General features: G+C 38.1%; 6 protein-coding genes and 1 long non-coding RNA gene across 13 annotated transcripts; 4 read left to right on the top strand and 3 right to left on the bottom strand.

Annotated features, from left to right (window-relative positions):
* Positions 1–5,317: 5,317 nt before the first annotated feature.
* Positions 5,318–7,844, top strand: LOC113527283 (5-hydroxytryptamine receptor 7). Its single transcript, XM_026914914.3, has 2 exons — positions 5,318–5,754; positions 7,117–7,844. The coding sequence occupies exons 1-2, from the start codon at positions 5,318–5,320 to the stop codon at positions 7,841–7,843; spliced, it is 1,164 nt and encodes a 387-aa protein (XP_026770715.1). The 3' UTR covers position 7,844.
* Positions 7,845–15,331: 7,487 nt separating this feature from the next.
* kif20bb (kinesin family member 20Bb) lies at positions 15,332–28,951 on the bottom strand. 4 transcript variants are annotated; one of them, XM_034309444.2, is made up of 29 exons: positions 28,733–28,951; positions 28,214–28,338; positions 27,936–28,025; positions 27,692–27,811; positions 27,458–27,596; positions 27,181–27,365; positions 27,012–27,072; positions 25,909–26,106; positions 25,605–25,716; positions 25,385–25,456; positions 25,075–25,224; positions 24,793–24,955; positions 24,140–24,406; positions 23,100–23,236; positions 22,893–23,022; positions 22,574–22,775; positions 22,425–22,486; positions 22,223–22,342; positions 21,008–22,116; positions 19,734–19,872; positions 19,529–19,651; positions 19,388–19,436; positions 19,079–19,204; positions 18,871–18,980; positions 17,845–18,039; positions 17,630–17,704; positions 16,383–16,521; positions 16,158–16,297; positions 15,332–15,816 (listed from the first exon to the last, which is right to left on the bottom strand). In XM_034309444.2, exons 2-29 carry the CDS (start codon positions 28,316–28,318, stop codon positions 15,736–15,738), a joined length of 4,599 nt encoding a protein of 1,532 aa, XP_034165335.2. In that variant the 5' UTR covers positions 28,319–28,338; positions 28,733–28,951; the 3' UTR covers positions 15,332–15,735. The 4 variants fall into 4 exon arrangements, with proteins under 4 accessions (XP_034165335.2, XP_034165332.2, XP_034165333.2 ...); XM_034309441.2 differs by having other exon boundaries at positions 22,574–22,778; positions 28,733–28,950; XM_034309442.2 differs by having other exon boundaries at positions 17,845–18,036; positions 22,574–22,778; positions 28,733–28,950.
* A 115-nt stretch (positions 28,952–29,066) lies between these two features.
* rpp30 (ribonuclease P/MRP 30 subunit) lies at positions 29,067–33,779 on the top strand. Its single transcript, XM_026914729.3, has 11 exons — positions 29,067–29,351; positions 29,556–29,611; positions 29,696–29,752; positions 29,868–29,933; positions 30,031–30,099; positions 31,535–31,624; positions 31,821–31,937; positions 32,031–32,060; positions 32,179–32,216; positions 32,296–32,375; positions 33,259–33,779. Exons 1-11 carry the CDS (start codon positions 29,270–29,272, stop codon positions 33,372–33,374), a joined length of 801 nt encoding a protein of 266 aa, XP_026770530.3. The 5' UTR covers positions 29,067–29,269; the 3' UTR covers positions 33,375–33,779.
* Positions 33,780–33,842: 63 nt separating this feature from the next.
* Positions 33,843–47,999, bottom strand: ankrd1b (ankyrin repeat domain 1b (cardiac muscle)). Of its 2 annotated transcripts, XM_026915701.3 has the most exons (10): positions 47,844–47,999; positions 45,944–46,025; positions 38,851–38,988; positions 38,625–38,738; positions 38,431–38,538; positions 38,238–38,336; positions 35,994–36,092; positions 35,787–35,885; positions 35,590–35,688; positions 33,844–34,974 (listed from the first exon to the last, which is right to left on the bottom strand). In XM_026915701.3, the coding sequence occupies exons 2-10, from the start codon at positions 46,001–46,003 to the stop codon at positions 34,876–34,878; spliced, it is 915 nt and encodes a 304-aa protein (XP_026771502.3). In that variant the 5' UTR covers positions 46,004–46,025; positions 47,844–47,999; the 3' UTR covers positions 33,844–34,875. The 2 variants fall into 2 exon arrangements, with proteins under 2 accessions (XP_053094776.1, XP_026771502.3); XM_053238801.1 differs by lacking the exons at positions 45,944–46,025; positions 47,844–47,999 and adding an exon at positions 39,412–40,254 and having other exon boundaries at positions 33,843–34,974.
* A 5,243-nt stretch (positions 48,000–53,242) lies between these two features.
* pcgf5b (polycomb group ring finger 5b) lies at positions 53,243–72,411 on the top strand. Of its 3 annotated transcripts, XM_026915797.3 has the most exons (10): positions 53,243–53,398; positions 56,119–56,233; positions 56,587–56,913; positions 60,243–60,339; positions 61,934–61,989; positions 62,756–62,815; positions 64,690–64,835; positions 66,446–66,544; positions 68,258–68,347; positions 71,634–72,411. In XM_026915797.3, the coding sequence occupies exons 3-10, from the start codon at positions 56,802–56,804 to the stop codon at positions 71,679–71,681; spliced, it is 708 nt and encodes a 235-aa protein (XP_026771598.1). In that variant the 5' UTR covers positions 53,243–53,398; positions 56,119–56,233; positions 56,587–56,801; the 3' UTR covers positions 71,682–72,411. The 3 variants fall into 3 exon arrangements, with proteins under 3 accessions (XP_026771598.1, XP_026771597.1, XP_034165447.1); XM_026915796.3 differs by lacking the exon at positions 56,119–56,233; XM_034309556.2 differs by lacking the exon at positions 56,119–56,233 and having other exon boundaries at positions 68,209–68,347.
* A 6,235-nt stretch (positions 72,412–78,646) lies between these two features.
* Positions 78,647–84,539, bottom strand: LOC128319569 (uncharacterized). The gene is made up of 3 exons (XR_008303037.1): positions 84,404–84,539; positions 82,097–82,188; positions 78,647–81,063 (listed from the first exon to the last, which is right to left on the bottom strand). It is a non-coding gene; the product is annotated as an uncharacterized LOC128319569 (long non-coding RNA).
* Positions 84,540–94,267: 9,728 nt separating this feature from the next.
* hectd2 (HECT domain containing 2) lies at positions 94,268–115,888 on the top strand. The gene is made up of 21 exons (XM_026915535.3): positions 94,268–94,777; positions 97,001–97,127; positions 101,298–101,436; positions 101,547–101,649; positions 102,300–102,389; positions 102,569–102,633; positions 102,729–102,774; positions 103,779–103,888; positions 104,244–104,392; positions 104,501–104,624; positions 104,928–105,024; positions 105,752–105,859; positions 106,158–106,290; positions 107,249–107,337; positions 108,327–108,485; positions 110,483–110,557; positions 110,755–110,842; positions 110,946–111,052; positions 113,548–113,663; positions 113,921–114,064; positions 114,347–115,888. Exons 1-21 carry the CDS (start codon positions 94,700–94,702, stop codon positions 114,465–114,467), a joined length of 2,268 nt encoding a protein of 755 aa, XP_026771336.1. The 5' UTR covers positions 94,268–94,699; the 3' UTR covers positions 114,468–115,888.
* The last annotated feature ends 2,209 nt before the right edge of the window (positions 115,889–118,097 follow it).

Raw genomic sequence — 118,097 nt, 5'->3', positions numbered from 1 at the left:
TCATATGATCATTTTGTAATTTTGTGGGGACGGCATGGTGGTGCAATGGGTATGCAATGAGTGGTGCAATGGCTCCAGTGTTGTTATATTTATATGCTTTATTTAAATAAAACACATGTTCATTCTTCAGCGTCAGTGGTTTAATGTGTGTCAACCACCTTTAGCAGAAACTATTATTTATTGACTCATTTATGAATCTTTCCGTAAAGTTGTGTGTAATTGTTTTGGGTGGTCTACCTGAACTCAAAACTCCTGCCAAAGTCTTTCTCATACTCCCTGCGTATCACCCATAAATTACCAAGTGAGTTCACAGCACAACAAATTTACCTTTAGAGGCACCCACAAAGCTCTGTAAAAGGCAAACCTCACAGAGTTGAACACGGCCAAATGACTAAACAGTCAACAGCAGCTCCTAAGTGTGGCGTGCATTAAATCTTCCAATAATGCAGCTCAGCTACTGCAGTGCTTCAGCTACCATAGGCACACACTAACTCTTCCTTCTTTGATAAGGTGGCATTTCTTCAGGAGAAGATCGAACCTCAGACAGCCTTGACAATTTTTTTTAATTACAACTATGCTCTCTTAATGTACAACAATGTCTCTGGAGTAATTATTTTTTTGGAGAAAAAAAAAATACTTGGAAATGTATTTTCCCCTTTTCTACCACGGCACAAATGCAGTAGCCAGTGCTAAGGTAGGAGTTTTAACAGAGATTTGATTACGTCTGCCATTATTATTATTTTTTTAAGAAAATGTTACCATATCTAGTCCCCAAACTGATTTAGAGAAGGATATGAGTGAAATTATTAGAGTATTTTGGATATTTGGGTAAAAGATTCTGATAGACTGATGTGGTTATATTGTGTATCCGATTGTCTGACTTTAATTTAATACTGCAATTTGTTTTGTCTAATATTTTAAATTTTGTCATGCAAAAAGGCAGAAAGTAATCACTCCATCACACTGTTGGTATATGTACTTCTGTGCTTTTTTTTTTAGTTAACTTTGCTACTGGACTAAATAAAAATCCAGGGTTATTTTTGTAGTCTTCTATTAGGAGGGAGAGCAGCAGCAGTAGAGGCTTTCTATAGTTTCTATAGTTGGCTGTCAGTGTACAAGTACAACAAAAATAAGATTAGTGACCTTATGCAGTTCAGCAAGAGAGACACTTACATAAGTATAAGTACACTGTAAATTTAAAACAAATAAACACAGATACTGAATACAGAATGAATAAGACACTGTTTGAGAAAAAAGACTTGTAGAAAGGAATGTAAAATGAGTAGATAGTGTGTATTGCACTTCTTATCAGGAATACTGTACTTTAACTGGTGTATTGTAAATAACAGAGATAATGTTGTTAAAGGGAGTAGTCATTAAACAGCATAAAGGCAATATCATATTGCAGATGAAATTATGAGTTAAATATATAAGAGCAGGGACATTAAAGTGTAGCTCAGTATTTGCAATCTAGTGCAAAGATTGTTGCCGTGATAGGAATGTAAAGGAATGGCTACTAAATTCAGGTAAGTTCACTGACCTGTGTCCCATTGCAGGGTGTAGTGCTGAAAGTAAATAAGGTCAGGGTGGCTGTGGGTTATAGTGTACAGTGTTACAGTGGTGTGAGGGTTGAGGGTTGGGTCCAGGTCTAGCACTTGTGTGTTATTGGGGTTTTTGGGGCAAATGGAGTTAGAGAGACTGGGGTAATTAGAGACTGGGGTAATTAGACTGGGGTAATTAGAGGTAATTAGTTTGGTGCAGTTTGGAAGAAGCTGTTCCTGTCCCTTATTGTGTGGGCATGTACAAGTTGTTGGATCTTATTCCTAAAATGTAGAAGTACCCTTGCTCATTAACATAAATCTTTGTGAAATTTGAAATCCATTGTAATACATTTCATCCAAAATTCAATAAGCTTTTTCACAGGTGTCATTTGACCTCCTCCTAGTGTCCAAGAATAAACAATGAGTTACATAAGGTTTTAGTGAGTGTAGTAATTATAGTCAAAATGGCAAACTAATAGTAGTGTTTACATGCACTATTTTCAACAGGTAATTTACACTAGGCCTACATGCACAATTTCCCACCTTTTATTTCACATAAAAACAGCACATCAGTGATTATAATCTAATTTAAAATACTCTTTGTATATATAAAAAAAAAATCGACATATTACAGAGAAAAAAGACAAACTTCTCACTAAGTATCTGTGCCATTTTGACCCTGAGCTTGGGTCAGTTATGTTGTCTGGGTCATCAGACAACATTAGATTTCACCTTTGCGGTGGATAGTAACTAAAATTTAGCAAGTAACTAATCAGACACTAAATGCTTTCATCCTCTTTTCCCAATTTGACAAATGTCTACATTTAATTTTTAATAAAGAATGTAACGAATTTAATCAGTTTAATAAAGCAGTTTTCTTATTTTTCTCATATCACAGAAATCCAAGAATAAATAGACAGTTGGATATTGATTTTCATTCTTGTTAGCAGAATTTTAAAATAACTTTTTTTATTTATTTATTTTGTGGGGATGGTTTAGTTTTTCCAATTTTTTTTCAGAAAATCAATCTAGTTTTTTTTTTAAAAGGTAAATGTCAAAGAATTAGCCTGAAATTTAAATTTCTTCTGAAAGATTTTGAATTTAAAGATTTTAAATAATCTTGCTCTTTTGAAATTTTCCTAAAAGATATGTGTTTTTGTGTTTTGGTAACACCTGGGTTTTGATAACATTATAACATTTGATAAACATTTGATATGTTGATATGGTTTATATTGAACATGAATTGATAACTCAATGTCAATACAGAAACATACATTTCAATACAAGCCCCATAATGTTTAGAAGTACCGGCATTTAGGTAGTGACCTAAATGAGTGACCTAAATGTGGGTTTTGACTGGTTCAGCTGTGACATTTCAGGCTATTTTAGCACTTATTTCAAGATGTCTGTAAAACTAGCAACTATTGGTACAAATTGCAACTCTAACTATAAAGAATTTTTTTCAAACATTGCATTTTGTATTTTGTATGTCCATTAGAGACAACTTTAAAATTATTTTTGATTTTTTTTTTGTATTATTTTGATATTTTGACTGTGATAGCTTTATAGGTTGAGGAACTCTCATAAAAAAAGGTTACTCATAAAACTGTACCTTTCATTGTCACTGGAGTGTTACTCTCAATGGTAGCCTACATCTTTTGCACCTTCAGTGAGAATTTTTTGCCTAGAAAGTTGCATATAGTCTACCTTTAAAGTATTAGGCTACAGTAAAACCTAATTAAAGCTACAAGAGTGGTCCTTAAATGGTCCGTTTTTAAAGGTACACTACATTAACAATAGATAAACCCTTGAAGCTACCATACCAGTGATATGAAAAGGCATAGTGTAGTACCCTTTTTTCTGAGAGTGTGTGGGTCACATGGAGGAAAAGGTTTCGAAAATGTTCTTGGTCACATTGTTTAGTGGTGTGGCACAATCACTGCAGAAATATTTAGTGCCGAGAGATTTTTCAGTACTGATATGAAAATTGAGGACAGCATATTTTTAGATTTTAGTAAACTGAAATTTCAGTAGTAGTTTAGGCCAAAAAACATAGCATCGATCAGTACTTTAACAAAAATTGGATAAAATATTGAGGTCTTTTATTTTCCAGTGTAATCTCTGAGGTTGGACTGGGGGACAATTCTCAACAGAGAAGTGCATATTAACTCATTTTTATAATCACATTGATCATTTAGTTTTTAAATACTTCAACTAGACATTTATAATCCTGCTGAAAAGTCCAGCTATGTTCCTAATACCACATCCTGAATAAGCTACTTAAAAAAAAGATCACAACACAATCCAAGGCAATTAGAACATCTCAAACATTTCTTAATTAATTAAAACAAGTAATATGGAAAATAACTTACCAAATGGAAAAGATGGTCTACAGTTTGACATGCTTTTTTATTTATTTATTTATTTTTTATTTTATTTTATTTTTTTAGAGAGTAGAAATATGTTTCGATCACATTTATGTATTAAAAAGCCTTCTTGGGCTGACAGTGTTTTGCAACACTTGTATGTATGGACAATAAAAATTTTTTACATATCACAACAAGAAGGAAAGACTGCATCTATATGTGATTGTGTAAGAAGGCCATGTGATGGCAGTATAATCATGTGCTAAATCTCTCCCACCGTTTCATATGACTCAGATCAAAGACTCAGCTTAAGAGCTACACAACAACATCCAGAGCGTTTTACACACACACACACACACACACACACACACACACACACACACGTATGTAAATGTAGCTGGATGCAGACTAGTGGGCTGAACAAAACAAAACAAAATTTATAAAAAAAAAAAAAATTAAAAAAATTATACATCTATATAACTATATCTATATCTATATATATTTTATATAAACATTCTCAGTTCAGATACACACACACACACACACACACACACACACATATATATATATATATATATATATATATATATATATATATATATATATGAATTAATTGAGGTTATACATCACAGATCTACACAAAATTGCCCATAATACTGATGAAAACGTGTGTTTTGATTGAACAAGTTTTCATTCCTGTTGCTGAAACCCTTAAATTCTTTATGCTGGAAAGAGATATGATTACAGATTACAAATTGTATGATTGCTAACATCATCAGCATGTTTTTCAGTTGCTGAGTTTGTGGCTCTATTTCGCCCCCTAGTGGATTAGCAGACACTAACTCCCAGATATTTTAACTGATTTGGAGCACGGATTCCAAGCTCCCTTGCTGGGTCTGAGTAGAACCTGTAGCTGGAGGCAGTGTGTGTGCCATCCCTGCTTTAGGTGTAAATTCAACACTGGGGATTTTGCTATAAAACTGCCCAATCTGGCAACCCTGTTGGTTCTATCCATACACCACAATGTGTTCATTGTATCCAGTGACACGTTTCCGTGCTGGATTACTTTATTACTGTGTTAATAATAGTGATTAAAGGCGTGGCTGAGTTGAAAACACAGTGTGTCCAGCCTGAGAAATGACGTCACCCGCCGTATAAGAGCGTCTCAGCGCGTGTCTGTCTCTCCCACACTGAAACACACGCACACACGCACGCACACGCATGCACGCACGCACGCACAGAGGAGAATACTTTGATGTCCGAGGAGTGCAGGTTGTCCATACAAACAAGATGTAACTTTATCCGACATCTCTAATCAGTGTAAATTGGCTTGATGGATTGCATGCATGATTTCCTCTCCATCACTAATGAGAGGTCAGTAAGAGTGAGGAAAACCTGCAGGAACTTGTGATGTCTGGCTGGAGCTCTGAGATGCTGGAGCTGCGCTTAATGAAGAACCAAGCAGAAGCAACAACTGCGTCCACTTTGAGTTTTCTGGGCAATAAGAGCAGCTGTGGTGAGCAACCTCTGCCCTATGGGAATCCTGAGAAAGTGCTGATCGGAGGAGTGCTTATCATACTCACTGTTTCCACTATTTGTGGGAATTTACTGCTGGTGCTGTCAGTGTGTTTGGTGAAGAAACTCAAGCAGCCCTCTAATTACCTGGTCGTGTCTTTGGCTGTGGCGGACTTGGCCGTGGCTGTGGCTGTCATGCCTTTCGTTAGCATCACTGACCTTATAGGAGGACACTGGATCTTTGGTCAGCTCTTCTGCAATGTTTTCATCGCCATGGATGTGATGTGCTGTACAGCGTCAATCCTCACTCTGTGTGTGATCAGTATAGACAGGTCAATCTTTCTTACTTCTACTTCTTTAAACTTTCTCAGTTCAGCTTCTTTACATAGTACTAAACCATAGCTTTTGTACCTTTAATATTTATCTTTTATGAAGAAGCTTTTATGAGATGTGGACATATTGTACCTTTAAGGTACATAATTGTAAAGGACTGTAATTGCCTTTTAGAGTAAAGCTTTAAAGGTACACTACATGCACTTTTCTAGGTAAACGATATATATTAATTGTACAAAAAGTGTACCCTTGAGGGTAGCACTCCAGTTACAAAGAATAGTACAGTTTAGTACCTTTATTTCTGAGGGTGTAGAGTCACATGCATGAAATAATGGCACTGACAGAATGTTTGGACAGCAGGCCTCTGTATGAAAAATGTAACACAAAAGCCTCATTAAATATTTCTAGACACATGTTTCAGGTAAGATAGGGACTAGGACACACATCTAAAAATAGTGAATTTCATTTGTAACCCACTTATGTACTCTCATTCTCTCTCACACTCATCTCTGACTAAAAAAAAAACAATTTCTTCAATTTTAAGACATACAGTATATTTCTGTTTATAAAATAATTAATAAAATAAAAAATCGATTTAATATCTTCAAAGCATATATATATATATATATATATATATATATATATATATATATATATATATATATATATATATATATATATATATATATTACTAAAAATGTTTATTACATCTACATCTACCATTTCTGTATTTTTCTTCCTTTATTATTTCTATGCTTTTCTGATACTCCTTTTAACTTACATATGCATTGTCATGTTACTGTGAATGGAAATTCTTTGTTTTAATACCATTTCCTATTTAATGTTGAAATTAGTTCTAATTTTTCATTAGGTTTTTCGTTTACTGCCAACATGCAAGACCACTCTGAAAATCTCCATAAAAAAACAAAAACAAAAAACATATCCTCATGCTGTTAAAAATAGGTCAGGGTCTAAGAATACTATCAAGCTAAATGTATGAGAAGCAAATCTGTATTAAATTAAGCACTAATAAGTACCTGTTGTCGCTAATAATTGTTAAACAGTGATGAAAGAAATGGATGGCTATGCAGTATGGTACTTTAGTGTGGAAGTACTGTGCATCCACTGAGACATAAGTACCAGAGAATGTAGAAACAATTTTATAGGAAAATAGAAAACAATATTGTGAAGCTGAACTTTTTCTTCAATTTCATGCTTATTAATTGCAAAAGGTAAAATATAAGGTCCTTGAGCAGGTCCTTGAGAGTGGGAGAAGAACCAAGGCTACTGTGCAAAAGTGTTGCTTCACATCTTAGATACTCTGCATACATTATTAATTTCTGTTGTGTCTGTTGTTACAGGTATCTTGGCATATCGAAGCCGCTGACCTATCCTGTGAGGCGAAGTGGAAAGCGTATGGCAAAAATAGTGTTGTTTGTATGGCTGCTTTCTGCCTCCATCACGTTGCCCCCGTTGTTTGGCTGGGCTCAGAATGTCAACGATGATAATGTGTGCCTGATCAGCCAGGACCTGGGCTACACCATTTATTCCACCTCTGTGGCCTTCTACATCCCCATGTGTGTGATGCTGATCATGTACTACCGGATATACCGAGCTGTCAAAATCAGTGTGGCCAAGCACGCCATCACATTCCCCCCGAGAGCTGACGATGGTGTGACTTATGTGTCCGCTGTGCTGAAACTGCAGAGGGAGGTGAAGGAGCGCGCTAGCTTTGTACAGCTCCTGAGGAATGAACGCAGGAACGTGTTCATGTTCAAGCATGAGCAGAAGGCAGCAACCACATTGGGCGTTATGCTAGGAGCGTTCAGTGTGTGCTGGCTGCCTTTCTTTCTGCTCTCCACGGTGCGGCCCTTTATCTGTGGCGTGCGCTGCAGTTGCGTGCCCTTGTGGGTGGAGAGGACCCTGCTGTGGCTGGGCTATGCCAACTCTCTCATTAACCCCTTTATAAACACCTTCTTCAACCGAGACCTCAGGACCACCTACCAGAACCTCATTTACAGATACTTCAACCGCAAGCTCTCAGCAGCTAGCATGCATGAAGCACTGAAACTGCGAAACCAGATGTGATGTAGAGATATAGATAAGTTGTTGAGAATTGATTTCACAGAATAGGACTGGGGTGATGTGTGACTCAGAAGAAGCTCGTGTCTCTATATTTCAGTCACACTATATTAGTGTGATTATATTTCAGACATGAGTGATACAGATTTTCTACTACATGTTAAGTACAAAATTTGGGACTAAAACAATTTTAGATATTGTACTGCATTAAGAGTAGTACAAGATGATCAGATAATATAGCTGTGTCACAATGAACTTGTGCTTGTGAGAGTATAAATGTTAATATTTTATTCCCATCTAATGTTATTGTAAGACTCTTGTAAGACTCTGTTCTTGTTTCTTTTTGTATGAGGGTTTATGACGAGACACACATTAACGTACTCTTGTGCTAAGTGGTCTTGCTTTGTCTGTCCTCTAAGTGGCAATTAATTGGCCCATCACTTCTAATGTGGCCGCGAGCTAAGCTTGTCTCATAATTAGGGATTAGTATTATTATTAGAAGCAAGGCTTTAATTGTCTTGTAGCTGTGAGAAAGGTAGGGGAGATTAAAGGATATGATGTTCATTCTATTTTATCAGCAAGCTAAAGCTCAGGTTTGTCACAATTCTACTCAGCCTCGAAATTGCTCGTATTCTTGGACACCAGATTCTTGCATATGAATTGACATTAGTAGTCAGTGTATATGGATGCGGATATTTAATGTGATATTCGATAAATTCACAAAAAGGCTAAAAGTAAGGCGGTGAGGTGATACATATAGCATCAAAACTTTTGAATTGAAGGTCACTATATTGAAGGGTTAAAGATGGAAGATTAGCTTTGGATGAATGGATTTATTAAAACTAGTGAAGCTTTAGTGTTTAAAGGGCTACATAAGACCTTTCTGACATATGACATAAAACTACGTATTTTATTCCACCAGGCATCATCTGCTATACACATAAACCATTTTCTTTGTTGTAATGTTAAATGTTGTAATGTTAACAACATCTGAATCATGTAACATGTTTTTTTTTTTTTTTTTTTTTTTTTTTTCTTGACGTAGCATTGTGTTATAACACATTCCAGGCTGACTTACATTAGAATGTAATGAGAACTGAGTTCATATCTCTCTGAGATGTCGGAGATACATAATGGCAATGATGTTACGTCAAAGTAACAAACCTAACTTCTTCTAATTTAGGGTCAGAGAAAATATAGATAACTTTGGTATTATGGTATCATGAAACTGTCATAGTTTTTCCATTATAATAAATAATGAAACAGCAAAATGAAATTATGATATGAATAACTTTGTTATGTCAGTGTTGTAGTTTAAAGGCCAGAGAAAATATACATATTTATAGGAATATACATATTTATACTACAGCACTGTTGAATGCCGATTCTGATTAGTCACCATCAAACTCAATTCAAAAACAGATACTTGTATAGCAGATGATCTACATGATCTAACACCAATAATAAATGGATAAAAAGTATTATTTAGAAGAAGAAAAACATGTAATTGATATGGTGAGGTTTTATTGTAAGAAGACATTTAAAATTTATCTCCAGTGTCAGCACATTGTAATGGTCAGTAGGTTTAAATGTAACTATAAACATTTAAAAAGCATGACATGCTGTTAATTAATAAACTAAAAAATTGTAGGCTTTGTGCTATAAGAGGAATAAAACATTTTGATAGGTGTGTTGGTGTGATAGCAGAGGAGGGCCATTACCACCATGCTGTATTCTTTGTATATAGCAACTCTTTTGTTACAGTGTTGTTACAGTTGTTGTCGTTGTCAAAAGCTTATATCAATATATCAGGTTTTCATTATGATGTAACCACCAAGTGCAGAGTTTAGGAGACACTGCGAAGCATATTTTGGAAGTGCTCTCTGTTATTCATTCTTCCAGATAAGCTGACTTGGCAAGCTGTTACCACATCAAATGTCTCTGACATACCAGGAGTACTGAGAGCTAAGTCAGCTGTCGACATAATTACTTAAGTCACCCCTGAAAATGTCATAACACAACGTTAGATTAAAATAAAATCTCAGGTGTTATATCAACCTGACATCAAAATTGACAGAAGTAGTCTTGATGCTTTTTTGGTAAATGTTTCTTTAGTTTTTTGTCAGTTGTCAGGAAGGGCTTATGTAGCCCTATGAACACCTTAAGTTACCAATGCTGAATGAAAAGAACAACCAAATTTATGTATTAAACTATATTACAACTTTATAACATTGTTCATAAACTTCAGCTTGCAAGTCCATGTCTAACTATCAGTTGGATTCAAATTCAGAATAATTCAGAGCAGAAAAGGATGCCAGTACATTTGGAATCCTCTTGCAAAGTTAATTTGGTGAGAAATTATGCATCAACAGGCTATAAAACTGAGGTGAATAGAAATTGGTGAACAAATATAATCAAGAAATGGAGATGAGTGTGAGATGGCAGGTGAAATCAATCATCATGGAGGTGAGCAATCGAGCACATACACAGACAGTTGGAAAATGGCCAGCTGTGTCCCAAGTCCTTTGGATTTATATGTAATGCCACTAGTAGGATGAAATCCTGCGATTAAGTGAGATACTTTTAAGGCACACTGATGGTGGTGGACGAACATGAATTGGAACCATGAGACTGCTCAGTATTCACATAGACTTTTGGATGTACCTCCGAATTTCAGAAAAGACCTTTAACAGTGAACAAAAATATTGTTAGCTTGTGTCTAATAAACAGAACTGAGAAAGCTAATGATGAAGATGGTGTTACTATGTTACATGCAGAGTAAAATGTGGAATTAATGTAGATAATGTTTGTGAATCTGTATAGCTGGATATTAGAAGCTGTGGGAGAACCAGGGCAGACAGTTTGGGTTATATGCTGAGCTTTAATTCCATTTTTCTCTTCACCAAACAGAATCTTGAACAGTGTTTCTTCATTATTTATTGTGTATTGAGGGCATTACACTTTAAATTGTGTTGACTATAGAATTAATAGATATCGAGGCTGTTTTTTAGTTTTGGCCAAAGACACCTGTGGTCCAAGAGTAAATGTAATTTATCAACATAATAATAGCTAGAGTGAAAAGTCTTAGCAACTTGTTATTACTGACTAATGAAGCCTTTTATTACTGATGTTCAAAAATGACAAATTAAACAATAATATAATCAATATTTTCTATATACATATCCAAACACTTGCAGTCCACTTGTAACAATAAAGTCCTCTCAAATCACCTTGTGCTCAGTTTCATTCTCTACATCAAACGGGTAGTTGTTTAGCTAAAGCTGGTCAATTATTCCCTCTGAGCAGTGAAGTGTGAATAAGCTGAATTAAAATTGCATGAGAAGACAATGTTGCCAACAGGCTGTTTATCTTCGATTTTGATAATCTGATCTTATGCCAAAACTCCACACCGAATATACAGTAAATCTGTGTTTGTGCTTTACATGTGCGTAGCTGCTTCTCCTGTTATTGACCCTCTCTTGTACACTTCACATATTCCAGTATCGTTCCACACAGTACCTGCTCACAGGCAAACATGTCTGAAGCTCTGCCACCTCTGAAACCAAATATTCTCTAAGCTAATAAATCAGCAAGTCCTGAAGGACACTTCCAAAAGACACCAGAGGAGAGGAGAAAGTATTATTAGTACACACAGTAGGATCTTTGACATTGAGCTTGCACAAGCACATTAATTGGTCCTTCTCTATAGGCAGATGTGTACATTTGGGTATGTTTTATATATTCGAATGTCACAGTCCTTGACTTCATCCAAAGAAGTTCCTCTGCTCCTGCAATAAGATTATAATTGGCCACCTGTGTGGGGTGTAAGAGAGCAGGCTTTGGAGAGAGAGTTCATTTCCTTAGTAAAGGTTTACTGTAGTCCCAGAGTAAGCTGTATGAGATGGCCTCTCAGCATGCTCCATTCCTAATGATATGGCATTGATTAATGGTTAACAGCATAAGAAACGGGAAGGAGAGCGGACTCTCTGGTGTATTCGTTTAACTTTTTGGCTTATTTTTGGAATTCATTGTAGATGATCCACTTTGACCGATTTGTTCTACACTGAACCTCGTAAATGTGATAATCTCATTTATACAGCTATCCAATCAGTCAATCATGTGGCAGCAGCACAATGCATAAAATCGTGCAGATACAAGCCAAGAGCTTCAGTTAATATTCACAAAAATGTGATCTCTGTGACTTTAACTGTTGCATGGATGTTGGTACCAGATGTGCTGGTGTGAACGTTTCAGAAACTGCTGATCTCCTGGGATTTTGACACAATAATGTCTAGATTTTACACTGACTGGTGTGGAAAAAAAAAACAAAACAAAAAAAACCCATATCTCTCTCTCTCTCTCTCTCTCTCTCTCTCTCTCTATATATATATATATATATATATATATATATCAGATTTGTCTTTTCTAATAAGAACTAGGTTAGAATACGTTGTGTTATACTAACACATCAGAAATAAAATGAGAGCTATCTATATTGAAGATTCATAAATGACACATCATCAGCAGTGTTATACATATTCCTCACATATTCAGTTTTTCTTTATGAGATGGAAACACAGCAACAGCTGGGATGTCAGTGTGGTGTGTGAGCTGAGGAGTTGATGAAGCTGTAGTTTGTTCACTGTGGCATTTCAGTAAAGCTCTTCATCACTCTCTGGTCTTGGCTAACACACCCAGACTGCAAGGAACAGGGTTTCATTTGCCTCAAAATTAGCACGTATTTCATGGATGACTTTAAAATATTTTGATGAACAAAGATAATATTTAAAAGAAAAGTAAAGTGAGATCAGCAGAGCATAAGAGATGCATAAATTCTCTTTAAGAGTTGTCTAATTAAGTCCAAATGTTACTTCATTTTTACTGAAGGAATGTTGTAAGTATTCAGTTCAGGTCCAAGTATTTGTGACAGGGTTATTCAGTAATGTCTATCCCACCGCACTTGCTTTTAAGCATGAAAAAATCAGTGATATAAAATGTGGACTAAAGAAGGCATTTAGCGGTCACATGTAATACATTGTAATATGAAAAGAAGAGACAATTAAAAAATGAAAAATAAAAAAGACTAATTCAATCATGATGAATATCAATGAAGCTTTAAATCTAAAACATCTAGCAGGAGTCTAGGTTTATTGCCAACATACTGCTGCATGAGTAGTCCTAATTATAATGATCTCCTTATTCACTGCAAATGTGGTCCAATTTAATAATATGGCTTACACCCTCTTTATTCAGCAGCTTATGAAACAGTATTTGATCCAGAACATCGTTTATTATTTAACATTTTATTTTTCAAAGTCTGAATCGTGCATAAGTGAGACAAGCCACAATTTTGGGGTTAAATGATTTATTATTTGTCTCTAATGACACAGAGCCATTCAGTTTTTCCAAAGCAGAAACGTTTCCATAAATATTCTACCTACCTCTCCTGAGCATTTCATAGATTTTGACCAACTGCATTGTTTTCCACATATTACTATGGCTAATATGTCCTGGGTGAATCCAATCAGCCTTGTTTATGAGGTGATGATAAACTGCACAACTCCCATTTTGTCGCTTGTCATGTGGAACAAAAATGGAAATTAACGGAAGGTTACAGATATAAGAGGGTAATAAAGTTCTGCTGACATGCAATATCATTTGTAATAATGACTTAATTACTAGTGAGGGTGCAGAAAATTATTTAGAGGACACGGAGCGAGTAATTATTGTTTATGTCTTGTAATTGGATCTTTCTCGCAATCAGATTGACCTGAATCACTTTGCTCTCCTTTACAGATTGGCTGCACTGACCCTTTATAAAGCAGTTTCATTTCTGCTTGAACTGATATGTTCACCGTAAAGTCTCTGTACTTCTGACAAGGTGACAGCTTGCATGTGTTTGTATGTGTGTGTGTGTGTGTGTGTGTGTGTGATGCCAATCAGTCACACAGTGATGTTATTGCCAAAAACAGCACACATGGCAGCATGGCTTTGTGAGATTAAATCCCAGGAGTCATTTTATTTAATCAAATGCCGAATTCAAAACTCCTCAAGTATGTGCTCTATGTTTTACAAATATTTGACAAAGCATTAAGGCTTTAGATGGGTAATACTCCTGCTATGTGTCATGTTACACAGGGTCGGCATGTTTGCATGACAAAAGCGTCCTAAAGTTCAATAAAACCAGACCAATTTTAAACCAAAACCCTGTAGTAAACTTCCAAACCAGGACTACCATTGCTGAATATATTGTAATATTAACAAAGCAACATAATAGGATTCATATTAGTATTTATTTCAGTATTAAAAACCTGTAGGGTGTGAGGATTAGTAGATAAAATTACTGATGCGTTAAAAAAAAGTCCAAAGTAATTCCTTTGACAAAGCAATGCTGTAGTTCCAAGTTGTTTTGTTGAATAAATCATGTTAAATGAAGTAATGACAGACTCATCCATGTCTGTCATGCTGAGTCTGTTAAATAATGCAGGGTAAAAAGTCCAGTATTTATAATAACCAACTGGACCGAATACTCTTTAGAGATGTTAGAGACTATTTCAAACATACATTTGTTCTGCATTATTTAAATAGCATGTAAATAACTAGGAGATCCCACACAATCAAACAATTTTAAGTCTAGACAGAAGATATGCAGATATCTACACCACTGCTCAAGATCAAAAAAATAAAATGCTAAACACAGCTATGTCATCTGGAAGCCTTTCAGATTTCAGTAATTAAAATGAAACTTAGACACCACCTAGCTAACCATCATTTTACTCATTATTTTTCCATGTTTTTTTTTTTTTTTTTAAATGTAGATACTCCTCTTCACACAGTCCTACAAATGACAGCACAATGACACTCATTCCCCACTCAGAGACACCCCCTCACTCTCCGCAGTGTTGGCTGATGAACAGCCGTGACACAAAGATGATGTCAATCAATCCATCAGTAGGCGAGAGCGCCAGGGGCAAAGCCAAGCGACATGCCCGCTCATGTAGCTGCACAGTAAGAAACCAGTGTGTCTCAAGTCCAAATACATGAGAAAATGTATTTGAAAAAAATATTTGTCATACAGATGTAAAGTAAAAATTAATGCAATGTTACAAAAGTTAAAAAGCTTTATTAGACATGGAAACAAATTATCCCTTAGAGATGCCTCTCATAAAGAAGTGCAAAACCAACGTTGCTGGATTCATTCATTTAAACTGTTCACTTGATTTTGAACAGCACTTTTTTTGTCACATGCGTTTTAGTAGATGCTGAGCAGATGAATGCATCTATGTCTTGTTTAATGCCTAGGGCAGAGATCAAGAAGTGTCTCCTAAAATCTATTACTTACTCTGCTAAAATGACAACCACCTCCATCCAGTCACAGTAGAAACAAATGACCTTCACACAGCACGCTGAAGCTTAGCACTCAGCCTTCACATACCCTTAATATGGTTCAGTGTTGCTTGTTTAGGGGAAGAATTACACTCTACACCGCTCATGTTCACAAGACTCATTTAATAGTTTAAAAATGCTTTTGTTCTGAGCAGAGCCTGACTATTACAGAATTAACCTCAGAATGACAACGAACCAGCTTCCACGAGAGCACCTGAGCTTCATTTGACATTTTGAAATACAATATGTATTTTCCCATCATTTCATTTTTTTCATAAAAAAGAAATCAGATGCAAAGAAAAACAGAAAGCAGTTTTGCAATGTCTAACAGTGCAATATTAAAGCTCGACCAACTATAAAGTATATATATATACACAAATTTAAAAATCGTCTCACTATTTACATAAATATGGACAAAATCTTCTATATCAGCCCTCCTACTTTGCTAAAACTTTCAGCACAAGTTCACCACATGCTAATTAACTCTACCAGGAAGCTGCTTAAGGCTGAAATCATTTGGCTGTTCTTGCTCTAAGTTTTCTTTTAATAATGAGATGATCGCTTTCTTTGTTGTCTTGATCCATTCCGATGATCTGTTGGAATAATAAAACATACTATTATAAACTGGGTGTATAAATATACTGTATGCTTCAAACCTTAGACATTACAGCAAGAAGCTCAGTATTTTTATATTATCCAGGGAAAACTTCAATAAATATTAACTGTTCAGTTGCAGATCATTTGTTTTGCAAAGAAAATTTAAATACTTACGAGAATGTGTTTAAAAATATATTGTGTTAGAATGAGACTATACATTATCACCATATGTCTCAGCTCAGACTATCACACATTGAATTTTTTTTTCCCATGAAGGGTGCCAATAATTTTGGAGCTGACTGTAAATCATTGCTGTGCATCATAAAGCACTACTGACCGGATGTGAAGGTATGTCGAGAGGGGAGGAGATTTGCGTCTTAAACAGCTTGCGCTTTGATCTCTTGGGTTTGCTGCTCGTCTCGGTGTTGTTCTCTGGCTCTGGAGATTTTAAAGCAACCTTTGCCATGATCTTTTTAGCTGTGGAGAAAGAGGATCAGCACATGTGGAGATATGAGCAACTGCTCAATAGTGTCGATGGAGTCTACAAAGAGCCAGTACTAACCTTTGCTCCCTAGGAGGGTCGGAGAGCTTTGGATGAAGTCACCAATCTTCTGCAGAGTTCTGTCTTTACTGCCTTTCAGGCTAACAGGAGAATCTTTTTGCTTCAGTTGATTGGCCTTTTTGCCAAGCACTGTGGGGGACTTATGGGAGAAGAAGAATTGATACATGGATGACTTGTGAATGCACTCTCAAAGCTGAAAAAAAGCTTAATGTGGCAGTGAGATCAGTCTGGATCCAATACTGATCCAACATTCTCAATATTACCAAATTACTGATACGCAACATCAGATCAATGCATCTCTGTGTATATCAGTATTAACAAAATGATGTTTTTTTTTTATCTTGTTCACTTTCCTCTGAGTTTTATAGCAAATTTCAGGTGATTAACTTACATCCACTCAAACATTTCAAGGATAAATCCACCCTGAGACAGATCAAATATTTATATTGAAATATCTGTGATGTGTTTAGCGATGCTGGTGCTAATTTGTTGGCTGGTGGTGTATTTTCGCTGTTCCTGTGCGAATGGATTGTCTGCCACTCTGATGTCACAGGTGGACATTGCTAGTACAGTTAAATTGGTGTTTAATAGGAGGATCTCAAACATGAGAGATAACAGTCAGTTTTTGCTGTTTGCTCCTAAAAACAAAAAGAGCAAGAGCTTCTTTTCTCACTCTCCATTTTTCAGGAGAATGCATGTAATGCAACTTTGTGGCAAGACAAGGGGCAAGCAATTTGGCTAGTTAGCGACGTATGAGATGGCAGACATAATGATGTTGATGGTGATATTAGCATGAAAGTTGGAACTTTCAAACCTAGTACGTTTGAGCAACGTGTACAGATGAGGAAGTGAGACAGCTGGGCAGTTTAAAGGATTAAAGCACCGCTGCATCAGTCTCTTTAGTCAGAGATGAAGAGAGCTCTCAGCAGTTTACAGGATATGTGAGTAATGTAGAATGTAATGTAATCGTTAACCAAAGTGAAAATAGACTAACATGCCGCTGAAAGTTGAAACCAAAAAAAATTAACTCCGAATTTCACTACAAAATAAATTTAGCATACAGTTCAAATGTTATATAATAATTAGAAATATTGATTCAGGGTGGACTTTTCCTTTACGACAAACCTTAAATGTTTCTGTTTTAAGCTTCTCTTACATATATGTACAAATCACAATTAACAAAATAACGTTATTGCTCAAGATGATCTTGCAGCCATAGGTACAAGCACAATTTAGCACATATATACCTCTACACGTTGTATATTAGCCCTGGAGTTTCCTCTAAGTCGCATGTTCTTCCTGTTCTCTGACTCCACTGAGTTCTAGTGAACAGAAAAACAGACACGCCACTGCAAGTTACTACCAGTGTGCAACAATAAACGACTGAAAGCAAGTAATGAGTACAGAAAGAACATTTATAAGGAAAAGATATTTTCCTAATCCTGTGTGCATCGACACAGACCTCTATCTCAGCACTCTTCCTCTTCCTGGCTGTGCGTTTGATTTTGACTGTGACTGACTCGTCGTCTCCTGGCCTGCGGATGTTCAGACGGTCAGGTTTGAGAGGGGTGAAGCTGATCTCCAGCTCGGGCTTGGGGAAGCGCTTTTCTCTCTCACCCTCGGTAGAGAGCACTGAGGACTCGTGCACGGAAGTCTGCTGGAAATCATCACACAGTGACTTGAGGACAAACAGATTCAGCACTGCATATATCAGAATGTGTCTTAGAATAAATGTGAGTGTGGATCTGGGATCAGAGCCACATAATATTTATTAGCAGTTGAAAGAGTCATATAATTCTGCCAGCATTTTCAGTCTTCCAAGTTCCACAGAGGAATCTCTAGGGTTGGATTTACACATTTCTGCATTAAAAAGAATCAAAAATAGAACACAGAATCACTGAATCCAGATGCTTTGGCATTAGCAATCAGGCTAATTAAGATTTAACTGTGTATCAGACTGTGTCTGTTCTCTACTCTCTTTGGTGGACAGGAAGAATTTCCTTGCAAATCCTTGTAAATCTTTTCAGACTTTTACTAATTTGTAGTTTTAAAAGCAGTAGCTAAATGTTGCATTGCAAGCAAATTTAAGAAGGGCAACCAGGCAATAATTACAAGAATGATTAAACTTTTAAATATAAAACTTTTTCGACATGTTATATATTAACTAAGACTATAGAGTGAGCAAAACAAAGCCATTTAATGAATATTCAATGTTCATTAGTGTTTTAGAGGCCGTTTGCTATTGCCAACTATTTGAAGTTAAATTCCTTGCCAAAGCACAACTATCTCTCTTGGTGAAACAGTAGTGACCTGTGTGGCTGTGTCTTTCTCCGCTGGTCTTTGGGTTTTTCAGGGTTTTTATAAACAGTATGGCTAGTGCACGGGATTCATTTCTTCCATTACTACAATACTATGAGAAATGCAGCTTGACTAAAGAAACATAAGTTGAATTTAAAAACGCAGTGTATTTGAAGCCTGTTACACCTACTGTCAAAAGAACTGAAGCTTTTTTTATTTTTTGCTCCTCGTGGTGCGAGTGATCAGGTCCAGACTCAGTCACACTCTTTCTCTGACAGCTCTCCTTCAGCTTCATAAGCTCTGGGAGAAATCATTAAATGTTAGTCATATGAAAAAACTGCACATTAAATGGTCCGATAGCAAAAAAAAAAAAAAAAAACATGACACAGTCCTGTCACCTCCACTTAACGATTCAATCTCATTGAGTCTAGCCTCCAGAAGTCGCTCTTGTTCCGTCCGTGACCTCTTTTCATCTGACAGGGTGCGACACATTTCCTCAATGAGCCTTTCCTTGGCCAGAAGCTCTGCAAGCATAAATCAAATGCCAGCTGAGGATTGCTTTACTTATTTTACATATTAAGCATTCAGTGTAATACCATTGGATCAGGAAGTTTAAAAGCAACATCACATCTGATTACCGTTTCTTAAGTTTAAAAAGCACAGTGCTATAAATGTTAGCCTGTGAGCAGCTTGTTATAAAGGATTACCTTGACAGGTTTCATGGTGCCGCAGTGATTCAGCTTTGTTGGCTTGGTCCTGTCAAAGAAAAGAAGGAAAAAAAGAATAAGTAAACAGCCTTAATAAATTTGATTCATTCTACACCAGTGAGATTGCAGAAAGCTGCTCACAGTCTTCAGTTGTTCAATAATCTGCTCTTTTTTGGCGACAGCACTCAGAGCTTGATCCCTGTCTTTCTCCAAGTCACACAGCTTCTGTTGCAGCGTACTGACTTCTTCAGACAAGGTTGCAATCTTGCAGAGAAAACAATGATTTTATGGAAGTTTTAATAACTTGAGTCATTCTGATAATTTACCTCAAGGCACACTGACTAACCTCTTTTTGCATCTGCTCAGTTTCAGCATTGCTCTCAGTCAGCTGAGAAAGTAGATCAGAGATGCGTTTCTCCTTCTGGTCCAGATCAAGACCTAACCTCTTAATTGTGTCCAGCCCATCATTCACCTGTTTTTTAGATCTGTTAGAAACAAGAGAGAATCAATACTGCTAATACCATTTCTTGATATTTTCGGTTCAGATGTAGATATTGAACAGGTCTGTAACATATACACTATATGACCAAAAGTATGTGGACACCTGACCAATCACACTCATATGTGCTTGTTGAAAATCCCATTCTAAATTTAGTCCTCCTTTTGCTGTTATAATAACCTCCACTCTTCTGGGAAGGCTTTCCACTAGTTTTTGGAACGTGGCTATGGGGGGTTTTCCATTCAGCTACAAGAGCATTAATGAAGTCAGGCACTGATGTCAAGGGCGTGGTCGGCATTTCGGTGTTCAGTGGGGTTGAGGTCAGGGCTCTGTGTAAACCATGTCTTCAGGGTTCTAGTAAAGGCAAAATCTAAATGCTGTACCATATAAAGACATTCTAGACAATTATGTGCTTCAAACTTTGTGGCAACAGTTTGGGAAAGAACCACACATGGGCGTGATGGTCAGGTGTCCACATACTTTTGGTCATATAGTGTATTTCAAAAGGAAATACAGTACTACTGTGATAACCAGTTTATACTGCACATTCAGAAATAAAAGCAGGCCCAAACACAGACATCCAAATTCAAGTTCCATTGATCCAAAACATCTTCCACCAATTTCTGACAGCGAAGACAGTAAAATTGAGAGAATCATAATTATGGCACACGCAGCACCACCATTTTCACATTGAACATAGAAGAAGTGTTTGAATTACCAATGTTCTTTAGATTTTCTGCCACAAAAGTACTGCAGAAAAAGTTTGTTGAAAAAGAAGTTGAAATATTATAAGGATATCTCCAACACACCAAAAAACCCCTGTAAAGACAGCACTCCACATGATCAGAAAAATCACTGTGTTGGCATGGCTTTAAGAAGTAAAATATCTATCTATCTATCTATCTATCTATATCATTTGGTGTTTGTGTGTTTACGGCATAGCATGCTGTGTTATGTGTAAATCAGTAATGAACAGTGCTAGTAGGTCCTGTTGGAACAAATTTTTTAACATATACTAAAAGTAATACAACCAGAACCTTTGGTACTAGACCGGTGCGCAAATTCTAGTGTTCTGGTGCCAAAGGTTCCAGTGCACTGGTGGAAATGTGGAAGCAACTTACTGTAACAGTTCCTGAGCTTTAATCTCCAGTTCTGCGTTCTTGTGAACAAGGCTATCCTCCACTTCCTTTCTCCTCTTTTTTAGAGAGCTCTCCACCTGTCTATCTCTCTCCTCCGCCTGGTTCAGTTTGTTCTGGGTCTGCAGGAGTCTCTGTTCCAGATCTGCACAATGAGCCTCTTTCTCACTGAGCTTCTTCTCCAGCTCTCCAACTCTCTTCGAGCTGTGTGTAAAGGCCTGCTGTTGCTCCTCCAGGACTGCTAACTGCTGTCTTACACCAAGCAGCTCTGTCTCCAGCTCAGAGTGACTTCTCTTCAACTGCTCCACAATCAGCTTCTCGGCTTCATAGCGGCCGAGCAGGTGTTGCTTCTCCTCTCTCTGAGCACCTCGCTCCTGCTCAAGCTGATTGCACAGGGTCTGCTTCTGGCACATTTCCTCCCTTATCTGACTGACTTCCTGCTCCAGGGTCATGATCCTCCTGCTTTTCTCCTGGGACATGGACATCACTGTCTCACATTCTCTACGAAGAGCTGCGATGGTCTCTTGGAAGACACACTTGTTTGTTTGTCCTTCCGAAAGCTCCTGGGCACTGAGCTTCTGGCGCAAGTTCTCAGCCTCCAGCTTTAGGGATTTGATCTTCTGAGATTGCTCAGTAGCCTCTTCTTGATGCTTTTGGAGAAGAACTTGGGCTTTTTGGAGCTCCTCAGAAAGCTTGGCTGCCTCCGTTGTCTTAATGCTCAATTCAGTTTCCATGGCTGTGAGCCTGGACTTCATGTCATTGGCTGCTTGCTGGAAATCACCGAGCTCATTGACAAGTGCTCTGTTCTCATTTGTTAGTTTGGCGGTTGCTGCTTTTTCTGTTTCAAGTAAAGACAAAGCAGCATCACATGCATGACCTTGTTGTTTTAGATCTTCAGTCAGATCCTTCAACTTTTGATCAAGAGAATGCCGTTCATGCTTGAGCTCAGCCAAGTAGTCATTTTTCTCTTTTAAAGCTTCTGCAAGCTGCTGAATTTCCTGGTCTTTTGTTTTTTCTTCGGCATCATTGAGCATACACTTGCAGTTATTTCTATAGTGTACGATTTCCTCTTTAATGCTGTCGATATAGGCCCTCTGAAGGAATTCACAGTAATATAATCAGTGCAGGTTTATTTCTTTCACAATATTTATAATGTCAATTTTCTAAGCACCCTAAGGTACATTGGACATTGAAACTTACATCTTCATTAGCTGCTTCAACATTTTGATCCAAAGCAGTCTGAAGCTTGGAGATCATTTCATCTTTTTCTTGGCAGAGTTCCAAAAGTTGTTGATTTCTCAGTTTTTGATTTTCATAATTCTATTGGACCAAAAAAATGATACTTTAGTATCTGTAAATAACCTAACAGTGTAGAACAAAGACTGCTGTGAATAAAACCAACCTTGTTAGCCTCCAGCAGCTGGTCACTGGAATTTTGTAAACAAACCTGCACTTCTTCCATTTCTGTAAAGGAATTGGTGACACAGTTAGAGGGCCAAAGCACTGATCTCTGCCATGTCAAATAAAACACGAATAAATGAGTAAATTCACCCTTAGTTTTGATATCCAGGAGCTGATGATTTTTAAGAAGCTCTTTTGTCATCTCATCCAGCTGTGTCCTCAGCTTGCTGACAGCTCTGGGAGAATGACCTGTGCTCTCCAGACACGTCTGTGCAGCCTCGGCATCTCTCTTTATCTTAGCCAGGTCATTTTGCATCTCTTCAATCATCCCATCCAAGAACGTCACTCTAATCTCCTGAACAACACAAGAACCTACTTCATACTGTTTTATAGCCTGCTTAAAAAAGAAATTATGTGAAAGGTAATATGTGCTCTTGAAAAACACGCAGGATGAAAATGCATGTTATACTTTAGATCCATCCTCAGCAGAACTCGTGGTTGCCATCTCAGTGTCATTTTTGTTGACTAAATTCTTAAGTATTTCCAATCTCCTCTCAGCTCTTTCTTCAGCTATTTCTTTCTCTCTCTGTAGACGTTCACTAGAAAGACAAAAACTCATTATGCTTTGAGCCAGGTTCATAAACGTCCGTGATGTATAAACCAACCACTGCCTTACCTGTAATCCTTTTCCATATTGGAAAACAGCTCCATGAACTCAGTGGTAACTTCTTCCCGGATTCGAGATTCCATGGCCATTTTTTCAGATTGTTCCTTAGACAGTTCTTCTGTAAGCTCTTTAATCTTCTGCTGTAGCTGAAATGAACACAGAAAGGAAGACAGTACATCAGTAAGGCACAAGGTATAGCTCAGCCAAGCAGCGCTCACACTGGATGTGAATAAATTCAGCCTCGTGAAAAAGCCTGTTCACTTGCATGGAAGATGAAAAAAGGGATTTGCTACTGGCAGAAATTAGTTTTGCCTCCATCTATTCCAATTTCAGTGCACAGAGCATTCATCTATACCATAAGCCTGCAAATTTGCCAATCTGGGAACCCTGCGCCAATAGAAAACAAGCGAGGAGTCACGTCTATCTGGAAAACTCAGCATAGAGGAATTGATTACCGTTTTGCAATGGTAAGAAGCTTTCTCTTCTCAGCACTCACAAACAACAAACTAGGAACAGCTCAGGAAACAAACAAACTCACACCAGAACTGCCAGAACTGCCCAAAATCACTTGATTTTCTCCACCCTGGTGAAAATTTGCAAATCGGGTGGGGCTGCTGCAATAAACTTCAGTGCTAGTCAGGCGAGATAAATTTTATAGTTATGTTTTCAAACAGTTTGAATGATCACTGAACACTTCAGTTGCACAAAGATACCCTGATATATTCTCAGTCTTATTTATTCATAACATTGGCTAATTCTGAATAATTTAGTATTTCTTCTAAAGCCACACCTCTAAACACATGCCCGAGGCTCCACAGGACTGTTAAACCTGAACACTAGTGCAAACGGGTAAGCTTTCTAAACCAACAGGCAAGCAGAGACGCCTCCTTGACCTGATTAGTTGGATGGTGGTGGTCCACATCCTTTGTTTCTTCTTCTCCTGTTTACAGAGCCTGGGGAGCCATAGAGGCTGGCAGAATGTGAGATGATCTGCTTTGAATGCATGCTGCCTTATAAATAGAGTTCACACAACATCAGAGATACAGTACCTCACCCAGCTCTTGATCTTCTGCAGCTTCTAGCACTGTATTTTCCACCATGCTCTCCTCACCACTTTCCTCTTCTTCCTCCTCATCTACCTCCATTTCTTCATCATCCTCATCCTCCTGAACGTCTTCTAAGCTTGTCTCCCATCCAATCAAGGTGCTCCTCCTGGTCCATTCTCTCCTGTCCACATTGTTGATCATCATGGAGACTTCTCGGGCAGATTTCTTGGGCACAACACTTAAGACTGGTTTGGGGTTCAAGACCACAACCTACAGGGCAGGTAGACAAAATCAAGTATGCGGATTTCAGCATTTTCTTGTAGTCTGTAATATAATATTCTCATTAACATGTTAGTTTCATATATCAGACAGATTAAAACCAATAAATAATCACCATGTAGTCAGTGAATGGTGGATGGTCTCATACCCTGAATCTTTCTAATCTCTTAATCACTGGATGCATTCAAACAATATTAATTAGCTATATAATATTTATTTCTGAATTTTATTAGATGCTAAAGACCTTGTGTTTCATTATTTTCCTGTCACTTTGTAGACACTTATGTGAAGCTGGCATTTCAAGTAAGAAATTATGGTACATCAGATGAGCGGTGAAGAAGAAGAAGCAGGAGAGGAGAAACGTGAGCGGGACTGACCTTCTGAGCCACTGCCGAGAATTTGAGGACGTTGAGCGTTTCGTCGTACATGGAAGCACACTGGTTGATGTTAACTATCATGCAGGCTTTTCCACGGCCGCAGAAGAAGCCCTGCAGGTAGTGAGTGAGTTTGCTCTCTCTGAAGGGGATATGCTGCTGGAACCTACCAGGAGCAAACGAATTTTAAACACCAGATTTTTCAGAATGCAATTCGAATTATTCAACACCTACATGACCATCATTTCTAATAAGGATTTAAGAACTAGGAGATGCCAGACTCACTTTGACTGTGTCTGACTCAGTCTCAATGCATTCATGCATTTTCCTAAAGTTAACAGCGATGTGTTAATGTTCCCAGCTTCTTTTAAGCGATCTCCTCTGTTCTGGGTTTTTGCACATCGCTCTGATCCGGCCAGATCACACAGAGACAGCCTGGACAAGTAAAAGAGTCATGAGGAAGTGACCAAAGACTATGACATAGTTTTATGGCTTTCATGTATTAGGAACCACTATAAATTCACAAATAGCCACATAATCACTAAACAGGAACAGGATCTAGATTGACTGGAGTATAAATAAAGATCATTCTCACTCGCTTATTGTCTGGACTCGAGGAACACCCACGTCTTCGATTCTCAGGATTCGGATGGAGAAAATACTATGGCTGAAAAGAACACAGGTTTGAGTAATACATTATAGAGTTCTACAAAAAGCAATGACTGCAAGTGCACCCTGAAGCGGAAAATGTCTGCATAATAAGGAGAAAAAAAACAAACCTACAAAAAAAAACAAAACAAAAAAAAAAACAGTACCTTCTGCTTGAAACGCTGTTGAGCTTTGTAGATGAAAAGCTCTGGTTTTTCCTTCCAATCTTTAGAATTTTGTAGGCTTCATCTGCACTGTTTACCTGGACCCATGTCAGCTCTGTGAAAAATATTTAAATAAAATTTAATATAATATTTTATTGCAACTGCACTCTTTACTGTGGCTTTTCCTCTACTGTAAAATACTACATCATCATCATCATCATCATCATCCTCCAGCTGGTAAACAGATGAATTGCAATGTTTTATATACCGATTTGAAAAACAGAAGCGGACTACTACAACTTGTTACCTTTGACAAATGTATTGCCTTTGACATCTTGACACAGTCGTAGCACGCTCCTTCTGTGGGATGTATTTGAGGCAAAGTCGAGCAGGTCGTGGATGTTTTCATTGTAGATCTCACAGAAGGAGACCCACACTGAGAACTTCACATGGGAATCTTCCTCCAAACAAAGACTGTCTTCATCTAACTCACCATAGCTCGAACCTAAAGCAGGGAAAATTGAAAATGGTCAAAAAATAAAATAAATAAATACGTGCATACATAAATAAATAAAAATAAATATTATACAGCAATTTCAAATCTTCCACTCAAATAAAAACAGATCTTCTCTTACAAAAATGTAATTTTTTATTTTATCTTTAAATTATTTTATATTATCTTATTTCAACAGTATTGTTACTGTTGATGAATATTTTAATCTATTCAAGCAAATGGTCATTCTTGGTGGAAAGAAAAAAAAAAACATTATGTACAAATTGCTCTCAGTCTCCTGAAAGTTTTGTATTTCACCAAGCATGAAGTTGCACATATGGAAAGTCCCTTTTATTTGCCCGTCACTGTGGGGAAAACCAGGGCTTTCCGCACAAAACAGACAGAAGGTTGTTGATTTGTACAAATCAGATAATTGATATAAAAAAAAAAACTACATATGCAGTCAAAAGAGCATTAAGCACAAAAGGCAGGTGGCTGGAATACAAAATCAGCATTTTGCAATGACCTTCTCAGTCACTAGATTTGAACCCTGTGAAAACTGTGTTCTGAGATGAGGAGGACCATCCACACGCTCAAAGCTAACGATATATGAGAGTTTGAAATGTTCATGAAAGAGCGTCTTCAGTCTTGTTAGACATTACATGAAGAGGCTTAGTGCTGTGAGTCTACAGATGGAGGGTGGCTCCAAGAGACCCTTAACACCAATGGACATTACCCTGAGTTTATTCTAATTTAAAGACATATCATTCACCTGCTTGTGTTGTTCATCTTGGCTTATTGTTACTCATGTGGGAGTAATTCTGCAAATAACTCCTGCTACAATAACTCTACGTCCAATGAAACATACCACAAAACAAATAAACATATAAATACATCTAGAAGTATTTTATACTTGCCCTCTAGTAAGGTGCTGCTAGCCGAACTTGACATGCTGGAGGTGCTTTTTTGCAAATCATTCTAGAGGAGAAAAAGATTTTCAGACATTTTTGAAAAATTGATTATACCAATATTACATTTATAACAATGTATGCAAAAATATGAAACACTTTCTACAGCATACTGAACCTCTTTTAATCTTCTTAGGAGGCTTTTCTTAATCTTGGCCTCCTCCTCCTGCTGGTCTTTAGTCAGTCTTGTGAAGTCGACACAGCGGTGGGGCTTAATGTTATTCTGCGTATAGACTCGTCCCACAATGCTGTTAAAGATGACGTTCAGTGACCTGGGCAGAATTCCTCCATCACTTTCAGGGCCTTGAAAATGAGAATGAATACACATCATGTATCTTCACTGCAGAAGAGCTGTGTAATGTCCGTAAGCAAACAGCCCTGTAAAACCATCTCACCTAAGAACGTGAACGTCTTCCCGGCATTGGTTACACCGTACGTGAAAACTAATGAATTTTCTCCTCCTAGGACATCCTTCACAAGGGCTTTTGTTGTTCCATCAAACATCTGTCTTTGTGTTGTTTCCGGCCCATACACCTGGAAAATGAAATCATTATGAGCATAATATGACAAAACTTATAATCAAATGTGTTTTCAACCAGATTCAACAACAAAAAATAACATATTTGCACCTTTGAAAACTGGAATCGCTGTGCAAGTTGGGGTCCTAGTTTTTCACTTTGTCTAGCTGTCAGTGATAATCGAGGGGCCTTTAAAACCACAGTATCTGGCAGCTCGACTGAAATGCAATCCTGTATGAAAAAGGTTAAAACATTTCTATTATATTTGTCATTGATGCTGTGTTCATCCATCCAACTAATCAGCTTTAACAAGCCTGAACACACAAGACCCTTCAGTCTTGCGAACTGTACACACCTGTGATTCACCCAATTCACTCTCTGTGGAGGACAAAGGACGTATCCGCAAGTAGACCTGCAAGTGTTCCTTCTCCCCAAACACAGGTTCCTGTAGGGACAGTGAGATATGATTCATTTCTGGAATTTATTACATAGATCATGACCGTGTAAATGCCAAGATAATTAAATAAATAAATAAATAAATAAAAACAACAAAAACAACAACAAAGCAACACATTAACCCTGAGGCTGGTCTAGATGATTATGATGGGGTTATGATCCTGGACGCAGCGTTACCTGAGACGCAGGTATTTTGGAGAATTCTGTAAAAAGATCTTTTCTCAGGTCTTCAACAGTTACAGAGCCCACTCTCTCGGGTTTGTAATTCAAGCAGGACTCCATGGTTCTGAGAAATACATAAACTGTGGAGTTAAAGCATAGGGTAAGAGCTCATTAGATACAACAATACAACATATGAATAAAGAGCTTATTGTTATCTAACTGTTTATAATAATAACTGTTAATAATAATAATAATAATAATAAGAGCAACAGCAATAACAGTAGTAGTAATAATAATAATAATAATAAAAGCAACAGAAATAACAGTAATAATAATAATAATAATAAGAATAAGAATAAGAGCAACAGCAATAACAGTAGTAATAATAATAATAAAAGCAACAGAAATAAAACAGTAATAATAATAATAATAATAATAATAATAGCTCTAGTTAATGGCCATATGTAGGACAGATGTTGTCCTGTCTGTTAGCACTAACGGTAGCTATAGCTACAAAATAGCTTCAACTCATACCTTCTCTTAAACTACTTTGAGAACAACATACAATTACTCCTGCGTGATACACATTCGACTTAAACCTTATTTTCTTTCTTCCTGTTTTATTTCTTCTCCCTGGTTGTTATAATGTTCTAGCTAGCTATTTAACCGTTCTTACTCAACCTAACAAAACACCCTGTCAGCTCCGCACTTCCATCGTCCGCGGTCTTCTGTTTAAATTCCACCAATCGGATTGTTTCGTCGCACCGAAAAGGCTCCTGGGAGCGGAAGTGCCGCGTTGTAGTTTATACTCGCTTGTCATTCTTGAGGTCTTAACGAAACATCCGTCACATATAAACTACATTTCCCAAGAGCACCAACTGTGAGCGTTAAAACCACGTTTTTACATGGCGTCCATGCCTCAGCTCGCTAGATTGCTTAGCGTTAGAGTATAATGAGAGCACATCAAATAGCTTTAAATGACAGAATACGTTTAACTTTATTTTTGTAAGAAAAAAAATATATACGTATATATATTGAACTGTGTGTTTTCGCCAAAGTTTTGAAACGAAAATGTCTGTATATATGGATTTAAATATAATCGCCATCAGCGATAAGAAAAAGCTGCAGAACATGATAGAGACAGCTGCTCACCGTAAGTTTGCTCTTCATTAGTTTGATAGCTACATAAGCAAAGCTGCAAACCATCTGTTGCATTAAAACCTTATGCTGAACAGACTTTCATGGTGGTTGCATAAAATAAACCAACTTTACTAATTAAACTAACTTTACTCCATGTTATATAGCATATATGTATGAGGTTCACACTTAATCAAATATTAATTATATTGTTTTTCAGTTGGTTTCTCCACAGTTGCAATAAATTATGTAGTAGAACCCCAGCAGAAGAAACAGGTATTATAGTGTTTCATTCCTGCTGAATGAGTACCTGAACTTTGATCATTTATTCATGTACTTTTATTTTGATATCTGTTGCAGCAAATTCCTAAGCCATTATCTGTTTCAGAGTTGTGTGAAAAACTCCCCATAGTACAGGTGACTTATTTGTTATAATTCATTATCTAATGATGTTAATAAGCAGGGTGAGTCTTCTGATCCCTGGTTTCTGCCCTACACACACACACATACACACATACACACACACACACAGGGTAAATCCAGACCAATCAAAGTGCTGAACCGGTTGACAGTGGTGGCCACAGACGCCTCTCACTTTGTAAGTTCATATGAAATGTCAATCATGATCTAAACTAAAAATCAGTAATAATAATAATGTTGCCAAATCTCATACTAATTTGTGACTTTCACTTTAGAGGCCATCCAATGAATACAAGAACTTTGACATTTTGGCTGTGTATCCCAAAACAGAGAAACTCTTCCATGTAAGTTTCTGTCAAATTCAAGCTCTTTATTGTTATACACTATATTGCCATCTGAACATCATCCATATGTGCTTGTTGAAGATCCTGTTCCAGATTTAGTCCCTCTCGTCTCTTAAATAACCGCCACTCTTCTGGGAAGGCTTTACACTAGATTTTGTCATGCAGGAACATGTTTAGGACCCTTAGTTCCAATATAGTTCCAATATAGGGAAATTGTAACGCTATACAAAGGATACAGAAATGTACTGGCATACAAAGACATACTATACAATTCTCTGTGCTTCAAACTTTGTGGCAACAGTTTGGGGAAGGCCCACATATGGGTGTGATGGTCAGGTGTCCACATACTTTTGGCCGTATAGTGTATGTTCATAGAAGCAGATTGCACAGTACAGTAATATTCCTCCTTAACACTGAGAATCCCGATTGGCAGTATCCACTTCCTCAGTCTTCACAGGAGGTACAGTTTAGTCATTTGCCAAGGCCCACCCTCTAGCTAGCTCTGCTCTACCACACGACAGCTACAAGACAGGGAGGTTGAAGGCTAACACAAGCATCCTTGGAGACACCTGAAGCCACTCAACGCATCTTTTTGACCGCAGCCAGCTGAACCCACTTTGAGGAAAGTGCTATCCGCCATCTTCTGCATACAGAGCTCACAGATGGCAGTGATTGGCTAGTGATGCTCAGAATGACAGGAGATAGAGGGAGAGAATGAGAGAGAGAGAGAGAGTAATAACATCCCTCCCATCTAGAGAGCACGACCAGTTTTTCTCTCTTGGACCCCTGGCCATAGATGCTTGTGGCATTGTCAGGATTCAAACTCGTGACCTTTCTGTGTTTTTGTGTTCTTGGCCAGGTGTTGTTGTGTTGTGTAACCAGGAGAGACCTGTTTAGTGAGCACCTAGCACCTTAGTATTTTTCTGGCCATCTATTCTTGAGCTGCTGATCTGTATTGGCTTGTATGCCACAACTACTTCCTTTGTTTTGCTGCTGTTCAGGAACACATTTTGAGGAATATTTTGCTGATCATAGATGGCTGAGTAACAACTTCCAGAAAACTTTCTTGGTTATTGTTTTTTTGTGATAGGAAAGGGACCTAGGATACAGGTAGAGTCTGGTTTTAGTAACAGCACACCATGCTGTACTACACTGTCCTGTCTAAAAAGCTCTTAGTTTCCTCATACCATGCTTGCCTTGACTTCCTGGGACAGCTTGCTTGGGGACTTTTCTGTTTGCTGGGTAGAGAATCAAGTGCAGCTTTGTTGGTTCCTCTGATGTTTTTGGTAACACGGTCTAAAATAGTTTCCTCTCATCTTGGGATATTGACATGCTGGTATAATTTTGGTCACATTATTGTCTTTGTAAATGGTATCTTTACACATTAGGTTTTCGTGCAATAAAGTAGTATAACGATGTATATCTCTTGTAACAGGCTGCCTGCATGACATATGATGTGGACATCATTTCCATAGCAGCGACTGAAAAACAGCCTTTCCATTGCAAAAGATCACCAGTAAATGGGGTTAGTTGAAATGGAGCTCTACCACTGACTGTTGTTTAGTTGTGCTGTTACACCATTTTATTTATGACGCTCAGCATCTATTTAAAAACAGAGTAATAGGGAAGTAATGTTATACACAGAGATAAATACCATAAATCTCAGGAGGCTCATAATTCCCTTATTGTACTTGCTTCACTGTGAATGTTGATTCTTCAAGGCAATCGAAAGGGGAGTGTTTTTTGAGATAAGCTACACTGCGGCCATCAGAGACTCCACCATGAAGAAATATACAATCGCAAATGCCATCAACCTGGTGGATGTGTGCAAGGGAAAGGTGATTAGCTCACAGTAAGACTGAAACCTATAAAGTGTGATATTTATAAAGAGTTCAGTGTTGAAGTAACTTTGGCATTTTTCACCTTCTCAGAATGTCATTATGGCGAGTGGAGCGGAGACAGTAAGAGCATTACTTCTTTACTGAAACATTACTATACATGCTGTGTGAAATAGACCAAGCATATAAAGAATCCTTTTTAATTCTCGGACGCTCTCCTTCTTGATTTTTTGCAATTTAGCCCCTTGAGTTGCGTGGCCCATATGACATCGCCAATCTGTATCCTTTACAGTTATTAGAGTTGTATGCTATTTAAATTCCTGTATGTATCTGGCCTGGTCCTTAATTGAGAATGTAGTGGGCTAGTGTTCGGCCTCTCTGAAGGGGACGCCAAGGCTGCAGTCTCCACAAACTGCCGATCTGTTGTACTGCATGGAGGTAAAATTACTTGCACCCTCTCTAACTACCATTATGTAAGGAATAAAACATGACTGGTGTGCAGTTATAGTTAAATAATCAACGCCGGGGTGGTGTGATGTGGCCCAATGCAAAGCGGACATCCATTACCACCTCGAAATTGGTTATTTTCCTATAACAGCATGCTCGGAAGTGTTGTCTTCCTCTTATACCACAGCGATTTAACAATCACAATTTTTTATTTATTGAAAATCACATCATACCTTCTATCTGTTGATAGTTACATTTAATGTTGTGGAACATCTGCGAAAGAAATTAGTTCCTGTTATCACTTACATTATAGCAGATATAAACAGTTGTTCTATCACTTTATAAAAATTCTGCCTGTTACCATGAAACCTCAAAGTGCAACATCCTCTGTATAAAAAAAAAACAAACAAAAAAAAAAAACAGCTATTCATTAGTTATAACAGTTAGAAAGTGCTGACACTGGAGACTCCTTCCATAAATTAAAAAAAAAAATACCTTACAGAAAACTTCAGCATATCAACAATGATTAATTTTTGTTTGTTAATTATCATCACGTTTTAATCTGTTATTATTATATATTAGGTTTAGATTACATGGACATTATGTCCATGCCCCTGTAACTGGCACTGCTGCCAGATGCTGTTATAGAAAATTAATCAACACCTTCTGACCAATTCAGTTCAAGAGTTCACAGTGCTGTGGTATATGTTAAAATACCCGAATTACTTGTTGTAGTTTTTCTTTGCTTTTATATTGCACAATACACAATACACTTATTACACAATACACAATACACTTATTGTATTGTCAAAGTAATGTATGCTATTTTCTAAATGTTTATGAGCAAAATTTTTTTGTTGCTTTTCCATCACAGAGACCCGGATGACAGCGTTGGGTATTATTCACATGAAGAAGAAGAGCCAACCGCCCAGTGAGCAGCCAGAGGACGAAACTCCAGCCTTAAAGAGGGCCAAAACTGAAACACTGTAGTTCAGATTTCACGTTGGAACATAATAGCAGTTCATTTTTGTTTAGTCTGACAAGTGATTTACAGTATTCATCCACACACTGGTTTTCAGGATTTTTGCATGAACTGCTGGCTTTGTATTGAGTCAGATTTGACATAATTTCTGATCCACTGATGTGTTTTATGCTTGCGTGGTATTGACAGACACAACACTGATATGAGCACATCAAATATGCTGTGATTACTCCTGCAGTTTTTGTCAGGTTGTAGCAGAAGTTTGCAGAGAGTCGGGGTGGTTACTGTGAGGATCAGCATCTGTTCATGTATTGCTTATCTGAAATGTCTAGAAAAAGAAGTAAAGGAACTGATGCTGTCCTAGTTTACAACCTGTATTTTTGGTCAATTATAAATAAAAGTTGTGAAACTCCTACTGTTGACTTTCTCATTTCAGGAGCTTGTTAATAAAATAGCAAAGCGGGCGAGTAAAAAGGTTTATTCAGTACAATTTTACTAAAATAAGTCACATTTACACTTATTACACTTATAGCCATTTCTGAAAATCAAAAAACAATGCAAGTCATGATGGAGACAATATTAAATCATTACTGAAAATACACTCACCGTCCACTTTAATAGGAACACCTGTGCACCTGCAGCACAATGCATTAAATCATGCAGATATAGGTCAAGAGCTTCAGTTAATATTCACATCATACATCAGAATGGGGAAGAAATCTGTGGCTTTAACCAAGGCATACTTGTTGGTACCAGATGGGCTGGTTCAAGTATTTCAGAAACTGCTGATCTGGGAATTTCACACACAACGGTCTCTAGAGTTTACACAGAATGGTGAAAAAACAAAAACATTGAGTAAGAGACAGGTCTGTGGGTGGAAATGTCTTGTTGATAAGAGAAGGCAGAGGAAAATGGCCAGATGTTGTGTGATCTGAGGTGCTTTTCTGCTCATCACAGTCGTAAAGAGTGATTATTTGAATTACTATAGACTTCCTGTCAGCTCAGACCAGTCTGGTCATTCTCCTCTGACCTCTCTTACCAACAACGTGTTGCAACTTGCAGATCCTCCGCTCACAGGATGTTTTTTGCACCATTCTGTATAAACTCTAGAGACTGTTGTGGACAGCGAGTGTATATGGCACTATCAAACAAGGCACATATTCAAAGCACAGTATTGGTTTGTTAGGCTTTAAAGAAATCCATTAATAATGTCAGTAACTTATAGTTAAACATACTGCCAAAAACAGCACTGCAAACAATAGGACAATAGGTTTCTACAGCATTTTGTTTCAGTCTGCTACCAATTCTTAGTCAATTAATGTCATTATATTTCACCTTACTTTCCAATACCCTCAAAAAATATTTCATATTTTCACATATTTCTTTCAACAAATCTGATTACCGTTCCAACTTGTATATCAGCAGCCCACCTAAAAGTATCACTTTCTATTCAAGTGTGGATCACTTTCTGCTCAACAGTGTTGTACAGCTTGTTGCTACTTCTCCCCTTTACTTGTCTTGTGAATTTTTATTGTGCTTATAGTTGTCTAGGATACTTTTAGCTCCATTCTGCCACTTCAGAACGCTGTCCATGGGTGATTTGCCATCCTGCAGAAAACAAGCCTTGTGTCAGAAGGAAAAACATTTACCTTTATTCGTTTGATAGATTTATCTCAGGAAACTTAGAAATGAGGCAGAACCTAATCAAAGCATGTTGAGCAACTGTGTTTAAGAGTTCTCAGCCTTTTTCTATCAATGGCACAGAAGCTTCACCATTATCCAATGTTACATTAACAAAAGGCCTGTGAGAGTTTCTCTTTTAAAAACTCCACATATATAAATGAAAACTCCTTTGGCATGTTTTGTAATGAGGTCATCATTATTGAAACAGGTCTCAGACAGTGCACTAGATAATGTTCACCCAAATATCAGTAGATGGCACTGTGTGCATCCTAAACCAAATTTAAGAAGACAGACACAAATATGCAGCCGAGACCAGACTTTTTTTTGGATGTGTTTTAGTCTTGGATCATAATCAATTCAATTTTTACAAATAATTTGAAGAAAGAAATAAGGCTAGTCTATCAAATATAGAGTAAACCTTTTCTTGGGATATATAATATTTAGACACACCCTAGTTACATCCTTAGAGAGAGTATTTCCTGCACACTCAGGACTATGCATCATTTTTGAATCTGTAAGAAGACATTTTAATAAACTTACATAGTTCTTCAGTTTCAGATTGGCTCCATGCAGCAGGAGCAGCTGGATAAATTTGAATCTGTTCAGCCGTACAGCATCATGCATTGGCGTATCTCCCTCCTAAAAAGCAAGAGAACATTACCATAGGACATGGCTAGATTGGCAACTATTATAATGACTTTACGGAAAAGGTAATGATGGCACAGAATGTGTCTTACTCTGTCTTTTGCGTTGACGTCGGCACCGCAGTGAATGAGATGTTCAGCACATTCATAGTGACCTGTCCTCACTGCCACATGAAGAGGAGTACTCTGGAGCTGAAATGTATATAGATCAGTATTACATTTCAGAAGATGCCAGTTAAGCATGTTCCAAAGTGACAGGTTATGAATGATGGTCCTGCTAGTTGTTGTATGCAATTTAACCTTGTCTTTGGCATGGAGGTTGCCTTTGTGGTTGAGGAGCAGCTCGAGAACAGGTAGGCTTCCTCCACGGCAGGCCCAGTGAACAGCAGTCGCGTCAAGCTGGATAGAAACAGAACTGTTGATAATCTAACACCATCCCATATGTAAATAACAATAATGAGAAGAGCCAGTAAACAAGTGCATATGTGTCAAATAGTGTAAAAGAAGAACAACATGGTGGGGAAGCTCCCAAAAAGCAGATTTCAAAAAAAAATTGAAAAGAAGCTATAAAATTTAGGTACAAACAAATGGATCACTTATGACTTTCAAATTCCTTCAGTGAGAACTTCTCAGACGTCTTCAGTACAAAAATAGAGAACTCAGGGGTTTAAACATAGCCGCAGTTTGCCAGCAATTCATTATGTGTTATAAAGGGTTGCCAGAAGGTGTCATAGTCTCTGTTCTATTTAGTTTTGTTTAGACTCATTGAACATAACAAGCTTTATAACTTAATACTAACCTCTAGGTCAACTATGTGTACTTGACTCAGTGCTTTCTAAGGCTGTGGTTCTCAAAGCGGGGTCTAGGAACCCCCAGGGGTCTGTGATAAATGTAGTTACATTTATGAAATTCACAACCCACCATTATCAAAGTTATTATATTTATAGTTGAGTTCTTATAGTTATTAGCCTTTTTAACATGTCCCTTGTACTGAATGAGTTTAATCCAAACCCCAATAACTCAAAAACTTGTAGGCCAATAAATAAAATCAGCTTGGATCTATTTGGATCTAAAGTAAATTGGATGTAATGTCAGAAATAAAAAGCTCTATGACTCTAATAATCAGCTGTAATATTATTGCATTGTATTCAAATAATGTTCATGAATAACTCTGTACTGAGTGATCCAGTGAATTTCTTTTACAGTTAAAGGGGTACCTGGCTACAAAAAGTCTGTGAACCCCTGATCTAATTTTCCATATGAATTATGGGTGATTGTGATCGTTTTTTTTTTTTTTGTTAAACCTCTCTTGAAGATCAGATCACCCCTCTGATCTCTCCAATTACCATGCATTCACCATCACATCTTTCCTATCCAAGATTTTAGATGTACATGACACCCAAAAACTTGGAATAGTAGGAAGTAGGAATAACATGCACTGTGTAATTCAGTCTATTTGCGGGACTTATCATAGTACTGAATATGTTCTAGCTAAAGTGATCACTGACCTACTACTTGTACTGGATAGTGGATATGTTTCTGTTTTTGGTACTGTTGGATATAATTGACCATGCAATTCTAATGGACAGTTTTGAAAGAAGTTCTTGCCTTATATTTAAATCTTGACAGATTTTTTTCACCACCACCCCTTATTTTTTCTCTTAATACACAGCCCGTATCACATGTAAATCAAATAAAATTTCATTCTATAATAATCATTCACACTTGTACTTTGTCCAGATTCAGCAGCACAGCCATGAAGAATAGACCTATCAAAGAAATGAGTGTTTTGATGAAAAGAAACTTTTGATAAAACAGAAATACTGATGTTGAATACCAAGTCTGCTCCAAGGAAGGTTGCTGATTTCACCCTAGAGCTTGATGGCTATTTTGTAAAACCAAAAGCTACAGTTACAGACTGGTTTCACACAATAGAAGTCTTTAAATTCAGATTAAAAATGTCCTTTTTTATTAAACTTGGCCTATTCGTTGTTATTGGATATTTTGTCCTTTACTCTTTCATGATTTTCATGAATACCTTTTATGATTTGTAGTAATTAATCTAGATGTAATTAATCAGCTGTACATGTTCTGACCTTATTTTTATATGCCTAGCACTAAAAATGAAAAGTGGCACATAAATACTTGTTTTTAAATTACTATTTAAATGAACAAAGATTAGAGGTAGTAATGGATAGATGGCAGATGCATTTGCTTTCTGGAGAACCGTTTTTTTTTCCACTAACACCTAAGCTGTTATCACACCAAGTAACAGCACAGTGAAAATGACAGGCCTTGAATAGCAATGTGCAAAGCATTTGAAACTGTGCAGTGTGTCATGTATAAACATTTATGAATTTTTCCAGTATGTCCACTTAGGGAAAAAATGGAGATTACCTATTATTTGTTGAATTCATTCTGGTCAAAATCCAATTCACTTAATTCCATAATGAAATACTGGCATTTTTATGACATTTTAAGTTGGAATCAGGGCTAAAACTCCAACAATATTGAGACATATCTTTTATCAGATATGATTTGTACCTTATCCTTGTTTTCAATTAAAGCCCCAGCTTCCAGAAGTCTCCTCACAATCTCCACATTCCCCCGAGAGCACGCTCTGTGGAGAGCTGTGCGGTTGAACTACAAAAGAGAGAGAGAGTGTGATGATCTTCTCTGCGGGAGTCCGAAACGCTGAACAGTCTGAATGAAGCGTGGAGTTTGTTTCAGCACTCACACTATCACATGCGTTTGGGTCTGCATGCCTGGCGAGATAACTCTCAACCATTGGTAATTTGTTGTCCACTACTGCTTTCAGAAAGTCATCTTCATCAACAAAATCAGACTGTGGGAATAATAATCAAACTTTATTGAAGGTTTCACTATGATCAGTTGCAATTAAGAACTTATAGATGCACTGTATGTTCTCACCACTATCTCAGGTGCTGGCTGTTGTTTGTGCTCAGAGATCTTCCTCTCTTTCCTCCTCTGCCTCACTTCCAAAATCTTCTGGAAGTCCTGGTTTAGTCTGTTAACTTTGTTTGACTGCAAAAGCATGCAAATGAAAGTTAATAACAGATCCTTTTACTATATATGAGAGGTGATTGGTGCCCTGATTGCTTTATTTTAAATCAATATTCCTAATGTTTTGGCATACCTTTGCGATTTCATAGTCACTGTTAATCCTCATCTCATCTTTTCTCTCTTGGCAAATGGATTTCTCATATTCACCTGCCAGATATTCCTGTTTTAAAGTGTCGGCTCCTTCGTTGACGCCAAAACTCTTGCCAGCAGCCTTAAAAAGAAAAAAATGAAATTGAAATTGGATATGTTTGGATATGTATCATTTGTAATGCACACAAATGGAGGCAGTGGAGATTATTGCTTCAATCATTGAGGCATAATTGCTTCAATTATTTCCTGAAGCTTCAGGTCAGATCATAAATGTGCAGTCAAGCCAAGATATACCGAATTAAAAATCACAGCAGCTGTTCAGTCATTTGAATTCTTGATGCACTGTTTCTTTTGGAGACTGCTTGGACTGCAGGATTTAAGATTTTCATTAACCAAGAAGATTTCAGCATGTTAGTTAGCATGTTAATCAGTAACATAAAATCTTAAAGTCTACACAGTAAAAACATGAGAAGGAATGAGAAAACTGGTTGATTTCAGAAGCTTTGGTTGTTTTAGGAGTGGTAAATATCACTAATGCACCTACCTCTTGAACATCTGACACTCCCATGTGTGCTGTCTGGTAAGATTGTAAGTCCAGTGAACTATTGATTGCCCCTGAGTCACACAAGCTGCTACGGCTGTCCAAGCATGGAACCTAATATATATACTGTACATATGGATTCAGTCCTGCCTTTCCCTACTCAAAAGGACTGTCTGTCTCTGCTGACGTGGATGCATAAAACAACGTCTGTCATGTTTTGAAGGGTGTTGACGATAATTAATAAACCCCCCCTAAGAAGAAAGATGCCTCGACTGCTATCACCTCACAGTGAAAGGAATACAACTGAAACAGGAGTGGATACTAAATACTATCTACTACTATGGCAAAATGACCAATATATTTCTCAGTCATGCGTACAAATTCACCAAAGGCACCAAACTTCATTTCTTATCATAGTGACTCATGAACAAAGGACATTTTCAATAGATAGATCACACAGCAAAAGATTTTATGCACATCATGGTTGATAATGTTTTCATGCCTCGCATTGGTTCTTATTTTATGTGCTTGTTTGCGTCTTGCATTACTACCAGTAGCACCAATAAAAAAGGTTACCTGTAGCTATTTTGGATCGAGTCAGCAGTGAATTATCTAGGACTTAACGAGTCACAAGGGTGCTTAATCTTTGTGTCAGCTGCCGTTTTTACAAGCACGCACTGTACTGCAGCCTTTAAATCATAATGCAGACATGTGAAGACCTTACCTAATAAAGGCATGAAATGTGATGATAAACAGTTTGGATTAATGAAGTGGATATCAAACAGCATACAAATCACATCTGAGATGTCTTCATATTCAGCACCATAAACCTTTTTTTATAGTGTTGAAAATTCAGTGACAGTCACAATATTGAGATACAGTATAACCATTAAACCTGATTTTTTTTTAATGAATAATGGCATTGAAAACAACACTGATGTTTGGAAATGGAACTGTGATTGTGTTGCTTTCTCATTCACACTCAGCCCAAGGGAGTGAAGTCTTGTCTCTCTGACTTTGTTTCCATTCCACTTGTTGTCACTTACGAGCTCTCCCAGGCACCACACAACACACAACACACAACACACCTGTTACATACACCTTTTAATTTAACTCTTACAGGCATGACACAGCCATTTCATTCCTTTCCTGAAGCCTTTTTGTGTTATCACTAATATTGATGACACCTTTGTATGGTGCTTTGACAAATAAATAAATAAAACAAATAAATAAAAGTCTTCAAAGTAAAAGTATTCAGACTTATTCATGGCTCAGATTACAGAAAGCAGCAGATGAATTAACATCACGACAATTATCACTACTACTTCATCAATTATCACTACTACTAAATCATTAAAATTAATTTAACATCGAAATAAATTGTATTATCATAATAAGTAACCATAACCAATAAGCGAGCCATTGCACTGTTAATCTTATTGGTTCATTTTCTTCAGGTTTCTGTATTGTTATACCAAATCCATGATAAAATTAATACTGTATTAAGTGGCCACTGCATATTTTAGCATATAACAGAACATTTCTTTTGCATCTATATTATTTTCTAATTCCTAAATATTTATTGCACTTCTTATTGTCAGCTGATGTTGTTATTTGTTCATATAGTATTCTGTCGTAAACTGATACACATCTCTATCCAATCACAGGATTGTTTATTTGCTTATTTATTAATTTTCAAATGTAGATTTTATTTATTGAATGTTTCATGTGAAAATCTAAAACAATATTTTCCATCTGAGTGGTATAAAGATTCTCTATGTCTTAACAGTTTCACCTATATACACAGTTAACTTTGTTAAATCTCTACACTTCTGGCTAATGCCACTGTTTTACATAGACTGTTTTGAATGCAACAGTTTGAATAGGTCAAGGTGGGTCAAAGCATTAAAAAAGTTAAAGGCATTTAATTTCTTTTATTCACAGACCATCACAACCTTTTGAAAAACACAACAGAACATGTGTGCATCACTATTTGTCTCTGTTATGAAATGGGGTGAAATCCAGTGAAAAGGTGCATTTTAATGGTATTTTGTATTACCAAAGTCACTGGAATAAGGAATGATTTAGGGTTTTTTTTGTAACACTTTCCAGTACTGTTCAATAACTATGCAAGGACCAAGCAGGAATGAGTGAGTAGTACCATATTACCACCTAAGTCACTACTACTGACTGCTAATGAATACTGGGTAATTACTCAGTAAGTATTAATAAACTACTGGTTCATTATGTTCATTATGATCTATCAAGTCACATAAATCTCTAACTATGGATTAACCAGTAATCACATCAACTCCTCAAGCACTATCCTCAAATGCCTGAAGAACTAATGCAAAGTAACTCAACTTAATTAACTACAATTTAATTTTCTTTTATCTTTTATTGTTATAAACATAAAAAGGCATGCTCGAAGGAGGCAGAGGTCAACATACCCTGTATTCACCGCTATCCCATTTCAGCTCTCTTTGAACCTTGTATGTGGTTGTATGAGCCAATCTGCACATTGGCTCACAAATGAGCCTCCGCTAATGTCTAATAGAACAGATTTCTTTCATCACATCCTTCTTTTCTGCAGAAGTAAGTGTGTCCACGTTCCTTCTGAATAATCACGTATCACAATCACAAAGAGATGGCACACATGAATATATCACTGTGTATATGCTTAATGTCCATATTCGTTGAGATACCAATTTTACTGCGTGAGTAAGCAATTTGTATATATTAGGCAATGACTGAAGTGTTAGTGTGTCCTTTCTCAGGAGTTAATGTTGTTAATGAGTAATTGTATTTTGTTACTAAGTATTAATTTACCATATTTATAGTTTACTTGAGTATTACTTAAATTGAATACGTGTACCCTTATTTAATTACAAAAAAAAAACAACTTTTTACTCCTTTTCAGACCTCAAAGTGTCTCTTCTTCTTTCTTCTTCAGGTCTCTTCTTCTTTCATCAAGCCAGACTGTACACAATACACCAGTTGAAAGGGCAATTGAAAGTTTAGCATCCATGCTCTTCAATGTATCAAGAATCATGCCAGTTCATCATGTGGTGTGACTTTCTCATATTATACACTGTAGTTGATATGTATGTGTGCCTCAGGATGGATAAACCACTGGACTGCAGCATGGAACTTGAGCATGAGCGTCCCTGACCCTACCTCCATACAATGCTTCAGGATGTTGGAGTCAGCAAAGACTGGTATAAAATGAGGCATTTCTTTTACCTCCCTAGAAGGCATGAACTCCAACTAATTTGTAAAAGCATGTTGTGGCAAGTTTCAATAATTTGCAAAAATTATTTGGTAACTAAGTTAGCATGTTTTCTTGCTAATGCCATGGTAGACTAGCATCGATTCCACTAGCTAACATAAATATTGCTTATCTACTGGATATTTTACTTCTGATTAGTTCATTAGCAAACAGCATAGTGTTAGTCATACATATGACCAGCAACCTTTCAGAGACTGAATGATGTTTTCAGGCGAAATGCTGTAGTTGTGTTAAAACAAAAATAGTTTAAGTAATAAAAGTTTCATGTTTTCACATGAAAACATGACTCGTCTAATTTTTTTTCATCAGCTGAAAACATTTAGTTTTGACTTTTTATTGATTGAGTACAATTACAAGTAGCAATTTTTTACTTTCACTTGAGCGACATTTCTGGCTGAATACTTTCTCTTTTAGGATTTTGACATATTATCTATACTTAATTATAATTTTCAGTACTTTGTCCACCCCTTCTCATTACTAATAACGTATTTGGTAGTTCTCCAGGAAATATAAGACTTGGTAATTATTGCTTACTTCATAATGAACCACCAAAGGATTACTTTATTATTACTTACTGAGGGATTAGTCTGTCTTCGTTCATTATTAGTTAACAGTAGGTGTTAAGATACTACTGTTCATTCCTGCTTAGTCCCTGCACAGCTACATATGAGTTATTGTTGTAAAGTGTTACCTTTTTTTTTTATCAATACAGGTTATTAAATATACAATTTAATGGTATTTTTTGAATTTAAGAATGTCTTTAAACAATGTTTTTATCATTAGCTATTGATTGTTATGCTACTTTGAATTAGTTTGCCTTAATGCAAATATGTCTTTTGTGTCAAATGTGTCAAATTCACCATGGACAGTTGTTTGTTATTTTCAACTGTTTATAATAAAGATGTCTGCAATTGCATCCTGCTCCCTGGGAATTCCTGACAGAATGCTCCACCTAAAACTGGAAGCAGCAGCCGTACATGCAGACATGCAGCTCGCCCAGATCAGAGCCTTTCTGGACCAACTCATGGCTGGGCCCAATGCCACACGCCCCGTCAGGGAATTTTTTGAGGAGAGGGATCCCGACCTAGCTGGAGCCATCTCCGACTCTCCCTGCCTGGCTGTGGACGTTGCCCCTTGTCTGCTGGGGATGTTGCCCCACCTCCCTGCTCGGCTGAGGATGTCGCCCCATTTTCCTACTCTGCTGGGAATGTCACCCCACCTTCCTGCCCAGCTGAGGATGTCACTCCGCCCGTCTGTTCGGCTGAGGACGTTGCTCCGCCCGTCTGCTCGGCTGAGGATGTCACTCGCCCGTCTGCTCGGCTGAGGACGTTGCTCCGCCCGTCTGCTCAGCTGAGGATGTCGCTCCGCCCGTCTGCTCGGCTGAGGATGTCACTCCGCCCGTCTGCTCGGCTGAAGATGCCACTCTGCCTCCTTGCTTTCCCGTCATTGTTGCTCTCCCCTCTGGCCTCGCCTTGGTCTTTGCTCCCTCCTCTGGCCTCGCCTTGGTCTTTGCTCCCTCCTCTGGCCTCGCCTTGGTCGTCGATCCCCCTTCTGGCCTCACTGTGGGTGTCGCTCTATCTAGGGGTCCAGGCCATCCTAAGTTTGGGCATGGCAGGGTCCGTGCCTTGGGGGCACTATGTCGTGTCCATCATGGACAATTCACCCCCAGATAACCAGAGGGTACCCTCACTCGCATTTTTTAAAAATTTTTCTTTATTGTCTGCCCCACTTCCTTCCTTGTTTGTGCACACCTCTTATGTGTTTTCCACTTAGTCACCCTATTTAAGTTCTGTGTTTTCCCTTTTTAGTTGTGGAGCATTATGTGTGTATTGGTTGTACTGTTGCTGTTATGTGTTTGTTGCTACTTGCACTGTGAACAGCTTTTGTTTTCATGGTCAGTTTTCATGCCTTTCCTTGCCTTGCCTTGTTCGAGTCTAGTCTTGCTCTAGTTTTTTGAGTTTTGGGTTTCTTTTCTCATTGTTTGTTATTTGCAGTTGTTTATAATAAAGATGCCTGCACTCGCATCCTACTCCCTGGGAATTCCTGAGAGAATGAATGTCGAAGCACTTTTTTTTCAGGCTAAGCACTTTTGAATGTCCTGGTTGTGAATGAGATTCTTCCGATTAAAAAAAAAAAAAAGCATTTTGTTTTTGCTTTGCTCTGAAGCTTTTGTTTGCCTGACCCTGAGAGTGGCAGCAATAATTGTCATTATGCTGCTGATGATTTGCAGCTGTTTACTTCTCCTGCTGTGCTATGTACTGACACACAGGTGTGCTGTGAAGGGAAGCGGCAAATGCAAAACACAAGACTTTTAAGGTGCTGTGCGTGAGACGCCTCTGTGGGCTGTTCTCATGCCTTGGACAGCTGCGGCTGACTGTGTGTGTGTGTGTGTGTGTGTGTGTGTGAGAAAGAGAGAGAATGTGAGAGTGTGTGATGTGGAATGCAGCACATTTGGAAGCCCCTGCTGAGAAGATTCAGTCAAGTGTTTTCTTACTGATTTACCCACTGAAAGGCACGTGTGAGCCTTGAACCTGTCGCCACACAGAGCTGCTACAGCATGCCGTTCTCAAGATTAATATGGAATATGAAATATGAACTTGGCGCTGACACAGACTGGTGCTGACATGGCAGAGGAAACATACCAAGCTGCTTGTATGAGGTTTTCATCAAAGCTTTCATCACATATTTATGCTCCATATAATTGGAAAAAAAATTTGCTGGACTCCTTATCAGCAATAATGCATAAAATAGAATTAAAAGGGCATGTGACTATAAAAACATCTGAAGACATGACATAAATCAATGATCTTTACAAACCCATTGATTTCAGTGAGATGACCATTAACATGCGCTTGGGGCCTATGGAGGAGTTATCATAGCTGACGACTGTCAGTGATTAGTGTCAAACCTCTCTTTCAACACTAATGAGAGTAACTGCTGCTGTCTCCTTGTTTATTCGTTTAATTTATTCACTGGCTAGACACTTTTTCATTATTAGCAAGCAAAGAGCTGATGTCTTAATGAGCTGCTGGCTTGTAGTGTGATGAAACTTTGGAAAAGAATCACTCAGCGGATGCTAATGAATTAAATTCCGCATTGCACTGCTTAATAGAAAAACAATATTTCTCGATAGCAGCACATGTTCATCTCTGTATATTTTTAACAGAAATTTAACAGCCACTCCAAAATCTAGACACTGCATAAATGCCAGGCCTGTCCAAACAATTCCCTTGTCATATGACTCACCTTAACAAAACTCAGCTCATTGTCTTCATCAGAAAATAAATCCAAGGAGTGGCGCTCCATCAGTGTCCTAGACCTGTCACACCTGAAATGGTGACAAAACATTCGTTCTACTGCACTTACACATAACATTAAGATAAAAGTCACATAATAAAGCATAAACAACTATCTGTGTAAAACCGTTTTACTTTTTCAGTGCAACCAAAAGAGTGCATTTGTTTTGTTTTCTTTTTCCCTGAGCATATTTCAGGATTGCAGATTTACCTTTTCAGCTGCCGTTGTTCATAATCCACATTTTTGTACGTTTAATATGATTCATGCAGTCACATTTGGGTTAAGCTCGCTGGGGGGCACACAGCAGAGGTGCTGCTATGTGTGGTATGTTTATTAATGAGGGAATTGCTGAGAAGACGAATGTGCACGTCATTTCTCCAGCAGGCTTGTAGATCTATTCCAGGGCACAGATGACATCACTGATGCACATAACGGCTGCCGTGGCAAAGTACAGTAACACTGATATACAGGAACTGCGTGGATCAGCCGTTTCCTTTTTTATGCAAACTTTTACATCATATGCTATATTGAGCATTCAGGGAAAATGGAAATGGAAATAGATGACAGTAGGAATTAGTTAACATGCAAATAAGTAAACTATTATTTACTTGATTACATCATAAACATTTTGGAATGAAGTAGGCTTTTACAATATCCTACATCCTTTTTTATATTGTGACTATGCGGAATGGTGATATTACAATAATTAAAGTAAGATACAGGTCTGTCACATTCATGGCTAATAGCTTGGCATGTACAGTGTCAGTAATTAAACATGGACAATTTTTGGATCTATGCTTTACCATATATGGTAGTTTTTTTTATAGTAAAAACTACTATGAGATGAAAGTGAAGGCAGAAAGTTCTTCAAGGTGTCATGTTGCAGGGTAAAAATGCAGCTGGTAGAAATTTTGACACCAATGCACCATGTTTAACTGATGTTTTTTCTACACACCATACATTTTCTAGACAATTTGCATTACTTTGGTAGAGCTTAATCTTAGGCACATCACTATGTGCATTTTTTACAAACTAACACGGCCTTAGTATTCTTGAGGTGTTTAGGATATCGTGGTAATCCCTCTGAGGTCTTCCTGTTAAATGTATTCCTTTAAGCTGGATTGTCTTGATCAGTTCAGCTATTAATTGATGGTCTACTGAGGTCTGTGAGGTTGTTTGCTATTTTTAATCTCACCAGTGCATCACTGCTTCTAAGTAATGCATCAAACAGTAGCTTTAGCTTTAGTAGTTTTAACACATTTAATAGTTTGGCATTGTTTATTCGGCTAATATTCAGCTATATGTTCAGCCTATCACTGTCAGGGCAATGGTTAAGGTTTATTTCTAATGACTGGAAGGTTGAATGTTCCTTGAACTGCTTCACTTGTTTAAAAGCATCAACCAAATGAACAAAATGTACTTTTATGATAATCCTACTTTAATGGATTTGATTTCTTTGGCTAATAATCTTCACAACAGCAACAGACTCCACATGCATAAGTGACATTTAGATATCAACTGTACACCTTTTGCCAGCTCTCTTATGCATGAACTAATGATACAGTGAGCAGCCATTATGGTCCATTACTATTACATATATGGTGTATATATGTATATATAAACAATACGTATATAATTTAATGAAGGCATTCTCTGCATAAACACAGTAATCACTGTTTTGGCTGGAGACAAAATAATTACATCACAGTGCAGTTACGAATGGACTGTATTGTATTACACCCTTATTCTACTTTCTTGTTTACTTTGTGCATGCAGTGTTAATGCACAACTAAACTGCTAAACTGAATGTATTGATTTTACATGATATTATATTTTAAGCATTGCTTACCTTAGCAGCTCAAAGATCGTAAAAATGCCCCTTCAGTGATGCAGTGATGTTTTTCCTCTTGGGAATTACCAAGGTCTGTACTATGGCTCACACACACACACACTGAAAACACCAGGCACTTATGGTGATGTCCTTGCTTCTGTGAGTCAGATTCTCTCCCACCCACCAATTCTTTGAGGCAGCACTTTTTTAGCCTTGACACAAGCTGTGTGAAGTTGAACTTGCTGATCCTCATTTATCATCAGTGCTGTCAAAAGCAAGTGTGGCTAGGTGTGGTGATTAATAACTTCCTTTTAATCAGCTCTAGTTTTCATTGTTGTTTTAAATGATTATTGAGCCAAAAACCTAGCTAACATAGAAATAGTATATCTGTATATACATAAAAAGATGATTTACCTCAAAATATCCTTGTTTTTCAGTGTTATTTTAAGGGAACTTATCCCATTTGTCAGAATTATGATGCATCTTTCCTTCCTCTGAAAAGTCTGTAAGGCAGGATACTATTATATTAATATGAAGATAATTATATAGTTGTCTGCGGGGTTACAGTTTCTACTTTTGTTCCCATCAAGAATTCTGAGTTTATGTATAGATTTCTAAAAAGAGTGTTTCTCCCAGCTGCTAAGGGGTAACCATATCTCACTTTCAGCTGGTTCCCCCACAGTCCCGGTTCCACCCAAGAAACACATTAGAGGAATGAAGACCATGTCCTGTGTGCTGTGTTTCTCAAGCACCACTTGTGGTGAATCATTAAAAAGTCTGATTTGGACATGACTCTAATCATCACTGTTGCTATTTGAGTCTTTGATTTAAAGAAACTGAGCAGTAGTGGGAGTCTATATGTAATATATAGATGACATTATATAGAGCTGTATTATTACATTATACATGCATATTGTGTACACACACACACATATACATATATTTGTGACCACTGTCGTACCCCCAGCTAATGGTGGTGTAGTGGTTAGCATGTTGCCCTTATATCACTGAGGTTGGTGATTCAAGTCCCACCTCTACCCTGTGTGTATGGTGCTTTCTTCCTCTGGTTTCCTCCCTCTGTCTGAAGACATTGTAGGCTGTTTCCAAGTTGTCTAGTGTTTGATTGTGCCATGTGATGGGTTGGCACCCTGTCCAGGGTGTTCCCTGTGATAGGCCCCAGGTGACCCTGTGTAGGATAAGTGGTAAGGATGTTTGCAGTGTACTGTACACATGAACAGTATGTGTGGTATTTTGAGACTGGACTACTGCAGGTCTCCCTCTGGGCACCATTCAACCTGCAAGTAATCCAGAATGCAGCTGTCTGATTTGTTTTCAACCTTCCCAAGTTCTCACACAAAGCCGAAAATGGACCAGCACCCACCTACATTAAAACCCCTTACTGCACCGTGCTCCCTCCGGTCCTCTAGCACTGCTTGGTTGGACCATCCATCTCTCAGGGTACAAGGAAGGCATGCATCAAGGCTCTTCTCTGTTCTAGTGCCTAGGTGGTGGAATGAACTTCCCCTAGATGTCCGTACAGCTGAGTCACTGCCTGAGTACAGCTGAGTCACAGAAATTAGAACTTGGGTAAAAAAAACAAATCCATATCTTGTGTGTTTTTTATGCTATACTACCTCCACAACTGGGGTTTTACACTGAAAATACTCTTAGTTCCTGGTCTAGTGAACTAGTATGAGTGTGTATTTATTTGATAGAGACTTCATCACACTTTTATAAGTCTCTCTGGAAAAGGGCATCTGCCAAATACCATAAATGTAATTGAAGCCTAATAATTTGTATTTTCACTGTTACTGTAATATGCATATTTCTATGAAGCCTTTTAAGTGAATTTGTGGAATTTGTGCTCTGCATTTAACCCATCCAAGTGCACACACACAGTAGTGAACACACACACACACCATGAACACACACACACACCGTGAACACACACCCGGGGCAGTGGGCAGCCTTTTTTGCTGCGGCACCCGGGGAGCGGTTGGGGGTTCAGTGCCTTGCTCAAGGGTCTCACCTCAGTCGTGGTATTGATGGTGGAAGAGAGCGCTGGTCATTCACTCCCCCCACCTACAATCCCTGCCGGACCTGAGACTCGAACCCACGACCTTCAGGTTCACCTTCGGGTTGCAAGTCTGACTCTCTATCCATTATATTTGGCTTATACATGATGTGTGTGATGTGAAGATGTAGCATGTAATAAAGGTTTTAGAGCTCTTAAAGGAATAATTCAACATTTTTTTCAACCAGATCTCCATCTACTGCATCTGTAGCAGATGTGCAAGAGAACTTGAATAATTATTTTAAAGCCGTGATAAAAAGACTATGAAAAGAAATAGACCAATAATTAGAAATGCGTGTTTTTTTTTATTTGGCAGATTTACAAGTGAGGCAGTATACAATCGCTTTATAAAGTCAGGGCAGGATTTTAACAGTAGTAGTCATGGGATTAAATCTCACTGTTTTATAAAATAACAAAAAATATAGAACTGAATACAGAATATTTCTTATCGTCATAAGAAATATTTGGTTCAAAGAAGAAAAAGTACCTATTGTCCTGCAACACTTCTATTTTTCAATATATGCCACAGAGATTAATTGTGACCTTTGAAAAAATTATTCTAAATCACAATTTTGCACCTAAATGCAGTAGGTAGTGTTGCAGCCTCACAGCAACAGGGTCCCTGGTTAGATCCTAAGCTCAGGTTACTGTCTGTGCAGATTTTCACACTGCCTGGGTTTCATTCTGGTTCTCCGGGTTTCCTCCCAATGAAGGAATTGCCCACTAAATTGCCCACAGGTGTGAATGTGTGTGTGAATGCTGCCCTGTGATGGACAGATGTCCTGCTCAGGGTGTCTCCCCTTCTCCTGGGATAGACTTATCAGAGAGCTACACTCACAAAGCACTTTATTAGGAAGACCTGTACTCAGTCCTGTAATTATCTAATCAGCCAATCATGTGGCAGCAGTGCAATGCATAAAATCATGCAGATACAGGCCAGCAGCATTGCGTAATGTTCAAATCAACCATCAGAACGCGGAAAAATTCGATCTCAGTGATTTTGACTGTGCCATGACTGTTGGTGCCAGACAGGCTAGTTTGAGTATTTCTATAACTGCTGATCTCCTGGAATTTTCACACACAGCAGGCTCTAGAGTTTACTCAGAATGGTGCAATAAAGAAAAAACATCCAGTGAGTCACAGTTCTGCAGAAGGAAATGCCTCTTTGTTGAGAGAGGTCAATGGAGGACGGCCAAACTGGTTTTAGCCAACAGTAACTCAGATAACCACTCTGTACAATTGTGGGGAGCAGAAAAGCAGCTCAGAATGCACAACACATCAAACCTTGAGGCGGATGAGCTACAACAGCAGAAGACCACGCTAGGTTTCACTTCTGTCAGCCAAGAACGGAAAGCCGAGGCTGCAGTGGGCACAAGCTCACCAAAACTGGACAGTTTAAGAGATTCATCAGCCTGGTCTGATGAATCTTGATTTCTGTGGAGGCACACAGATGGTAGGGTCAGAATTTGGCACCAACAGCAGACTCAACCTGCCTTGTGTCAACAGTCCAGGCTGGTGGAGGTGGTGTAATGGTGTGGAGAATGTTTTCTTGGCACACTTTGGGCCTGTTAATACCAATCAATCATCGCTTGAAGGCTACATCCTATTTGAGTATTGTTGTTGATCATGTGCACCCCTTCATGGCCAATTTACCCATCTTCTAATCCCTCCTGCCAGCATGATAATGCACCATGTCACAAAGCAAAAGTCATCTCAAACAGGTTTCATGAACATGACAATGAGTTCAGTGTTCTTCAGTGGCCTTCCCAGTCACCCAATCTGAATCCAGTAGAACACCTTTGGGATGTGGTAGAACGGGAGATTCGCAGTATGAAAGTCCACCTGACAGATCTGCAGGAATCGCGTGATGTAATCATCTCAACATGGACCAGAATCTCAAAGGAATGTTTTCAACATCTTGTGGAATCCATGCCATGAAGAATTGAGGTTGTATTGAGAGCGAAGTTAGGCCCTACCCAGTATTAGTGTAGTGTTCCTAATAAAGTGCTCAGTAAGTGTATAAGTACCTTTAAGGCAAGACATGCCAATCATTTTTCACATTTTTGGATAAAATGCATCTACAACATGTCTTCTCTTCTCAAAACTGTTAAATTTACTGTTTTTGTCCAACACATTATCTGAAAGTTAGCACCTTGGGAGAAAGCTTTAAGCGCCAGCCACTTACCACAATCACATCATGTCATATCCTCCTGTCATTGTGACTTTCATGCCATATTCTTTCATAAGCTGTATAAATACATGAAATCATATGTATTTTTAAATTCAAAACCTTTCTCAAAATCAGATTTTTCTTTGTTTAGAACCAAAAATCTCATTTTGTAGATGAGCTGCATTCAAAAATTTTATATATGCATTCAAACTGTTTAAAAGCTTATTACACAGACATTTCTCAAAATGTTGTTGGATTTCTGACAGATTTTATACTGAAAACGGCATAATACAGTTATTTTTTTCTTCAAAAAGTAACGATTTTCCAGTAAACTGTTTTGTAAGTGTTTCTCTTGAGAGTGATTTCACAGTGAAATAAACATTTGTGATTCTAGTCTAAAAGACTTTTTGGTTTTATAAAGTATGCAAATGTATGCATATTTAATTACAAGAAGCCTCATTTGCATGAATAGATGCAAATTTCTTTCAAAAATAAAGCTTCCTTAAATTCAGTTTTCTCAAAGCAGTGTATCCCTGTGCCGATTTTATATTTTCCACCCATTTTCTGTACTGCTTATCCTACAGCCTATCCCTTGGAGCTCAGGGCACACCCTGGATTGGGTACCAAACCCACACAGCACACAATCACAAATGCCAAACAGCCTACAACACGTGCCTTTGGCCTGGGGAGGAAACTAGAGTGCCTCGAGGAAGCCCCTAACGCACAGGGAGAACGCACAAAGCACCAAGCACACAGGGCAGAGGCGGGATTCGAACCCCACTCCTCAGGGTAAGGGGCGACCGTGCTAACCACTAGGCCATCGCGGCCCCCACCTTGAGCGCTGATTTTATTATTTGTTTTGTGTGTAGTGTAAATCATCACGCAGCCTCGACCTCTTATTCCAGCTAGAGAAAATATATTAAAAAAAAAAAAAAAAAAAAAAAAAAAAGGGAGAGAGAGAGAGAGATAGATATCTGCACATTATCATGAATCGACATATTCAGGCTCTGGCTTTTTTACTGTGTACTGACAAACAGGTTTAGCGGATTTTTGCCTCGTATAGCCCGCCGTTACGACAGCAGCTGCGCCCCACTTTGGCTCCAATCAGAGCCTCAGCGCTGAAGCAGCTCGTCGTAAACACGAGTCTTCCGCCCCGCCCTTCATCATCCCATCATCATCATCATCATCCGCGCACACACACACACACACACACACACACGCTGAGCAGTTCCGCCTTCTCCCCGCCGACTTTTCCGCATGTCACATTTACAGCACAAGCTCGCTAAATTACTGCGCAGCACCATGAAGCAGGACTCGTGATTTGACAAGGTAAGAGACAGGGCTTATTAAAGTCAGGAGCCATGCCGATCGCCTATCGTTTTCCTCTTCCAAGCTGCCTGGTGTAGTAAAGTTTCAGTTGGGATGGCGATCGGGTGTCATACAGCAGGCTGTGTGTAGAGTTTCCTGGGCATGTGTAGCTCCCGGTGTGAGGTGACAGCTTCACGGACAGTTCTTTAACTAGTCAGGCTTTCATTCTACCTCACACACACACACACACACACACTCACACTCACACACACACACACGCACGCTAGCGAACTGAAATGACGATGTTACACGCTTTAACGCTGTTATTTTGGACAGAGGTGATACAGAATGACGCTGTTCCAGAGCAGAGGAAACTGAAATAAACAGATGTTGATGTTGCTGCAGTTAGACACTAACAGCTTAGAGTCCAGCCATGTGATGAGATGAGATGTGATGAGATGAGATGAGATGAGATGTAGGTGAAATGTGATGAGATGAGATGTATCTATCCGCTTTGATCACTTTGATACATGACTGAAATGCCAGCAGCCTGATTTGCAGTGAGTTGGATTGGGCTTGAGAAACTTTCAGCCTTGTCCTGATGGCACAGAGCCTTAACTTCAGGGCGTCATGCTAAGATGACAGGCCGAGATTACAAACACACTGCGAGACGACGCTGCTGTCAAACTGTAAAAACGCCACTCTGGCTTCAGCTCTTCCATGTAACTAACCACTACTCTTACACAGTCTTCCTGGAAGTTTACAGGAAAGCTAAGCACATGTTCACGCCCCTGCCTTTTCTCAAAACAGGCTGTTAGATGTGCAAAATATGTCGATGGTTTGTAAAGTGTCATAGGCTACGTAAAAAACCCAGCGTACTACTGTACTAAATAGTGTGTTAATATAGTAGGCTGCTTATGGAGGCACCTGTGGTGTGTACTGCTTCAGCGCACTATTTCTGTGTACTATGTAGCACGCTAGTGTGTGCTGTTTGTGATCTTCCCGCTAAAGGCTCTGTGGGTTGAGAAGCCATATCGCTTTCGCTTTGTACCAGGGGGCGGGGCTTAACGCTCCAGGCACCTGCGCGCATGGCAATTAAGCTCCCTGCCTGAAGCTAGTTTGTAAATTACATTAATTACAGTAGTTATAATTCTGCATAAAATTATAAATTATAAATATTAAAATTACAACATCATTAATAATAATTATATATGGTATTATTATTATTATTATCAACATAAAAAATAAATAATTAAATAAAAAAAATAAATAAATAAATTTCAATGCCAACTAGGTTTTACATTTTAAAAAATTTATTATTTAAATTTTTTTATTTATTTATTTATTTTTTTAGCTACTCCACAATCAGGTCTATCTAACATAATCCCTATTCAGCATGGATTAGTTTATCAGGGGGACATGTGTAATAGATTTTTTACACTCCTCTTCAGTGATATAAAAAAATAATAAATAAAATTACCGCAGGAGGTGCGAATTTCTAGTAGGTTGTATTTTCTATGAACCCGGATGTTTGCATCACATTGTGAGTTCCTCAAATATCTAATGTTAAATGCTGCTAAATTAAAACGTGTAAATGATTAGCAGTTTTGAAACAATTAAATCATTTACAGTATTAATTCATCAGCATTTCATATTAGATATTTAAGGAACTGGCAGTGATACAACTAATCATTATGTGAATGATTAGTTGTATGTAATGTTGTGTGTGTAGTTGAGGTTTTACCTAAGCATATGGTTGAGTGCCTCTTGTAAAGCATCCGTTTTTTGTTTCGCGATTAGGTAAGTGTTTAATATCTGGGGGAGCGTTACTGATATGTGTGCTATGAGACTAAATACAGCAAGTAGCAGATGTAAAACATCTTTTTTTTTTCAACACGAGGTGACATCTGCATAAAACTCACAGACGTGTATCCAGACGAGACTTAAAATTATCAGATGAATGCTGAGTTTGGCAAATAACAGTAGGTAATTTGGCCTGTAATTTTCTCAAAAGACGACGGAGGAAAACATCGACATGGCGATCTGGATGGAAATATAATCATAGAGTAGCATATTAAAATAGGAAATTACCCCAGGACCCCATGTAAATTGAATCCCATCCAGATAGGGCTGTAGATGCACTTTGTAGCTATACAGTTACTGACTGTAGCTCATTTATTTTCTGATTTGTTGCACAATTTGTCAACCCCCTCTATCATCAGTGGAAAGGGACCACTGTAGGATCACCGCTGACCAGATATCGTTTGGGTGGTGGAGCATTCTCAGCAAAGCACTGACACTGACAAGGTAGTGTGGTCCGCTGGGACGAGTGTATCAGGCCCAGCAGTGTAGCTGGGATTTAACCACCTGTATCACCAGCCAGCAGTAGTGCTGTGGTCAGAAAATGACCATGGTTGAATGTTTAGAGCCAAGGTTCTCGAAGATCTCAAAGGGTCTGTGAAGCATAGATAGGGGCTCTGTGGTTTTCTGATTGTGTCAGTGGTGGAAATCACAACCAACCATTATCAAAGTTCTTATGCCTAAAAATAATGTTAACTGGATTCTTTAATAGAAATTCAGAAATAAAAAAACTCCCTAATAATCTAATAAATAGGCAATATACTAAAGCACACATTTAATTTATATGTCTATTTTCTTTAAATATTTTGTTTGTAAAACAAATCTGTACTAATGGGTCTGTGAATTTTGCTTGTTTTTTTTTTTTTTTTTTTTTTTAACAGTTAAAGGGGACTAAAATGCTTGCAACTCCTGGTTTAGCGGACAATTGATTCACACTTTGCAAGGAATAATATGAGTATTAGCCTCTAACCATACCCTACAAGGTGGACTAACAAGGTATGTGTGTCTAATAAAGTACCCAGTGCTTAAAAACCTCAGCTGACAGAGCACAGTCAGTAACTGTATACCTACAGGGATGTCAGCTGTGCCTGACAAAATGGCTAATGAATGTAGCTACAACTTAATAACTTACAGGTATTGGGATTTCATACCTGTGCTAGCGCAGCTCTAACAGGGTTTGAGCTTAATGGTAATCTTAGCCCTTGGTGTATTTGTACTAGCATGAGGATATGTTTTCAGCAAGGACTATAAGTTGCTCTGGATAAGGTCCGTCTCCCAAATGCTGTCAATGTAAATCTGAAAAAAACTGCTACCATATGTACATATCCATCTCTTTCCTTTTTTTTCAGGTATCTTACAGATATCAAAGGAGCACGATGACAAAAAGGCAGCACACATGATACACGATGTCACCAAAGGCCGAACATGCCAGGACGTAAGGGCAAGGCGCTCTGCGGCAGAGCCGTGCACTGAGCTCTACCCTCAGCTGTTCACTCCATAGATCTTCCACACCCCACACATAATCTCCAAAATCCCTCCACCTGCCCGACAGCAAGAGGTGAAAATGGCCACTCAGAGGAAGCACTTAGTCAAGGAGTTCAACCACTTCATCACTTGTTATGTGTGTAAGGGCTACCTGATCAAGCCCACCACCGTGACAGAGTGCCTGCATACCTGTGAGTGCTTTGCCTTAACAAACATGTTTTCTAAAGCCACACTCAGGGATTGCCAAGTCAGGCTTGCTGTCACCCTGCGACTAATACTATGCTCCATTACTGTTAGCACTCCTTCATCAGCTTCCCCTCATTATCCCTCGGGGGATCCCAGTCGACATGTAGAGCCATTTTTATACTTAAGAATCTCAAATAAAGATTTCTATATGAGCCCACAGAGGCCTGAGAGGGATTTAGTCAACATAACTTCAGGAGTAGATCTTACCCAGTAGGTACTGCAATCTAACAGTGAAAAAAACGTTGTGGTGTAAGTATGAGCAGTAAAATGCTTAATACTTTAAAAATAGTATTTGATTTGTTGTTTATAGTTCTTTCTTTTCTATTGAATAGCTAAGCTAGACTGTTAGAAAGAAATAGAGTATTACATTATGCTTGCTGAAATGTTCAGATTGTACCAAACTCCTTCTCTTGCACAGCTACTGGCCACCATTGTGACCTAAATGGTATGTACTTCTGAGTCAGGAAGTGAACTAAGACATGTAGTGTTGGGGAAATCTGATAGAAAACATTGGAATGTTACTCTGTTGGGGTGCATGCTGCATTTCACTGAATTTCAGTCTTGTAGCACTGTTGTTATCAAAGCCCTCTGCTACAGTGCCAACAACTCTCCTGCCTCCTGAGGACAACTCCATTAATGGAGCATTAAGTATGGAATTACAGGCAACTCCAGAATTACTGGCACCCTTTATGAAAACTATCAAAATTAATATATAAAAAAGATAACATTCAGTGTGTTTGGAAACAGAAAAGTGTTCGCCTCTGGTTGGGAAATCACAAGTTTGAATCAGGCATCCGTGGCTGTCCATGGCTGTGCTCTCTGGGTCAGAGGGATGGCATGCTAACTCTCCCCGCTCTCAATCACAGAAACACTGGCCAACTGTGGGCATCTGTGAGCTCGTGTATGCAGAAGAAGGTAGATAGCACTTTCCTCTGAGTGTGTTATGCTGCCTGTGAGGCAGCATGAGCAGCACTTTGAAAGACTGTTGGCTGGCTTTGCGTGTCTCAAGAGGAAGCATGTGCTAGCCTTCATCCTTCCTGGTTAGTAGGTGTTGTATGATAGGGGAGAGCAGGTGACCAAACTGGGGAGAAGATAAACAAAAATGAAAACATGTAATATATGTGGTGCGTAGCAAATCCACCTGTCTTTCCTCTAGTGAACCTGCAGGAACCTGCCTAACCTCGTATAGACAGTAACATGAGCTCAGGATTGAACTGGGGACACTAGAGCTGTGACGCACCAATGCTACTCACTGCGTGCCTGTTCCGCCCCAGATCAGATCAGGCACTGGTTTTAAGCGAGGAGGCCTGGTGTGCAGTCAGCGTCCCAGTTCATCCCAAATGAGTTCACTAGGGTTGAGGTCGGGGTTCTGTGCAGGCCACTTGAGTTGTTCTACACCAAACTTGGCAAACCATGTCTTTATAGAGCTCACTTTGTGCACAGGGGCATTATCATGCTGAAACAGGTTTGGGCCCCTTAGCTCCATTGAAGAAAAATTGTAATGCTAGACATTCTGCACAACTGTGTGCTTCCAACTTTGTGGCAACGGTTTATGGAAGGCCCACATATAGGTGTGATGCTCAGGTGTTCACAATCTTCTGGCCATATAGTGTACAATAACTGCAGTGAAACTAATAATGGATGTAATTACAAGATTCTGGAGGGGTCTCGGGAGTTTAAAAGAAGTTCTTACGAGAATGTTTTTTGTTAAACAAAGCATGAATAGTTGATCTATTTGAATTTTGAATCATTGCACATAATTTCTTATCATTTTTCCCTATTCACTTAAAGGGTGCCAATAATTTTGGAATTTGCTGTATTATAACTGATGCTTGTATTATGTCTTTAAGAACAATTCTTATGACATATTCGTTTATATAGTGGCATGTCTTATGAAATATAAATCAAGGGAACAAACATATAATTGATGCTAAAGATTTTGCGGTTTGTGTTTGTGCTTCTTTACCCAGCACACACGCAGTGTGTTTATTTTACACCTCTTGATATTTTGATGGAATAGTAAAGGTGAAAGTGCCCTTGTAGATACACACATCTGCAGTCCTCAGGGTGAACGCAGATATCTGGAGCCCCAGTCACCATGACAACAAATGTCTTTCCACCTTCAATGAGCGTTTTGTGTTCCAATTATTTGTTTGTAGGAGTCGGTTTCTTATCTTTCCACAAACTGTAATCCAAAGGGGAAAGACAAACAACAAGGCTTCTATTTCAACACAAAGCCTGGTTGTGGAATCTTGCATCTGATAGCATGAATTAGTTTTTTTTTCTCTCTCGTCAACTTGCTTATCCTGCAGCAGTGAGAATGAAGTGCATTAGAATGAAGCAGCAGCTAGTGTTGTTTGTACACTGCTTATTATTACCTAACCTATAAATCTGCTCAGGTGTGACTCTGAACATTATTTCTGCGTGAATATGTGAGAACAGAGCCACTAATGGGCATGCATGATGTATAGGTTTATCCCTAAGTATACAACCAGGAAGTACACATAAATACACACTTTACTATTTGCTAAAGGGCTTAAGGAGTCCTATATCTTCCCTCTTTTCTCAGACCATACTGTATATTGCTGTCCTAATTGTGTTTAATGTGGGTTTAACATTACTGATTTGAATGAGAATGAAAATGAAAATGTGTGTCTTTGATTATTCTAAGAGAAAAGCAGCCCAGTTCAGTTTTATAACATTCCAATTCAATGCACAGTCCAGCTGAAAGCAGCTTCATTTCTATATGACACAGTAATAAAAGATGATGTGTGTGTGTGTGTGTGTGTGTGTGAGAGAGAGAGAGAGAGAGAGAGAGAGAGAGAGAGAGTAATGTAGTTGTGCACTCATGCAGTTGGCTCAGTGAATATGATGCAGCTCAGGCCTTTATCTCAGTGTCAGGCCACAGGCTTAGTTTAACTTACACACCACACAGATATGCAGATTTCAGTCATCCAGATGCAGACACTGAAGTTCCCAGAAACTGTAAATCTTAAAGGCGTAATATAAGAGATTATACCAATGGCACAAATAGCCAAATGTTCTCTTGGCAGACATTCAGCCTTTCAGTCAATGAAATCAGTTTGCCTAGAGAAAGTGATGAGGTTTCCCACAGAAATTTGTTTGATTTTTTTTTTGTCCTGGCATATTAGTTAATGCATGGTTAAAAATAATTCAGAAATGGTTGTGAATTATGAATGTTTATTCGTAAGCGCATAGCAGCTTTGTTAAAACGTCTGAGTGAATTCTTATTCTCTTTTTCTACCCTTGCTAGTTTGTAAAAGTTGCATCGTCCAGCATTTTGAAGACAGCAACGAATGTCCGAAATGTGGTATCCAAGTCCATGAAACAAACCCACTGGAAATGTTAAGGTAAGAGCGTTTTTTTTATGCGAATAATAACTATGTAAATGAATTACATACGTTTGGTTTCCAATCAGTTTATGTGAGAAAAGATAAAACGTGTAAACCTTAGTTTATTGAGATAAAAGATATTAAAGCAGCAGTACGTAAGATTTAGAGCCCTGTGCTGCCTGTGTAGAGAATTGCAATTGTTATAAAAACATTGTCGACCTTTTTCCACTCCCCCAGCTGGCTCCGCCCCCTCTGTGTACAGCTTTTGCTTGAAACGGCCCTGCAATACGGTCGTCTTCAAATAAATACTTTCAAATGAAGATTTTAGGCACAGTTTTTATGCTGAATATAAAAATAGGGTCATGGCAACCAACGAGTACATGTATAAATGTAGGTCAGGTAAACTGGGGATTTTGGGGATAGGGCTGCATCAATAATGATACTAGTATCAGTCCAATACCATGCTCATTTACTCATACTTGTACTTTAAAAGATGCTCCAATACCAACATCTCACACTGATAAGCCTATTGTTCATTGTCTCGCTAATGAACAGATGACACGAAATGACAGCGATCTGGACATATGTCATCATTGATGATCAAAGCAAAGCAGACTGCAAGCTGTGCCTGGTGAAAATATCATGAGGAGGACCTACAGCGTCTTCTTCCAATACAAATACCAAAATCAACTAGCTAACGTTATAAACATTATGAACGCACATGTTCTCTGTCCATGGCTACATGACAGCGTTTGTGAAACGTAACTAAATAAAATGTTCTGTGATTTCCCAGTTAAGTAGGTTACTCAATTCAGTATCAGTATCAGTATCAGTTCTGACGAGTACCAAAAAACATGCACTCATACCTGGTCTAAAAAAAATGGTCAGTGGTATTGATGCCTTCCTGGTATACTGTAACTAAAAAGAATACAACAGCTGAAAGTCATGCTACAGCAAATAAACTCTTTTATGTTGTTTCATGTTTCATTTTGTTACTGCTAACTCGGGGAACAGCGAACTGCTCGTGCATTTGCATTTGTTTGCATTTTTTTAGCACCACTATTAGGAATTGAATGTCAGTCAGAATTCTGTGTTAGGAGCACCCATCATGACGGAGTGGAGTAGACTAAGGTTGACGCCAAACTTAACACCAAACAGGGAATACTGCTGAACAGTTCTCATCGACTGCTCCACATGTAGCTGAGCTGACGCTGAGTTGTCTAGCCGTAGCTGCATGCCACTGGGCAGGACTGTAGTTTGTGTGTGTGTGTGTGTGTGTGTGTGTGTGTGTGTGGGCTATGCAATAAATTTGGTATTAGCAAAGATGCATTCCAGCCAACAGCTGCACTGCTCAGTGTAGCCAATGTTTCGGCTGTGAGGTTTCACCACCCCCGATGCCCTGCCCACACACACTAACACAGGTGCAGCCCTGGAACTGCGTAGTAGCTCAGTCTGAACGTAGTAGCCACAATATACTGCTTCTGTGTGTGTGTCTGTGCTGGACCTCAGTTACATCAACACAAATGTTATTTTTATGGGGCTAGTTTTCTGGCTTATTGTGGAATTTCTGCTCCTTTTTTGTCCAACCTCTAACTGTGTCCTGTTTTCAAAGGTTGGACAACACATTAGAAGAAATCATATTCAAGCTTGTGCCTGGACTTCGGGAAAGTAAGTGTGCTCGAGATGTTCTTGATTAAAGGAATACTCCAGCACTGTCTACTGCATCTACTGCAAGAGATGCAGTATTATGTTTTTATCTCTAAAAAGAGCACATTTCCCTGTCCTGAGAAGAGAACAGGAAACCAGTTTACCTGAAACTCACTGATAATGAACAGCAGTTGTTGAATTCCGTCAACAATAATTAAAATACATGACTATATAATGTGAAAACATTATATTCACATTACGTTGTATTTTTCTTAACACTGTAGAAGTCCAGTTACTTCCATTTTTTCTTACAGTTTTGTGTTATCCTTTGGCAATCAGGCAAAAACAGGCAAATGATTCCCTTGATAAAAAGGAGTACCATATCTGAAAGGACGATTAATTTACAAATAACTTCATTTAGGAATGAAGGACTCATTCAGCGTTTCTCAAAAGCATATGTTTAGCGTAAACACTTATTGACCACTTTAACTGCTTATATACTTCTAATATAACTTAGTTTTCAGTAAAACAGTTTTTAATTTGTTTCTCGTTACAGGGAAACAGGTTGAGATTCTTCATCACGCGTATACTACAGATGCAGTAATTAGAGATTAGGTTGAAAAAGCTGGAGTATTCCATTAAGGTGATAAAGTTAACTACTGAAAACTTACATACCGTAATTTTGTGTCTCACTGATGAGACAGAGCACAGAGTCGATTACTCAGTTATGTATTTAAAAAAATCCTTGACTTTCTATTTCTCTTTGTTTTTTCTTGTTTTTATTCAGAGGAACAACAACAGGAGATTGAATTCTGGAAAAAGAATAAGTCAAAAGAAAACAATGAGGGTAGGCACACTTCTTTGTCCTGGTGAAATGGCTAAAGAATGGGGTAGTGAGATGTGTTCCTGTTACCACCACGAAGTTTCTCTTTTCATATAACAGCATGTCCTAAAGTCTTTTATTCCTCTTATACCACAGCAAATTGCCAATGATTAAATATTTTTATTTATTAAAGAATGACATGTTGTACGTTTTAACCATATATAGATACATTTAATGTAGAATGTCAACAAAATAACTTCTTGTTATCACTTATGTTACAGGTGCTATAAACAGTCTTCCTCTTGCTAGCCTCTTTTTTCCTTAATACAAAAAAAATACCAAACAAAAAAACAAACGCAGCTTGTCATGTTACAGGGAAGCTGTAAAATGCAAAGTCCTCTGTTCCAAAGACTGTCCTGTGGCAGAAAACTTAAACAGCTCTGTTACAATGCACTGACAACGTAGACTCCTACAAATGTTAAATAAACATGCTTTACGTGCTTCCAAGCTTCAACCTATGGAATGATTATATATTTTATATGTTCATATGTTAAGTAACAACACATTTTTAATTGTTTATATTTAGGCCTACTTTCTACAAGTCCCTGTATAAGTTGTTACTATAGAAACAGCAGCTGGCACTATTGTCAGAGCTGCTATTATAGAAAATGAATCACCTTCTGACCAGTCAGATTCAAAGAATGCAGTGGTGTACTGTAAGTTAGCCCTAAATTTCTCCTCATGGTTGATATACAGTACTATACAGTGCTGGACAGTATTAATTAATGATTAAAATGCCTCCCACAATGAGATGTCAGTGAGAGCTTTTAGAGAGTTACACAGTTCATAGCATTAAAGTCTGTGTACTATACAGTAAGTCAAAGGATAAGGCTGTGACTGAGAGCCAGCAGAGCCAGACTGCAGTGTAGATGCCTATGGGAGTGTTAAATTTCGATTTTAAAGGTGACAGCAGGCAGCTGGTCTTTGACAGCCCTCTCCAAGGAACTCTGATTATATCTGTCTTCATCTCACCACACTGAGGTGTGCTAAGGAAGCAATCAGTCACTTACAAATAACTAAGCTATAGCTTATGTCCCCTTGTGACTCATTGAGTGCATTCTCACGCAAAAGCCTGTTCAATTTCTCCGAGATTGTCTCAAAGAAGATTAGGAGACTAGATGTCTTTGTCAGTGAAATGAATGGAAGTGACCAAGGTAGAGCTTTAATGTCGTAGTCATGTTGTTCCAGCTTGCTGTCACGTTGAGTCTGCAGACATTAAATAAAGCCTTGAGTCTGCTAGTAGGAAGACGTACCGCATTAATGCTCGATCACATTTTATAAATCAAAAACTGCCTTGTGTGTTTCGTGGGTCTGAAAAATTCAAATACTGCCTGTGCAGAAACATGGCTTGGCCTTTTACTGAACGTTAGAAAAGCTGCTTTGTGTTCCTGCCATCCATTTGCTCACTGAATTACCCAATCACACATCAGCCACACAGAATTTCCTGAAGGCTTCAATCTCCACAACAGCTTATAAAGAGTGTGCAGCTGTAAGCAATTCTTAATGATTGTGTAATTACTTTCCTCTTCATATGCCCCAAGTGCGTCTTCTTGTATATCGTCATTCTAATTTGAAAGGAAGAATTGGTGAAAGACACGGCTGCTCTATTGGAACAGCGTATCTGTTCAGTTCAGCAGAACGATTGTCAGGCTTTTGATTTGCTTGATGTTGAGTATATTCATTCAGGGGAGGTGAAAACAATGCATCTCATGCATACTACATGTGTTTGTCTATTTCATTTATTCCCTTGGAGTTCTGTTACTAAGCTGTTTCTACACACAGGTCTGTAATGCTACATATGTGGACGCAGTCATTAAAGGGTTTCTATCTTATTTCAGATGACGGCCCAGAGTGTAAGAGGATGAAGGTGGATGAGGACATTGATGATGGAGGGGATGGAAACTACCACAGGAACGACCCACAGATTGCAATCTGCCTGGACTGTCTGCGCAACAACGGCCAGATAGGAGAGAACATAGTTAAGGTTAGCTGTCTTAGACTCTCACTTTGATGTTTGTATGATGTTGTGTTTCTCTCTCTTTTTTTGTCTCTCCCTTAGTATTTACTTCATGATGATCGTAATCCCTCTGCCACTAACTCTCTGTCCGAACGCTGCAAAAAAAGCAAGTTAATATATCTTGAATATAGGCAAATTCAACTAATGTATCACTTTATTAGATTATTTCTAAACAAATATCAGAAGATTAAGCCTATTTCTAGATATTTCTTTACTCATTTCAAGCTTGAAATCTGCCAATAGTGTAAGATCATTTTAAGCTTAAAACCAGTAAACCTAAAATGATCTTACTCTATTGGCAGATTTTTCTTCTATCTAGGAAAAAAAAAAGTAGAAACTGTCTAGTAAAAGTGTCTCGAAATAGGCTTAAAGATCTTATATTTGTTATATAATAATAATATTTTGAGACATGTTAGATAAGCTTTCCTTTATTCAAGACATCTTCACTTTTTAAGATCTAGTGAAAGTGAAAGGCCAGGCTGCTCTTTAGCCTTTGCTAAGGCCTGGTACAACAACAGCTGTTTGAAGCTCCTCTCTATTTGTTTAACATTGAAAGTAATATTTCAGCAGGATCTCTATCCACTGCATCTATAGTCATAACTATAATTTCAACACATTGTACAACACACTGAGAAAAACACACACAGTAAACCTGTTCACTCACAATTCTCTAATAACAGAAGTCTAAGGGCAGGTGTTGAATTCTGTCAATAAACTGTTAAAATATGTCAGTAACCTAATGTAATGCAAAGCTATAACATATAACTTCCAACTTATTATGAGTCTTATTATGAGACTTTCTTTCCAACACTGAAGCAATGCACTAAAAAAATAATATTCTGGCTACCTTCCCTAAACGTTTGTGGTATCTGTGCATGAGCAGGCAGAAATTAAGCATTACCACAAATTCTTCCCACTGAAAAAGTAGTCCCGTCTTTGAAAGGATGAATTATACAGATTTAGAGCTTGATTTGCAAATACCTTGTGTTCTGCAAAAAATACATGTTTTGCATAAACCATTACTGCCTAACCCAAAAACTGCCCTTAGACTTCCATTAGACATTATGTGTTTTCTGTTCTTTTCTCAGTGCTGGGAAATATGTCAAAATGATTGTCTGTGGTAATAACTCATACTCTACAGATGCAGTAACCAGAGATTTGTTTGCTGGAGTATAAAAATGTGGACGTACTCCTTTAATTCACACTCTCTCCAGTTGTCCTATCTCATTATTTCTCCTGCTTAGCTTTAATGGCTCATTCTGTCAAGTATGATCTCAGGTTTACTCCACTAGAAACTTCCTTTGATTAGGCCTTTTGTGAATTACTCAGGTAGACAGTAGCCAATACTGAGTATTGAGTGTGTTCATATATTCTCAGAATAAGGATGGTGATTGCATTATAACCCTGTTTCCTAACAGCACTCTTGTGCAGCTCTTAATTGGGAGACAGTCAGAGGGTTTTGTTGTGTGAAGAGAAGCTGCTAATTGCTTCTAATGGATACTCTGAACTTTGAGTGCACCACTGTATAGCGTAATGTTGGAACAGCTGTGACAGTGTGTTGTGTATTTTATTCCCAGGGCTTAATGAAGAAATTTATTCGCTGCTCAACTCGTGTCACTGTAGGAACAATCAAGAAGTTCTTAAGTCTAAAGTTAAAGCTTCCAAGTTCTTATGAGGTAATGTGTACACTGTGTGTATGTGTGTGTGTGTGTATGTGTGCAAACCTGTATTTAGTGCATTTCATTATACAGTCAGGTCCATATCAGGTGATATGGTTCCTTCAGCAGATAACTCTAGTATATCTCAATGTTAACTCTCTCCTAACTCTCAATATAAAGTCCAAAGAGCTGTCACTGCCAGTGAAGCAAGCCATCAGTAGGCTGAAAAAATCAAAACAAACCCATCAGAGAGACAGCAAAAACATTAGGTGTGGCCACATCATCTAGTTGGTGCATTCTTTAAAAGAAAGAATGCACTGGTGAGCTCAGGAACAAAAGGCTCAAAAGACCTTTGGAAACAACTGTCATGGATGACAGAAGAATTCTTTCTCTGGTGAAGAAAAACCTGTTCACAACAGTTAACCAGATGAAGAACACCCTCCAGGAAGTAGGCATGTCTGTGTCAAAGTCAACAATCAAGAGAAGCCTTCACCAGAATAAATACAGAGGGTTTACCACAAGATATAAATCATTGGTAAGCCTCAAAAACAGGAAGGCCAGATTAAAAATCTTAAAAAGCCTGTGTGGTTCTGGAACAATATTCTATGAACAGATGAGACAAAGATCAACTTGTAACAGAATGATGGGAAAAGTATGGAGAAGGGACAGAACTGCTCATGATCCAAAACATACTACCTCATCTGTAAAGCAGGGTGGAAGTAGTGTTATAGCATGGGAATGTACAGCTGCCGATGGAACTGATTCCCTTGTACGTATTAATGATGTGACGGGTAACAAAAGCAGCAGGATGAATTCTGAAGTGTATAGGGCTATACTATCTGCTCAGATTCAGTCAAATCCTTCAAAACTCATTGACACTGCACATGGTGTGAAGCAAGACCTGAAGCATACTTCGAAAACGACCCGGGACTTATTTAAGGCAAAGAAGTGCAGTGTTCTGCAAATGGTCATGTCAATCACCTGACCTGAATCCAACTGAGCATGCCTTTCACTTACTGAAGGCAAAACTGAAGGCAAACATCTCAAGAACAAGCAGGAACTGGAGAGAGCTGCAGTAGAGGCCAGGCAGAGCTTCACCAGGAAAGAAACCCAATGTCTGGTGATGTCTGTGGGTTCCACACTTCAGGTAGACATTGACTGCAAAGGATTTGCAACCAAGTATTAAAAATTGTGATTTATTTATGATTATGCTAGCTTGTCCATTTACATTTGGTCCCTTAATACATATTCATGATTTAATTCCAACTTCATTGTACTATGGTAGACAGCTAAAATAACAATAACATTGTCCAAATGTTTATGGACCTGACTGTATACCCCATTGGCATGAAACAGTAGTTGTCTGTAGAGTAAAGCTGGGCTTACACTGCAATTTGGCTCAGATTACTGCTTAACTCATTGACAATATCCAATTACATTTAAAAATCCTTTGTTACTGCTTGATCAAACGCTTCAATCTGGCATCGTTTACCGTCTCACACTGTGTGACAAATGCTACCTGATGTATAAGTGATTCTTAAATCATTTATTCACAATATGAAAAAGTCAGCAACAGCAAAATCATCTCAAACCAGATTTGCACAGTGTAAACCCAGCTTGAGTGCAGGATGTAACTTCATTCAGCTTACTAGGCTAACACACAGTAGAATATATCTCCTTAGCTGAAGTCCAGGAGTTCCTCACATTGTGGCAATGTGGCCTTCTCTACAGCTAGACGTCCTATGCAACGGAGAGATTATGGGAAAAGATCACACCATGGAGTTCATATACATGACGAGGTGGAGGCTTCGAGGTGAAAATGTAAGATGTGTTAATAGCCCTTATTCTCTCCTCATGTACTAAATCTGCACCTCAACTAAGATAAATAATGAATTTAACTGAGTCAGTATTGGTTTCTAAGCTCAATAACCTCTGATGAAACTCAGACTGCCTTCATAATTCTATGGATGAAACTTCTCCATAATTCTTCATAATTAACTTCATAATTCTATGAATGATCTCTCGAGAAGGTGTCACATGATGTTCCTTTGCTTTGGGTTAGCGATAGTTAAACCAGAACACACATTCTCTTCTCGGTGTGGCAGCTGTCAGTAGAACTCAGAGGAGAAAATCTAGTCTCTGTAACTCTGGCCACCGACATTCAACCAGTCAGGACAAGGAGGAGTCTCTATTTCCCTGTCCATTCAGAGAACTTTCACTCTTGCATCAGCATTCAGGCTTTTAAGCCTAGGCGCCACACATGCATGTCTTCTGGGGGCGGGTTTTTACAGGGAACAGTAAAGGGCGGGCCTGGATTTGTTTGGATTTTGAATTTCAAAACAGCTAAATTTTGCAGAGCTCTGCCAAAATCATTGATGTTTACAGAAAGAACTCCAGTACAGTGAAATCCATAAAAAGTTTGAACTTGGTGTATTAATATAGTAGTATATACTCTTGAATTAAAGATGAGAACTTTAAAGTAAAAGTCCACTATGAAACACATTAAACATGTTTCTATTGAAATATTCTGGTGCTAATTTGTTGGTTGATGCTATATTTTCGTTAGTCCTGGTAAGTTAGAAGTTGTGTGCCATGCTGATGTCACAGGGGGATTTTACTACCGCAGTTACAATGAAAAATAAAAGATGATCTTAGACATTAGTGATGACTGTTACGCCATGTTAGCTCTTAACAAAAGAGATTCTTTTCTCCCTCGCCATTTTTCAGTGAAGTTCACTGTCATATAATAAGTAATCCAACTTAGAAGTAAGGAAGACAAAATTTGGAATCAAAGATCCAGAATACAGTGTGGCTATAAGATGCAGTTATGCTGAGATATGGCAGAGTCTCAGCTCAGCGAGTTAGCAGTCTGCAAGCATGATGGCGTTAATGGTGGCATTAGCATAAAATTTGAAGCTTTGGAACCTGATTTGTTTAACCAGAATGTACAGATGATCCGATGAGAGAGCTGGACAGACTAAAGGACTAAGGTGCCACTACATTGGTCTCTTTCGGTAGAGATGAATCAGTAGGGGGTCAAATGGCATTGTTGGTTATGTAGGAAATTGAAAGTCGAAATAGACCAACTTGTCGATGTAGGAAAGTTTAAACCAAAAAAAAAAAATTCTTAAATCTCTTTTACTTAAGAGATTTCATCATAAGCTAAATCTTTTGCAGAATTGAAGATCACATATTGATTGTAAATATGTTATGAAAGTAATTCAGGCGGATTCTTCCTTTAAGGTCAAATCACACACAGTTTGATGGACCACTGAGCGAAAGCAACACATTTGTGTCAACTGTGGCAAAATTTATTAAATCTCGTATAATTCTATAGATCCCTATAGATCAGTATGAGAAGAAATCTTTTAAGAGCCACTGGTGAAACAGTCCTCCTAAAAACATCTAAATTTTGGACTGATACTTGTTTTTTACATTCTGACTATATGTTTCTATATTTGATTTGAACTTGGGAAAGCATAAGAGCAACTAACCAGTGGCCCTTTATTTTGGAACGGGTAACCCAGTCATTTAAATGATTGCGCAGGTAAACTATCCTTGATTTTTTTTTTTAGTAAGACCTCATTTACAAAGGCTGATTTTGATTTAGAACAATTTGAAATGCCAGGAAGAATTATAGCATGTCTAAATTCACAACATCAATAAAGAAAGAGACTTGTAAATACATCACCAATAACCTCATGACCATGTCAAGGTTGCATCACGGTTTTGACCTACAGCTTGGTCTACACAGGAATAAACAGTTTGACCTTAATCATTTTAACCATCTAGGCACCGTCGCTCTAAATCTGGCTCTGTGAGTGTCACTTTGAGGTGAGACTCTGAGAACACAATCAAAGGTCAGGTCCAAAATGGCTGGAGAGAAGCACACAGGGAATGGCTGAGGTCTGACTAACAGCTGCTCCTCTCAGATATCTCAAATATGACATCTTAATGATGGGACGACAGCTGGGTCACCCTTTGGATATTCACCCTGCTTTCACATCATCATCTATTTTGGTCCAGTTGAATGTGGATGCACATTTTTTTGGAAGTACATCAAATTTAAGTACTACATTCAGTTATGTGCATGGCAGTACAGCCATTTGCAGTTCCATTTTTTATGGGAGAGAAGATTTTGTTTTTCAGGGTCAGACCAGTGACACACTGTGAAATTATGCCATTTGAAATTTGCATATTTATGTGTGTTCTGAATCGCAGATTACTAATGAGCTGTTACTAATATCACCAGTCCTCATTCATCACATGCTTTATAAATCAATACTAAAGTGGTACAGGTGTTTCACATAACATGTACTCTGGATGACAAATGAGTAGTACCACAAAGGTGGGTATTTTCCAAACACATCGAACTGAACGGTGTGACAGCTACCCGAAATTCTACCGAAATTCTCATTAGGCTGGAAAAGCAGAGAATTGGGTCAGTGTGGGCCTGTACTTCATTTCCCCTCTTTCCGGTAACACACAGAAAACTTCTACGCTCTTTCTCTCTCTCTCTCTCTCTCTCTCTCTCTTTCTCTTTCTAAAAATAGTCTGTCTGGGCTCAAAGAAGAGTAGTTGTGTATATTTTCCCAAAACACGCTATATTTTTTGTTGAAATGAAATAAATTTTTTTTTTTTTTTTACATTTGAAAATCTAACAAAGGAATATATATAAGAAAATATAGAAATGACTATTTTACTGAAATCTTTATCATTCTAATTAGGCCCTATCTTTATTACAAGGATAGTAAGACAAACGTGTGTGTGTGTGTGTGTGTGTGTGTGTGCTAGAAAGACTCGTCTGTTGTCTCCTTTCGCAGACCCTCTGAATCTCTCGAGTCTCAGTTTCTGTCACGTAACATCCTTTGCAGTTCAGAATGGTTTACGTAAAATGTATATTAAAGCTTTATGACTTGCATAAAGTGCAATTTTCAGTTCCTCTTTTGTTTTCATATTCATTTTGCTCAGTGGTTGCTTGTCTCTGACAATTCTTATCACAGTTAATTCTGAAAGTATTTTCTTTCATACAGTGACAAAATTACTTGTTTAAGTATGAGCAGTGATTTACAGTGACACTCATTTCTCTTATTTATCTCTTTTCCAGGCCTACCCAATGGTACTGGAATATCGTCCTCGTATTGACTTTGGCTAACCCGGTTGAGGCCCCTGCACTTTTCTTGGCCCAGCAAAAGACGGAACAGTGAATGGATATGCTGCAAAGGAGGGACTTAATCACACCATAGTTTTTCATTCATTCGAGTTCTTTCTTTCATATTTCCTTATATGTTCTAAAACTTCCTCATTCATCAGACTTCTCGTCACAGCCTGGACTGTAGCTGTCTGAACGCGTGTGTAATCCCACCCTACCTTGGCATGTGTGCGTCGTTCCGTTTGTTGGTCTACCAGAAGAACTGTTCTATGGACCCAAGGAAATTCACATGCCATGAGATAATTGCTCAACAAGTGTGTTCAATTATCATGACAGCTTTTTTTGTATCAGTAGTTAAAGTAGTGCCTTTTCTGAACATCCTGTTTTTGCTGATCTCAAGAGCCTTTTTTAATCATAGCCAGTAAGGAAATACACAATAGCGTCTTATCAGTTCCAAGCATCCTTTGTTATTATTAAAATAAGCTACATGTTTTTCTGTCTTTAACTGAACCATAAAGGACAGCAGGGTATACGGTGGCCCGACATTTGTTCCAACAACGTCTTTGTACATAGAAGGAAGCCTTACTAGGAGCAGTGAGGAAAGCACTGAAATCTTGCACTAGATTTACTGATGAAACGCTGCTTTGTTAAAAGTGAATCTGGATCCTGGAAATCCACATGTATTAAAAGTGCTTGCAAATGTACAAAATAAATATCTATATTATTTTAAATATATATGTATGGAAGTAATACATCTTGGTGAGTGATGAATTCACACGTAAATTGATCTGAACTTTTTCTATCAAGAAAAAAAAATCCAGTTACACTAAAGCACTTACTTAATTACCCAAAGGGAAATTAAAATAATTAGTGAGTTTTGTTTTGCATTTACTTTAATTTGCACTGTAAAATTAAATAGTCACACATGGAGCAAATCCATCCCTCCATTCCTATAAACCATTCTTATAATTTCTAAAACTAGAAATAATTTAGGAAAGTACAAATACTCCCAGATGTTACTGGAGCACTTAAAACCCTCAAAAATAAAATAAAATAAACAGGTGTAGACGGTTTTGGGGGGCAGATACCCAGATAGATCATTGGTCACTTTTATCTACTGTCCCAGTGACATACTTTTGCGGTAACACACTTTTTGCCACATCTGAATGAAGTCTCGTTCACTGGCTCTGTATGGAGAGCTCTGTATTTACACACACTCTGTTTTTGGAGTGTCGCTCAATATTATCAGCTTAGACATGAAAAAAAAATCATTCAACTACAGGTGATGGTGATTCTAAACTTGCATGTTTTTTATTCAAAGTATCTTTATTACTGTCCATTTCTCCACAGATGGCGTTCATTTTCTACAGGTTGTCTAGCCATTCTAGTCTGGTTACCTGGGTCATGTGACACAAAGTGCTAAATGACGGTCTCCAAAAGGATATAATTAATAGGTTTACTAATTGATTCCACAATTTTCTATCCGATGTGACCGTACAGAGATGTTACTACTGACATAATCCATATTCTACTATTAGGCCTTTTATATTACACCAAAGACACACACACACACACACAAGCAAAAATTCAGTAACACTTCCTTTCAGCTATCAAACTCACAAATGCTTGAAAAAACACTGAAGGGAAATATGGCTTTCATTTAGCTATAATAGAAAGTACCTAGCAAACCCGACATGGAGGCATTGTTTTAGTCAGTAACGAGAAGCATTGTTCCAGTCCTGTATGTCTGGAATCCAGACTAGTTTGGTGTTTTTCATGCTCAAACATTCAATCCAAACCTGTTTATTAACTGACAAGTCAAATCAGGTTTTTTACTTTTCTTCTTTTTTTTTTTAAGCAGGAAATTCAGCAGATTGTACAGAATTGGACACACAGGTTTAAGTTTAATATACAAATACTTTAAATTTCTTTTAAAACATTTTTATTTTAAAATCATCTTTTGGGTTTCAAACTCAAAACTGAAACGAAGCCTAAGAAACCATTTTCCAGTGTGTTCTGTATGGTGTGTATATCTATAATGCTTGCAGAAAAAAAAAAACAAAAAAAAAAACACAAGTGACTTTCAAAATCCAATAGTGGTTTAAAGTGGTACATGAATAAACGTTTAAATCAAATAATCTTTTAAATGTCCTTGTGCTGCAATGAACAATGTATTTTTGTAACAAGAAGCACTTGTAAATATTTTTAAAAAGTGGTTGAATATTTAGCCAACATCAAATTCTGCTTAGAATAATCTATTCTATTTTTCAATGTGCCTGATATCATTCCTATAGAGACATGTACATACTGTATGCAAGTTACTCTAAATGTGAAGCTTTGTTAAATACACACATGTGACTGAATGAAGAATTACCTCTGTGGTGTGATTTGGATTCACAACTGTTTGAATAAAAATAACTAGATGTAAATAAGACCACATTCATTGTTCTTTATGTTATCTCTCTCATAATGGTTACAAAAAAGTTACCATAAATTTTATAGTAAATTACCTGAGCATGTTTGTAGCTGTTATACAGTATGCTACTGTAAATAAACAGTCATTTACTGGCAACTTCTTGCCAAAAACCTAACGTAATTTACTGTAAAATTTATATTAAACTTTAATCTATTAAAAAAGGCATAGTTTAAAAAAAAATCTTAAACACTACTTTATTTTTGCACTTTTTTATTTTACATGGCAAGATCAGTTTGATGTAAATGTAAATGTTACATTTTCAGCAGGGAAAACAAAAGTCAGCCATCTTTTATATCATTAAATCATCATAACCATTTCACCATAACCATTACTGACACTAAAGCAGCAACAGGGACTTTTTTAAGTACGTTTAAGTAAGAGGACAAACAGTAGTCCAAAGACCAACCATTAACTTAAACAAGTTTTAAATGAGAGCAAAGTAGCAGGTTATGCATTATTTGTAATAAATACAATAAATACTTATATACATATTTCATAAAACCATCATTCCTTTTTCTTCTTCTCGCCTCATACATGTCAGACTACATGTACATCACAGATAGCGTAACAGCTTGTGACTGTGGTCTGTACCACCAACATGGTTGAGTTGGTTCCCTCGCCACACGTACGGCATGCTGTTCACTACTAAGCCTGCTACATCAACCAGATTGCTAACAACACTGCACTGGGAGTCACTTTCCCTTTGTTCACTTCAGTTTCTTCCTCTGTGTTTTTGACATCCCCCGCCATCCAACTGTCTTGTGGGTCTATGGCTACTTACTGCTAGAGTGGTTTTCCTCCCACATTAACATTCACTGTTCTTGGTTTAGTCCTGTGATTAAACAAGTCATGCTGCAACCCATGACACTGAACTGGTCCCCTGGGCAGTGGTGGCTCAGTGGTTAAGACATCAGGCTTCTGATTGGAAAGTTATGAGTCCAAATCCCAGCACCACCAAGATGCCACTGTTGGGACCTTGTGCAAAGCCCTTAACCCTCAACTGCTCAGTGGTGTCCAACCTCCTTTCTCATATTATGGCACTCAGTCTCACAGTGAACTCAGAAAAGTGCTCTGTAATATTGAAATAGGCTACACAAGTCATCATCTTGGAGCTAGATTCATCAAGGCCATGTTGTGAACTCAGCAAGAGAGATACAGGCTCCAACGTGGGGAAGCCGAAACTCGTCCGCAGTCCAGGAAATGCTCCCCTGAATGCAAGAGGCCCTAGTACATGGATATTGTGTGGACTTAGGTGGAATTTCCCTGATTCTGATTCCCAGTGAAACAATGAATCTGATTCCCAAAATACTAACATTTCTTCAGAGATTGCTAGACACTGGAAAGTCCACACCTACACTAAAGGTGATTGTGGTGGTCATTGGGGCATAATATAGCACCGTGAATGGTATCTCTCTGGGAGTTCATAAATTTGTTATGCCTTTTCTGAAAGGGGAAAGGCACCACCAACTACCCTGATTACCAAGATCCTAGTGTGGGATCTTCCCTTTGTGCTGACGTCCCATAAGGCCTCTCCTTATGAATCTATAATTCTGAACTAATCTTTGTTATCATTCACTTGCACTGCTTTGGTGATGAGCTTGCTTTGCATGCATTGGTGGCCAGATATCGCTAGGGTGACCATGTGGTTAAAACCTGGGGTTTCTGCCCTAGGTTATATTACCCAAATTTGTAAACCTATTGACTCACCTTGCAACATTCCATGAAGGTGAACCTGGAGAGCATATGTTATGTCCAGTGTTTACACCTGCGGAGCTACTTAGACTGAATTCATGGCCATCCTATCCTCAGACCATCTGTTCATTTGTCTTGAAGGAAACTTGTTATTGTCTATACACAGGCTGGGGCACTAGGTGGTGGACATCATCTCCATGGCATATATATGCGGACTGGGGCTACTCCTGGGCCCTTCTGTGAGATGACACTCTATGAAGAGCATTTACTTCTTATAGCCATTGCTTAGAGGCATGCCACTTCATGCAGCTACCTGAGTATCACTGGGCACCTTCTATATTCTACAAGATTAATGTCATATGTAACTGTGGTTTTATGAATCCCAGATAACTTCTATGGTTACTTGTCTCTCAGACCCAGTGCCAACCTGGTGAGAAGTCAGTGACATAATTTCAAGGAAAGATGGCTGTATGATATGGTATTTATTGGAGATACTGCATCATACGGCAGTTTATGAGTATGTTGGAAGATCTCTATATGCTTGCATATGTGCACAAGAAGGTTCTGATTGTTATCCAGAGCTTGTAGAACTACAGTTACATATGTAACTAATATTAATATGAGTTACAAATTATTCAAGTAAATGACCAAAAACTGTTATTGAAGAGCCACGGAAGCTTGCAAAATGATTTGTAAATTAACTTTGGAAGTAAAAGGAAACTAATAAGAATATATTTTGGTCATATCTGGCTAATTAGTTTCAACAACTAACTACATTACTGTTTTAAAAAAAAATGTAAAATATTACAGGATGCTTTACAATGTAAGATTAGGCATTTGGTAATAAGTATTGGTTGAAATTTGGATGTACAGCACAGGGCCACATTAGCAGAGCTGCACAGCAATATAATCCATACCTCTCCGGTGACACTTATGTCTGAATCTTCAAGCTTGCTATAGTTCTGCCTCATATCTTCTCTGTGATTTCATCTGTGATCTATCTGCCAAGGGTAGAATTTCCCCTCTGCTAAATCTACATTTCAAGTCCTTCTGCTGCCTCGGCTTTTTGTGTGGTGTGGAAAGCTGCCAAAAAATGTTCTGTTGGAAAGCCAGTTCCCTCTCTCTCTCTTTCTCTCTCTCTCTCTCTCTCTCTCTCTCTCTCTCTCACTTACACACACACACACACACACACACCATCCTTTTGTGGCGTCTGATGAGGGTGGGAATATGGGGATCAGGGGATATAGCTGTGTGTGTCTGCTTCCGTTCTCACTTTCTAGACAGGAAGGTCACACAGTACACAGCACACAAAAAGGAGGCTCTCACAGTCGGTGGTCAGCTTTGCTTTCTCTACATTAATCCTCTGAATGAAGCGCTGCTCTGTAAGCTAGTCAAATGCTCTGCACTAGCAAAACTAAACCTCTCTCCACCAGCAGTATCTCTATGCCAGTCGCTGCACCTCTGTATTTCTACTCGGCACTTCAGCCAAAGACACGGTCACTTTTTCCAAAGATACTTTCAGCTCTGTCTTTGCCTCCTGACCTGTGCCAAATTTATTTTCCATCTGGACAAAGGGAGACTTGAAGCCATTCTTGGAGTCTATCTTCATCAGTCACTCCCTCAGTGTGTCCTAAAAAGAACAGTAGCTTCAGTTCAGCAGCAGAGGAAAGTGAAAATCCTGGACCCACTCGACACTACGTCTCAAATAGCTCTAAATGCAGGTCTTTATTTATTCAGCTGCTTTGATTTGTATGTCTTTACCAACTCCACAAATGTTGAGTTCAGCATGTGTCACACTTTCAGCTGAGGCTCTTTGAGAGTTTAAGTGTTAAACAAACAAGAGGGGAAAAAACACAAGGCAAACTTACACAAAAACCAGTACCCAAGTAATTTCTGTAATCAGTCATGGCTGTTAGCAGAGTTGATTAATCATTACTACTGGCATGTGTTTATATTCTGTATGTCTCTTGACATTTTCCAAGCTGAACATGCAACTAGTAAATAGCTAGAGGGTATTTGTTTACCTCTGAATTATTTAATTCTAGTCTTTTAGAAAAAATGGTTCTTTGAGGGTTAAAGTTTCTTGACTTCCTAAAGGGGTTCTACTTGTCCCTCTATTGGCTCAGACATAAAGTTACAGCCTCTCTGACCTTGATGTCAAATGACATTCATTATTTTTTTAATAAAAGTATATGAGTTCCATTATGACATATTATTGCTAAGTCTATGGCAGAATTGCAGAGGGCTTATTGTGACATTTATCATAATGTATATGCTGACTAGAGCATCGTATAAATTATGCTTTGGCATAATTTATACGCCACAATGCCTGACAACATGCCCAAGAACTGAAATAGCTTTCTTTTGTCTCGTATAATGAAAATATTTTCACTCGCAGTATCCTATAAATCATTTTTTTCTCTGTTCATCCATGTGGATATCCAAAAAACTAGCAACAGGCTCATGGAATCGTCAATGCGTTTAAAAGACATCATTCTCCCAGGGGCCCAGGAAGAGGATGAAACTCCTCTGGTCCTGCTGACAAACACTCCGTGTGCAGCAGATCAAAGCTTGAGCTTGAAGATCAGGCTTGTTTTGTAGTATTTTGACATTTCTCCCACTGAAAAATCACATCAGTATGCACTGACTTATAGCCTTTCCATGCACATACTATGCAGACCATACCTTGCTTCAGGTGTAAACCGAGGGGAGGATTTTATGAGGTATGAAATCACCAGTTAAATACTGTCTATGAACATACTGTAATTTTATTACAAAGTGTATTGTCTTGACACGTCAGAAATATATGATTTATTTGTTTTTAGTAGCCTCTGCTTTTGGATAGGGTACTGTGTACAATCCAAAAAATTAAGATCCAAATCTGTCAGTAAAGCCACCAGTCATCTACCACACCAAACACACTGATTTCTCAGGATTTAGCTGAGGAGCTGGAAAATAGTGTCAGTTGTCCAGAACAGCACCCAAATTTATTGCTACTGTCTTTAGAATGCAACTTTTCAATCTTCTGATTATCAGAATGGGGTTCCTAATGAAGCAGTCTACTCCACAACTTTGAAAAATACTGCATGAAAATGATAATGTAAATGTCTAAGGAACCCTGAAATGTTACAGAATGGAGGTAGTCGTGAGGGCCAGTAAAACTGCCCTCTCTGTGGTCTCAATTCACTTCAATTTTATGTGTATAGCACTTTTAATAATGGACATTGTCACAGAGCAATTTTAAAGAAATATACATAAATTTAGGATATAAATTTTAAATGTATAAATTTATCTCTAATGAGGAAGCCAGAGGCGAAGGTGGCAAGGAAAAACTCCCTGAGATGACAAGAGGAAGAAACCTTGAGAGGAACCAGACTCAAAAGGGAACACATCCTCGTCTAGGTGACAATGAATAGTGCAACTAATAATAAGACCCTTCTATAACTGTGTACTACATGGTCAAAAAGTGCAATTGCGTAACCAGGAAATTCATTATAGTTTCAACATGTAGTCTATTTTGTTGAAGTTTTCAACTGATGAGACTTGAGTGCAAAACTGTTCATGGCAAATTGCAGTCCTAATGCTATCATAGCAGTTGTAGTCCTAAGCCACTGTAGCAAAACTGTTTGTATCAATTGCAGTCCAAAGCCATCTTCATGGTTTCTAAGTGATACCATCCACAGAAATCTCATGTATCTTTAGGCTGTCCATATGAGGCCATCCTCAGCAGCAGCAAGCGGTTTCCAAGAGATGAGAACTCCAACCAGAAGTAGGACATCAGGCTGGATCAGGCAGGTCCGGAGAGCAGAAGGGGTCAGGAGCACTGGTATCTCAGGAGTAACATGCGTAGCTCGACAGAGGGAGAGGGAGAGGGAGGGAGAGGGAGAGAGAGAAAAACACAGATTATTAGGTATGCTTATTGTCACGTAATGGTTAAGGACAATGTACACTGTGTGCAGAGTGCAAGCAGGGACTCTGGCAGGACTAGCTATGATAGCATAACTTAGTTTTGGTTGCAGTTCTAATCATGGAAAACAGCAGTACTGTACTTTTAATGAGACCTTTAGACAAAATGCATTAATTCTGAGTTTTACTAACAGATATCCTTACAGCATCCTCAGAGGACATTTTGAAAATATGCACTGGATACATCCATGGGTTTACCCAACAGTGTAAATAGTAATTAATTGAACAGGGAAATCTGAATGGTTAATACAGAAGTTCAGAAGTTTAAAAAAACGCAGCATGTTCAGAATCCAAAATGTGGAAAGGTGTTTTTATGTCCAAAAAAAGAAAGAAAGAACAAAAGAAAAGAGCATATGGGAAGCAGAAAACATTGTCAGAGTCATTGGTGTCCTTCCTAACAGTTAAAGAGGTTAGTTACAGCTGCTTGGACTGTGTTGCCTGGCCAAGAAAAAGTGAAGTGCTGTCATGTTAACCTCAATACACTCACACACACACACACACACACACACACACACACGGGAACACACACTGGCACACACACGCACTCACATGCGCGCACACACACACACACACACATACACACACACGGGCACACACATTGGCACACACACACACTCATGCACACAGGCACACACACACACAGGCACACACTGGAGTGCACATATTCCAGCCAAGACTGAGCTGGCTGGAGTGCAGTATGTCAAAGGACTCTTTATCCTGTACAAAGAATAAACAAACACAAGCTCAGAAATGACACTTAAGCAGTTTCTCACTGTTTTTAGCCTTCAGAAGGAATTGAAGAGTGTGAAGCAACTTTTTTGAATTCAAGAGATATTGTACACAAAAATGTCCCAGCAAAACACTGAGCTAAAATACAGAACATCACTCTGAGCATTTGAGTTATAGTTCTTTGTGATTTACAGAATCACAATAGATCATCAGTAGATGATGTATTGTGTAGCAGGCTTGATATAGGGACAAAAACATTTTTTTTTTCATTTCTAAAGCATTATAGGCTCTTGAGTGATGCAATAGAAAAGCATTTGCCTTATCATCAGGAGATCACAAGGTCTTGATGATACCTCAGCCATCCGCGGCTGGGAGTGCAAGACAGCGTAACTGGCCCTGTTCTCTGGCTGCGAGAGATGACATTACTCTCTCCCCTGTCAATCAGTGCAACGTCAACCAATCACAGGCTTCCGTGAGCTCAGGTATGCAGTTAGTGCTTTCCTCTGAGTGTGTTCACCTGCCCTGTAACATAGCATGAGCAGCAGTTTAAGAAGATGCAAGGGCTGGCTACATGTGTCTCAGAGGAAGCATCTGTCTCTCTCGCCATTATCAGAACACCAGCAGACTGAATATCGTTTGAAAGAACAGTGTTTATATCTTCGGCACAGTGCTAGAGATGTGTAGAATCTATGACAGAGTGGATCAAAGCTGGTAGCTCATGGAAACCCGACACCTTAAGACAATGTGTGTTGGTTTTTCCTTTAATTTGTCACACAAATTTACTTACATGTTCATTTATTTATGTGTGTATTTGTGTATTTAAGAATGGATGAATTAACGGGCTTGCATGCTCCAGGCTATGCTGTACTGTATGTTTCTTTTGGCTTCCCCATTGGGTGCTTTTTGCCTTACAGTCCATTTTGACATTCTTTACCTGTCGTTTGCTAACTGATAAAAACTACCTACTAGACAAATGCTCTAGTCACGGCCACCGTGCCCCCATCTGTATCAACCAACAGCAACACATGATTTTCTCAAGTGTTTATCTATGCTGTTTTCTTGCATGTTTGGGTTTTTTTCTAGCATATCATGCATATCATGTTTGTCATGTAGTGTGCGCTCTCAGGATATCTGGCCATTAATATAATATTTAGTTTGCCAATATCTTTTCCACTGTATCTTGTTTTTGCACTGATTTTTGCACCTTATATGTATAAATAGTCGTACTGCATGTGATACAGACTGTCAGGGTTTTTGTTACTGTCTGTAGCAACCATATCTCCTCACTGGGTCAATAAACTACAACCTTTTTCTGGGTTAGGGTCATGGCAGCAGTAATGGCGGCCAGCCACGTGTGAGCTGTGCACTTGGTCATAAATGGTGCAAGATTCCTCATGTGATTTCATTATCCTTGAGTGGTGATTGAGGCGTCTGACTGGTCACGCCTGTCAGTGCCTCAGAGCATGGTGCCTGTTATGTTATGTAAGGGAACGTGTGTACAGGCTGTGAGTAACAGCATAGGAATGTGGTGGATGTACAGAATAGTCTTACATACATCCATGCTTTGATCTCTTTTGAGTGCTCTGCTTTCAGAAATTCCAACAGATTACATTCGCCTCTTCAGCTTTCTTCTCGATTCCAGGTTCCCTTGGACATAAGAATGTTTTTTGCCAAAAGTTTAATAAGATTAAAATGTGCAATTCAAAACTACATAAATGTGATCATGTGAGGTTTCTTAATTTTTGCTGGTTCTTAATCACTATGCTATAGCTTATTTGAAGGGAGTTGACCTTATCCTTGGGCAGAGTCAGTCCTGAGTCATCTGGCCAGTGGAATGATTTTTCCTTTAACAAAGAGAAGTTCAAGGCCAGAACCATATGTCATAGTTTTTCTGCTCAAATTCTATATTAAATGAACTCTTGGGCTTCTCAGCTATGGGAAAGGGTTGGTGTTGCTATGAGACAATGTGTCAGCTGACATTACGTTTCAGAGATGACATGTTATTTATAGAATTTAGAAGGACTGAAAGGAGAGTTCAAATGAACAGGCTTAAACAGTGGAGCATGAAAATGCTTTGCTGCTATGTGAGACACAGAAAAGCCCTGAAGATGCCTTGTATGTAGCTGCTAGCAATGGATGCACATTCTGAACACTAACAAGGATTGCCTTAGTGAATACTTTGGAAATTGTGTTGACGAGTCAGAAATTCTGATTCACTTTTCTAAATTTTGAAATTTTATTTCTTCACTACTAAACACTAAGCATTGTGGTCAAAATGTGTAGCACTGAGTGTTTACTAGTATTTACATAGTTAGACAATGCAATGAATATTGGAATGTTTGGCTGCAAGGACATCATTCACACAAGTTTGAATTTCATTCAGAATTGGTTGATCAGTGACATCAAGACTCTTCTTGTATCTTTAAAGTGTTCTATCAGCTAATCAAGTTAGCTAGATATGCTATTATCTAGATATCACTGAAATGTATTCTTTTTAACCTGTTGTTTACTTCTGAAGTGAACTTCCAAATCGTTTAGCTAAATTAGATAAATGAGCTAAATTAGCAACCTTCTTTGAATCTCCAATAGCAGGTTTTGGACATTTACCTACAGAATGTGTACATTAACTAATAGTTTAACTTTTCAGCAGATCAGATCTGTTGATTTTCCTGTTTATAAATTTATAAATTAAAATGTTGGTAAAAGCTGCTACAATTCTTCTCATTTAACTTCAAATGGCATTTGTATACCCTGGTAGAAAATCCATCTTAGACCAGCTTAGATCCTGAACTGGTTAAGTTGGTGTACCAGCCTTACCTGGTCAGAGCTGTTACTCCAGCCTGGTGAAGCTGGCTATGAACTGGTATACCGGCTTGGTGAAGTGTGTGAAAGTATGGTTAAACTGGTGTACCAGCTTGGTGAAGCGAGTGAAAGCATGGTTAAACTGGTGTACTGGCTTGGTGAAGTGAGTGAAAGCATGGTTAAACTGGTGTACCGGCTTGGTGAAGTGAGTGAAAGCATGGTTAAACTGGTGCACTGGCTTGGTGAAGTGTGTGAAAGTATGGTTAAACTGGTGTACCGGCTTGGTGAAGTGAGTGAAAGCATGGTTAAACTGGTGTACCGGCTTGGTGAAGCGAGTGAAAGCATGGTTAAACTGGTGTACCGGCTTGGTGAAGCGAGTGAAAGCATGGTTAAACTGGTGTACCGGCTTGGTGAAGCGAGTGAAAGCATGGTTAACCTGGTGTACCGGCTTGGTGAAGCGAGTGAAAGCATGGTTAAACTGTTGTGCTAGCTTGGTGAAGTGAGTGAAAGCATGGTTAAACTGGTGTACTGGCTTGGTGAAGCGAGTGAAAGCATGGTTAAACTGGTGTGCTAGCTTGGTGAAGTGAGTGAAAGCATGGTTAAACTGGTGTACCGGCTTGGTGAAGTGAGTGAAAGCATGGTTAAACTGGTGCACCGGCTTGGTGAGGCGAGTGAAAGCATGGTTAAACTGGTATACCGGCTTGGTGAAGCGAGTGAATGCGTGGTTAAACTGATGTGCTAGCTTGGTGAAGTGAGTGAAAGCATGGTTAAACTGGTGTACCGGCTTGGTAAAGCAAGTGAAAGCATGGTTAAACTGGTGTACCGGCTTGGTGAAGCGAGTGAAAGCATGGTTAAACTGGTGTACCATTCATAAACTGGTGAAGCTGAGAGAAAAAGATCCTGTGCATGTCTTTGTATTTTGTACAAATCTGATCTGATCTGTGGGGACCTGAACACAAATATTCACTCTGTTGAATGTCAACAATACCCAAGAAACGCAACTAACCTCTTGCATATCTGTCAGGTTTGTACTCTTTGGAGAAATGCGTGTTTTGCTCACCTCTTGTCAATAACACAGTAGATCATGTAATTGCAGAGTTAGAGCCATTCTCGGTGCAGTCACAGTTAAACCACTAAACACTCTGTATGATTGCAGCCAAATTACATTGCTGGATTTATTAAAATGGCAGAGCAGCTAACACAACACTATCCCTACCCCCCAAACCACCCCCACCCCCTGCGCGCACACACACACACACACACACACAAATAATTAAATGTGGAACTGTATTTTATCACGTCACTGTTAAAATTTTAAAGCCACCCTTGCCAGGTCCACCATTAGCAAATGAGCACCTCTAATACCAGACTTGTCAACATTGTCACTGTGTTGTATAAAAATATTACTGTTTTTGCACCTTTTGGGGTAAATATATAATATATCAGTGTTCAAAATCTCTGTTTTTCCCAGTATTAAGACAATTCTGCTAGCATGGGTTCCTATTCAGCAAGTCATGCAGGTAAGCTGATAGGTAATCTGAATTACAAAACTTCCACACATCTGAATTATGGATTGTATATACTGTATTATGTGATGTATATACTGTACATATAAAATAAAAACAGTAAACCCCTTTTATGATACAAATATATTATGCTGTGTTAATTATATTTCATATTCTTATAGCTATATTCATGATAAAGTAATACGTATAATGTAATACTATGGTATCCTGCTTTATCAAATATTTATTATACTTTTCAAATATACCATATTACAATATTTTTGGCAACATTTGCATCAGCTGGTAGGTTTGATTCATGCAAGACTAAAGTCTCTGTAAACTGTGCTGTGAGCTGTGATGAATTCTGGGAGTAAATAGTTAAAATGGAGTTGTTTAAACAAGCCTATATATAGATGTTACATCATGAGAAAAGTGTCTGGAAGGCTGCTGACCCACAGGTCATGTGTGCTCTGAATGACTAACATGGTTACAAATGCACGCAACCCAGCAGAATTATGTTGAATTGTGAACATCTTGTATTACAAACGTCCAAAACAGCAACAAGAATCTGGGTGATGAAAATTCTTTCACGTCAGACGTACTGCAGCAGCTTTCAGGCGTCTTGTTATTGCTGGTTGATGTATGTGTCCTTTTGCTCAACTGTTTGAGAGAAGGGTAGCAGTGAGTGTGATCAGTCTGCACATGATCATTCAGCAATAACATTAACATATACAGTACAAAGTAGCAGGCTACTTAAAGGATGTGATTTCAATGGAAATAAAATGGGGAATATGTAAATATCAACAGTAAAATGCAACCAACAAACTTAATTTTTTTCAACAAATGGATTTCAGTGTTATTGTTGTTGTTATTGTTGAACACTATGATCAGACTTTCACGTAACAGTTTATCAAAATTCTTTCATAAATTATTGTTTAAAAAACCCTATTCATATGTATACATTGATATTTTTGCATAGTTTTATGAAGTTATATACTTTTACAAAAATAATGTCAAAAATAATAAAATATTTTTAATCAAGAGAATTTAAACACGATATATTTAATCTGGTCATTATGAAGAGATTCTGAAGTGCTTGAATAATTACATTTATGTTATGCATAGTTAAAGGTTTTGGAATAAAAAAAAAGTATCAATTATCAATATCAATTGATATCAATTATCTGTCATTTCTTTTCATATATTAAAGAAGTATGAGTTTTGAATGGAGATTTTCCAAACATCAGAAGCAGTGGAAGCAAAATCGTTATTTTTTGCCTGTGATGTCTGTCCATAACTAGGTACTGAAGAAAAGGTGTGGTGTTTAAAACTGCTGATTATTATCAGGTTCTTGGATAAATTTATATTAGTAAAAAAAATGTATAAGTAAGACACAGTAAACAAGTTAGGAAACAGCAAATATCAGAGGTATATAGGTAGGCAGGTTGTTCTTGTGAGACATGCTGCAACAGGTCAATATAATAACACTGTCATTACACGGTGTAGTGTTCTGTATGCTGTTGCTGTATCTTATAATTACATGTACGACTCTGATAGTATTTAAAAAGCCACTTTGTTTTATCTGCAAATACACTTCACATACTTTGTCTAAAGGCAGTAGTGTTTGGGTTCTAACAAAGGGAAACATGGAGAAGTGTTGTGAAACAGGAAGCAACCTACTTCCTCAGTCAGTTCCTTCAGCTTTGCCATCAACTAATTTGCTATATAATTGTGTGGGATTGGTTTGGTTTGTTTTTTTGCTTTTTAACATTCAATGATTAACTATGTTTGTCCCATAACTGTCACTTTTTCCCCTGTCTCACTAGATAGACCCTCTCAAAACTCTTGTCAGAACAAGTGCTCCATTTGCATTTCACTGCAGCCAAGAACATGGAAACAGGCTGGCTATGTTCCAGTACTGCACACACTCTAAAGTTTAGCCCCATTAAAGCAGGATTTCTGGATGAAACTTGTCTGTAACATAGCCCTTTCATACTTTCATTCAAAAAGTTCTTCTTATTAATTAAAATGATATGATCCGGTTTCAGCATCTGGTTATGTAGTAGTGGCAGGAGTTACTTTGGTAATCTGAAGACATAAACATATCAAATAGTGAATCTGGTGTTAGATAATTGCAGATAGAATTACTGCCATACTGACAGAAACAGATATAGCAGTGCAGAGGTGCTAATGCTGTCTGAGGCCTAGGCATAGTTGTGTACACACCTGCTCAGGTTACAGTTTAGAGGTTGTTGCCAGACTGATATAGCCAGAGCAAGTGTGATGTAAGAACATGTGCATATATGTATGTATGGCTATGTGAAAGACAGTCATAAAATGTAAGACATCATGAATCATACTAACAAACAAACAAAAAAAAAAACCTCATTCTGCTTCTGTTACTGGAGGCGTATCAGTGTGTTCATTAAATCAGAAATTGTTATAGACTTTTTTGTGCACTGATGGTGTTGTTATTTTCTTGCTACCAACGACCTGCTGCAATGGTTTGATTTTTTCTTGTCAGTGGGTCAGGAGTTGGAAATTTTGTGTACATTTGTTTGATTATATCAGTGTTTCTTAGAGCCAAATACTGTAGGAATGCTGATGTTTTTATATGCGATCAATAATTGCATAGTTTATTACTTATGTACAGTATGCGTGCTGAGGTTATGAGTGTAATGTAAGAAATTAACAGGTTAATGGTGTATCATTACAAAAAGATATTGCAACTATATTAAATGTACACTATCAGTCTTTGGAAACAACTGCTCATAGAGGGCTTTTCTTCATTTTTAGTATTTTCTACTACTTTAGAATAATAATGAAGACGTCAACACTATTAAAAAACATACATAGAATAGTTCAGTGACCAAGAAAAGTGTTAAACAAATCAAAACTATTTAAGGTGATTAAAGTTCCTAAATTGGGATGATTTGTTAGCCACTTATCCTAATATCTAAATGAAAACTTCTTGTTTTAAGCAAAAATCTACTTATTAAAATACTGCTTCATTCAGAAATAAATGCATACATAAGCATTAGCTTCAATATTTATGTACTATAAAAGCTTTTAAAATGTCTTTAGGATAATGAAGAATATATATTCAGCGTAACATGTCCAATCCTTTGACTGGCATTGTATATGAAATTATATATATATATATATATATATATGTATATATATATATATATATATATATATATATATATATATATATATATATATATATATATATATATATTTTAACTATAGGAATGTGCTTGTTCATCAGTGAACTTACAGTATTCTTTTTTTTTTTATGACAATTTAATTCTGAACAACGCCTGGCCATTTCAGGACCTTGATATTTAAAAAAAAACAGCATTTACTTTAGGATTTTTTGTTTTGAGTCTTGATTCTAACATGGCCTCCATAAGAGATTCTGAAACAGAAAGTTGTGGTACATTAGAGTGTTAATGTATGTTAATAAGATTGACGCAATACACTGCAAACTTTTTTGTCCAACACTTGGGGCTGGAATACAGAAACATTTTTTAACAGTAACATGCAGACTACTCCGTATATACAATATATATGCATAAATCTTCATTCATTCATCTTCAGTAAGCGGTTTACCATGGTCAGGGTTGTGGTGGGTCTGGAGCCTAGCCTGGGAACACTGGGCATGAGGTGGGAATATGCACTGAATTTCACCAATCAACCACTCAGCATGTTTTTGGGAGGTGGAAGCAAACCAGAGAACCTGGAGGAAACCTACGTAGACACAGTGAGAACTCTGCACAGACTGTAACCCGAGTTCAGAACCTGGCTCTGAGAAACGGCAACACTATATGAAATATTAAAATGATAGATATTAAATTATATTAAACAGTGATGCTAGATAAATGAAGATCATTTCTTCAGTATTGCTTTTATCCCAAACAACCAGCAGCCATGTGTGCTTTGTTTATACTACCCGTACAGTATCAGTGTTTCATTTGTAGTACTGTGAAACTATCCTGAATTCTTTTACCACATATGGTATAAACAGCATTAACATTCATTAAAGTGAATGCAATAACACATAATGTAGTTATGACTAAAACTGTCACTGTGCAATTACTTAGTCCATTCAATCTGTATATTACATTTATCAACAGAAATTCATTCCACCATTATCTTTTTAATCAGACCTGAGCATGTGTGTTTCAATGAAAATATTTGGTAATTAAAATATATACAGCTGTCATACAGTGTGTGTAATATAGTAAAATAACTTTTGCAGTTGAGCACAGTGTATTGGGTTAAACAAGTCTAACTGAAGTCTCTCTCTCCCCCTGCTGGCTGACTCTGTGTACCAGCTATAATGCATGATATGCTATGGCCTATCACCAAATCTTTACATAACCTGAATGTCTAAAATATTAGTATTATTGCTGGGTAGTACTTCACCATTAGTTTGGCACAATCTTCTAATCCACCGTACCATTTGGCCAACAAAAAATAATACAATAAACACCAGATGTATTACACAGAATATACTGTATATATCATAATCTATTTTGAGCTTAAACAGTTCGGGACATGTTCTAGTTTTAATTCTGAACAATAGTTTTATAGACATAGAGCAAATATTTTCCATGAAACTCTGCTTTAAAAATTACCAGCAATTCCACAATTAATATTTCATGAAGCCTCCTCTAGACAAGACTAATAGCACTGAATCTCTTCTATCACTATTATATCACTTGCAGGATCTTGGACACTTCATCATTACATTCAGAATATTTCAGTACATTTTAAGCTCCTTTATATTCTTAGCTTTGGGCATGTGGAATGCTGTCTGCAATTTAGAGCAGAGATTTTCAGTAGGGTTCAAATCCAGGGACTGTGATGACCAGAGTGAAACACTGATTTTGCAATCCTGCAACCATTTATGTGATGTACATATGTGTGGGGTCACTAACGGACCGAATAACGAATAATCTAGAGTCAAAAAGGTTTATGTCTCATCTGACTACAGTGCAATATTGCAATAGTAGTATCAGTTCAGGAGCTTTTGTGGGTTGCTCTAAGGAAGGGCTTCTTTAGTGCAATATGTCAAAACACCTTGTCGGTATGGAGGTGCATCTGATAACTGATTTTAAAGATTGAACCCCCAGAAAAAAAACTGCAATTCTAAAACAGCAATCTTTGGGTTTAGCTTTGACTTCCTCTCCATCCTCCTCGCTGTGTGAGGTAAGTCCTGGAAGAAAACAATAAAAAAATTCCAAGGAAGAAAACAATAAAAAAATTCCAAGGATGATAATTTGTTTGCTTTAGTTTTTATTTTTTATGCATTTGCTTTATTTTTTAGGAGTGGTACTAATTTTTCTACTAATGTTTTGCCAGAAATGAGAAAATACATTTTCTAAATAATGTCTTGCTAGAATCATTTTTATTAGACAACATGTAAGTCATCAGTCATTGTGTGTAATGTTTGTTTTATATGATCAATCTGGTACAATTATTCTGGAGTTAAGCGTAAATATCTGAAAGGAACTAAAGAAGTTGATTTATATAGCAGTTTTAAGACCAACAGATGTTAATTCAAGCAGAGTAAAATAAAAGCAAGAGCATAAAATTACATAAAATTATGCATTGAAACTCAATCTCAAGCCACAGTCTTAAATAAAATCATGACACAATAAAAGTATGCAAACTAAACAAAACATATTAAACCAGGCTTTTACACCACAGAACTTTTGCAGACCCACAGACCAAATAACAAGCTTTAAAGCTTAAGAAATAGCTGAGGAAACCCTGGTGTAAAAGCATAAATTATTCCAACGCCTTGAAGTTTTACCATGATCATGGAGCAGATAATGATCTGAAAACCAAAGAAAAAGATGTGAAGTGAAATAGAAGTGGGACTGAGGCTGTGAGGAATAACAGATCTGCTATGATAATGTATCCTGAATCAGGAGGTTTGATACTGGACTGTGAGAGTGTCTATATAAGACACTGAGCTTAATAATTGTTCACAGCACCTCCTCCATGCAGACAGGTTTTGTTGGGTGATAATAGAGACAGAAGTGAATGGAGGAGTGAGAGTGTGTGGTGGAGATGTTCCAGAGATTTTGCTGACTGATGCAAGTCTTCTCAGCCTCTGATTAAACCTGTGGGACAAACTGCACATTTACTGCGCTCTTAACTGGCTGGGGTAACGCTCAGGATAAAAAAAAAGGTAATAGGTAGGAGAATATATAATATATAAGAAGACTTCAAGGCTTTAGTAATGTGTAAAGATATTACAATATAATCCTAGTAATTCAGATCAATATAACTTTGTGACAAATTAAAGGGAAAAAAAGCAACATAACGTGTCTTAGTGTGGTGTTGTGCCATCACAAGTCACCAGAACAGCTTCAGTGCACCTTGGTATAAGGGCTTAAGATTTGGTGACTGCAAAGGCCATATCATATGATTTACTTCATTTTCATCCTCATCAAACTATTCATTGAGCCCTTGTGCCCTGTGTATGGGGAGACTGTCACCCTGGAAAAGAACATTCCTATCAGGAAAAGTTTTATCATAGGATAAACGTGTCAGTCAGAATAGCTCTATTGATGCACAGTGAATTTTAGCTCTATGGGTTCAAATTTGTCACTTTCTGCCACCACAAGCTTCTAATTTTTTTTTTATTTAAATGCAACATAAATTAATTTACAAAAGGACAACATGTTCCAAATTGCAAAAAGGAAACAAGGATGACAGAGAATCTATAAAGATTTATAAAAGAAAGAAAAAAAACTGTGACATTCATAAAAGCATTTTAGCTTTCTAATACATTTTAATTTTGTATTCTTTTAGGCTTTTCTTTTTATGATTTTCTAAATGTGCTTATTAGTGATGAAAAATCTATTAGGAAAAGATCAAACTGTAGAATCATTGTGAAAAATTTTAACTTATATGTATGAATAGCCTAATATTTACAATGTACATCAATATCTGAATCTTTATGTGAAAAGTAGCGTTTTACGTCAGGTAACTTTAAATTAAAGCCAGTATTCGATTTTCTTTCAAAGAAAAGTCTAACAAAAAGGTAGAGATAAAGGGACAATCAACAAAAAGATGCATTGACTCACACTCCACGTGACAAAAGCTACATCTTTAAACTGCTTTTCTGGAAGTTTTCCCCATTTGTGGGGTATAAAAATTTGTAAAAGTGGTGTAACAGTGGCACTCTGTTTCTGTATCTGTATATAAACCCAAGGAGGGCCTGAACTGTTTTTTTTTTCTTTCTTTCTTTTCATTGTCTTTTTTTAAAATTAAATTATTAAAAATTAACCTGACCGCTATGCCTCCCTAAACACTGGGAAAAACACCAGAGGTAGAATTGCTAGCACTGTCAGCATGGTGTGTGAATTCTCTGACAGTTCCTCAACCTCAGCTACATTACTTGATGATAATGATAACATAATTAGAGATACACTATAAGGCCAAAAGTTTGTGGACACCTGACCATCACCACCGTATGTGCTTTTTGAACATTCTAAATTTAGTCTCACTTTTGCTGTTATATTACTCCCACTCTTCTGGTAAGGCTTTCCACTAGATTTTGGAGCGTGGCTGTAGGGATTTGTGCTAATTCACCCACAAGAGCATTAGTGAGGTCAGGCACAGATGTTGGACGAGGAGACCTGGTGCACAGTCAGTGTTCCAGTTCATCCCAACAGTGTTCAGTGGGTTTGAGGTCAGGACTCTGTGCAGTCAACTCCAGTTCTTCATAACCAACCTTGGCAAAGAGTGTCTTCATGAACCTCACTTGCACAGGGGCGACGTAATGCTGGAACATATTTGGGCAAATTAGTTCCAGTAAGGTGGAATTCCTAATGCTACAGCATACAGAGACATCCTGTAGAAATGTGTAACTCCAACTTTGTGGCAACACATAAGGAACAACCCATAAGGAATAGCTCATAAGGAACAACCCATAAGGAATAGCCCATAAGGAACAACCCATAAGGAATATCACATAAGGAACAACCCATATGGAACATCACATGAGGAATAGCCCATAAGGAACAACCTATAAGGAATAACCCAGAAGGAACATCACATAAGGAATAACCGACTAAGGAACAACCTATAAGGAATAACTCAGAAGGAACATCACATAAGGAATAACCCCCTAAGGAACAACCCATAAGGAACAATCCATGAGGAATAGCCCATAAGGAACAACACATAAGGAACAATCCATGAGGAATAGCCCATAAGGAACATCACATAAGGAACAATCCATGAGGAATAGCCCATAAGGAACAACACATAAGGAACAATCCATAAGGAATAGCCCATAAGGAACATCACATAAGGAATAACACATAAGGAACAACCCATATGGAACATCACATGAGGAATAGCCCGTAAGGAACAACCTATAAGGAATAACCCAGAAGGAACATCACATAAGGAACAATCCATAAGGAATAGCCCATAAGGAACATCACATAAGGAACAATCCATGAGGAACAGCCCATAAGGAACAACACATAAGGAACAATCCATGAGGAATAGCCCATAAGGAACATCACATAAGGAACAATCCATGAGGAATAGCCCATAAGGAACAACACATAAGGAACAATCCATAAGGAATAGCCCATAAGGAACATCACATAAGGAATAACACATAAGGAACAACCCATATGGAACATCACATGAGGAATAGCCCGTAAGGAACAACCTATAAGGAATAACCCAGAAGGAACATCACATAAGGAATAACCCCCTAAGGAACAATCCATAAGGAATAGCCCATAAGGAACATCACATAAGGAACAATCCATAAGGAATAGCCCATAAGGAACATCACATAAGGAACAATCCATGAGGAACAGCCCATAAGGAACAACACATAAGGAACAATCCATGAGGAATAGCCCATAAGGAACAACACATAAATAATAACCCATAAGGAATGACACATAAGGAACACATATGGGTGTGATGATCAGAGGCCCACAAACTTTTGGCCATATAGTGTATGTCTTTTGCAGTTATAATTTTTTTGTTTGTGCCTGCCTGTGATATCTCCAAATGAATTTAGTTGTTCTGTTTCCCAAAACCTAAAGTCTAGGGGCCTGATATAGAGCACTGTGACCCTGACCATGCGGTTACTAAGATGCATGAATGAACACTGTACACCTATAATGTATGTTTCTTGCCAGCTTTCTAACGGAAAAAAAACGAGAATTGCTCCTCTTATTCGTATCTATGCGTATGTTCATTCTGAATTATGTATTCATCCTGTATTGTGTAGAACTCCTCTGTTATTACTGGGACCCTGAGCTACTAATAGATAAACCGTGTGCAATAAATCCGACTCAGCAGCACTCAAAGCCCCGCCCTCAGTGTGACGTAGCGTTAGCGACCGTTACCAAGTTGCTGCTCGCGAGCTTCATCCTCACCAACATGGCGGCGGAGTACAGCAGCTGGAGCGCAGCGGCGCGCCTCGGCTCCGCTTCACTAACTTAACTCACAGAACCGCGTGAACTGACGCAGCTTCGCAAAGATTTAGCGTTAGTGTCCTTGTCTTATTGTGTACATATATGGACCTATAGTTTGATACTCGACTTTGGAGAGGGAAAAACAAAGCATCTTTTTTTTTCGGTTACCGTGACAAGTTGTAAAAGTCACCTGCTTGGCGTGAAGAACAGCGCGTACCGACCGAGAGAGAGAGAGAGAGAGAGAGAGAGAGAGCAGCGCTACTGTGTTTCCAGTCCTGCGCCGAGGAAAGCGCCAAAGAAACCGACACGCAGCTCCTTCACCGCCTGAAAAGTTGCGGTTTTCCAAACAAAACAAGCCATGTGATAAGTCTGCAGGACATGCATGTAAATATGAGTGAGAATAATTATCCGCTAGAAGAGAGAGATAGAGACAGACTTCCTCCCATCATAAACCCTGTAAGTCTCTTTTTTTTCACTAGAAACTCACAGCTCGCATTTAAAGGTTTGTTTTCATCCAAAAAAAAAAAGTTTGAAGTATGTTGTGATAAGTTAGTAGTTATCTGAGCAGTTCAGCTGAGGGAAACCCAAAGCTGATGGAAATTCCCGACACTGGGAAAATGGTGGATCTGGGACTTTGACAGAACATTTACATCTTAATGGACAGAGCAAAAGGGCAAAAACAATATCTAACTGAAATCAGCTGCTTTTAAAAATCTAATACTGAAATCAGCTGCTTTTTTTATCTAATACTGAAATCAGCTGCTTTTTTTTATCTAACACTGAAATCAGCTGCTTTTTTATCTAACACTGAAATCAGCTGCTTTTTTTATCTAATACTGAAATCAGCTGCTTTTTTTATCTAATACTGAAATCAGCTGCTTTTTTATCTAATACTGAAATCAGCTGCTTTTTTATCTAATACTGAAATCAGCTGCTTTTTTTATCTAATACTGAAATCAGCTGCTTTTTTTATCTAATACTGAAATCAGCTGCTTTTTTATCTAATACTGAAATCAGCTGCTTTTTTATTTAACACTGAAATCAGCTGCTTTTTTTAGTCTAACACTGAAATCAGCTGCTTTTTTTTTATCTAACACTGAAATCAGCTGTTTTTTTTTAGTCTAATACTGAAATCAGCTGCTTTTTTATTTAACACTGAAAGCAGCTGCTTTTTTTTAAAATCTAACTGAAATCAGCTGCTTTTTTTCTGACAGTAAAATCAGTTGCTTTTTTATCCTAATACTGAAATCAACTGCATTTTATCTTACACTGAAATCAGCTGCTTTTTTATCTAACACTGAAATCAGCTGCTTTTTTATCTAACACTGAAATCAGCTGCTTTTTTTATCTAACACTGAAATCAGCTGCTTTTTTTTCTGACAGTAAAATCAGTTGCTTTTTTATCCTAATACTGAAATCAGCTGCTTTTTTATCCTAATACTGAAATCAACTGCTTTTTATCTAATACTGAAATCAGCTGCTTTTTGATCTAACACTGAAATCTGCTGCTTTTTAATCTAACACTGAAATCAGCTGCTTTTTTAAAATCTTAACACTGAAATCTGCTGCTTTTAAATCTAGCACTGAAATCTGCTGCTTTTTAATCTAACACTGAAATCTGCTGCTTTTAAATCTTAACACTGAAATCTGCTGCTTTTAAATCTAACAGTGAAATCAGCTGCTTTTTGATCTAACACTGAAATCAGCTGCTTTTTAATCTAACACTGACATCAGCTGCTTTTAAATCTAACACTGAAATCAGCTGCTTTTTAATCTAACACTGAAATCAGCTGGTCAGGGTGCTGTGAGATTAGATTTATACATAACCATGATTTTTCTTTTCCTTTTTTGAAATACAGTATTTGACTAGTGTATGCAATACATCACACATCTACCCCAAAGCATCACCCATGCTTCAAGTCAAGTCAAGTGGGTTTTTATTGTCATTCATCTATATAGCTTGTATACATTGGAACTAAATGGTTTCTCCTGGTCCTGGTTTCTCCAGGACCATGGTGCAACACAGAACAGTACACAAGACTACATAAAGGGCGCAACACAACAGTGTGAGGCGAATACAGGACAATAAATACACAGGACAGTACATACACAGAACAGAGCAATAAATTCACAGGACAATAAATACATACAATAATAAATACACAGAACAATAAATACACAGAACTTGGGCTGTAAACTGTAAACTATTTTGTAGTGTAGCAGCAATAAGTATAGATTCTGATGCGTAAAACTTATGTTACAAATAAACGCACATGGGTGGGACCATCTGGCCAACACTTGATTTCTTCTGTTCTTTAAGAAAGCGTCCAGATATTTGCTTCTGATAAGATCAAATAAGAGGAAGGGCTGTTTTTTTTGAATTGGCTTTGGTTTTCCTTTTCCATCTTTTGCTCTGTTTGCTTCAAGCATGGCTTTGTTTGTCTGGCCTGATGAATGGTGATGCTAAGATTACAGGCCACTGAAACTGATTAAACCACTACTTTTCACATCCTACACACAGCAGCACACCCTTTTCAGGCTTTGAGCTCCTCTGTGCTGCAAGTAAATTGGTGCTTTCCACCTAATGATAATGTTCATGGTAGATCACATACTAATTTGCGACACACATGTTTGGTGACAATTCAAATGGGATTTATGCCTCTTTCATTCCCCTGACAGAGTTTGGATCGTGGACCAAAGCTACCTTTCTCCTCCTATGGAAGTTTCATCTCCACCCTGAACCACAAGAGAGAGTCAGGCAGTCACAGCCTGTCCACACAGCTCCTCTTACCTGCCGTCCGACAAGGTCAGCCCGCACACATAGTACACATTGTCACAGTAACTGGGCAATAATAGGTTAAGAAATGATTGTTTTGATTCTGTATTTAACCTCCTTAAATGTCCAACGAACCTGTCTCTAAGTTTTTTAAGCACATTTTATTGGGTACCAGCTGCTCTGTTGAGAAACAGAATTAACCACACAGGATTATGCATTTTTACCATTTCCATTTGAAAGCTATTAACCAGCAAGCCACACACTGAGAATGAGGATATCGAGGTGACAGCAGATTACTGGTGTTATACTGCAGGAGGGGAAAAAAAGAACGGTAGATCTGGTTTATAATAGAAGTGATTTTTTTTCTCCCCTCGTTATAATCATATTCACTGGAGCTGTTATAAGAGTATTTAATGTTATGAATATGGCAAGATTGGTTGATGGTAGAGTGTGCCTTAAATAATTAAACAACAAATTCTGAACAGCATCACTGTTTCTCGACTCTCTGTCAGCCACCTAAACTATACGCATCAGTTTAATTGTACAGATGATGATTTTATTTGATATATGTCCTCATCCCCCCCTGAAATGATTTCCTGGCTACGTCACTGTATTGGACACAAGATTTGTGATAGAAAAACGCTCCTTAGAACTACACTGAAAAGGATGAAGTGCTTTGATAGCCTGTGTTTTATGCATGTCACGGAAACACTCATCCAAAGGTCAGCATGATATTAAATGATATGCACATGCAATTTAAAGGTAATGCTTAGACACAGAACAAAATACTAATTGCATTTCAAAGAGTTCCCTTTAGCTGCTATGAATTAATGAACAGTTCAATACTGCAAGCAGATGTGTGTTTTTTTTCCCCCCTTGAGATCAAAGATGCTTTAGGAGACTTGAGGATCAGTGTGTTACACAGAGGGCTAATCAGACTGAGTATTGAAGCTGCTGTAGAGGCTGGACTCTGAGGTGGTCTAAATGTATAGTTCTTTAAAGAAGAGCATTTTGGTAGAATCATTGCCAGTCGCTTCTCCTCGAGTAGTCTGCATTATCTTTTGGTGTACAGAGTCCTCAGCGTGTCTATCCGGCAGAGGAACCGAGAGCAGTTCTAGCATCTGTAATTTGTGCTGTCTCTTAATCACAGCATGATTGGTAGTTGGCCCTGAGTAAAGAGGGCAGTTATCTGAGTAGTTGTGCTTGAAGGTAGTGATGAAAATGTGCACTGTATTCAGCGTTTTTTTGTTTTGTTTTGTTTTGTTTGTTTGTCTTTTCCCCCGAAACAATTTTCTTTAATGACATCTTTTTGTGAGCTTAAACTTTTAGGAATGTGTATACCAGTAAGATCAGACCACACTGCTTGATCGGTAGAAAAGCATGTTGTACATGTGTTATACTGTATATTCCAGGGAAAAACATATTTCGCCTGTTAGTCTGTACCTTCTATCATCCCACTTATGGTCTGAACCATCAGTACCTCTTCACAGCAGCAGTCTGTTAACCATATTCTTAGTTATCTGTATCTCATCTAATACAGAAATAGATAAAATGGATGCATTTGAGAAGACATTTACCTTGCAACCCAGTGATAACTTACAGCTTTGTTTTGCTGCTTTACTGCCACAGTGAAATATGTTATTTGTATATATGTAACTTCTATGCTAAATATGAAATTCTAGCAATGTGTGTTTGTATTTTACTTTGTTGCATAGCAATACGCCACTTTTGGTGGCCAAATCAAGTTCTCAGTGACACAATCCATCTCATATTCAGTTGCATAACTATCTGGCATTTTGTCTTCAGCCATACAGTCATTTGCAGAATCCAGATTTATTTGCAGTCTTGAAAAAAAATGTAGCAAAATTAAAGACACAAAATGAATGGCACATGTAATGAGAAAAAAATGTTTTAATCATATGAGGATGTGTTTTATTTTATTTGGTAACCATATTTACAAACATAAGTTTGTATAAGTAGTGCAGGTTTTTTTTTTCCAGAACACTGGTTGTAAAACTATTGGCACACCTAAAATTAATAATTATAGAATAACAACATTGAGCCTCTTCTTGTGATATCTAATTCGATTGAAGACACTTGTAGAAGGAATCTTGGTCCACTCCTCCACGCAGAACATTTTAAGCTCTTTGTGGACTCTCCTTAATCATTTCTGATTTGTAACTGTGTTTTAGGTCATTATTTTGTTAAAAGTAGAGACGGACATTTCAAGCAACGATACTATTACATTTTTTGAGGGATCATTCAAATAATATTTGAATATTCAAACTGCTAACCACATATACACAAAATGTGACACCTCATTTCACAACACCTTTCCACAGCTTAACTTACAGCGTATATAAACTAGCCAAGTTAACTAACTCCTTAGTGTGCTGCCACACAGTCAGTTGACTGCAGACAGATGATGTGTGATAAAATCACTGGCTAAACCACTGTTTTCCTATGGAGAGAGAGCGTCACGCTTTGGATTTTGTGCCTTGCAGCTGTAATTAAAGTTTAATCAAGCTCCAGTTTGACCGCGTTTACTGCTTACCTTTCAAAGCTCAACCACTGAGACAAACTGCTGCATGAGATGGGGTAAGAAGTGCCTCAGTTTGTACAGGCAAAGACGGGATTGACTCTATGGCTTTTTGTCTTAAACTGCATCCGGAAAAATAAATTGTTGAAGTCAGAGTGAGTTTGTCTTGCAGCATGTCCAGCCAAATCTCCTGACATAGGCCGGATTATGGGTAAAAATATCCCGCTACAGCCCCAAACTATAAATGATCCACCATATTTTATACTGGGTATAGTGTTTAGTGTTTTTGTTTGATTGTTTGTAGTCCCCAACCATGCCAAAGAAGCTAGGTCAATTATAGCCAACAACCATCTGTCTTTTTTGGGTTGTAAGATCTGGTTGTAAGGGATTCACATGTGTGCAATCTCATATCTATACCTCAGGGAAAGAGAATGTTATTGGACAGTTAACAGAAGACTGACAGAATTTATTAGAAATAATTTTTTTTTTCAAGGATGACAGTTTATTTGCATTTGTTTTAATTATCAATCCTTTTTATAATCCTTTTATATTATGCCACGTACACTCACCGTCCACTTTATTAGGAACACCTGTACACCTGCACACGCATGCAGTTATCTAATCAGCTAATCATGTGGCAGCAGCACAATGCAAAAAATCATGCATATGCAAGTCAAGAGCTTCAGTTAATGTTCAGTGCCATGATCAAAGTCACAGAGATCACATTTTTTTCTTCATTCTGATGTTTGTTGTGAACATTAACTGAAGCTCTTGACCTGTATCTGCGTGACTTTTTTAAAAAAAAAAAAATCCACATTACTGTATTTCAAAGAATATTATTCTCAAACCTATTTACAGTGATACATATTGTATATTGTAGAAATACATTTAAGAATCATGATACGATTTTTCTTTCATATTGGCTACCCCTATTTAAATGTGTTCTTATGAGAATTATTTTTGGCAAGGTCCGTAGTTTCACAAGTTGATTGTGGGTAAACAGTGTTTTCCCCCGTTCTCTTAAAAGGTGCCAATAATTCTGGATTTGACTATGGAACATCTTTTAGAACTCACTCGCAGATAGAATTATTATATCAAGCCCATGGTTTATATTTAGAAAAATTGGCCATGTATTTATGAACAAGACAGTCAGACTATTATTGAAAAGTCAATAACACACACTTATTTATGTAAGATGAACTGATTCCTGTAATTTTAAATGGATTTTAAAAAAAGTGGTATTCACCTGATCATCTGTTGTCGCCCGAATTATCTGCCTAATCCAGAATCCCATCAACTGTTTTTACAGTGGTATCAGGTCACTATGGCTGACTGGTATAAGGCGATGTCCTTTGGGTCCAAGCAAGAGCGGCATGTCTAGTTTTCCCATCAGAGTGTGGAGGATCCTCAATGGGAGTGTGATGAGCTTCTGCTTAATTAGCCATATTGTTTAGTGCATTGGGAAAACACTTAATTATTACCAGGAGATCAAGGGGCATGTCTTAATCAGTGGACCCATTTTGTGTTAAAGCCATAGCATTTCCATTTATATGCTAAAAAAAAGTTGAGAGAATTTGTTGGTGTCTAGTATTTCCATGTTTTTGTGTGTTTATGCTGTTTGAGAAATATGGACACCTGCATGTTTGTCTTATTGTCTACAGTGAGAGAGCTTCCCCCAATCTATCCAGATGTGAGACAGAAGCAGCGAATCTCTATAGATGTTTTGCCTCCAGAAGTTAAAGCCCGATTTGTCTCAGATCCCATCATTCCCATCCGGACTAAAACTGCCAAAGAGTTTCAGTACGGGCTCTCAGTCTATTATGCTTCTTTCATTATGGCTTTTCTTATTCTTATTAGAACTTGTTTGTACTAAACCATACTTACAACAGTGTTAATTTGTTTAAATCCAGAGAAGACGTTGAAAAGGCAACTATCTCAGGTGATTGGAAGCATGTCCATGATTTCTACATGACCACGTTCAACTCCTTCTTGGAACTCAATGCTGCTTTTAAGGTTTGTGTGTTTGTGTTCAGAATGTTATCAGCTTGTATTCCCCTAGTTATTTGATTATGATTTTGCAAGATTAATGTCTAATTAAATTTGTTCCACAGTTACTAATTACTAAGTTCTTCATGTACATGTTATTTATACTATCTAAATATGAATTTATATTAATTGTGTAGGATAAAAAAAATACCTTGCATAGAAGAACTGTATAGGCTTAACAGAATATAAGGTGTTAAACCAGGTCAGTATATTCCCTTTGAATTGTGCAAATGTTTTTACTGAGAGCTGTTGAAATTCTGACCCATGTGAAACAGTAACAGCAAAAACAGCAGAAAGGGAAAAACCATATGAATGAAAGCTCCATATGAATGAATGAGCTCATTCAAAGAGTAATAAAGGAGAACACCTGCATATGGATTATATACTGAGTGTTGATCTTATTACAGTTGACCTTCTTACCGTACATTTGATCATTCATAACAGCTGTCATAACAGGATCTTTAGGAAATTATAGTAATTTACCATGATGTTTTCACTCTGAAAGACTGTTATACTCCTACAGCATTATTGTTTTTTTTGTTTGTTTTTTTGCAGGTTAGACTTAAAGCAAAAACAATTTGTAATTTTAGTGACTGATTTTGCCTTTCTCCCCCCAGAGAGAAGCAAATGCTCCATTCAACACTATTGAAGACTCAGGAATAAACACCAAATTTGTCAATGCTGTTTATGATGCTTTGCTTCACACGGTGCGTAACGAACCCAAGTAAACAGAAGCTCTTATAAAAAAACATTCACTTTCTTGGTTTTGGGCTACACAAAGAGCTATTGTGTGTGTGTGTTTGTGTGTGTGTGTGTGTTTTTATCATTAGTTAGTTGTTTGTCCTCAAGAATGCAGATCTGTAATTTCAGACTTCCTTATTCATAGCCCCCTGATACCCAGAAATCAGTCCTGAAGGGAATCATTAATAGCTTATTAAGGGAATGGAAAGGGTGAGTGTTGTTTTGTTTTCACTCCCTGAGTCTTTAAAAGCTGCTGACTGTTGTGTTGTTACGGCGGAGACTTGAGCTGCTACTTTCTCTTTCAGACCGCGGACAAAGGATGACCTGAGGGCTTATTTCATACTTGTGCAGGTAATTCTTGATATTGTTATGCTTGATAATGTTTTGCTTTCTAAACTGTAAATGAAAATTGTTTTAGTTCCCGATAAAGAAATGGTCCAGTGGAGTTTTCCATACTGAGCTTGTCATTGTGCAAAACTGAACTATTAATAGAAAACTACCTTGATTATATAACCCAGACGCATGTGGTACTTTTCAGTAATAGCTGTAATTTCCTGCCCTAAATCAAGACGGTTATCTGCACACATGTATAGGCGTATACTGTATGTGGAGCACAGTCGACCTACTCTGGCTCAGACTCGGCCTTGTGTTGTGTTGGTGGCCATTTCGAAGTGTGAGGCAAGGCAGGAAACTCTTGATCTCCTCTCTCACCCCATGGCCCATTGACTCCAGCCATAGCTACAGTCAGACTGTCTGAGCTAGGCTACATATATATTGTGAGCTAAGAGTTTACTTCACACATGACCAGCATGGACTGGTTCTGGGTTGTACAAATAAGGCCATAGCCACTGGATAATATCTGGGAAAGACTAATGATAGAGAGAGACAGGGGTAAGATATATAGAGAAAGAGAGTGTAAAAAGTCAATTTTCAATATTATGCATCAGATGTAGGATTTTTTTCTTAGGTTTCAAAAACTTTTTGTATGTTTTGGGGGACTGGACTCCATTTTTCATCTCCTGAAGTCAGTCTGTTCCAAAATTAGCTTTTAATCAGCCTCAAGCTATGATATGATGTCCTGACCGACATATCTCTTGAAGACAGTGTGAAATTGAAAGACAAGAGCAATTATTGGGCTGATCTGTCTGCCTCTAATGTGAGTCAGCCTGTGGAATGATTTGTCTTTGACTGTACTGGAGGAACCGATGAGGTCATATTGTGGGGGGGGGGATTTATCACTGGTTTCCGCTGAAATGCCACTCTTTATTAAAGAGCCAGACCTTCTTCTGCAGCTCCCAAGTGAAAAGTTATAATTCCTTTTTGAAGTGCTCTAAAAAGGCTCTTCTTTGTTGCAGAACCCTCAGTACACAAGCACAGCCACATATGTCATCTATGCTCACTTATTGCGGCAAATAGCAACGCTGCCTGAAGCAGATCACCATTTCCTGATGCACTGGTTTAAGAAGTGAGTCTGAATTGTTTCCTTCTGTCACTGCCTTTTGCAGTCTAGGCTGTTTAAGGAATCCATTCACAAAATAAAACCAAAAGTACAAAAGGCTAAATTATAAAGGCATAGTGATTATGTAGGGATTCAGCACCTATTAACAAAATAAAAAATAATTCCCAGTAAAACCTTCAAAAGAGGGACTTTTACATTTTAGGTTAAGATTTTATTTTAGTTTTAAAATGTATAGATAGGTGTCAGAATTAGATTTTAAAGTGTTTGATTTAATGAGTTTTGAATCACCACAACAGCAAGAAGCTCAGAGTTCGAAAGCTGCATTGTGAGTGTCTGACCAGGGCAGTGTGTCATTTCTCAGGCTATCTCAGAAGCGTTTTAAGCAGCTGGTGGAACGCCTACAGCTCTTCATCACCACACGGCTGTTCCCTGCCAAACCAGAGGAGCTACCGCCCATGTCCAAGTGCTCATGGTGGATCCCATCAGCCACCAAGGTTCTCTCCCTGCTCAGTGAGTACGAAAACTAATGCCAAACTGAGGAAAATGTTGAACAGTATGCTGATTGATTTTGCTGGGACAGAATCAAACCATTCCCGTGTCTCCACTCTCTGTAATCAGATGCTGCAAACAGCATTTCTCCTTCTCCCATCATCCCCTTCTCTGATTTCTACAATCTCACACTGGACCACATTGACTTCATGGAGGACTACCAGACATGGCAAGCTCATGGAAATTCCAACAGGTGTGGCACGAAAATATAATTCGGACTGAGCGCTATTCTCTCCAGTTTCCTCTAAGCACACATGCACTGAAACTCTTTCCATCAGAGCTGTTTTTATAGTCTTTAATAGCTAGAAAAAAGTCTAGAACAGACTTTAAGTTGTGTTTACCTTCTGGAGCATTGTTTACATCTGCTGGACCAATATAATCTTTGTCATTGCTCTGACAGCATAGTACAAAACCATGCATTATAATTGTTTTTGACTAAGTTAATATTGGTGAGGAAGTTCACTACTTTGAGTCTGATGCATTGCAATTCACACAGATTCACATTCTGCCAGTATCCGTTTATCTTGTCTACGGTGGTGAAGAAGGCTATTATCCAAAGAGACTCTGAGCAACAGATGATCAGCATGGCCAGGGTAAGAGTTTGCATGTCACTGTCATTTCCTCTGTAGTTCTCTTCACTGCCGAGCTGCCAGAGTGTGCAGAGAACGTTACTGTGGAAACGAAGGATTTAGACTGTTTGGTCCTAAGGGTCTCGTGGGATTTGATGCTTGCTCTATGGCCGCCTATACTCAAGACTGTTTATCTAAGCTGTCTGTACTTGGAGATTTCCCAGTGAAGTCCAGCGGTTCTTAAAATTGAAAGTTTTCCCTCTTCTCTGAAAAAGTAACGAAGGCAGTCCTAATCCATAAATTATACATGAGCTAATCTACTGTGTGAAAAGCTTAATTTCAAAGTCAAGCAGGATTCATTTTACTATAAGGAGAGTCTTCTGATACAGTCTTGTGCAGGGTGGGGCAGCCTGAGATGTTCTTTTTTTGGGTGGAATCCTCACAAGCTCCCTCCCAAAACATATGTGACCAGAGCGTAGGCTAAACAGACTCGTGGCTGTCGGATTAAAGACAGTCTTGCAGGAGTGTACGCAGTAAGGAAATGCACACTATGTTCTCATCATTAGGACAAAATAGCAGCTTCACTAAAGCATTCAGGAAGTTAACACAGACAGAAATATCACCAACATTTATCAGAAGCTTAAAGATAAATTCCTAAGACAGATTGTGCCAGTGAGCATCAATGTGTAAACAGGTTTCCAGCATGGGAATGTTGAATGATTAAATGCGTGGCTTTCTATTTCGGCTGCAGCAAACCCTGGTGGACAAGGTCTCTCGCAGACAGAGGGTGGATATGAGTCTGCTTTTTCTCAACATTAAAGTAAGGCGTCTGCAGCTGGTCAGTGACTCACTGGATGAGGTAATAGCGCTCGCTCACAGAACATGGACAGCGCCTGTCTGTTCCTTCAGTTTTTACCACTAACTCTGAACCGTCAAGAAATATTTACAGAACTGTAAGAATAATGTAGTGGTTTTGTACGCATTATATATTTTTGTTCAAAGCAGCACCATATTCAACATTTTTATTTTCCGAGACTGAGAGAGGGTACTTTTAGCCAAGAGCAAGTATAGTCTGGTCTGGAAAGTTCTGGAAAGTCTGGCTAGGGCTTAATTTGGAAAAATGGCCCCACCATAAATGTGTGTGTTTTTTTTAATAGCTTTCAAGAAAGAGAGCAGACTTGAAGAAAAAGCTTAAAGTGACGTTTGTTGGGGAAGCAGGCTTGGACATGGGAGGACTCACAAAGGAATGGTTTCTTCTCCTGATTCGACAGATTTTTCACACTGACTATGGTGAGATGCTCAGGACAAACAGGGTGCATATGCTCAGCTATGATTTCATGTTAGTCGACTCTCACTGATATTACTCACTCTTTACTCTGTACAGCTATAAAACCAGAGAGGTTTTCATTTCTTATAACATTTACTCACTCTGTACTTGCTAAGGAATGTGTTCCCCAGAAATTTAGACCACATATGACTCAACTTAATGACTTGAACACCAGTTGCTTTACTGAATGAAAACAAAATGATGTTTAAATAGGCATTAATTGGTGATTTTATGAGTCAGTGGTATGAAGGTTTAAGTAGTCTCTAGAGCAGTGGTCCTCAAAGTGGGGTCAATGAAGCATAGTTTTTTTGTTTTGTTTTGTTTTTTTTAATTTTGGTATTTTGTTACAGTGCTGGAAATTACAACCCAGTATTATCAAAGTTATTATATTTATTATTGAGCTGTTATAGTTATAGCCTGTTTGATTGGCCCCTTGATCTGAAAGGATTTAATCCAAACCTCAGTAACTCAAAAACAATGCTCAGAAAGCCTGTAAATAATGTCTACTTGGACCTGCTTAATGTGTTTTGTCAGTGGAAAGTTCAGGAATAAAAAACTCTGTGTCTGCAATAAATAGCTAGAATATTATTGTACACTTTTGAATAATGAACCTAATGAAATTGATTTTACCGTTAAGTGGTACTTGGCTGAAAATTTTGAGAACGCTTGCTCTAGAATGTTTCTGATTCAGGAAAGAGGGTCAATTTTATTTCAAGTAAAAATGTGATGTTTGCATGTAATATATAACAAGATAACATTTCCATGGTGATTTAAGTGATTACCTACCTGTGAGTCTTTACTGGAAAAGTGACATGTACTTGTTACTTGCTTTTTGGATTTTTTTTTTTTTTAGCCAGGTTTCTGTTTTCATCTTAGAGGTTTTTTTGAAGACTTACAGTGCTGCCCTGTGTGTTTTCACAGGCATGTTCACATATGTGAAGGAATCTCAGTGCCACTGGTTCAGCAACTGGAAGTGTGACAACTGCTCAGAGTACAGACTGGTTGGAGCTGTATCCTTTCATTTGCTGCATATGTAGCTGTGCATGGGTGCTGGTAGACTTAAATAACCTATAAACATACAGTCTGCTTCCACTTAGAGGAAACATCCACCGTTTATTCGTGGAACCTGTAAAAAGTTTCCCTTTCAGCATAGGGTGGGACAGACACTTATTTTCAGCATTAGTCCTCAGTTTGAGTCACTGCTGAGGAGGCACATTATGTAATGCTTTTCTGACTGATCAAGTGATCGTAGCCTCATACACTGTAATGAAATGGCAGTGCTGTCTACACCTAGCTCGCTATAAGATAGGAAAGGATACAGTAGCAGCCATGTCCTGACATAATCGTTCCCTCTGGCTCAGACAGCTGGGTTTGTGTGTGTGTCTGTGTGTCTGTGTGTGTCGGTGCGTCTTTGCTCCTCTGAGCTTGCCCACTGTAGAAATTTGTGAGCTCTGAGTTCAAGTACACCCAGAAGTGCTGTGTCACATTAGCCTAGGATAATGAATGAAAGGTTTCTTTGGTTTTGTCTCGTTTGGAACGACCCCGGGGCTGGCTTTTGTGTTGTCTCGATGCTTGAGCCATTACGAAAAATTTTCCCTGTGTCTGCTAAAAGGCAGCCTTTTTCTTCTCCCTCCCTCTCTCTTTCTCTTTTTCCACTGCTCTCTCTTTCTCTGTGTGCATATGGAGAGCACATGGAGGAGTGCCGTCAGCTGCAGCTGTAAGCACTTAAGGAGCAGCCTCTTCACATTCTCTTCTAAATGTATAATACACCTGTTGGGCGTTCTTTCCCTACATCCTATCAGGCTGTATCATAAGGCTATAGAGTGGTCAGTGCAGTAGCAGATATCTCAGACTACATACACTAGTTATAAATTTAATGGGAACAGGAACAAAATGCACACTCTAAAGAAAGGCTTACGAGACTGGATATGTGTATAAGCTTGTGTGTATAGACTCAACTCACTTCCCCAGCTGTTCACTCTTAACCCCTTGTGTTCAGCTCATGGGCCTAGCCGTGTACAACAGCATCACCCTGGACATCCGATTCCCGCCCTGCGTCTACAAGAAGCTGCTGACTCCTCCCATCGTGCCGTGTGACCTTGATGCCCCTGTTGGCATGGCATCCCTCACCCTGGACGACCTGCAGCAAATCATGCCTGTATGTACACAAGCTGTGACATCCACTGTTTTTGTTAACACTCACGCTGCTCTTCTGCATATATCCAAAAGAAACACTTCTGGCAAAAATAAAATGTACATATCTTTATTATTTTCCCCAAAAGAGTTGATCAGCCAAGACAAGTCATTTCAGAAGAAATTGAATTATTATTCTAACTATTCGATCATCTATTCTAACTGTTTGAGGCAGCTGTGTGATTAAGTAGCTATGCAGTTAGCACAGTATTTATTAGCTATATTAGCCTTCTAGCTCTAGTGCAAAACTATACAAGTAATCTCAGCCAGCAAGCCTGACCTGGCTAATTAGGTTTTTGGGATAAGGGAAATGATCTGCATTTAATTTTTGACTGAAATATTCCTTTAATGCCTTAAGATCCTAGATTTTTAGTCAGTTACTCAACTTCAAGCATATTACTCAGTAAATATATTGAAACTAATAGGACAGATTGTGTAGTTATAAGAGTAAGAATGTAAATCGAGATCCACCAACATGTCATGGGATTTTAAGACAGGGTTAAAGACAATGTGAAACAAATCATTTTAATTCTGTAAGGTGATATATATATTTTAAATCTTTTAATCTCTGGTTTTCTTGTACTTGGGCCCAAAATTGATAGCCACACTACTGAAGCAGTTCTTCTACCTCCTACAGTGCAATACAGCCATGCACAAGAATATAGATATTACTGTCAAATAAAAACAATTAATATGCACAGAATGTATATACGTGTGGTCACCACACATGGTAGTACACAGGGTCACTGATTATTGGATTAGTCTCAGAGAATGACCCTGTGTCATTTACAGTGGCCGCTGTGGTGTTGTTGTGGCTCGCTCTGTGTGTTGCCGTCGCTAGGCAGAACAAGTCCTCTCTCTGTTGATAAAGTGTCACCTCCAGATGGTGCATTGTTTCTGCAGCCATTAGGACAGCACTGATGCTGACTGCTCGTTTACTGCTGCTGATAAACCTGTGCTGTGTCATGTGTGATCTCCTATAAATTACATGAAAAGTCTGAAATTACTTTTGAAATTGCTGTATGTATGAAAATGTTTAATACATCAAATGCTCTACGAACTGGTTATGGCCCTTATTAAAATGCAGCATTTGCTATTTACTCTAATATTTACATAGTAATAATAATCATAATAGTAATAATTTCAGTTTAATAATATTCTTAGATTCTGGTGAAATTTAATCACTTCAATTCAAGTCCACTAGAGGGAGCCCTAAGATTAACTGTATTATTGCCTTGTTCTTATGCAACAAATAAACGTAACAAGCCCCTAGTATGTTTTAAGAATGGTACATATTTGTTCATCACTTTTTAGATGGAAATTTTTACACAGTTGACATTTCTTCTTCATTTCCAGTGGTTTTTGCCGAGTCAAGCTTAAGTGAACCAGATGTTCCATTTGAAAGTCTTTGGCCTCATACATACTTATATAATCGAGTGCCTCTGGGCGTTGTTTGCTCTCTTGTGTTAAACTTTTTTTTTTTTTCCACGAGTGTGTGGAGCTGGAACCACTAGAAGAACTGAAGGTTATTTAACAAGAGAGAGTGAGAATATAGATATTGCCACAGCTTACAACAAACATCACAGCATGACTTTCATTTTCTCCTGTCAGTGCTTTATTAATTTTATTGGTCACACAGAGGTGTGAATTAAAATGACTCTGGTTCCATGTGGATGAAACGCTTCATGTGATAACAACCCTATTCACTATTTTATATTGTAAAACAGAGAATAAAGCAGATGTGCTTCTTTCACTTAAATATATTGATTTTCTAAATAATTAATTAATTAATGCAAAATGAACCCATGAACAATGAATGCAAAATGAATGTTTTATGCTAGAGGTAGAACTGTTTCTAAATTTATTTGGGCTCATGCATGTTTTCTCTTGCATGTAGCTCTGTGCATGGTACCTCTGTATTTTAAGTTGATATTTGGCATCAATGGAACCTTTCTGTTTTAGGATCTTGCTCATGGCCTTGCAGAGCTACTCAGCTATGAGGGAAATGTTGAAGAGGACTTCTATACGACCTTTCAGGTGTTTCTCTCACACACAGTCATGCCTCTGTGCAGCGCAGGTCACTGAGAATGTATACAGACTGTAAGGCTATTTAAGATATTCAGGGTGCCCCAGATTGCACTGGTGTGCTGATAAAACGGACTTTTTCCCTAGGTTTAAATATATTCAGGGAAGCAGAGATGAGCAGAGATCAATGCCTGTGTTCGTCTTTGCAGATTTTTCAAGAAGAGCTTGGAGTCGTCAAGTCGCACAACCTGAAGCCAGGTGGGGATAAAATCCCTGTGACTAACCAGAACCGAAAAGGTGAGTGAAGTCTCCACTAAACCTCCCACAAACTTCACCCAATACTATCAGCAATTTTCTGATCACCTATCTCTGTATTATTTATTTATACATCCCTGTGTAGAGTACGTCCAGCTGTACATTGATTTCCTGCTGAATAAGTTCATTTACAGACAGTTTGCTGCCTTCTACCATGGCTTTCACAGTGTATGTGCCTCTAATGCCTTGATGGTAAGTTGAACTTTATTTCACTGTTTATGTGTTCTTCTATAACTATGTAACTGTTACTCGCAGTAGCAAATGGTTTCTCTTATTTCACTCATTAAATACATTTTTTGAGCATCCCTGAAATTAGGATTTTTCAAAATATTGTTCCACTTTTAAGTTCACCATGTAATTATAAAACTCTCTGGGAGTCTAGAGAGCAAAATTGCCCGTGGTCCCTGGGTGGGAGGGATGGCATTATTGTCTCTTGTCCACAGTCAGAGTGACACTGTCCAATTACAGGTCTGTCAGCACATGTATGTGGAAGAGTGTAGATAGCGCAGTGTGGTATGCTGCCCTGTGACGCAGCATGAGCAGCAGTTAAAAATATACAGTGGCTGGCTTCATATGTCTTAGAGCAAGCACGTGTTTGCCCACACCGTCCTCATTTTGTAGCTGTTGCGTGATAGGAGAGAGCTGGCTATAGGGTGGGAGAAAATGGGGAAAAATCAAAGGGAAAAAAGCTCCAGCTTACAATCCTCTGATTTTTACATACTAAAGTTTTGACCCTTAGATCAAACTAGATGATTTTCAGTTTTATTTTTTAATAATACTTTTAGTCATTATTTTGGTATAAAACTCCAATAATTATTTTTGCCAGAAAAATTAAGATAGAACCTTATAATTCCAATGTCTGAATATCATGATGGACATCATTCATTCATCTTAAGTAAGTGCTTTTTCCTGGTCAGGGTTGCGGTGGATCCAGAGCCTGTCCGCTAAACGGGAATACTCCCTGGATGGTATGCCTGTTCATCGCAGGACACCATGCACACACTCATTCACACTTATTTAGAGTAGCCTGTCAGCATGTTTTTGGGAGGAAACTGGAAAACCTGGCAGAAACCCATGTGGACACGAGGAGAACATTTGAAACCCCATACAGACAGTAACCCAAGCTCATAAAGCTATTCATCACCATGATGGAGCCATGTGTCACCATGATGCATATCATGTATCATGAATATGCCTTCAAGTATAATGATATTTTTGACAGCCTTAGGCCAAACTGCATTTTTTAAAAATATAATCAGAAGCTAGGGCGCGTTGATGCCTTACGTTAGTAAGGTGCTTCTGTTGGCAAGTGCATAGCCAAGCTGCTGGTTAATATAGAAAGTTCCACCAGCTGATTTCGAGACAGTAAGTGGGAGTGTAATGTGAATGGTGTCCTGTGTGTTTGTGTATGTGTGTGTGTGTGTGTGTGTGAGCATGCAGGGATCAGTCTGCTCTCCCCACCCCCTCCTTTGGCCATACTCCAAAGAATTGGGGAGTGTTGTGCTCTGCCTCTAAGCTGTATCCAGGCCAACAGGGAAAGAATATGCCAGTGAGCTCTGTAGAATTAATACATGGCTACGCAAAGAAAACGGCAACCCCAAAACCCTGCCTCGCATTTCAATCAGAGGCTTTACAAAGCAACCATTTTCTTGCAGATTTTCAATAGCTTTGTGACTCGTATGGTTCTTGATGCGCAGTTTCTTAGGTGCTTTCGTCTGCATACCCTTGAGCGTGATTTAATGAATTGTCGGTACTGTATGAGTGCTGGAAATTTCCATGTCTCTCATTACCTGTTCAGACACAGAGAAAACACAACTCACAGAAGTTTGTTGGTAGTTTTGTTACTTTTTCATTGTGTTTGTTAATAGTGTATGTGCTCTAGCATGATGTTAACTGTTGGGAAGTAACTTGAAGCTGAAAGTTGCTCTTTGTTTGCTATGAGTCTTGAAAAGCTAAAATTGCATGTGTTTATCTTGGCAATGTCCAGATTGAAAATTACACTTCCCAATATGGTAAGGAGTGTCTGCTTCAAGCTTGCTCTTCCAAGCATACAGCTGACCAAAAAGAGAGAGAGAGAGAGAGAGAGAGAGAGAACGCAATAACTGCAGTTCTGAGTAAGTTAAGAAACATCCTGGCCCTTTCTGGATCTTTCTGACTGAGTCAGTGTTTCTCTGTAGTATCAGCAGTTGTGGAGATTGTGTGTCAGAGCCAGTACACAGTGTCATGTGGGGAAAGAAAGGCTCTGTTGGGCTAGACACATAAAATTGCTGGGTCTCTAAATTCTTATGTAAGAGACTGAGGGAAGGTAATAACTCACTCTCTGGTGTTAGCAGAGGTGGGAGTGGACTTGTCAGATTAGATTGCACTCTTGTGATCTTGCAGATCACTTGTTTTGTCATAACCACTGACAAAGCCGTGCCTTTTCCTAGAGTTGTTTGCAAATGTGCAATACTTCACGGTGTGGCAGTATCTTTAAAACTTTTGATAAGATGTTAGGGCTGGTCAAGTACCAACAGGCTCAATAGTCACGTACATTTTGGGCAGTATGAAATGGAACAAGGCAAAAGCAGAAAAAAAAAGAAAAAAAAACGCCAGATGAGTGTGTTACATAATTGCTTTCGGTGCTTGTGTGTATTACTGCATCTCCATCGCTGTCATGAACATTATTGCAATTCATTTTACTGCAGTTGCTGAGGCCAGAGGAGGTTGAGATCCTGGTTTGTGGGAGTCCCAATCTGGATATGAGCTCTCTACAGAGGGTGGCGCAGTATGAGGGCTACAGCAAGACAGACCCCACCATCCGGTAACACTGAACTGCAAGCATCACTGCACTTATTGTCTAGCTGCAAATAAAATAAAATCCTTTACAAACTTTTCAAGGCATATTTTCATTTATTGATATTTTTTCTTGTAGAGAAAATGCATATAATTAATACATTTTCATATGCATGTATATATAAAAAATATGCTTTGTGTGCATAGCTTTTAGTGCTTTATATTTCTGTTATTTTTTTGCACAAAATTAATATTTACCTACTAATATTTTTTATGTGGATGTAGTGCATTCTGGGACGTTGTTCTAGCTTTCCCTCTGGAGCTGCAGAAGAGGCTTCTTCACTTCACTACAGGAAGTGACCGTGTTCCTGTGGGAGGCATGGCAGACCTCAACTTCAAGATCTCTAAGATTGATGTTTCCACAGACTGGTAAACATTGAGTGTTGCATGACTATATGTGTGCGTGTGTGTTTGGTGGGCAGTTTTTTATGTCTTGGTATGGACCTATATCTATCCATATCTGACTAATATTGGAATATCTGACAGATTTATTTATTTATTTATTTGCAAAAACTGCAAAACTAAAAGAGTCAAAAACCGTTTGATTACTGAGGTTAAGGTTAAGGTTAGATTCAAGTATGTGTCAGTGAAAGGTCCTCACAAGGATAGTAAGACAAATGTGTGTATGTGTGTGTCATTTCCTCTCTTCAGGTTGCCTGTTTCGCACACATGCTTCAACCAGATCTGCCTGCCACCCTACAAGAGCAAGAAAGAACTACGGCAAAAGCTAACCATAGCCATTTCCAATGCTGAGGGCTTTGGCTTAGAGTAGTGTGATGGTCTAAAGGAAAAGGAAGGAAAAGGACAAGGCCATCCTTTCATTTACTGTTATTTTTGTTCAGTGGTTGCGCACTGTAGCTGTCCTTAAAGCTAGATCTGAAGATTCACTAGCATTAGGCCATTTGATATGGCTGTGATGTGTGACATTGTGTAATGCTGTGTGTGTGTAAATGGTAAGAGTTAAATTCTGTCATGAACCAGGATTCGAGAAAGAATCCAGTTAAACTGTACTGTATGACTAGAAGTGTTCAGATTTTGCATTGTGTTATGTATATCAAGGACCAAACTTTCTGTTTTTATAGAATATTTTTGTTTTATAGCTTTGACAGAATATCAGCATGTGATATATTCACGATATATCCAACTAAATCAGCAGGATAGCTACAGTAGTCCAGATGGAGACCTATTTAAATTAAATTACCATATCAGACTTAAACTTGGCAACTTTACGAGTTTGATTCTGTTTGACTAGCAGGGATCTTATGTAATATCCCACAGTTGTACAATGAGGAGGGCTGAAAATAGGCCAGAGAGAAGCCTGGGCAATAAAATAGCCTGGCAAACAGTCTGTCACTGACACTGCTTCTGGTCTGAGTGTTTAAAGTGACAGTGCCGTGTCTCCCTGACTCCCTGGTAATAACCAAGGCTATGTTAGAGTGTAATTGATTTAGGTATTTCCTCCAGGTTGTGTCCAGTGTTGGACTGTTATAGCTGTTAAATATTCTGTAACTGAATCTGATTATTGTTTTCATGTTCAGAGATGGTTTTGTTCTGTATATAATTCTGAAAGTGTTGACGACCCTTTCGTATTCTCTGTGAAAGGAAAGGAACCGTGTAAATGTCAGTTTTTGTACCTGTCACAGTGACTAGCTATAGAACACAACAACAGTGTGTCTCTGTACTAGAAGTCTTTTGTGGTAGTTATTTCAGGCTTTTCTTGAATGGAAAGCGGACACGTGATAACGGCAGATACATGTCAACAGCAGACCGTTGAGATTAATTTATTTTACAACTGTCCCACTGTCTTTTTTTACTTATCAATCATACAGCTGATGACAGTAGTGGCCTTATTGATAGAGTTTTTCCTCTGCTCATACAGATAAAATGATATAGTTGAGCTGTAATAATTATAGAACTAGTTATAAACATCTCTTAGCTTTTTTTCCCATATGAACTGTTGAATTTGGCGGCATTCTTTCTCTTCTGGTTGATCTGTCCCACTCACGTGAATGAAATCTGACGTCTGGTTTTGGCCTCCATAGACATTAGATTAACTCTGTTGTCTTGATTGTCAGCTAGAATCTTGCAAGTGTTCACTTTATTGTTTATTCTGTTGTATGACTGAATACAAATGTATTTGCCATGTATTTATTTTAACTTTGCTCATTCTTAATGATTAAAGTTATACAGCAACATTGTTGTCTGAATAATTCTTATATCTTTTAGCCCAGTTTCTTGTTTATTTGGATATCTTCAGTGCTTTTTTTTACCAGCACTCGAGCCTCAAGTACACAGTGTTCTGGATTTTGAAGGTCAGACAGACTCGACTCATCAAGAGGTTGCATGCTATTTGTTCAAGGGGCCTGCTTTTTTTATAATCGTGCATGTAAGAATAATGCACATGTAGGCTGCCAATGTTAAATGCCCGCATGTGGCACTGGTTTTCTCTGTTCATGCTGCCAAGAAAACAAATAAACTATTGGATGGACTTACTAGGTAGGTTCCAGCAGTTCACTATGCTGTTATAGAGGCATGATTTGAATTTGATAAGAGTCATTTAGAATATGGGAATAAAACGATTAATATGAGGGACAAGTCACTGTATAAAATAGATTAAAAAATTACAGCCTGTGTTAATGTCTGTTAGGGTTGTTCAGCATTTGCATTCTAAAAATGTACGATCTGAAAAGGTAAAAGCATATGTAAGATTTCTTCAGAGTTCTTCAAGCATTGATGGTTTACATGTTCCCTGCTATTGAGTTAGTGGATTGCCTGTGTAAAGTTGTGTACATCTCTATCACATACTGAGTTAACCAGTTTGTTTAGATTAGATTTTTTTTATATTAGATTCAACTTTATTGTTCATTGTTCAAAGTACATATACATCTCTTCTTGCTACTATTCAAACCATCTCTGTAGAGGCTTCATGTGAAAATGGTGTGCACAGTCTCTAAACATGATGAGTGATGTACAGGACATCCGGAGCCCTGTATATTTATAAATGAGCCTTGGAGCCTTTTTTGGGAGATGATTCAGATTCGGAGGGATTGATCAGCAGTACTGGGCTTCACTGTAATCACAATGACCTTCATAGCAATGTGGCTTCATTCCACTTATCACACCCCTCAGTCTTCACCTTAGAGTGAAACCAGGTCAAAAAAAAAAAAGGGACATCAGTGATACATTAACTGGTTATATTTGAACCATCCACAGATAGGAATTTTCATATTAAGAGTGAGTAATGGGAAGGTGGCATGCTGTCGTTTCAGACACATGTGGAGGTCTGTGTGCAGCTGGAGCTGAGCCAGGCTGGAGAGATAGATGGATATCAGCTGTGCTGAAACACCGTGGTGATGGACTTTGAGGGGGCATGTAAGGTATAAGCTTGTTAAACAGCTGCTCTCTGTTGGCCTCAGCAATCGGTCAAGGTTTTATTGAGAAAACAACCAGTTCTCAATCATCAGACCAGCCAGCCACGGTATACATAGTTTCTATTCATCATGTTCAACAACATGCTTCAGCAACATACTCCAGTGAGTGTGAACATTGTGAGCTTGTTCTATACATGGAAACCTTTTTATATACACAGCTTCAGAGCACCCTGCTAGTACACTTATGCAAGGCACTATATGAGTATGACAAAATATATATTACATGCAAAAACGTGCAAAACTATGTACATGATAAACACTTACTGATCACATTATTAGGAACACCTGTACATCAGCCAATCAAGTGACAGCAGTGTATTGCATAAAATCAAGCAGATACCGTTCAAGAGCTTTGGTTAATGTTCACATCAAACAAGAAAGGGGAAAAATGTGAGCTCAAGGACTTTGACCATGGCAAGGTTGTTGGTGCCAGATGGGCTGGTTTGAGTATTTCCGAAATTGCTGATTTCCTGAGACTTTCACACAAAACAGAGTGTTCACAACTCTGTTTTTTTTTTACAATTCTGTTACAATAGAGTTTACAAAGAATGATGCAGAAAACAAAAAACATCCAGTGAACGACAGTTTCGTGAGCGGAAATGCGTTTTTGATGAGAGAGGTCAGAGGAGGATGGCCAGAGTGGTTCGAGATGACAAGAAAGCTACAGTAATTCAAATCATCACTCATTTTTATATATATGGGAATCCCACATATATGGGAATATATATATAGGTTAAATGTGTGGGAACCCTCCAAAGTAGTTATGCTCTTTGGGGCACAAGGCGTCCCTCTTCAAGAACTCTTGAAGTGTGTTTGTGAGGCAGGCAGACAGTTCATTCCATATTCCCTCTGGATCTATATTTAGGAGCAGCTTAGACAGCTCTAGAAAGCTCTAGGGCACTCACTGCCCATGGTGAAATATTAAATCATACACTAGCCAGAGTAGTTGTAACCGTATCTTCTAAATCAAA

This window comes from Pangasianodon hypophthalmus, chromosome 12, assembly GCF_027358585.1.
Source record: "Pangasianodon hypophthalmus isolate fPanHyp1 chromosome 12, fPanHyp1.pri, whole genome shotgun sequence".
Classification (NCBI taxonomy): Eukaryota; Metazoa; Chordata; class Actinopteri; order Siluriformes; family Pangasiidae; genus Pangasianodon; species Pangasianodon hypophthalmus.
The sequence above is the reverse complement of the archived record's forward strand: the minus strand, read 5'-3'. Positions and strand labels throughout refer to the sequence as shown.

Coding starts and splice junctions, on each gene's coding strand:
- LOC113527283 (XM_026914914.3), top strand. CDS start 5,318: ATGTCTGGCTGGAGCTCTGAGATGCTGGAGCTGCGCTTAATGAAGAAC. Junction 5,755..7,116: donor TGTGTGATCAGTATAGACAG/GTCAATCTTTCT, acceptor CTGTTGTTACAG/GTATCTTGGCATATCGAAGC.
- kif20bb (XM_034309441.2), bottom strand. CDS start 28,318: ATGGAGTCCTGCTTGAATTACAAACCCGAGAGAGTGGGCTCTGTAACT. Junction 19,652..19,733: donor CTGAGCAGATGCAAAAAGAG/GTTAGTCAGTGT, acceptor TTTCTCTGCAAG/ATTGCAACCTTGTCTGAAGA. Junction 17,705..17,844: donor GGAAGAGTGCTGAGATAGAG/GTCTGTGTCGAT, acceptor TCTGTTCACTAG/AACTCAGTGGAGTCAGAGAA.
- rpp30 (XM_026914729.3), top strand. CDS start 29,270: ATGTCTGTATATATGGATTTAAATATAATCGCCATCAGCGATAAGAAA. Junction 29,934..30,030: donor CCACAGACGCCTCTCACTTT/GTAAGTTCATAT, acceptor CTTTCACTTTAG/AGGCCATCCAATGAATACAA. Junction 32,376..33,258: donor ATCTGTTGTACTGCATGGAG/GTAAAATTACTT, acceptor TTTCCATCACAG/AGACCCGGATGACAGCGTTG.
- ankrd1b (XM_026915701.3), bottom strand. CDS start 46,003: ATGGAGCGCCACTCCTTGGATTTATTTTCTGATGAAGACAATGAGCTG. Junction 38,337..38,430: donor ACCCAAACGCATGTGATAGT/GTGAGTGCTGAA, acceptor TCTCTTTTGTAG/TTCAACCGCACAGCTCTCCA. Junction 35,886..35,993: donor ACCTCCATGCCAAAGACAAG/GTTAAATTGCAT, acceptor TATACATTTCAG/CTCCAGAGTACTCCTCTTCA.
- pcgf5b (XM_026915796.3), top strand. CDS start 56,802: ATGGCCACTCAGAGGAAGCACTTAGTCAAGGAGTTCAACCACTTCATC. Junction 56,914..60,242: donor GACAGAGTGCCTGCATACCT/GTGAGTGCTTTG, acceptor TACCCTTGCTAG/TTTGTAAAAGTTGCATCGTC. Junction 61,990..62,755: donor TGTGCCTGGACTTCGGGAAA/GTAAGTGTGCTC, acceptor GTTTTTATTCAG/AGGAACAACAACAGGAGATT.
- hectd2 (XM_026915535.3), top strand. CDS start 94,700: ATGCATGTAAATATGAGTGAGAATAATTATCCGCTAGAAGAGAGAGAT. Junction 104,393..104,500: donor CAAGGTTCTCTCCCTGCTCA/GTGAGTACGAAA, acceptor CTCTGTAATCAG/ATGCTGCAAACAGCATTTCT. Junction 108,486..110,482: donor ACCTGCAGCAAATCATGCCT/GTATGTACACAA, acceptor TTTCTGTTTTAG/GATCTTGCTCATGGCCTTGC.